Source organism: Bufo bufo, chromosome 1 (assembly GCF_905171765.1).
Source record: "Bufo bufo chromosome 1, aBufBuf1.1, whole genome shotgun sequence".
Lineage (NCBI taxonomy): Eukaryota > Metazoa > Chordata > Amphibia > Anura > Bufonidae > Bufo > Bufo bufo.
Window position 1 is genome coordinate 261,959,966 of NC_053389.1, and position 125,096 is coordinate 262,085,061.

A 125,096-nucleotide genomic window follows, 5' to 3' on the forward strand; every position below is an offset into this window, starting at 1 on the left:
TCAAATATCTGAAACTAACCTAAATGTATAAAGGGTGTATCTCACAATGACATCTGCATCAAAGGCTGGCAACTAAAAAATTTTTTTCAAAATTAGTGTTTGTTTAATAACTGAATTTGACAGCAGTATATAAGCCTGTAATTTCACACGTGCTGATGCTGCAAGGCCTGAAAATAGTGGTTTTTGGCAAAAAAGTGTGTTTTTAAAACCCCAGAAAATGATGGCTGTATTTCTAGCTTAAATTGCACATTGACTAATCCAGATGTATATTGCCAAAATAGTGTTTTTTTGGTAGCAGAATATGAAAGCTGTATATATTAAACTTGAATTGAACACTTGCAGATCAGGAAAATAGTTTTTTGGCAAAAAAGTGTGTTTTTAAAACCCCAGAAAATGATGGCTGTATTTCTAGCTTAAATTGCACACTGACTAATACAGATGTTGTATATTCCCAAAAAAGTGTTTTTTTGGTAACAGAATATGAAAGCTGTATATATTAAACTTGAATTTAACACTTGCAGATCAGGAAAATAGTGGTTTTTGGCAAAAAAAATGTGTGTTTTTAAAACCCCAGAAAATGATGGCTGTATTTCTAGCTTAAATTGCACACTGACTAATCCAGATGTTGTATATTGCCAAAAAAGTGTTTTTTTTGGTAACAGAATATGAAAGCTGTATATATTAAACTTGAATTTAACACTTGCAGATCAGGAAAATAGTGTTTTTTGGCAAAAAAGTGTGTTTTTAAAACCCAAGAAAATGATGGGTGTATTTCTAGCTTAAATTGCACACTGACTAATCCAGATGTTGTATATTGCCCAAAAAGTTTTTTTTGGGTAACAGAATATGAAAGCTGTATATATTAAACTTGAATTTAACACTTGTGTCACGGAACGCCAAAGGCGCACTCGGTCTCCCATCAGCCGCAGACCTGCTGTTTAGCTTCGGGAGCGAGGATCTGTGTTTGGCCTCGTTCCCAGGGCGGCTTTGGTAGCTGGGAGGCTCCCTGCTCCTAGGTCTGCCTTGAGCGCCGAGCTGATCACTCGGTGCTTGACTTGTCTGTCTGTCGGTCATGTAACACTGGCCACGTCACATGACCCTCAGACCCCGCTATGAATACAGGCAGCCTGCTGGCCACAGGTTGCCTGTTAATTCTAGGTTCCTGGCTATTTGTTGGACTACTGAATACTCACCTGATCCTGTTCCCTGACGATCCTTTGCCTGCTCCTCCTGTACTGCGCATCCCTCCTGGTATTGTAACCTTGGCTCATACCTGACTACTCTTTGCGGACTCCTCTGGTACTTCTGTACTCTCCTGGTATCTGACCCCAGCTTCTCCTGGTCATTCTTTGCTTAACCCTTTGTACTGCATAGCTCTCTTGGTTCTGACCCGGTCCGCATAGCTCTCTTGGTTCCGTATTTTGTCTTGTCTGTCTTCCCTGCACATATCCTAAGTAAGGGACTGTCAACCAGTTGTCCCCTGCCATCAGGACTCGTGAGGCAAGTAGTCAGGGCCAGGGGTGAGGGTGGAGCGCAGTGGTCACTATCCTTCCCCCTGTGTGTGTGTGTGTGTGTGTGTGTGGACGTGACCGTTACAACTTGCAGATCAGGAAAATAGTGGGTTTTTTTGGCAGAAAAGTGTGTTTTTAAAACCCAAGAAAATGATGACTGTATTTCTAGCTTAAATTGCACACTGACTAATCCAGATCTTGTATATTCCCAAAAAAGTGTTTTTTGGTAACTGAATATGAAAGCTGTATTTATTAAACTTGAATTTAACACTTGCAGATCAGGAAAATAGTGTTTTTTGGCAAGTGTGTTTTTAAAACTTTACAGTTCGGGTTCGCTCAACCATAGTTATATCACATGCTTTTGATAGTTTTCTTTGGAAAGAGAAATATATCTAGCTTACATATGATGTGTTGAACCTTTATTCCTGTATTTCTCACATCTGAGAAAACATACTACATTTACTGAAGAAAAATATGATTTATTAGCCTAAGTGAACTTTTGATAGGATATCATTCCACTCAGACATGAAATCATTAGAAAAAAGTTTTCTTATACGTAAACCTCTGGGAATCATTTTATGTCACATACTGTGTATATTTTCAGGGTGTGGTGATCCAATCCAAGTTGGAGAATATACAAGGGCAAAAAGGATTTATAATACTGTTGATACTTGAAAACTCCAGTATTGGCCCACAGACAGGAATCAGTATGTAGATTCCTCTATGCAGACCCAATGGGATCAGATCTTTCAGAATGCACATTCTAGATCACTAAGCTCTACCTAGAGGGTATCACAATTATTTATTGTACATCGCTTATATTACTAACCCAAGAAGCTTGCTAAAGCCTGCCCCGGCTGAGATTCGTGTTGCCCTACAGTTGTGGCCAAAAGTTTTGAGAATGACACAAATGTTAGTTTTCACAAAGTTTGCTGCTAAACTGCTTTTAGATCTTTGTTTCAGTTGTTTCTGTGATGTAGTGAAATATAATTACACGCACTTCATACGTTTCAAAGGCTTTTATCGACAATTACATGACATTTATGCAAAGAGTCAGTATTTGCAGTGTTGGCCCTTCTTTTTCAGAACCTCTGCAATTCGACTGGGCATGCTCTCAATCAACTTCTGGGCCAATTCATGACTGATAGCAACCCATTCTTTCATAATCACTACTTGGAGTTTGTCAGAATTAGTGGGTTTTTGTTTGTCCACCCACCTCTTGAGGATTGACCACAAGTTCTCAATGGGATTAAGATCTGGGGAGTTTCCAGGCCATGGACCCAAAATGTCAACGTTTTAGTCCCCGAGCCACTTAGTTATCACTTTTGCCTTATGGCACGGTGCTCCATCGTGCTGGAAAATGCATTGTTCTTCACCAAACTGTTGTTGGATTGTTGGAAGAAGTTGCTGTTGGAGGGTGCTTTGGTACCATTCTTTATTCATGGCTGTGTTTTTGGGCAAAATTGTGAGTGAGCCCACTCCCTTGGATGAGAAGCAACCCCACACATGAATGGTCTCAGGATGCTTTACTGTTGGCATGACACAGGACTGATGGTAGCGCTCACCTTTTCTTCTCTGGACAAGCCTTTTTCCAGATGCCCCAAACAATCTGAAAGAGGCTTCATCGGAGAATATGACTTTGCCCCAGTCCTCAGCAGTCCATTCACCATAATTTCTGCAGAAGATCAATCTGTCCTGATGTTTTTTTTGGAGAGAAGTGGCTTCTTTGCTCCCCTTCTTGACACCAGGCCATCTTCCAAAAGTCTTCGCCTCACTGTGCGTGCAGATGCGCTCACACCTGCCTGCTGCCCTTCCTGAGCAAGCTCTGCACTGGTGGCACTCCGATCCCGCAGCGGAATCCTCTTTAGGAGACGATCCTGGCGCTTGCTGGACTTTCTTGGACGCCCTGAAGCCTTCTTAACAAGAATTGAACCTCTTTCCTTGAAGTTCTTGATGATCCTATAAATTGTTGATTGAGGTGCAATCTTAGTAGCCACAATATCCTTGCCTGTGAAGCCATTTTTATGCAACGCAATGATGGCTGCACGCGTTTATTTGCAGGTCACCATGGTTAACAATGGAAGAGCAATGATTTCAAGCATCACCCTCCTTTTAACATGTCAAGTCTGACATTTTAACCCAATCAGCCTGACATAATGATCTCCAGCCTTGTGTTCGTCAACATTCTCACCTGAGTTAACAAGACGATTACTGAAATGATCTCAGCAGGTCTTTTAATGACAGCAATGAAATGCAGTGGAAAGTTTTTTTGGGGATTAAGTTCATTTTCATGGCAAAGAAGGACTATGCAATTCATCTGATCACTCTTCATAACATTCTGGAGTATATGCAAATTGCTATTATAAAAACTTAAGCAGCAACTTTTCTAATTTCCAATATTTATGTAATTCTCAAAACTTTTGGCCATGACTGTAGATATGAGGCTGAGCAAGCTGATCATATTGATCTCTTATGGTCTGATGTCAGATCTCCAGTTTTAAGTTAGAGATTAATTTTGAAATTTCTATTCTGGGGTTTGTAAGCGCAGAATCGAAAAAAAATGAAGATCTTTTGATGATTAGAAAACTTTTGTTTTATGCTAGACTATGTATTGTTAGAGTGGATTAATAAACATGCCCATTCACTTCAAATATAGATCAGATATAATAACCGTACCATGCACTGTGAAGGATTTGCTTTTGCCAAAAGACAAAAATTGCATAAGTTTATGAACTTTTTGTAAATGTGGAACATAAACATATGCTACCAGAGTAGCTTACTAAGTGGGATAGATCTATGGAGTAGGCATCAAAGTTTTTTTTGTTTGGGGGGGTTGGGGTAACGGATGTATTTATATGTATTTTGTAATTATTTGACACATTTTTTTCTGGAATTTTTAAAAATGATTTATATTTATCATTTTATACCTATCTTGGTGTGTTACTTTTTTGGTCAATTAGTATGATTAGATAGATAGATAGATAGATAGATAGATGATGGTTGTGGTTAAAGTGGCTATTAATTGCCAAAGTTTTGATTCTAAAGGGCTGGGGATCAGATAAGCCCCCTGCTCTTGAAGAATGGAAAAACTATATGCGTAGAATAAAGGAACTTGAAATATTAAATGTAAAGAGGGAAAACAACTGAATTTATGGGAGAAGGTATGGACTGGGTGGCACTGAGAGAGGCTCCAATGGTACAGACCCCATTTGAGAGGGATAGATAGATCTGGGTTCGGGCCGCACGGCTCCCAGGATGACAACCGTGGAGGGGGGGGCTGAAGGGGGGATAAGATGATTATATTTCATGTATTGGATATTTCAATGCCTTATCTATTTATCTATTTTTTTCTCTTCTTTTCTTTGTCTTTGTTTTTGTTGTATATATACAGTACAGACCAAAAGTTTGGACACACCTTCTCATTCAAAGAGTTTTCTTTATTTTCATGACTATGACGGCATCAAAACTATGAATTAACACATGTGGAATTATATACATAACAAACAATTGTGAAACAACTGAAAATATGTCATATTCTAGGTTCTTCAAAGTAGCCATCTTTTGCTTTGATTACTGCTTTGCACACTCTTGGCATTCTCTTGATGAGCTTCAGTAGGTAGTCCCCTGAAATGGTCTTCCAACAGTCTTGACGGAGTTCCCAGAGATGCTTAGCACTTGTTGGCCCTTTTGCCTTCACTCTGCGGTCCAGCTCACCCCAAACCATCTCGATTGGGTTCAGGTCCGGTGACTGTGGAGGCCAGGTCATCCAGCCCTTACTTTCAAAGTTTTCCCAATTTTTCGGCTGACTGACTGACCTTCATTTCTTAAAGTAATGATGGCCACTCGTTTTTCTTTACTTAGCTGCTTTTTTCTTGCCATAATACAAGTTCTAACAGTCTATTCAGTAGGACTATCAGCTGTGTATCCACCTGACTTCTCCTCAACGCCACTGATGGTCCCAACCCCATTTATAAGGCAAGAAATCCCACTTATTAAACCTGACAGGGCACACCTGTGAAGTGAAAACCATTTCAGGGGACTACCTCTTGAAGCTCATCAAGAGAATGCCAAGAGTGTGCAAAGCAGTAATCAAAGCAAAAGGTGGCTACTTTGAAGAACCTAGAATATGACATATTTTCAGTTGTTTCACACTTGTTTGTTATGTATATAATTCCACATGTGTTAATTCATAGTTTTGATGCCTTCAGTGTGAATCTACAATTTTCATAGTCATGAAAATAAAGAAAACTCTTTGAATGAGAAGGTGTGTCCAAACTTTTGGTCTGTACTGTATATATGTAGACATTGAAATGCTTTGTATATTTATATAGATAGATATAGATAGATAGATAGATAGATAGATAGATAGATGCAGTATATCACTAGATATCACTGAACGACAAGTTGTTTTATTAGGGACACAGTTGGGAGTAAAATAGATTTATTTTCTTTGTATTAGAGTATATTAAGAGGTTGCTCGCTGCACAGCTGCTGTCCTACTTGGTCTAACAACAAAATATATTTTATGTATCTGCTCATTCATTATCCCCTGTAACAGTCTTTCCATCTCTTGAAGGAAATCATCATCTCCCATGTGTTTTATAAAAATAAAAAAAATGTGGACATTTTAAATGAAAAGACATAAGAACATCTCATAGTCGGCATCATATGATCTGATGAGACTTTATCCAAATCCATCTTCAAGAAGGTTTTGAGGCTTTTTTATGTTTGAGGAACAGGCTGTACAAGACTCGCAGGGTGGGTTTTAAATCTCCATTCACAATCTCTAGGGACGGGAAGAAAAGAAAAATTTAGATTAAAAATAGCGTAAGAAGAACTCAGGGTAAAATGTCAGCAGACGCCAAGATCATAACTTATGTTATTTTACCAGATTTTCATTCCTTGATTGTGTACATTGTTATAGGAGATTGCAGTGCAGGATATTCAGAATAGTTCTTATCAACTTGTTTTCCTTTATAATAGTTGTTCTTTTAACCCCTTAACACCCGGCACCATTAATGTATATCGCTGGGAGCCAGCGCTTTATGCTAAGCATTGTGGATTTACAGCAGTATGAACGTGTGGGTTGCTCCAGTAAAATCACCCACAGAGGAGACAGATGTGATTGACATCTAAAGGTTACAAAGATAAAAATTGGTTGCCTCCTGGAAACCATCAACTTTGTTTTATATAAGAATTATGACCTAGGTGAATATCCATGCTCATTAAAGAAGCATTTTATGAAGGTCTCTATGAGACATGAAAACATGACCCACATTCTTTGAGTGCAGATAGAAGAATCAGGATCAAAAGGGGCTCTCAGGTCAGCAATATTTATTAAAACAAAGATAAAGAAACAGTATAAAATGACATGAGGGAAGTGCAACGCGTGTCGAAGGGGTCCCCCTCTTTGTCAAGCATCGTTTTATACTTATCCTTTTGATCCTGATTCTACTATCTGCAAGCAAACATTCAGGGAGTCTGCTGACCATACCACCCCAGGAGGGAGCAGCTTGGATGCATTACCAGTTATCTACTAGCTACCTAAGTTATTACCAGTGTTGTGCCTGCCACACAACAGAAGGCACTGTGGTTTTACATCTGGTTTTTACAATCTGAAGCACGGCTGTTTTTATCTTTTAGTTATACAATTGGATCCTCTTTCCCACATTCTTTGAGTCACAGTCACCGCAGACTGCATAGGATTCAAGGCGCAGCGCATTGGGTACTCAAAGTACAAAAGAGATACAAATATTAAAAATACAGATTGGTCAAAAGAAGCATGTCAGCCGTTTCCCCCCCAATTTTTTTTTTAGATATATTGAGATGATATATATTAGTAAATGAAATGCTGACCTATAGGTTCAACAGGGTTTTGTAAGATCCCACTTTCCGTGAGAAGGTCCAAGGCAAGTGAAACATTGTGAAGCTGTGGAGGAAAAAATATTTAAATATGTAATAACTACATAAAATAAAATTACTATTAGCTAAAACTGTTGCTATATCATCTATACATGTATTGTATAAGGATTTTTACCATACCTGAAATATATGACATATCCACAGGACTGCAGCAACATGCCAACAGTTTTACCTTGCAAGCAGCTCAGTGTCAAAAAAAGTTGTCATCAGAAAAGAGGTTGTCCATTGAACTCTTTACTACTTTAGACCACCAGAGATATTATTGTTAACTCCTATTATAGCTAATAGGATTTGAATTGGGGCTACTTCAGAATGCATTGTTAATGTGGTCCCCTGGTATTCACTCTTTTACCCCCGTACAGGGATCTAGACTTCGTTGAAGGGCCACCAGGCCACTAACTCTAGAAGTAGTCTCCATTTAGAGGCAGATCAAGAGACAAAGAAACGTGGCACCAAGCAGGGCCGGCCTTAGGTGTCCAGGCGCCCTGTGCGAGCTAACCTTGTGGCGCCCCCCCCCCCCCAAAAAAAAAAAAAAAACACTGCTTGTTGCTGGCACCATGGCATAGGCTGGCTGACTATCCAACCAAGTAGTTACCAGCCCACACACCCCAAAGGCTGGTGTAATGTTATACTTCCCTACTTCGTGAGATTTCCCTACCCTCGTCACTTCCGGTCGCACCGGACATGACGTGAGGAGGTGTGCAGCGCCGCGCAGGCGCACAACGTCAGGTTAGGGAAGTTTCACAGCAGAGTGCGCATGCGCCAGGAGTCTCGCCGGCGGTTAGGGTAGGGAAAAACTATGGGCCAGTGTGCAGGCGCAGTGATCGGATGGATGTTCTCAGCTGAACACCGGCCGACACTGCGCATGCACCGGGAGCCTCACCAGCGGTTAGGGAAGGGAAAAATTACGTACGGGCCAGTGCTTTTTCCCTACCCTAACCGCTGGTGAGGCTCCCAGCGCATGCGCAGTGTCGGCCGGTGTCCTGCTGAGAACATCCATCCGATCACCGCACCTGTGCACTGGCCCATAATTTTTCCCTACCCTAACCGCCGGCGTTGTGCGCAGTGCGCCCCCCCAATATAATAAACATTGGTGGCACAGTGCGCCCCCCCCAACACCCCAGTATAATAAACATTGGTGGCGCAGTGCGCCCCCCAACACCCCAGTATAATAAACATTAGTGGCGCAGTGCGCCCCCCCCCCCAACACCCCAGTATAATAAACATTGGTGGCACAGTGCGCCCCCCCAACACCCCAGTATAATAAACATTGGTGGCGCAGTGCGCCCCCCAACACCCCAGTATAATAAACATTGGTGGCGCAGTGCGCCCCCCCAACACCCCAGTATAATAAACATTGGTGGCGCAGTGCGCCCCCCCAACACCCCAGTATAATAAACATCTGCGCAGTGCGCCCCCCCAATATAATAAACATTGGTGGCGCAGTGCGCCCCCCCAACACCCCAGTATAATAAACATTTGCGCAGTGCGCCCCCCCCAATATAATAAACATTGGTGGCGCAGTGCGCCCCCCCAACACCCCAGTATAATATACATTGGTGGCGCAGTGCGCCCCCCCAACACCCCAGTATAATAAACATTGGCGCAGTGCGCCCCCGTCAATATAATAAACATTGGTGGCGCAGTGCACCCCCCCAACACCCCAGTATAATAAACATTGGTGGCGCAGTGCGCCCCCCCTCAATATAATAAACATTGGTGGCGCAGTGCGCCCCCCCTCAATATAATAAACATTGGTGGCGCAGTGCGCCCCCCCTCAATATAATAAACATTGGTGGCGCAGTGCGCCCCCCCTCAATATAATAAACATTGGTGGCGCAGTGCGCCCCCCCTCAATATAATAAACATTGGTGGCGCAGTGGGCAGTGCCAATGAGGGTTAAAAAATAAAAAAATAATTAACTCACCTCCTCCAATTGATCGTCTTCTGTTCTTTCTTTATGACCTGTCAAAGGACCTGTGGTGACATCACTGTGCTCATCACATGATACATCACATGATCCATCACCATGGTAATGGGTCATGTGATGAGCTCAGTGACGTCACCACAGGTCCTGAAGAAAGACCGTCAGCTACTCGATCAACTGGAGGAGGTGAGTTATTTTTTTTTATTTTTTTTTTAACCCTCATTGGCACTTCCCACTGAGCCACCAATGTTTCTTATACTGTGGGGGGGGGGCGCACTGTGCCACCAACGTTTCTTATACTAGGGGGGGGCGCACTGAGCCACCAATTATGTTTCTTATACTGGGGTGTTTGGGGGGGGGGGCGCACTGTGCCACCAACGTTTCTTATACATATACAGGAGGCGGGTGCCGGAATCAAATAGCCGGCACCCGACCTCTGTGACAGGGAGCTGCGATCAGCGGCAGTTAACCCCTCAGGTACCGCACCTGAAGGGTTAACTCAACTGCAGCTGATCGCAGCTCCCTGTCACAGAGGTCGGGTGCCGGCTATTTGATTCCGGCACCCGCCTCCTGTATTTGTATTTCAGGTCAGTTTTCTTTATTGGTGGCGCAGTGGCCACAGCCCCTCCCCTCCTCCTCCTGTCTCTCTTCTTATTGGCAGCGGCGGGGGCAGCAGGCAGGTCAGACAGGGGAGGGGGAGATGGAGGGGGCGCCCCGAAGGAGAGCACAAGTACAGCCTCACCTGCCGCAGATTACATTGCGAGCTGTCGGCCGCCCAGCGCCCCTGTTACTATGGCGCCCTGTGCGGCCGCACAGCCCGCACACCCCAAAGGCCGGCCCTGGCACCAAGTGGACAGGCAGAAACAGGGTCAGAGGGCAAGTCAAGTTCAGGTCAGAGTTTTTGCAATATGGCACAGATGGCACAGGGTCAATATGGTAAACAGGAAGAGGTCTGGGCAGATGGCACAGGGTCAGAACTATTATCAAACAGAGGTCAAAACACACAATAGAAGTACACCTTTGCAGAGGTGAGAGGAGATGCCGGCAGACACAGACTGTCAGCATTATATTAGGCCTCTTAAAGTGGAAGAGGCCTTGTGAAATTAACATGCATTTGAGCCTCATTTTGAGGTAACATGGGGAACCCATCAAAAGTCTGTGCCACCTTAAATTGAATGTGTCATTAGTTAAAACCAGATATCAAATCTTTTTTTATTTTCTGATTGCATATTTTTTAATTCTATTTTCTGAACATGATTGATTATGGGTCTGAGCTGTTCTTAACAACATTTGCAAAGCATTTAGAGATTGCTTTACAGCAGTCACATTGTCACCGCCAGTTCTGTGAGAAGGTCTGACAGACGTTCTTCTCTACCTCTTGTATGACGTTCTTTGTTTTGGTTTCACTTTGTCATCTCCTTTCCTTCTGCCAGGTGTCACTTATTTAGACTAATTGTCTTCCTTTATATTCCCTCCCATACTGCCTCACTTTGCGGTTTATACTACTTCCTGGATGAAGTGTTCACTGCTGGAGGCTGCTGCTGTTTGCTCAGATAAGTCTTTTCCTTTATTGTGTTTCCTTGCTGGCTTGATTCTAGGTGACCCTGACTCCGTCCGTATTAAGTGCAGGGAGCCGGTGGTCGTGTCCCCTCACTATTATAGGGTTTTCAGGTGTCACACAGTCTTAGGTACGTGGGCATGCAATCGTCTACCATTGAGACCCTTGCATGTGCTTAGCAGTCAGGGAGAGCTCTTAGGGTTTTATAGGGCTCACCTATATGCTCCTTAGTTTGGGATCAAGCCAGTCGGTCGTTTATTTATAAGTTCCAGCTATCTGCAACTTCACCCGTGACACACATGGGCCACGGATAGGTCATCAATATCAGATTGGTGGGGGTAAGACTCCCGGCATTCGATCAACTGTTTAAAAAGGCCGCAGTGCTCCGGTGAGTCTGTGGGTCTTCTTTCAGTAAAATCATGTTCATTGGTCACAGGGGAATGGCCTGAGCTGCAATTCCAAGCACAGTTAGGTTAGCTGCTAGCCGCACCCTCTTCAAACAGCTGGTCGGCAGGGGTTCTGGGTGTCGGACCCCACCAATGAGATATTGATGACCAGTCCTGATGATAGTTCATCAATATAGGAGTCCCAGAAAACCCCTTTAGGGCTAAATGAACACGATCAGAATTGCATGCAGATTTTCTGCTTGGATTTGCGTGTGGAAAATCTGCATCGTGGGTCATGCACATTGTATTCTATGAGAATTTTAAATTCTCATGTACATAATTCAGATTTTTTTTCTATGCGGATTTTGAATACAAAGGAGTGTTTCACATCCTTTCAGGACCCTTGGGCCAATGTCCACTACAGTAGCTGCTAACAATGCAGTTCATCTGTGACGGGACACCTATACAGGTTCTCACCCAAAAACTAGGGAGAGTCCCCTTTATCCACTTTGGTGCAGTGTGTTCTACCCCTTGACCCCTGGTAATCAAGGAGGAAGTTCTACTTTTTTTTACTTCAGACGTAATCACATCCTTCAGATATCTATTCAGTCTTCCTAATCGTTATAATTACTGACAGGCATCAGTCATGTCACTCAATCTGTTCAGTTCCTACTAAATTGTTCAGACTTTTCCAGGCAAAGAGGTTCTTCCTCCCCCGCCTGATTAAATGACGTGCATGCAGGGAATGAGCGGCTGACAGCTTGATTTGAGGTTTGAGTTCCTCTATCAGTGCTGGCAGACAGGAGGAAGCTGAAGAATATTTAGATCCGCACAAATGTTTTGATTTGAGCGACAAAATAAATAAAATGTTTGTTCGGGAAGGCATTGAGTCAGGAGAATCACAGTCCCCGCCAGAGGTTCATGAATGTTTCATCAATCAGGTGGAAATATGTAATTTATGTAAATTCCCCTGAAGAAGTCATCAGCGTCGCACAGATAGTTTGTCTCAGTTTGAATCACAGTTCCCATATGACAACCTATTGAAGGAATATTTGTACAGCATTACATAGACATGTGTTTAACGGCAAGATGGTCAGGAAGGATGAATCTATAACTGCCCCTTAAAGGGACCTTCTCATTTATTTTGTTTTCATTCATTTATTGGTCCCTTTCACAGTCAGAGCTCACAATCTAAATTCCCTCTCATCCATGTCAGTATGTTTCTACCAACCATTAAGAGCACATTATCTTTGTCAGATTTGAACCCATGCTCTCCGCTCTTCCAGGTCCCAAGCCACTGCGCTTAAAGAACTCCCACAAAAAATGTTTTATTCTCTGACCTGTTAGAAAGGTACATGATGTAATCTGTAGTGAATGTAATCTTCTCATCAGTGACTGTATATGTGAGTTATCCCCTCCCTTCTGTTTCTCAGCTGTGTCATGTGACCAACTCTCTGATCTCCAACTGATATAGGACAGGAAGTCAGTTACTTCTCTATTCATTCCTATGAGACAGACATTGGAATACATAGAGAAACTGGCTTCCTGTCTATACGTATGCTTTGTCATTTGGAAAGTCTGATTGCTGGTCACACGACACAGCTGAGAAACAGAAGGGAGGGGATAGCTCACAAATACTGACACTGGCAAGAAGATTACCTTCACTACAGATTACATCATGTACCTTTCTAGCAGGTCAGAGAATACATTTTTTTGCAGGAGTTCTTCTTTAAAGTTGCATTTCAAATAGATATTAAACCTCCTTTACTAATAAAGTAATAGAAAGTAAATGCCATTTCACCCATCACCTGTGGATGCACGACGTGCAGGAAACACTGCTAATAGAAAAATGTATCAAGGCACCAGCATCCAGACTTTCAAGTCTTTATTAGGAAATCACGTAAAAGTCCAAAACAAGAAATGTATCGTTGATGCATTACAGCTAAGAGGCACTCTTAGCCGAAACACATCAACAATACATGTTTCCAGTTTTGGACTTTTATGCGATTTGCTAATAAAGACTTGAAAGTTTGGATTCTAGAGCCTTGATGCATTTTCCTTTACTAATAAAGTTACATTTTTAGATGACTACTTTATACAGAAATTCATATCTTTATTTTCAGTTACTGCAAGTGACTTACTGTAGATAAGACTGTGCAGATGGAAACTACAAGCAGAGACTGATGGAAAATTGCCATGTGCTATATCTCCGCTCCTCGGCAGCCCACTCACTAAGCTGCAAGGACCTTTTGACATCACATAGTCATGTGACCAGATCAAGTCATTTAGCAGAAAAACGAAACAACCAGCAAATGCGTAGATCTATGTTGGCTATTCTATTAGCCCCTTTATATTAGAAAATTAAACATAATTAAAGGGGTTATCCCATCTCGGACATTGGGGGCATATCACTATGTCTGATAGGTACGGGTCCCACCTCTGGCAACCGCATCTATACTTAGAAAGGAGCCTGCAGAGTGTGCAGCCTACCTCTCTCCATTCTCCCCATAGAAGTGAATGGAGCTGTGGCTGCGCTTTCACAGTGTGCTTCCCATTAATTTCAATAGGACTATTTTCAGCGCTCCTAAAGTAATGAATGGAGGGCAGCTGTGCACTTTGCAGGCTCAATTCTAAGTATAGGTGTGGGTCCCAGAGGTGTGGTATCCTATTAGGGGTGCTGGCCTTCGCAAAAAAAAAGTCCTAGCTGATACAAATCAATGGAAAATTGGAAAGAGAAGGATGCTCCACTAAGACATGGCAATGCATAAGTAGCCATCTTGTAGTAGCTTAAGGGAGTGGTCCAGGATTAGAATACAAATTCAAGTGTTTAAGCATATGGTGCCCAATGAAATAAATGAACTGCCCTTATAGCATACGGATATGCCAAGTCTTCCAGACTGAGAGATGCTTTTTGTAGCTGTTGCCCTGAAATTGATTAGCATAAGGAAAAAAGCCCCTTACCTGTTTACCAGTTCTCTGTTCCAACTCTGAAGTTATCCTGTGGACCACAGTGTGACATCCCATCCATCATCATGTGCACCCTGCAGACATTTACCAGCCTCAGGTGTCACATGACAACAGGAAACCCTTGGCACTGGAACAGAGCACCCGTGAATAAGTGAGTGGCTTTTTTTTCTTCACGCTAATCAATTTCAGGGCTTAATTAAAATTGCTTTGGGGAAGGACAAGTTCTTTAACTCAGATTCCCTAATATGTTATATAAAAATAGGTTTTGTAAACCAGACAACCTCTTTACGGTGTAACGCGAACTAGGTCAAAAACATATAGAAAACATAGAATTGTATAACCAGCTATTCAAAAGTGATTCATGTTGTCAAAATGTACCTACATAAACATAATCAGATAAAGTAAAAGAAGAGTTTGATCATTGTACCTTGTCATTGTGTGATTCGGGTGTCAGGAAGAATGTAGATAGGTTTATAAAATAGCCTTCAAGTTGTCCAATCAACAGCAGGAGAATGACCCCATCAGCTAACTGCAGAAAAGTCGAGAAAGAGATGTGTGCAATTTCATAGCAGTTCCAGCCAGATATGAACATTGTCCAATGTGTCCTATATTTTTTCCATCTTACTGTATTATACACTAGTGGAAAATGTAAAAAGAGCATCTGGAAAACTTAAATGTGATTGACCTGAGATTGACAAAGTATAAACTGCTAGTGGTGCTTGGTCAATGATCACAAAACTAAGTTGGTGCGACTTTTAATTTGGGTTCTGCAGTAGGGTATATGTTGAGGCAGGGAACATTAATACTGGGTAGATTCTCCCCTTGCTGTGATGCAGGCTGCCACTCTGGCATGGTAATGGTCATACAGAGGCTGGATATCCACCTGTGGTATCTCATTACAAGTTTTTTCAACTTGGAGCCGTTGTTCAGCCAAGGTGGTTGTTGGCTGCCGTGCACAAGATATCAGTCGCCCCATACAGTCCTAAAGATCCTCGATGGGGGAGAGATATGGTGATCAAGATGGACAGGTGAGCTGCTAGATACTGTGAGGAGAACATTGTGCAGTGCGGAGTATTATCTTGCTGAAACCTCACATCTCCTAACTGCATCAAAAAGGCATCAGGACTGGTTCCTGGACATACCGATATTCTTGTGCATTGGGGGTAGTATTATAGTCATTATCGGAGGCAATATTATAGTAGTTATATTCTTATACTTGGGGGCTGTAGTATAAGTTATTTTCTTCTACATAGGTGGTAGCATTATATTCTATTCTAGTACTTAGACGGCAGTATTATAGTAGTTATATTCTGATATAGATGGCAGTATTACAGAAGTTATATTTTTGTACATAGGAGCAGTATTATAGTAGTTATAGCCTTGCGCATAGGGGCAGAATTATAGCAACGATAAAGTTTTAAACAGGGGGGCAGTATTCCAGTAGTTGCATTCTTCTACACAGAGGCAGTATTATAGTAGTTACATTCTTGTCAATTATCTTTTTATTGAAAAAGGTCAAGATCAAAAAATATCAAGTTGACATTTCATACATAAAGGTATAAAGATATACAGTATACACCACCTCTGAGGATAGGCACATCCTCTTGTTAGGTCTACAATCCAAATGTGAGCATAACATAAAACCACCTGTCAGACATATATATAGCCTCGTTCTAACCTTTAGTATGTGGTCAGATAGTACCTGTATTACTCTTTTGTGATACTACACATTGCATGAGATTTTATAAAGTGCAAGTGCTATTTGTATGATGTCTACAAAGACCCCTGAAATTGAGGCAACCGACCTCAAGAACATATCTAAACAATAATAACGAGAACAAAACAAAACAAAACAAAACACATCTCTAGTTGTTCATGTATATAGGTCATTCTATGGCATTAAGTCAGGTATGCAGTATAGCAAGCTCTGTCTGGGTCAATAGACCTTTATTAGACTATTGTTAGTGTTGACGCTCTAAATTGCAACCATGGACTCCACATCTTAGCATGCTTTTCATGAGTTCTAGATTCCCAACTGGCTAGTTCTTCTAGGCGTTGGATGAGATCAACCTTATGTATCCAATGAGAAATGGTAGGGGGTTCAGTGCTGAGCCATCTCTGGGGGATTAGTAGCCTTGCTGCCTGAATTAGTTGGGTGGCAAGGCAACCTCTAGATGGGGAAAATACTTTTGTAGGTAGCCACAAAAGGACCAGGTCGGGTGTTAATGTTATATCAGTATGGAAAACTGATTTCAGAGCATTAGAGATATTATCCCAGAATGGTCTTATCCCTGTACAATACCACAGAATATGTGAGAGGTTGCCCTCTTCTGAGTTGCACCTCCAACACCGATCCGTAGAACACAACCCTCTTGAGAACATCTGTTTGGGCGTCATGTACCATTGGGTTAGTACTTTAAAGGAGTGCTCTTGCACCTTGACGCATCTGGAGAAGCCATGTGAATGCGCATATAGCCTAAGGACATCTGTTTCAGAGAAGGTTCTGTTCAACTCAGCTTCCCACGTTTTCAGAAACTGCGGGCGGACATTGGGTCTCGGCATATTCAGTGCCAGATAGAGCAATGAGATTAATCTCTTGTGTGGTGAATTGGAAGAAATAATCTTTTCAAACCAAGTTTGTTCTAAATCCTGAACTTTTTTATCCAATAGGGCCTTACCAACCGATCTAAAATCCGCCACGTCTAAGAAGTTGCAAGATTTTACAGTGTTCCTGAGAGTGTGCTCAACTGGTAAGTTGCTTAAGGCATTTTCTAGAAATTCCTTTGTTGTGAAGTCTCTCAGGGAGCCCCACCCAGGAGGAATGTGTGTTGCTGTCGGCCTAACTGAATAGGGGATCAGGTCTGCGGGCATGACTGAAGAAGGATTGCGCAATAAATCCTGGTCCCTATTGAGTTGCATGACCACCCGGCCTGTGCCCCTGAGTAGTATATGTGTATGCAACGAAGTTGAGTTCAAGCCCCATAACGCAGCCCTCTGAGACTGAGATAGCTGAAACAATTCTAGCTCATTACCGACTGTTGAGCAACTAGGTACATGGAGCTGCATCCATCTTCTGAGATGAATTGCCCTGTAATAGAGCTGAACATCCGGTAAGGCAAATCCCCCTTGATTCTTCCGTAAAATCAGTCTGGCATGTGAAATCCTAGCACCCTTTCCTCCCCACAGAAAGTTAGAAAATAGTCTGCGTATCTGTGTGAAAAATGAGGAAGGGAGGAGAACAGGTAACATCTGCATGACGTATAGCACTTTAAGCAGTATAAAAGCTTTCAACAAGTTTTTCCTCCCCATCCACGAAGCAAAAGGAATGCGGAGAGAGCCAAGTTGGCTCTGTATCTCTGATAACAGGGGTTTATAATTCAGCTGAAAAATATTCGCTAAGTCTGACGGAATTTTGATACCTAAATAGGAGATATGAGAGGATTGCCAGATAAAAGGTGTCGTGGCTTTAAGGGAGAGAACATCTCTTGAGGAAGCTGATATGTTCATAACTTCTGATTTAGAGTAATTTACCTTATAATTGGACATCTTACCATATAAGTCAAACAGAGAGAGGAGATGCGGGAAGGCCTCGACCGGGTTGGAAATCAGCACCAAAAGGTCATCAGCATAGGCGACATTGGTGTATTCAATCATGTCATTTTTGGCCCTGACCCCTCTAATATTAGGATGTATCCTGATGGCTTGAAGGAGAGTCTCCATTACCAAGATATAGAGAGCTGGTGATAGGGGACAGCCTTGTCGGGTGCCGTTGTGAATAGGGAAAGAAGGCGACAAAGTCCCATTTACTCTAATTTTAGCGCTCGGGTTTGTATACAGGGTCATAATCGCGTCCTGAAATTGTATTGGAATACCAAAACTGTGTAACGTCCCTTTCATGAAGTTCCAATTCACCCGGTCAAAGGCCTTCTCCGCATCCACGCTCAAACAGACCAGGGGGAGACCTTGGCTTTTTGCCCATTGAATGGCCGTAACTACTCTGCAGGAGTTATGGTTCCCCTCTCTTCCTGGCACAAACCCAGCTTGGTCAGGGTGTATTAGCTTAGGGAGGAACGAGCTGAGACGAGAGGCCAAGAGCTTAGCCCAGACCTTAATATCAACGTTTAAGAGAGAAATGGGCCTGTAACTCCCGCAGAGTGTAGGGTCCTTCCCAGGCTTAGGCAGAATAGTTACTGTAGCTTCTAGGGATTGACTATGCAGCTGCCCCCCTGTAAGAAGAGCATTGCACCAATTGGCAAGATGTGGACATAAAATGTCCGCAAATTTTCTGTAATAGCCCACCGGAAATCCATCTGGACCCGGGCACTTTCCTAAGGGCATGGATTTCAGTATCCTCATTACTTCTAAATCAGTGACAGGTAGCGTCAATGAATTCCCTTCCTCACTACTAAGCCGGGGTAATTTTAAGCGGTGTAGAAAGTTGGTTATCACTGAGTCCGCAGTTGGGTCTGATTGGGAGGTTTGTTTATCCAACCCGTATAGTTCCTGATAGAATTTTTGAAATTCTTTGGCTATGTCTGCCGTCCTGTGTAATTGATTACCATCAGTGGACTTGATACTGGAGATATACATAGAGTCTTTCCTCTGCTTAATGAGGGAAGCCATCAGCTTCGTTCCTTTGTCTCCGTGAGAGAAAAAGCGAAATTGAGCATACTGATATGCCCTGGCGTGGCATGCATTGAGGTGATCTTTCAGTTTTGCTCTTAGGAGAAGAAGTTCTTGCTGTGTCCTCAAGGCTTTCGACCTCTTATGTATAGTCTCCAGATCAGCAATCTGTTTAAGAAGAGAATGAAGCAATTGTTGTCTCTCTTTCTTAACTCTACTCCCTAAGGATATTAATTCTCCTCTCATTACTGATTTGTGTGTTTCCCACACAGTCTCTTGAGAGATGCCTGGTGTCAAGTTCTCCCCAAAAAACCACGACAACCTTTGTGACAGTGAATCAACTGCTTCCTTCTTATCTAGCAATGTCTCATTCAGTCTCCACTGTTTATTCTGGGGGGGTAAACTGGCTAAATGTACCACCATTGATACCGGGGCGTGATCCGAAATTGTGATGGGATCTATATCTGCCTGTTCTATCATATCTATACAGGTGTTTGATACTAAAAGATAGTCCAGTCTCTTATAAACATTGTGGGCCGCCGAAAAAAAGGTATAGTCTCTACCATTTGGATGTACCAGGCGCCATGCATCTGTTAACTTTGCCTCTGCTAAACGGGCGTTTATGTGGCCCAGAGTCGTCTGTGTTTGCTGTGTGGAACCATCTGATGTGTCCACGAAGGGGTTCAGAGGCACGTTTAGATCTCCCCCAACCAGGCAAATTCCTTCAGCAAAAATTTTGAACTTTTGTAAGGTCTGGGAAATCCACAACTTTTGTCCCCTATTGGGGCTATACAGACTGGCCAAGGTTATCCGCTGCGTGCCAATGAAGCCCTTCACGAACACATATCTGCCCTCAGAATCTGACTGAGAGTCTGTCATTTTAAAAGGGATTCGCTTAGCGATGGCAATACCCACCCCTCTTTTGGCCTTAACAAATGTGCTAATAAACCAATTATTATAATAACTTTTCTGGAGGGTAGGAATATTTTTGGTTTTAAAATGTAATTCCTGGAAAAAGCATATATCAGAATGGGATTTCCTCATTAGTCGTAAAACTTGGGATCTTTTTTGGGGAGTGTTAAAGCCCCTAACGTTGAATGAGGTACACTTTAACTTAGACATTGTGCATATCTGTAGGCAACTGCATAAAGTAGCCTGACCGGCCATTTCACTAGAGATTCCAAGTAACAAAAAACACTAACATAGTGCACAATCCTTATAGAACCCAGAATTGTGACTAGATAACAGAAGTGAGGGTTAACACATCTGAGCGCACCCCTAAAGAGCAGTGCGGTCAGCGTGTATGCCTCACCATTAGTGTGCTTGCACCAGGGCTGCACAAGTAGTGCCCTGATGTGGTGCATGTAGGGGGAAAAGCACAAGATCTTTAAAGAAGATCCTGGATAGCCAGCTCACCCTGCAGACCTGGTGCAATACAAAATGCATTATATGGTATGTTATAACCCAAATTAAATAGGAGACATAAAATATCATTACATGTCAGCCCCAACTGAGCTTACATGCCTTGTATGGAAATAATATGCTATATAATATAGAAAAAACATAGAGAAAAAACATAGAACAGAGAGCCGGCATATTACGTGCAAAACTGCCATGGAAAATTAGGAGAAACTCCTGCCATGAATACCGACACAAAAATTATCAGATAACCTTAGAGCTACAGGTGCTCAAGTGTCCCGGGGCCTGGAACCGGTCTTCCTCCTTGATGCAGCTTTATTCCACCTCTGAGCTCCCGGTAACTCTGGCAGTGGGATCCCGGTCTCCGCTGAGGGCAGCCATGATGGTATGTCCATAGGTGTGATCTGGAGCAATCCCCACGCTGCTGCTAGGTCTCCTGGGACTCTGATGGTGCATCTTCTGCCTCCCATGGCGAACGTTAGGCCGAAGGGGAACAGCCACTTGTAAGGGGTTTTGATGTGCCGCAGGTGATCCGTAAGTGGTCGGAGGGCCCTCCGCTTATTCAGCGTTGTTGGCGCCAAATCCTGGAACATGAGGATCTTGGCATCTTTGTATGTGAGCTCTTTCCGATCCCTTGCTGCCCTTAGTATTGCCGCTGTATCGGTATATTTTAAGAGGCCACACACTATATCCCTAGGATTTTCATTTACTTTTGGTTTCGGCCTAAGCGACCGGTGGATGCGCTCAATTTCGATTCCAGTTGTGTACTCCGGCCCCAAAAGGTCAGCAAAGATGGCGGCCGCTACTTCTGGTAACTCCTCATGCGGTATCAGCTCAGGGAGACCGCGCAGCCGAATATTCTTCCGCCTGCTGCGGTTCTCCTGGTCCTCGATTAGGGAGAAAGCGGAGTCCAGGGAAGCCATACAAGCCGCAGCATTATCCCCCAGAGTGTTGGCATATGTGAGTAAGGCAGCCTGATTGCCTTCCAGCGTCTCCACACGCTGTCCGATTTGTTTAACATCGGATTTAATCTCCTGTAAGTCCTGGAGCACAGGAGCGATGGCTGAGGAGAGGGCTTGTTGGAGGAATTTCCTCGATATCGGGGCAGTACCTGGAAGCGGAGCCTCGTCATCCAGGTCAGGAATCATCCCTGAAGCTCCTTCTGATTCCTGGGACCAGTCGTCCGGTGTAAGCGGCGCCATCTTGGCCATGCTGCTCCTGCTGCCTGAGGCTTTCTTATTTAGATATTTCTCCATCTCTGAGACCCCTCTATCCAGTTTCGGGGAGTCTGTCTTGTCTTGGGGGATGTATCTGCCGACTTTCCCCATGCCTTGCTGGGTTAAAGTGCGAAATTAACCAGGTTGCAGGATTGCAGTGAGAGGAGCTCTCCTACATGCGACTGTTCAGGTTGGCAGTCAGACTCCGCCCCCTAGTAGTTACATTCTTCTACACAGAGGCAGTATTATAGTAGTTACATTCTTCTACACAGAGGCAGTATTATAGTAGTTACATTCTTCTACACAGAGGTAGTATTACAGTAGTTATATTCTTGTACATAGGAGCTGTATTATAGTAGTTATTTTCTTGTACATAGGGGTTATAATGTTCATAGGCCTTCATTTAAAATACTGATCAGGTATCATAATAAAAACTTCAGTATGTTAGATATATATATAATACAGAAACTCTCTGCCCCCTTGTGCTGCTTATTGCATACAGTCAGGTTTGATCAATGAATTTCAAATAAAAGGTCTTTCAGGAAATCGTGTATAATAGATTAATTTCTCCCTTCTGATGATTTTCTCCCATCTATGATTTAATTTGTAATTTACTGAGATATCATCTGCCAGGGATTTGTCCTCACTTGGAGTTGAAATTATTGGTAATTTTAATTTTAACACATATTACGTAAAAATGTTTACAGAATCATAGTATACTTTGAAGTCAGCACAAAGCATTTCTAAAGACATTTATATTTAATGCAAAATGTGTCTCAGACTGGATTGATGAAATAGAACAAAATAATATTAAATTAAAGGGAATCTGTCACCAGGATTCTGGACTATTATCTGCAGGAATACATAAATAAGGAGTCCAGGTCGCCATTTTCCTACTTCCTACTTTCCTACTTACCCCTGTTCTCCAGCGTTCAAAGCTGTGCAGAAATACACAGTCAGGACTGCTGTGCTGTGCTAACATAATGGAGAGAACTGTGCACATGCACAGCAGTCCTGACAATGTATTTCAGCACAATTTTAAATGCTGACAGCGGGGGAACAGGGTACAGCAGGAAAATAACAAATGCTGATGATGATCTGGACTCCTAATCTGCAGTACTGTTCATGTATTACTGCAGATAATACTCCATGACTGTAGTGACAGATTCTTTTTTTTTTTTTTTTTCCAAAGAGTAACATAGTAATATAGCGTATAAGGTTGAAAAAAGACATCTGTCCATCCAGTTCAGCCTGTTATCCTGCAAGTTGATCCAGAAGAAGGAAAAACAAAACCCTAAAAGCCCTAATATTTTCCTCACTTTAGGGGGGAAAAAATTCCTTCCCAACTCCAATCAGGCAATCAGAATAACTCCCTTGATCAACGACCCCTCTCTAGTAGCTATAGCCTGTAATATTATTACACTCCAGAAATACATCCAGGCCCCTCTTGAATTCCTTTATTGTACTCACCATCACCACCTCCTCAGGCAGAGAGTTCCATAGTCTCACTGCTCTTACTGTAAAGAATTCTCTTCTATGTTTGTGTGGAAACCTTCTTTTCTCTAGACGCAGAGTATGTATTTTTTTTCTAGAAACAGTATCACTCTGGTTCATGGCCTGTGTCTGGTATTGCAGCTCAGCCCAATTCAACTGAATTAGGCTTCTTGCACATGATTGTATGCCCGCCGAGATATACGGTCCCTGAACGGGCCATATGTCCCGAAGCAGCATTGATTGTGCACATGGGAGTACACAGCATCATAGATTACAATGATGCTGTGGACGTCGGGCCGCCCGCGGGGCTATTGTCCCGCATTCGTAAGATCATATGAGTGTCGGACAATAGCACCGCGGGCGGCCCGACGTCCACAGCATCATTGTAATCTATGATGCTGTGTGCTCCCGTGCGCACGATCAATGCCGCTCCGGGACATATGGCCCGCTCACGGACCACATATCTCGGAGGGCATTTGGTCATGTGCAAGAGGCCTAAGGATGAGCTCTAATACTAATTACATCCTACATATACGAGTGGTGCTGCTCCTGTATAACAAATAGACCCTTAATGGGGTTGTGCGCTTTAGGCTACTTTCACACTCGTGTTTTGGCTTTCCATTTGTGAGATCCGTCATGGGCTCTCACAAGAGGTCCAAAACTGATCAGTTTTGCCCTAATGGAAAAGGATTCACTCAGAATGCATCAGTTTGCCTCCGATCAGTCTCCTTTCCGCTCTGGAGGCGGACACCATAACGCTGCCTGCAGAGTTTTGCTGTCCACTTGACGAAACTGAACCAAACCGATCCGTCCTGACACACAATGTAAGTCAATGGGGACGGATCAATTTTCTCTGACACAATCTGGCACAATAGAAAACGGATCTGTCTCCTATTGACTTTCAATGGAGTTCATGACTGATCCGTCTTGGCTATGTTACAGATAATCGGACAAATGGATTCGTTCATGATGGATGCATGCGGATGTATTATTGTAACGGATTCGTTTTTGAAGATCCATGACTGATCCGCCCAAAACGCGAGTGTGAAAGCCTTAATGATGGGTCAGGTCAGGATAGGACAGGTCATCAATATCAGATAAGTAGTGGTCCTACTCCCAGAACCCCCGCAGATAGCCGTTGGAAGTTGTTTCAGCGCTTATACCAGTGCTGCATCCTCTGCCACGCAGTGTAATTACAACTGCTCATCACATTCAAGTGATCGGATTGAGCAGTTGTAATTGCACTGAACGGCCACAACAAGCCAGACGACATGCGGATAAACATTGTAGAGGACGCAGCACAAACACCAGCAAAGTAACCACTTCAAACAGCTGACCCTAAGCATAGGTCAGCAATATCATTACAGCGCACAACCCCTTTATGTTAAAAAACAGGCAACTCATATAAAGAAATGTATAATAATATGCATAAATAGCAATTTCCTAATACTTATTATTAGAAGCAAGAATATTTCTGAGAAGGTAATATCATCAATGAGCGATTTCCCCACGAATTAACCAGTAGACTGGGGTGATAAGGACAGGCTGTCCTACAACAGATGGTGTCTAATGAGAGGCTTGTTTCAGGTAATTTTTCTGAATAAGCCGCCATGTGTGTACAGAAGGAATAGCACTATTTCTGTCATTATATGACCATTTTTAGCAGACATTTTTTCCCTCTGTTATCTATAATTCTATTTTTTTTCTGCTCTAGTGGGCGGAGACTAGCTGGTATCATGTCTGCCCATACACAGGACATGGTGAAACAGGGGATCCTGCTTTCTAAAGGTGGATTTAGGCTGAGTTCACATTTAAGTTATTTGGTCAGTTATTTCCATCAGTTATTGTGAGCCAAAACTAGGTGCGGGTCAAAACCACAGGTGCAGATCAAATCATCATACCTGATCTCTGAGTAGGCTTCACTACTGGTTTTGGCTTACAATAACTGATGGAAATAACTGACCAAATAACTGAAGCGTGAACTCAGCCTTATACGTCCAGATAATCGGACAGATTATCAGGAATGAACGTTCCTGCGAACGCTCATTCCCGACAATCTGACACATCTAAAGGTGCAACTGATCACCAGATGAATGAGTGAAATGCTCGTTCATTGGCTGAAACTGTTGTTCGTGCAGGCACCTGCAGCGAGTTTGTGTGGGAGCCGGTGTAGAGGATAGGAGTGGTAGTGGCCCTGATGTAGTGTAACTGTGTCACGGTGTCCTTCCTCAGGCCAGCACTCCCTGGGGTCCGTTGCAATGAAAGTTGTAGCACTGAAGAACGCAGCCAGAATTGAATGTAATAAAGTCCTTTTACTAACTGCAACATAGAACTTGAGACTACAAACAGTAGTAGCAGGCTTTAGTGCAATTCTCTTCTGGCACCAGCAAGGATATTGAAGCAGATTGGTTAGTTGGTGGCGATTCAGCACTTAGATAATACTGGCTTAGTGTTACTTTGGTAATGGTGTCTTTGGCCCGCTTTCCCTAACTTCATGGCAGTGTCTGTAGAATCTGAATGTAGCAGGTCACTCTGCTGTATATTATCCTCCTAAGACTTTACTTGAGGCAATTTGATAATGGTTCTCTCCAGAGTAGTAGAAAATAGGAATAGGAGTAAGGCAAACTGTGTCCTCTTCAGGAGAGTTGCTAGGTTAAAACATTCAGGGCCTGGGTCCCTGATGTTTTGTCCCAGGCCCCGAATGTTCTGCCTGCCAGATACAGTTGCAAGAAAAAGTATGTGAACCCTTTGGAATGATATGGATTTCTGCACAAATTGGTCATAAAATGTGATCTGATCTTCATCTAAGTCACAACAATAGACAATCACAGTCTGCTTAAACTAATAACACACAAAGAATTAAATGTTACCATGTTTTTATTGAACACACCATGTAAACATTCACAGTGCAGGTGGAAAAAGTATGTGAACCCTTGGATTTAATAACTGGTTGAACCTCCTTTGGCAGCAATAACTTCAACCAAACGTTTCCTGTAGTTGCAGATCAGACGTGCACAACGGTCAGGAGTAATTCTTGACCATTCCTCTATACAGAACTGTTTCAGTTCAGCAATATTCTTGGGATGTCTGGTGTGAATCGCTTTCTTGAGGTCATGCCACAGCATCTCAATCGGGTTGAGGTCAGGACTCTGACTGGGCCGCTCCAGAAGGCATATTTTCTTCTGTTTAAGGCCTCTTTCACACTTGCGTTGTCCGGATCCGCCGTGTACTCCACTTGCCGGAATTACACGCCGGATCCGGAAAAACGCAAGTGTACTGAAAGCATTTGAAGACGGAGCCGTCTTCAAAATGCGTTCAGTGTTACTATGGCAGCCAGGACGCTATTAAAGTCCTGGTTGCCATAGTAGGAGCGGGGAGCGGGGGAGCGGTATACTTACAGTCCGTGCGGCTCCCGGGGCACTCCAGAATGACGTCAGAACTCCCCATGCGCATGGATGACGTGATCCATGCGATCATGTGATCCATGCGCTTGGGGCGCCCTGACGTCACTCTGGAGCGCCCCGGGAGCCGCACGGACGGTAAGTATGCTGCTCCCCCGCTCCCCGCTACACTTTACCATGGCTGCCAGGACTTTAGCGTCCCGGCAGCCATGGTAACCATTCAGAAAAAGCTAAACGTCGGGTCCGGCAATGCGCCGGAACGACGTTTAGCTTAAGGCCGGATCCGGATCAATGCCTTTCAATGGGCATTAATTCCGGATCCGGCCTTGCGGCAAGTCTTCAGGATTTTTGGCCGGAGCAAAAAGCGCAGCATGCTGCGGTATTTTCTCCGGCCAAAAAACGTTCCGGAACTGAAGACATCCTGATGCATCCTGAACGGATTTCACTCCATTCAGAATGCATTAGGATAAAACTGATCAGGATTCTTCCGGCATAGAGCCCAGACGACGGAACTCTATGCCGGAAGAAAAGAACGCAGGTGTGAAAGAGCCCTAAGCCATTCTGTTGTTGATTTACTTCTATGCTTTGGGTCGCTGTCCTGTTGCAACACCCATCTTCTGTTGAGCTTCAGTTGGTGGACAGATCGCCTTAAGTTCTCCTGCAAAATGTCTTGATAAACTTGGGAATTCATTTTTCCTTTGATGATAGCAATCCATCCAGGCCCTGACGCAGCAAAGCAGCCCCAAACCATGATGCCCCCACCACCATACTTCACAGTTGGGATGGGGTTTTGATGTTGGTGTGCTGTGCCTCTTTTTCTCCACACATAGTGTTGTGTGTTTCTTCCAAACAACTCAACTTTGGTTTCATCTGTCCACAGAATATTTTGCCAGTACTGCTGTGGAACATCTAGGTGCTCTTGTGAAAACTGCAATCATGCAGCAATGTTTTTTTTGGACAGCAGTGGCTTCCTCTGTGGTATCCTCCCATGAAATCCATTCTTGTTTAGTGTTTTTACGTATCGTAGATTCGCTAACAGGGATATTAGCATATGCCAGAGACTTTTGTAAGTCTTTAGCTGACACTCTAGGATTCTTCTTCACCTCATTGAGCAGTCTGCGCTGTGATCTTGCAGTCATCTTTACAGGACGGCCACTCCTAGGGAGAGTAGCAGCAGTGCTGAACTTTTTCCATTTATAGACAATTTGTCTTACCATGGACTGATGAACAGCAAGGCTTTTGGAGATACTTTTATAACCCTTTCCAGCTTTATGCAAGTCAACAATTCTTAATCATAGGTCTTCTGAGAGCTCTTTTGTGTGAGGCATCATTCACATCAGGCAATGCTTCTTGTGAAAAGCAAACCCAGAACTGGTGTATGTTTTTTATAGGGCAGGGCAGCTGTAACCAACACCTCCAATCTCATCGCATTGATTGGACTCCAGTTGGCTGACACCCCACTCCAATTAGCTCTTGGAGATGTCATTAGTCTAGGGGTTCACATACTTTTTCCACCTGCACTGGGAATGTTTACATGGTGTGTTCAATAAAAACATGGTAACATTTAATTCTTTGTGTGTTATTAGTTTAAGCAGACTGTGATTGTCTATTGTTGTGAATTAGATGAAGATCAGATCACATTTTATGACCAATTTGTGCAGAAATCCATATTATTCCAAAGGATTCAGATACTTTTTCTTGCAACTGTACATACAACATTGCCCTCCTCAGGACGGCAATACAATTGAATCTAATGCACTTGCAGAGCTGAAGGAACTGTGGTGACAATACAGCTCATGTGACCAGTAAAACAGGCAGTGGTTTAGAAGGACCTGTGATGATGTCACCAGTGCAGGAGAGGACGGCAGTGAAGAGGAGAAGTCCTGGGGGAATATCCTGTGGTGATGTCTGCTACATGAGGAGAGGTAAGTGAGGGGAGAGGAAGAGAAATGCTGGGAGTTGTGGTTATTTAACTGGGACTGTATGTTAGGGCTAAAGGGAGGGATGTTATTTACATGGGACTGTGTGTTGATGGTGGCTGTAGAAGGGAGTGATATTTTTTACATAGGACTGTATGTTGGAGGGGGCTAGGGGAAGGAGGAATGTTATTTACATGGGACTGTATGTTGGAAGGGGCTGGTGAGGCAGTGATGTTATTTACATGGGACTGTATGTTGGAGGTTGCTGGGGCAGGGTGATGTTATTTACATGGGACTGTATGTTGATGGCGGCTGTGGGAGGGAGTGATGTTATTTACATGGGACTGAATGTTGAGGGGGTGATGTTTACATGGGATTGCATGTTGGAGGCAGCTGGGGAGGAGGTGATGTTATTTACATGGGACTGTATATTGGAGGGGGACAGAGAGATGGTGTGATGTTATTTACATGGGACTGTATAGTGGAGGGAGGAATATAACTTCAGGGGGCATTATAAATACTGGGGGCACTTCAGGGTGAGCAGTGAGCATTATAACAGTGAGGGGCAACATAAATACTAGGGGTACTGTAGGGCTATTATAAATCCAGGGGACATTATAGGCGTTCTTATTACTACTGGGGGCTCTATAAGAGGGACTTCTAGATCCGCCTTATTTCTACTAAGAGCACTATGGGGGGCCTTATTACTACTGAGGGGTCTGTGAGGGTATTATTAATACTGGAGGGCTCTTCTACTAATGGGGGCATTCTTGGGCAGCATTATCACTATTGGGGCACTGTAGGGGGCAGTATTACTAATGAGGGCACTCATTTTTCTTCAGGATAGTATTTGGGGGTATTGGGGAGCACAGCAAGCAGCAGGATAACACTGTGGGGACCCTGGGTTGGGGGATGATGATAGAAATGTGAGGAAGCTAAGAAGTCTGAAGATGGAGAAACAGCCACTGATTCTTGAATGCTGTTTCTGAGACTGTCATTCTATTTTCTGCCACAAGAGGCTGCTGTTTTCCCACACAGCGAAGTTACTGCCGGATCTAGATATGTAAAACAGATGATGACTCATGCTGTGTGCCAGACTGAGTAGGAAATGGTGACATGAGGAGACATGCTTGTGCTGAGTCTGAATACAGGATCCAGTGCCATCTTCAGGGCTGTGGGACTTGGAGTGGTCAAAGTGACTGTCAGAAGTGACTGATGCCTGTCAGCAATGCAGATGCTGCCAAGGGAGAAAGGATCGGTTCCAGGAAGGTCAGTGGGACCGTGGAATGTGGTTACAGACCAGGGGCGGACATTGGCAGCAGAGGGCCCCTGTGCAAAGAATGTGCCTGGGCCCCCCAACCACACATATAGAAATAAACATAGGCCATAGGTAAAGATTAATACAATGAGGTGTGGCAGCAGTAGGGACACCAATTTGTCATCTTCCCCTAATCCTACAGGGAGAGGAAGGGGTGATCAGTCGCATCAAAGATAGGGGAAACCCTTCAGATACTGTGGTGCGTATTAATGTCCTCTTAATGCTCCTACATAGTAATTTTTGCCCCTTTGTGCCAGCACACAGTAGTAATATCCACATTGTGCCCCCTCCACAGTAGCTATGGACAGATATGTACCCCCTCACAGTAGTTATGCCAGATATCTGCCCCCTCACAGTAATTATGCCCTGATATGTGCCCCTCACAGTAGTTATGCCCAGATACGTGCCCACCACAGTAGTTATGCCAGATTATTTGCCCATCACAGTAGTTATGCTAGATTATGTGTCCTTCACAGTAGTTATGCCAGATTATGGGCCCCCTCAAAGTAATTGTGACAGATTATGTGCCACCTCACAGTATTTATGCCCAGATATGTGCCAACTTCACAGCAGTTATGCCAGATATGTGCCCCCCTCACAGTAGTTATGGCCAGATATGTGCCCCTCACAGTAGTTATTGCCAGACATATGCCTCCTCACACAGACCTATTGAAATGAACGGGTCAGGATTCAGTCTGGATGATATGCATTTACACTGGCGCTGGATGCGCTGAAGTTATGGAGAGGCCGGCGCCTCTTCATAACATCAACAGAACCACTTCCAGTTTAGGGGTTATTAAGATCAGTGTCTAAAACACTGGTCTTAATAAATGACCCCCTGCATGTCTGGGCAACACTTTTAACCCATTTACACGACAAGGACCATATGTATTTTATGATCTGCAAATTACGGATGACGCCCATATGCCATCTGCATTTTTTTGCAGACCTATTACCTAGCCTGCATGTTGCGGACCAGTATAGGACATGTCACATTTTCTATCCTTTGCGGAACAGACATACGGATACAGAAAGCAAATGACTTCCATGTGCTTTCTGCATCTGTATGTCCGTTCTGCACAAGATGGAAAATGTGACGTGTCCTATATTTCTCTACAAAATGCGGACTGCAGACCTATTTAAGTTAATGGGTTTGCAAAAATATACAGATCGCATATGGACGGCATACATATCTTGCCAATAGGCGGACCGCAAAATACATTGTTAATGTAGCCTCACAGTATGTGGGTAAGGGACAGTCACAGGAGGGCCAGAGGGGGACAGGTGGGATGGGTGGGGTAAAAAAAAAAACAACAACATACCAAGCCAAGTTCAGTGTCTGGCAGAGACAGTGGTCACTGGGGCAGCCTCCGGTCCTCACTCACTTCCTCCTAAGTTGCTGCAGGCCTCACACATTAAGCACCAGAAGCGCTAGGAGAGGACCTCGTGTGGGCGGAGCTACCACCAGGGGGCGGGGCTACCAGCAGGAGGCGGGCCTACTGACCTTACCACACGGAGGCGGAGCTACGACACAGTGAAGTGGCTCAGCACAGACCTGGCTGACCCTGCCCACTACACAGCAGGACTGAGCTGTATGGGGGGTTGTAATGTGCTGCCCTGGCCCTGCTCCTGCTCCTCAGAGCTGCGGACGCAGTACGTCCTGAGATTGAGGTCAGATAGTAAGGTGGGCCCCTTCTACATGCTGGATGGTGTGATGATGAATGGTGAAGCGTGCGGCTCTCTGCTTCACCATTACAATCAGCTGTCTGTGCGTCCTGTAGATGCATAGACAGCTTAATTGGAGGGCCCCCTGCTACGCTGGGCCCCTGTGCAGCTGAACCGGCTGCACAGGCAGTATGTCCGCCCCTGTTACAGACCCTGTGAGGCCTCATGGTGGATGGAAGGACCTGCAAGTTGGTGTAAGTCCCCATCGGATAAGGACCAGGCCAGGGTCAGCGATCCAGAAGGCTTCCCAGAGAGAGAGAGAGAGAGGACTGGGTCCCGGAAGGCTGGAAGAGCTGTGAAACGGTTGGAGCTACCAGGAGAGGTGGAGTTGCTCAGCTTGGAGAAGAAGTCCGCCATTTTGTGAGCTGCATGGGAGAACCGTGTGGATCCGGATTCTGTTCGCAGGAATGAGTATCGGCATCAGGAAGCTGATCAGAACAGAGTACAGGTTCTGCAGGGTCACATGTTGTGGCAGGGACTTGCTGTCAGTCTGGAGCAACCAGTAAACACAGGACATACCCAGGTCAGTGACTTAGCGGCACGGTTATTGACTTATAGGCTCTGCCGTGTGCGCCATCGGTCAGGTCCGTTACCCTGCGGCACAGTATCGACTTGCGGGCTCTGCTGTGTACGCCGCCTTGGGTACGGTTGTTCAGTTGGGCTGGTACCGTGACTCTGAGCCTGGGGTATAGGGTATTCTGGACACTCCACTGTTGCTACACTACAAGGCCACTCCAGCGTCCAGGCTGGGAGTATTCAGGGCACATGAACAGTGTCATTTGGGGGCAAGAGAAAGGAATGTGACGTGTTGTTCATTGTATTTGATATATATATATATATATATATATATATATATATACACACACACTCTCTGTAACTACTGTTAATACTACTGTTTATTCTACTGTTCAGTAAAGTTACTGTTTTTGCATCAGGAGCTGGTGTCCGTGTCGCTTTCCTTATGCCATGACTTCGCTGTATCCTGGGGGTCCCTCCCCGGTTCACGGTCTTACAACTGTGTGTCACACGTTGCAGAGACGAGGTGCAGCTGAAAGAAGTTGTACGGACCAAATGTAGAAGATGATGACAGAGAAGATTTACATCGGAGGAGACGTCACCTGGGAGGCCCTGGATGTGACAGGTATGTGCTGCTGTATAGCACATACTACAAAATGCTGTGTGTGGAGTGAGGGGGGTTGACAGAGAACTGGGCCATATGCATTGGGACTTGGGCCCCGGATCTTTTGAGACCCTAGCAACGCCCCTAGTCCTCTCCACACTGTAGCTACACAGGAACTCTCCCTCTCTTGGCAGGAAGCAGGACCAGCCTACTCCTACCAAGAGGTGAGGAACAGGGTGGTTAACCTACCAACCTTTGCCATACCTTCCTTGCTGGTAGTGATAGCCAGGAAACAAACAGTGAAATACAATGCATAACAATAAGCAATTTAGAGTACCCCTACTCAGGCGTACTACACACCTAAATGCAGATGTATGTGAACGAGCGATGGCAATAGCGACCGCTCGTCCTAATACTGTGGAGGAGATCGCTGAATTTAAATGCACTGCTTCACCTCCATATAATGGGCAGCTGACTGTCAGGAAGGGTGCTTCCTTCCCAACAATCTGCTGCTTATCTGCATGTCTAAATACACCTTAACTCTCTGTAGCCGACCCAGAGAATCATCAACAGTCTCTGGGGGTCATTTATTAAACAGAAATATGCCTATATTTGGCGTATTTCTGGTGCAGATTGCGACACAAAAGTCCTTTGCACCGCAATCTGTGACTTTTGCCCCCTGACGCCAGGTCTAAGAAAGTGGGTTTGGCAGGGAAGGGTCGGGAGGCCTGTCTCATTTACCATTTTCTACGCCTGTTTTAGGAATAGAAAATGGTCTAAATGTAAGACAGCAAGTAAGCTAGTGAAGTCAGTGTAGAGCTTTATTAAGACCGGCGTCTAAAACGCTGGTCTTAATAAATGTGCCCCTCTGTGTCTCCACCTGTCTCCAGCAGTCCTTACCTTCTCCTCTCCCCCTCTCCATAGATGTTAATGCCATCTATCCTTCAGTGAGCAGGCAGCCTGTCTTCACTGGAGACGGATTTAAACAGTACTTTTAGTCCGGCTGCCTCTCGCCGTGCGCTGCCGTGCCGCCACCGGAACTCCGCCCCCACCCCCTTTATAGTCAATAGGGACGGAGCGGCATTCCAGGGGCAAACGTGAACTAGCGGCAGGACGGATCCAACAGGCTGTTCACCCGTCGGAACAGCCTGCCGGAGTCCCCTGCCGCTAGTGTGAAACTAGTCTTAGTTAAGAGGAGGGGGAGCAGGAGAAGAGTCTGATAACAGGAGACGGAAGCATCTTTCTCTGATAAGATATATTAAATAGTTTCCTATATTTGCTTGTACTATTTATTTATTGGGAAAAAATAAAACAGCTACTCTTGTGGCTTGGTGCTGATGTGCTTCAAAGTGTAATAATCTTTTAACGACATTAAAATTTTAATTCATATAAGTTTTTGTTTAACTTTGAAATTACTTAGATTTTCTGCATTAGTTCTAACAGTTTCACATTTTTTTTCTATATATATATTCATAGCAGTTTTCAAAATTCTGCTATTTCCCTTGGAAACTGACAGCAGTTAAGCTCCACTCTGCTGTCAGATGTGGGACCTAACAGCTTAGCTATAATTATAACTGCCATCTCTGCTTGGAAAATGCACTGGTCTCTGCTACCAGGAAACATACAGAATTCTTACTGTTAGCTTTAGACACGAATGGAGAAGAAAGAATGCAAACCACTTACAAAATGTTCTAAGTATTTATTATATTTGGGAGAGAATTGTATGCAGTAGATGCTGCTAATGACAAACAGGGATTCACAATAGCAGGCACTGGACTACAATTCCCAATAACACTTGCTTCTCTAAGGGAAGAGTTGCAGTGAGAAGAACTGATCAGTTGAGCAAGGACTTGGGGAGGGGGACAAGAAGTAAGAGAACAGAGAAAACATGGCTAATGTAGGCTTGGAGCCAACTTCAGAGTGCAGAGGTCTACAATGAGAGCTACAAGCAAGAGGCGAAGAAGGAAAGTTCTGACAGTCCAGCAACTCATGAGAGGAGAAGCTCTAGAGTGGCATCACTGATTCCTCAGAGTTATAAGAATTACTCACAGAAGCAGTGGCATTGCTTAGAATCTAAAAAGATTGCAGGTAGGAGCCCTGAGCCATGCGTTTTGCCCCCACCCAAACCAAAAATATATTGGACAGCACTACTATTAGGGTACATCTACACAGGGTTTAAAAACTGTGGATTGGTATGCGGCCACTTTCCACCATTTTACAGTAACAGAAATGTGGGTGAGATTGTAAGACATCTCATCCACATGCTGTGAAAAAAAATCTGCAGCATATATTGAGCTGCAGGGCAGATTCTCCCCACCGTGGATTTCATCTGTTGCAATTGAAAGGGTCAAATCCACAGCAAATCTGCAACAAAATCTGCATGCAACTCCACAACCTAATCACACCCCCTTAGTGCCCCCACTTTGTAATGGTGCCCTCTTGGTGTCCCTAGTCCCTACTCCATTATAGTGCCCCCTTAGTGCCTCCTAACTCTGTAACAGTGTCCCAATTAGTAATGATGCCCCACACTAGGTAATGGTGACCCCTTTGTGTCTCCTCTCACTAATGGTGCCCTTATGGTTCTATTGTGAGATGGGGAAACAGCTCTCATTGTCTGAACACTGTGTAAATAAAGTAAAATTATCTGACTGACATTCTGCTGTTTGGCCACAAGATGCCGCTGTTTCCTAAACACAGCTAACAGACTCCATATTTTCCATATTCATGAGAGGTGGAGTTACAAAGCCTGAAGAAGTAATGGAGCAGCCATCTTAGAGGAAGCGGAGACTGAGGAACTGTGTGAGCAGAGGACCTGTCGACATCCACGTGTGGGAGCATCCCTCAGTGATCAGAGCTGCAGCTAAGTGAAGCTGATAGTGTCTAAGACCCTGATCCTGTCCAGAGGAACAAAGATTGCTTCCAGGAAGGCTGATGAGAGGTGAGGAGCAAAGCAACATACACTGCGGTACCACATGCTTGTTGGAGAGGCATTTGTTCAGTTCACAGTCACCAGCAGATGCAGAGCAGACCCGGGTCAGTAAGATCGTGCACGCACCTCATTACAGTGTTGGTGCCTAGGATCCTAGAGACTGAGACCAGGCATGTAGTTAGTTAGATAGGATTTCTGTTTGTGTCAGGCCACAAGTATTGCTCGCTGTTCAATGAAATGTCCAAAGGACATTTTACACTGGAGAGCTGATAAACTTCCGCCAAACTCAAGCCAGGCTGGCATTTTGGCTCAGAAGGAATACTTAGGCACGTGCTACAACACCAGTTATGGGAGGGGGAATACTGTAGAGCACTGTAAGATTGTAAGCTGTTGTGCTGCACCGCAAGCTAGCCTGTACTGCACACCCAAACAGTCTAGGGTAATAACAGGTAAGGCGCAGCTGTTTAGTTGTGCCCGCCAGTAGGTAAATTACCGCACTTTCCTCCGGCATCCATCGGAGGGCGTTGCACAGCACATGGGTTTCAGCCTTTGGGCTGGGTGTATGTAAATTTATTGTGTGTTCCCAGCATTTGTGGTCGTGCTTATTGCCACGTTCAAGTAAAATACTGTTTTGGCAAAAGCTGGTGTTGGAGTTGCTTTCCTCATTTATGACTTCACTGTATCCCCAGTACGCGGCTTACGCTATCTCCCCCAGGGAAATAGTGCAAAAAAATACATAAATACTAACCTCCCAACTCACCTCTCAGTCTCTTCAGGTCTGCAACACATGAGAGCCTGGGATCCCTGCATAGTCCAATACAATTTAGTGATGTTATTGCATCAGCCTACACAGGAGTCTCATCCCAGTGTCTCATAGGCTACAAGCCTAAAGTGGCCTGTGGCCTTCAACATAGAATGGCATAGCAGGGCGCTGACAGCATGTCCTGAGGACATTGAGGGAGTTGAAAAGTGGTGGTCACCCAGAGAGTGCCCTTTAGACTTTAGAGTGTGAACACTCGTTAGTGATAATCTGCCTGTGTAAAGGGGCTGCCGATTTCCCGAAGGGTGAGCAAAATGCTCATTCATTGGGTAATAGGATCATTCGTGCAGACACCTAAATCAGAGTTTTCTGGCAGTAGATTGTGCCATCTAAATAGCTTTTTCTGCCAGCAAACAATAATTCTATATAGGGACACGTGATTGCATTAGTGATCTCTCCTCCCCATACTGTGTAAATGCAACGATCTCCTTCACTGAGCAATTGGCTGTCAAGAAGGGACATTTCAAGCCATGTAAAGGGACCTTAAATACTGGGCCAAAAGTGCTAGCAATGCCCCAGCACAGTACCCTGGACTGCCTCAGAGGAGGATCCTGCCTCCCACTCTATTCTCATCCAGGACTCTGAAAGCTGCAGCCCCAAGCTGGATCTCCATGTAGCAAAAACCTTGCTACAATAAAGATTAGTGGAGATTCCTAGGACTTGTTCTGGTATTCAGAAGTTAGTGAGAGAACTATTGCGGAGAGGATTTTGCTGTGCTTATAAAACTAAGCTGCACCAATGATTCTTGGAAGCGAGACAACTTGGCCCCAATATGTTTATTGCATGGCTGTAGCTATAGTAGATTGCATTATATGAGCGTGTGATCATCATCGACTGTGGGTCACTGATAGTATCTGTGTTTATTAGCAGCTTCTTTCTAACCGTTAAACCTGCCAGAAGGACAGTTGTACACTGTTACCCCAGCCAGGCCTGGCACATTTCTCCATTTCTTACCACTTGGGTGTATGATTTATACCAGAGGGTATTTGTGGTATGTGATTAAATTTTGTATAAAGATCTAAATGTACAGTACATTCCTCCTACTTGGGTCTCTACTGTTTAACCATCTAATAATAACTTGTTTTATCACTATTTCTTGTGAGTGAGACCTGAGCTTGGGAGAGGTTTCCAGAGTCGATACCTGGCAGAAGAGGGAGACTGTCCTGCATTCCAAAAGAGGTTCGGGAGGAGGCGCTGTGCCAAAGTGAGGTGAGAATTACATGACACCCTGCTTAGAGAGGTTTTCACCAAGGTGTGTTAAAACATAGTATTGAAGATGTGAGGCAAGCTCCTAAGCTCCACCTAGTGGTGACTGCAGTCAGAATTTTATCGTTTAACTCTATGACTGTACAAGGGATTTGGTGATCTGTATTAGAAGAACGGAACAGACATTTATTAAGATAGTAAATGGCACTGAATTTTAGATCTAAAATTTAAAAGGTAGTCATTGTATCCTTGGGTTCTCTTCTCTGCCCTGGATTTGAAAGTAAATCAGGTTTGAGATTAAAGGTAGATTTCCAGGACTCCAGGGATCCAATAGCAGAGATCTAACACCCTGCACCTCCACCAATCAGAAATAGAACTACAGTGCTCCATCCAGTCTGCCGTGGCCAGAGATGGTTACTGCAGCGCTGCTCCCATTGGAGTGAATGGGAGCCACATTGGTGTGGCTCAGTGGTTATCACTGGTGAGTTGCAGTGCTGGAGTCCTAGGTTCAAATCTGTCCAAGGACAACATCTAAATAGAGTTTGTATGTTTTTCCCGTGTCTGAGTGGGCAAAATTAATAATGGTGGATGGATGCAGTTCCAACAGGTGTGGGGTATCAGACACCCAAAGATCTGATATTGATGCCCTATCTTGAGGATAGGCTATCAATTTCAAGGCACTGGAAAACCCTGTTAATCTAGGTTTTCTGACTATGCTATATAAAAAAAAAATGAAAGGTTGATTGCCAGACAACTCAGCCATTCATCTACATTGGCACTGCGGTTATAATTTGATGTTTCTAAAAACCTCAGGGAGCCCCTTTAAGAATTTTACAAGCATGCACGATGCTCAAAATATATTGCAAAACATTTCAACCTTACCTGAGAATCAAGATCTGTCACCGTGAGACTCAGATTGACCAACTGCTTATTCACGAAATTCAGCATTGCCTGAAAGCAAAGAGCCTCACTCAATTATTACAACCCCTTATTTAAAGGGCTCCAACATATTCTGCAATTACTGTATAATGTACTAACAAGGTTTCCCAAGTCCATGAGGCCTCCCTCTAATTTAGCCACCCTAAAGGGAAAGTGTGGCTAAAACACATTCTGATTCTGACATTTCAATGTGACATTTCAGAAACTGTTGCTGGCAATGGTTCATGAACTAGCAGAACTTAGCAGCCTCGTTCCAGTTCTATAGAATTCCAGTAATGGAGTAACAGAGCATCAATCTCTATAGAGAGGTATGGCCCTTCAGCTTTAGGAACCATGTGGGTTTATAGACTTCACAAATGCCATATTCTGAAATATCACTGTGATAAGAATGCCTTAAAGTAAATGCCCATCTTTTAACACAGTAGATTCTAGGTCCAAAATTCTGTGCCAAATATAATTGTAACATCTTTACAGCAGTAAGAGCACTATTATTTTGATTAACAGCTCCACATTTTCTCACATATACATAAGTGATAAAATGTTGTCAATCTTCAGCCACCACTAGGGGGCGCTTACTGCATTTGGTTTATACATTTAATACAAATAATATATGAGTAAGCAGTGAGCTCCCTCTAGTGGTGACTGCAGGCAGTCAGACTATTATTATTTGACCCTATTGCTGTGCTTTAGATTTTGAGCTCTTTATCAGAAAAATTTTGTTCTTAGTATTTAAAGACGTACTAAGAAAGTAATCAGAACAGAATTCTGAACTTAATATGTTGAAGAGTGTATATTCACTTTAAAAGACGAAATTAAAAGGTCACTATGAGTAACGGCTCCAATTTTCACTTGCAATTGAAATACATTGCCCAATGATGATGAATGGTCTCAAACAATTATACCTGTTTAACATCATTTACTTTATCTGGATTAAGTTCAAAAAGTTGATCAAATCCATCCTTCTCTAGAAAACAACAGACAAAAAAGTTTATAAATCCTGTAAAATAGTAATGTACTGCATGACAAAATGTGAATGTATTATCAGTGCTTAAAATTTTAGGCCCAGTGCCTAGAACGACTTTGTTCCTTTCTCTGATTCACGCACCTATGTCAGTTCAACATGGTCAGGTGTGAGGTCTACTGCAGAGGCCTCAGCAGGAGAAATGTGGCATTACATGGCATCCATTCAAATGCATAGACTCACTGGGAGTCATTTATCAAAGACCTGCATTTTATGCCATTCTTTGTTATCCCTTGCACTGCCAGAGGATACATTTAATTAATGACAAGGTCCAGGCCTCGTCCTAAATTAGGCGTGTCCTCTGGCAGCCTAGATTGAAATCTACTCCAGTCCCTAGGTGAAGTAGATTTCAATCATCATTTATGCCATGAAACTGTTAGTGAATTTGCCTGGGCTGATGCCCCTGCCTCTGCCACCCTTCCCTCAACCTAAATTTAGGCGCACAGGGGTTCAAAAAGTTAAAAAAAACAGGGCAGTACAAATTTTTAAAGCCAATTTGTGGCATAGGGGTCATAATAAATGGCCCCCACTGGATCCTCCAGAGCTGGAGATAGAAAGGTCCTGAGTAGGAAACACATCCATATACCTTAAAGGGGTTATCCCATGACTAATGTAAAAAATGAAAATCAGACATCATATAGTACACGACATTCTCTTCCTAATAAAGCAAGAACCAGCCCTGTACCTCACATGGATCCAGAGATCTGCACATTCATTGCTCTGCTAGATTTTTATCAAGCTGAAAGCTAAAGGGGAGTGTCTATTCTGCTGCAGCTAAGGGGGCGTGTCCATGCTCTCCCTATCACATCTCAGGAAGCAGTTGAACGATGATACTGAGCATGTGCGGCCATCTCAGTGAGCAGGACAAAGAAATAAGTAAAAAACAAACAGCAGGTGGCGCTATACAGATACATTTTATTGAATAACTCAGTGGCGATGCTAAATTGTTAATTACATGCAATGACAAAAGTATTCAGAACCAGGTGCTAGTTTGAAAACTGTAGAATATTTTTTGTGGGACAATAACTTTAATATGGTATATGAACAAGGGGTATCATCCTGACATAACCCCTTAATTTACATAAAACTAGAGTACCTCTTTAAATCATACAATCACCTCTGCTGCATCTGTTCGTCAAGATACATTTTTCAGAATTTCTTGTCTAAGAAATGACTCTTGTTATCAGTACTAGTTCTCTATATTCCTGCTTTCTCAAAAAAGCAGCGAGACATGGTCTGACAGTTTAGATATGTTCTCAGACATTTCTCACATCTATGTCAATTACTGTCTTTTCCGCTCCATCCTGCTGCACCCTAAACTGCATTTGTCGTATCCTATATAGTTGCCTAGGAAACCGTGGACCGGTCCGGCATCTCACAATGAGCCGCCGCTCGCTCCTGCAGGGTCAATGCATTTATCTCTATCCAATCCGGCTGCTTGGAAGGAGAAGTAACAGGGGCCATGAATTAAACATAATATCACTTACTGGGAGCCGCATCTTTGTTGCTGCAATGAGCCGTGGGAACACATTCATATGCAAAATGTGTTTAATGAGAAGAAAAAAAACAAGTGGAAAATATCAGTCAACAGGTCAAAAGATGTAAATGTTATACAGCTACAGGTATCATGAAAACAACAGCAGGAGATACTGCTGAAAGCTCTCTGGCATTACAGGGAGAGGAAATATTCTTAATGTGAAGCTGAACCTTACAATATACTTGGTTCAAATGTAAAATGTATCACCTTTGTAATATATATTCAGCAGGTTGCTGTTGACAGATCAGTTACTCTTATTTAGGGTCCATTCACACATCCGTGTGTGTTTTGCGGATCCACGGATCCGCAAAACACGGACACCGGCAATGTGCGTTCCGCATTTTGCGGACCGCACATCTCTGGCACTAATAGGATATGCCTATTCTTGTCCGCAATTGCGGACAAGAATAGGGCATGTTCTATTTTTTTTTTCAGGAAGTGCGGGTCCGTAGAAATGAATGGGTCCGCAATTCCGTTCCGCAAAATGCGGAGCGGAATTGCGGATGTGTGAATGGAGCCTTATTGTTCGGTAGCTTCGGTTTATAGTAGTACCCTGCTAAATGGATGTAACCAGCAAATAATCATTTTAATATGCGCTCTTATCCTACTCATTAGAGGAATATTCCCATCTTTAGCTATTATGGCATTCTCACAAGATACGTGTATAAATAACTCATAAGCAAGGGTCCAACCCTTGGGACCTTCACCCGTGACTTCCATAGGCCAGGCAGGCGTGATGACATTTACATTGCCTGGCCCTGTCAATCAAAAAGGAGAGGGAGCTGCAGAGAAAGCTGAGCCTCTAGGTGTAATGACAACGCCCCCATTGCTCCTAGAGGCTTATTTACATATATTAAAACATAATTTTTCTCAGCAATGCGGGCACATATGAACATGTGACCAACACAGACACCTTCAGCTGCCAAGTGCACATGCAACAGGTCAGCCAGTTTCATAGGTACAAATCTGCTGATGCCCCTTAACCACTTAAGGACCACAGGTTTATACCCCCCTAAAGACCAGGCCCTTTTTTACAAATCGGCACTACACTACTTTCACCGTTTATTGCTCGGTCATGCAACTTACCACCCAAATGAATTTTACCTCCTTTTCTTCTCACTAATAGAGCTTTCATTTGGTGGTATTTCATTGCTGCTGACATTTTTACTTTTTTTGTTATTAATCGAAATTTAACGATTTTTTTGCAAAAAAATGACATTTTTCACTTTCAGTTGTAAAATTTTGCAAAAAAAAACGAGATCCATATAGAAATTTTGCTCTAAATTTATAGTTCTACATGTCTTTGATAAAAAAAAAATGTTTGGGTAAAAAAAAAATGGTTTGGGTAAAAGTTATAGCGTTTACAAACTATGGTACAAAAATGTGAATTTCCGCTTTTTGAAGCAGCTCTGACTTTCTGAGCACCTGTCATGTTTCCTGAGGTTCTACAATGGCCAGACAGTACAAACACCCCACAAATGACCCCATTTCGGAAAGTACACACCCTAAGGTATTCGCTGATGGGCATAGTGAGTTCATAGAACTTTTTATTTTTTGTCACAAGTTAGCGGAAAATGATGATTTTTTTTATTTATTTATTTTTTCTTACAAAGTCTCATATTCCACTAACTTGTGACAAAAAATAAAAACTTCTATGAACTCACTATGCCCATCACGAAATACCTTGGGGTCTCTTCTTTCCAAAATGGGGTCACTTGTGGGGTAGTTATACTGCCCTGGCATTCTAGGGGCCCAAATGTGTGGTAAGGAGTTTGAAATCAAATTCTGTAAAAAATGACCAGTGAAATCCGAAAGGTGCTCTTTGGAATGTGGGCCCCTTTGCCCACCTAGGCTGCAAAAAAGTGTCACACATCTGGTATCTCCGTACTCAGGAGAAGTTGAGGAATGTGTTTTGGGGTGTCATTTTACATATACCCATGCTGGGTGAGATAAATATCTTGGTCAAATGCCAACTTTGTATAAAAAAATGGGAAAAGTTGTCTTTTGCCAAGATATTTCTCTCACCCAGCATGGGTATATGTAAAATGACACCCCAAAACACATTCCCCACCTTCTCCTGAGTACGGCAATACCAAATGTGTGACACTTTTTTGCAGCCTAGGTGGGCAAAGGGGCCCATATTCCAAAGAGCACCTTTTGGATTTCACAGGTCATTTTTTACATAATTTGATTTCAAACTCCTTACCACACATTCGGGCCCCTAGAATGCCAGGGCAGTATAACTACCCCACAAGTGACCCCATTTTGGAAAGAAGACACCCCAAGGTATTCCGTGAGGGGCATGGCAAGTTCCTAGAATTTTCTATTTTTTGTCACAAGTTAGTGGAAAATGATGATTTTTTTTTTTTTTTTTTTCATACAAAGTCTCATATTCCACTAACTTGTGACAAAAAATAAAAACTTCCATGAACTCACTATGCCCATCAGCGAATACCTTGGGGTCTCTTCTTTCCAAAATGGGGTCACTTGTGGGGTAGTTATACTGCCCTGGCATTCTAGGGGCCCGAATGTGTGGTAAGGAGTTTGAAATCAAATTCTGTAAAAAATGACCTGTGAAATCCGAAAGGTGCTCTTTGGAATATGGGCCCCTCTGCCCACCTAGGCTGCAAAAAAGTGTCACACATCTGGTATCTCTGTATTCAGGAGAAGTTGAGGAATGTGTTTTGGGGTGTCTTTTTACATATACCCATGCTGGGTGAGATAAATATCTTGGTCAAATGCCAACTTTGTATAAAAAAATGGGAAAAGTTGTCTTTTGCCAAGATATTTCTCTCACCCAGCAGGGGTATATGTAAAATGACACCCCAAAACACATTCCCCACCTTCTCCTGAGTACGGAGATACCAGATGTGTGACACTTTTTTGCAGCCTAGGTGGGCAAAGGGGCCCATATTCCAAAGAGCACCTTTCGGATTTCACAGGTCATTTTTTACAGAATTTGATTTCAAACTCCTTACCACACATTTGGGCCCCTAGAATGCCAGGGCAGTATAACTACCCCACAAGTGACCCCATTTTGGAAAGAAGAGACCCCAAGGTATTCGCTGATGGGCATAGTGAGTTCATGGAAGTTTTTATTTTTTGTCACAAGTTAGTGGAATATGAGACTTTGTATGAAAAAAAAAAAAAAAAAATCAGCATTTTCCACTAACTTGTGACAAAAAATTCTAGGAACTTGCCATGCCCCTCACGGAATACCTTGGGGTGTCTTCTTTCCAGAATGGGGTCACTTGTGGGGTAGTTATACTGCCCTGGCATTTTCCAGGGGCCCTAATGTGTGGTAAGTAGGTAAATGACCTGTGAAATCCTAAAGGTGCTCTTTGGAATATGGGCCCCTTTGCCCACCTAGGCTGCAAAAAAGTGTCACACATGTGGTATCGCCGTATTCAGGAGAAGTTGGGGAATGTGTTTTGGGGTGTCATTTTACATATACCCTTGCTGGGTGAGAGAAATATCTTGGCAAAAGACAACTTTTCCCATTTTTTTATACAAAGTTGGCATTTGACCAAGATATTTCTCTCACCCAGCATGGGCATATGTAAAATGACACCCCAAAACACATTCCCCAACTTCTCCTGAGTACGGCGATACCAGATGTGTGACACTTTTTTGCAGCCTAGATGCGCAAAGGTGCCCAAATTCCTTTTAGGAGGGCATTTTTAGACATTTGGATACCAGACTTCTTCTCACGCTTTGGGGCCCCTAGAATGCCAGGGCAGTATAAATACCCCACATGTGACCCCATTTTGGAAAGAAGACACCCCAAGGTATTCAATGAGGGGCATGGCGAGTTCATAGAAATTTTTTTTTTTTGGCACAAGTTAGCGGAAATTGATATTTTAAATTTTTTTCTCACAAAGTCTCCCGTTCCGCTAACTTGGGACAAAAATTTCAATCTTTCATGGACTCAATATGCCCCTCACGGAATACCTGGGGGTGTCTTCTTTCCGAAATGGGGTCACATGTGGGGTATTTATACTGCCCTGGCATTCTAGGGGCCCTAAAGCGTGAGAAGAAGTCTGGAATATAAATGTCTAAAAAATTTTACGCATTTGGTTTCCGTGAGGGGTATGGTGAGTTCATGTGAGATTTTATTTTTTGACACAAGTTAGTGGAATATGAGACTTTGTAAGAAAAAAATAATAATAATTCCGCTAACTACGGCCAAAAAAATGTCTGAATGGAGCCTTACAGAGGGGTGATCAATGACAGGGGGGTGATCAATGACAGGGGGGTTGATCAATGACAGGGGGGTGATCAATGACAGGGGGGTGATCAGGGAGTCTATATGGGGTGATAACCACAGTCATTGATCATGCCCCTGTAAGGCTTCATTCAGACGTCCGGATGCGTTTTGCGGATCCGATCCATCTATCAGTGCATCCGTAAAAATCATGCGGACATCTGAATGGAGCTTTACAGGGGGTAATCAATGACAGGGGGGTGATCAGGGAGTCTATATGGGGTGATCACCACAGTCATTGATCATGCCCCTGTAAGGCTTCATTCAGACGTCCGGATGCGTTTTGCGGATCCAATCCATCTATCAGTGGATCCGTAAAAATCATGCGGACGTCTGAATGGAGCTTTACAGGGGGGTAATCAATGACAGGGGGGTAATCAATGACAGGGGGGTGATCAGGGAGTCTATATGGGGTGATCACCACAGTCATTGATCACGCCCCTGTAAGGCTTTATTCAGACGTCCGGATGCGTTTTGCGGATCCGATCCATCTATCACTGGATCCGTAAAAATCATGCGGACATCTGAATGGAGCTTTACAGGGGGGTGATCAATGACAGGGGTGTAATCAATGACAAGGGGGTGATCAGGGAGTCTATATGGGGTGATAACCACAGTCATTGATCACGCCCCTGTAAGGCTTCATTCAGACGTCCGGATGCGTTTTGCGGATCCGATCCATCTATCAGTGCATCCGTAAAAATCATGCGGACATCTGAATGGAGCTTTACAGGGGGGTGATCAGGGAGTCTATATGGGGTGATCACCACAGTCATTGATCATGCCCCTGTAAGGCTTCATTCAGACGTCCGGATGCGTTTTGCGGATCCGATCCATCTATCAGTGGATCCGTAAAAATCATGCGGACGTCTGAATGGAGCTTTACAGGGGGGTAATCAATGACAGGGGGGTAATCAATGACAGGGGGGTGATCAGGGAGTCTATATGGGGTGATCACCACAGTCATTGATCACGCCCCTGTAAGGCTTCATTCAGACGTCCGGATGCGTTTTGCGGATCCGATCCATCTATCAGTGGATCCGTAAAAATCATGCGGACGTCTGAATGGAGCTTTACAGGGGGGTAATCAATGACAGGGGGGTAATCAATGACAGGGGGGTGATCAGGGAGTCTATATGGGGTGATCAGGGGCTAATAAGGGGTTAATAAGTGACGGGGAGGGGTGTAGTGTAGTGTAGTGGTGCTTGGTGCTACTTTACTGAGCTACCTGTGTCCTCTGGTGGTCGATCCAAACAAAGGGGACCACCAGAGGACCAGGTAGCAGGTATATTAGACGCTGTTATCAAAACAGCGTCTAATATACCTGTTAGGGGTTAAAAAAAACACATCTCCAGCCTGCCAGCGAACGATCGCCGCTGGCAGGCTGGAGATCAACTCTCTTACCTTCCGTTCCTGTGAGCGCGCGCGCCTGTGTGCGCGCGTTCACAGGAAATCTCGGCTCACGCGAGATGACGCCTATTGGCGTTAGCGTAGCCTGGGGGAGCCGCCGCAATGACGCCTTTCTGCGTTAGCGTGGCGGCAAGCGGTTAAGAGGAATGTGCACAATCACATTCACTTCAATGGAGAAAGCAGATGGTCACAGACCCCCTGCTGTAATCATATGTGAAGGTTCCCTGTCATATTGTAAATATTGAAGATGTACAGTAGGTTCACATTTGTATATATCAGAGAGGTAGACCATGTGGTTCCTATAGGGCTCCCGGAAAGAGTAGGCACAAACCCTGGTGGCATGGTTTTTACTGGGTAAATAGATAGATCATAGATAGGAGACAGATAAATAGTAGATAGGGGTGAATATCTCACCCAAAATCCTCAGATGGGTGAGGTAAAAAGAATCCAGAAAAGCTGAGTTGTTTCAGCAAAGGGTAGTTTGCTGAGACACTTTTCTGTACAGTGTTTTATGGATTTTTTATGGAATAGTGGGTAGGTTGGTAGTGGGACTTGCCATTCCCTCTTCACTCCAGTACAACACTTTCCCTTAGCCCTAGGCAAACCCGGGTGTAGCTACTGGGATCATTACAGGGCTGAAAAGCTAATTTATTGTTAGAGCCTGGAAACTGCTACCAGGGCCGGCGTCATAACCCGGCATCCCCGGGCAAGTGCCGGGGCCCAATGCTCCTGGGGGGGCCCACTGTGCTGCTATGAGCACTTCCATCAATACAGATGGGAGCTCTCACTGCTGTCATTTCACATACGCAGTACCCCTTTGGTGGGCCCTCTGAGCTGCAGAGACTCAGGACACGCCCCCTCTACACAGGACACACGCTGCCTGAGGAGACTGGAGAGAGACCGCACGGCTGGAGCTGGAGCAGAGAAGTATGAACACAGTCTGTGAGTGAGTCTGCACTGTGACTGGCTCTTGTCTTGGCTGCTTCATTCTATTTAGTGGTTTTACTGCCTCATTAAGCAGTTTTCCTCCATGACACCTGCCCCCCCCCCCATCCTGTCCTATCTCATCCTCATGGAGCCCCTGTGGTCTCCTTTCCTCCCTCATGTATCCAGGGCTCCTGTTCCACCCTCCTTTCTCCTATTGCTGCCCTGCACAGACCTCCTGCCACTACTTGTATGAATCCCCCTCAGAGCCCCTTCCACCTACTTGCTGTGTCCACCCCTCCTGTCCATCCAGGGCCCCGGGCCCCTGTCTCACTCCTCTGCCTCTCATTATGGTGGCATCTGAACCGCATTCACCATAAGGACCTTCTAACGTCACAGGGTCATGTGACTGTGCCCCCCACCCCGTACTGTGCCCCTTTATACCCTGCATTGTGCCCTCCTACCACACCCTGTGCAGTGCCCATAGTCATTCCCTGTACTGTGCCCTCTACCCTTTTATCCGGTCACTGTATGGCGGTGTTATCACTATATGGCGGTGTTATCACTATATGGCGGTGGTATCCAATAACTGCATGGCCATAACTGTATCCCCTTCCCTGCCCACACCACTTTTTTTAGACATGGCATGAGCGGGAAAAGATACAGATTGCGGTGTTAAGGACCTTTGCGCCACATCTGTGTCAGAAATACGCCTAATATAGACGTATTTCTATATAATAAATGACCCCCTAATTGTATTATTATTATTCGGGGGTAGGGCTAATATCTTTATATTATATAGATTCTAGTGTATTATACTGTGCACTGTATTTCCCAGTAGAAAATGATCCTTGGGAAGCACAGTCCTCATCCCTGACCACCAGGACCAGGTAGCGCTCTGTCAGTACATGGCGGCCTCCCCTTTCCGCCACGCTGCTCCGCTGTGTACTGGTGGTTAGGGTACTTTCACACTTGCGTTTTTCTTTTCCGGCATAGAGTTCCGTCACAGGGGCTCTATACCGGAAAATAACTGATCAGGTATGTCCCCATGCATTCTGAATGGAGATTAATCCGTTCAGTTTGCATCAGGATGTCTTCAGTTCAGTCGTTTTGACTGATCAGGCAAAAGAGAAAACCGTAGCATGCTACGATTTTATCTCCGGCTAAAAAAACTGAAGACTTGCCTGAATGCCGGATCCGGCATTTTTTCCCATAGGAATGTATTAGTGCCGGATCCATCCTTCCGGTATGTGCATGCGCAGACTGAAAAAAAGGTGAAAAAATAAATGCCGGATCCGTTTTTGCCGGATCACACCGGAAAGACGGATCCGGCATTTCAATGCATTTTTTCGACTGATCAGGCATTTTTAAGACTGATCAGGATCCTGATCAGTCTTACTAATGCCATCAGTTAGCATACATTTTGCCTGATCCGGCAGGCAGTTCCGGCGACGGAACTGCTTGCCGGATCTCTCTGCCGCAAGTGTGAAAGTAGCCTTATTCTGACACTAGGGCTGGGTTCACATCCTATTTTTTTCATCCATTTAATGTATACCAAAAATGTCTGCGTTACCAGATGTATCAGACTGATGCCGTACAGTGGCGTACGTTCACCATACAGTTCCATGGTAAAAAAAACATATACGTTGACGTATGCATTTTTTACTTGACTGCAGGATACAAAAACGTGGAGTGCTGCACATTTGTATACATCAAACCGATAGGAAAAACGTAATGTGAACACACATTGGGGGGGAGGGGGGCGTACTAAATTTCGCTGTGGGGCCCAGTCAGTTCTAGCTACATCACTGCACATCTCCTTCTCTCCTCCAGGCCTGGCTCACTGCTGCAGCGGGCCGGAGGAGAGAAGGAGCACAGGGAGCTGCGGTTAGTGAATGACAGGACCACCAGCTCCCCTGCAATGATAGGTATGTGAGGCGGCCACTGGGGGGTCATTCATCACACTGTGAGGGCCCCTTACACAGTATAATGACTCCCAGTGCCCCCCATTTAGTATAATGATCCCCATTGACCCTCCATTTAGCATAATGATCACCAGAGCCCCCATTAAATATAATAACCCCTTGTGCCCCCTCCATACAGTATAACCCCCAGTGTGGGGGAGACTGGGGGTCATTATTCTGAATGGAGGGTCACTGTGGGGTCATTATACTGTGAGGGCCCTTTACATAGTATAATGACCCCCAGTGTCCCCCATTTAGTATAATGATCACCAATGACCCTACATTCAGTATAATCACCCCCAGAGCCGCCTCCATACAGTGTTCCCCCAGTGTGGGGGCTACTGGGGGTCATTATTCTAAATGGGGGCGACTGGGGGTTATTATTCTGAATGCAGGGCCACAGGTGGTCATTATACAGTGGGGGGGGGGATTGGGGGTTCATTATACTGTGTGAAGGGCCACTAGTAGTCATTATACTGTATAGGGGCCACTGGGGGTCATTATACCGTGTAGGAGCCACAGGGGGACATGTCAATGTAAAAAAATGCCTCATGGGGGCCCACTGGGATTTATCGCCCAAGGGCCCACATGAACCTGGAGCCGGCCCTGACTGCTACACATGCTTTCTGTGCAAAGCCTGATCCTTTGTTTATGCTGAGAGATAGGTGAGTAAAGCCTAAGTTTAGCTAGCGACCAGACGGGATGTCAAATAAATTATATTTGGACTTTTTAACTCTTGGAAGTCTGTGTCATGTCATTGCCAACCCCGCCCATACGTATAAATCCCAACAATAAAGATATATTAGATAGGATAGATAGATAGATTAGATAGATATACAGATAGACAGGTAGACAGACAGAGATAGCTAGATATGACATAGATAGATAGATACAGTATTAGGCTACTTTCACACTAGAGTTTAAGTTTTCTGGTATTAAGTTGCGTCATAGGGGCTCAATACCGGGAAAAAACGCTTCCAAAATGCATTCCGTTCCGTTTAGCTGCGTTCCCATACCAGAGAAAAAACTGCAACATGTTGTATTTTGCTTTCCGTCCTGGGATGCAGAGCAAGACAGATCCGTCATGACACACAATGCAAGTCAATAGGGATGGATCCGTTTTCTCTGACATAATCTGACACGATAGAAAACGGATCCGTCCTCCATTGACTTTCAATGGAGTTCATGACGGATCCGTCTTGGCTATGTTAAAGATAATACAACCAGATCCATTCATAACGGATGCAGATGGCTGTATTATCAGTTACGGAAGTGTTTTTGATGAACCCTGCCGGATCCAGTAAAAATGCTAGTGTGAAAGTAGCGATAGATAGATAGATAGATAGATAGATAGATAGATAGATAGATAGATAGATAGATAGATAGATAGATAGATAGATAGGATACATCCATAGACAGGTAGATCCCTGGAAGATAATTTTCTGAATCTTTATGTTGGTGCATTAACTTTTCTCTTTTAGGGATTAGAAAAATGCTTGAATGAATGTACAAGGAGAAGTATAGTGTAGGTTCTGGTTTGGGTCTTAATGAGATACACAGACAGAAGATAGATAGATAGATAGATAGATAGATAGATAGATAGATAGATAGATAGATAGATAGATAGATAGATTATTCTTACCTGTTTTGGGTAACAAATTCAATAGCTTTTCCTGTCTTCATTCCAGTTTTTGTTGGCTACGATATTAGACGGAAAACATCAGACCACTCAGTGTCAGCCAAAGAAAATGTCAAATTTAATTGGCACATGAAGGAAATGCTGTTGCCAATGACACGCAAGAGCCTTACTATAACATGACCTTTAAAAAAACTGGCTAACTATCACCACATGTAAAAAATAAGTTTGGTACAATTTCCTAAACACAAGTTGTGTATGTATTATTAATATTTATTATTAAAGCACCATTCATTCCATAGCGCTGTACATATGAAAAGGGGTATACATACATAATACAGACGTGAGTGACCTAAATTCCGTGGCCCAGATTTACTAATCCTGTAGATGGCGTAAACTTAGCCAGGCTGTGTAGACCTGCCCCAGATGTATCACAGGGGCACAGACTGGATGGTAAATCTGGTGCAGGGAGAGACACTCTGACTCTATACCAACTACTGGTTGGCTTACTTTCAGAAAGATTTTTAATCCAAAATTCGGCCAATATTTTAGGCCCCCCTTATTAGTATGACTGACCAGTCTCTGCTATGCCCCACCACTTTTCAAGCCTGTGGGAAAAAAGTGTAGAAACCCCAGTTGCAGCAAATTGGCCAACTTTTTTTAGACAGATTTTTGGTGCATATACAGTATATACTATATATATATATATATATATATATATTCTACATAGATAATAAAAGTACTTAGTGGTAATCTCCAACACAGTAGGTTTTATAGTAGAACTGGTCAATGAATTGAAACCGACAAGCACACTCACTAACCACCTAATCTGGCAAATGTCAGTTATTTTGGTTAGGTTACCCGCTCTCTGTTGTACTCTGGCACATATCTGGCCACAGCTACTGTGAGGGGGCACATCTGGCCATAAATATTGTGAGGGGGCACATATCTGGCCATCACTACTGTGAGGGGGCACATATCTGGCCATAACTACTTGAGTGGGCACATATCTGGCCACAATTACTATGAGAAGGCACATACTGAATTATACCAGAATTGAACCACAGGGGACCAAAGGTAATCACAGACATAGTTAATGCAAATCATCTTACTCTTCCCACGTTTCCAAAACCTCCTGAAATACCCCCACATCCATTCACCCAGCAAGGAACTATTCATCTCTCCCTTCATCTTACCTTCTCATTTGACCACTTGCACTAACCTTCCTTCCAAAACACACACAGATACCTCCTGCCCTCTCTTATTCTCACCTATTAACACTTTCTCTGCTTCTCCTTATTGCTGGTAATATCTCTCCAAATCCAGCCCCCCCCCCCCCCCCCCTCAGCAAATTCCCACTATCACCTCTACGTCCAACTTCAAATCTCCTTCTACAAATTTCTGCAACCCCTTAAACCTAATAACCATTCCTCTTACCCCTGCTCCTTTGGTTCCTCTTGCATGAGCATTATGGAATGCACGCTCTGTCTGTAACAAACTGCCCTACATTCATGATCTTTTCATCTCTCAAAAACTTTCCTTTCTGGGTCTCACAGAAACATGGCTGACACCCTCTGACACCTCCTCCCCTGCTGCACTCTCATATAGTAGGTTTCATTTCACTCACACACCCCGCCCCGGCTGCAAACATGGTGGAGGAGTTGGTCTTCTCCTATCAGACACCTGCTCCTACAGCCCAACTCCACTGCCACCCTCCATTACACTCACTTCATTTGAAGTACACTCTGTTCGCATCTACTCTCCCTCCAACCTCCAAGTAGCTGTCATTTACCGTTTCCCAGGCCCAGCCACCATCTTTCTTGACCACTTTAACATCTGGCTCCTACACTTTCTTTCTGCTGACATCCCCACTATTATCATGGGTGACTTCAACATTCCTATTGACACCTGCCACTCAGCCGCCTCTAAACTCCTATCAGTCTCTTCCACCTTCAGCCTCTCACAGTGGTCTTCCGCTCCCACCCACAGAGATGGTCCCACTCTGGATCTTATCTTTACCCGCCTCTGCTCCCTATCGAACCTTTCTAATTCACCTCTCTCCCTATCCGACCAAAATCTTCTCTTCACTGGTCTCTTCTGCTGCTCCCCCAGTCCACACACTAGCACACCCCGCAGGAACCTTAAACATCTCGAATTTCACTTGCTTTCTGACTCTCTTCTGCCTCCAAGACCCAGATGCTGCCACCACCCTGTATAACACCACAATAAGTACAGCTCTGGACTCAGTTGCCCCCCTTACACACAACAAAACCCGAAAAATCAACAGACTGAGCTGAGCGGCAATGAAAAAAATCACATTCTAAAGATCAATTCACCGCATACAAGCAATCCCTCCTCATAATCAAATCCTCACTCGCTGATGCAAAACGGGCCTACTTATCTCTCATATCTTCCCTGGCCTACAGCCCTAAACAAGTTTTTAACACTTTTAACTCCCTTCTCTGACCCCCAGCGCCCCCACTCTCTCCTCTCATCTCAGCTGAGAACTTTGTTGCATACTTCAAACAAAAGATAGTCAACATCAGAGAAAGCTTCAGTACACAGTCCCCACAGACCCTCTACACAACTGCTCAGTCCTCTTTTCCCAAAACCCGCTTCTCCACCATTACAGAAGAAAATCTCTCCACTCTACTCTCCTTATCACATCTCACCACCTGTGCACTTGATCCAATCCCATCCCACCTCATCCCTAACCTCACCACAGTGTTTATCCCAGCCCTAGCTCATCTCTTTAACCTATCACTAACCTCTGGTGTCTTCCCCTCTGGTTTTAAACATGCTACCATTACACCCATCCTCAAAAAGCCTTCACTTGACCCATCTTCTTTGTCCAGTTATCACCGCATATCACTTCTTCCGTATACCTCAAAGCTACTTGAACAACATGTCCATTCTCAACTGTCCTCTCACCTCTTCTTCTGCTCCCTCTGACTGGCTACAATCTGGCCTCCGACCCCACCACTCGACTGAGACTGCCCTTACCAAAGTCACCAATGACCTACTAACAGCCAAAACAAAAAAAATTACTCTGTCCTCCTTCTCCTTGACCTGTCCTCTGCCTTTGACACTGTCGACCACTCCCTTCTGTTGCAAACTCTCATCTCTTGGCATCACTGACCTGGCCCTCTCCTGGATCACATCATACCTCACAGACCGGACGTTTAGCGTTTTCCACTCTCACACCACCTCCTCGTCTCATTCCCTCTCTGTTGGTGTCCCGCAAGGCTCTGTCCTAGGACCCCTGCTCTTCTCTATCTACACTTTAGGCCTGGGACAGTTCATAGAGTCCCATGGTTTTCAGTATCACTTTTATGCTGACGACACACAAATCTACCTCTCTGGTCCAGACATCACCACCTTATCATCCAGAATCCCACAATGCCTATCTTCCATATCATCCTTCTTCTCCTCTCGCTTTCTAAAACTTAACATTAATAAAACAGAATTCATCATCTTTCCCCAATCTTGCTCAACATCCCCCAACAGATCTATCTATCACGATCAATGGCTGCACACTCTCCCCGGTCAACCAAGTCCGCTGCCTTGGAGTGACCCTGGATTCTGCCCTCTCCTTCCGACCGCACATCCAAGACCTTTCCACCACCTGCCACCTCCAACTCAAAAACATCTCCCGCATCCGCGCTTTCCTCAACTTTGAATCTACGAAAATGCTTGTACATGCCCTCATCATCTCCCGTCTAGACTACTGCAACATTCTCCTCTGTGGCCTTCCATCCAGCACTCTCGTACCCCTCCAATCTATCCTCTACTCTGCTGCCCGACTAATCCACCTCTCACCCATGCCAATCCCTTCAGTGGCTCCCCATTGCCCAGCGAATTCAGTTCAAAATACTAACAAATACATACAAGGCCGTTCACAACCTGTCCCCTCCCTACATCTCTGAGCTACTTTCCAGACACATCCCCACACGCCATCTCCGATCCTCACAAGACCTTCTTCTTTCCTCTCCTGTTATCACATTTTCCCACAATCGCCTCCAAGATTTCTCCCGTGCATCCCCCACACTCTGGAACTCGCTACCCCAACATATCAGACTTTACCTACAGTGGAATCCTTCAAAAGAAACCTAAAAACCCACCTCTTCAGACAAGCCTACAACCAGTGACCCTGCTGCCTCTTTACCGCCATGACCAGCTTCACCCTCACCTACTGTGTCCTTCTCCTATACTATGTAGATTGTAAGCCCTCAAGGGCAGGGCCCACTGTCCTTCTGTACCAGTTTGTAACTTGTCTTGTTTATGCTTAGTGCAATTGTCTGTATTATGTATGTATACCCCTTTTCATATGTACAGCGCTATGGAATGAATGGTGCTTTAATAATAAATAATAATAATAATATCTGGCCACAGCTACTTGAGAGGGCACATATCTGGCCACAACTACTGTGAGGGGGCACATATCTGTCCGTAACTACTGTGAGAGGGCACATGTGGGCATAGCTACTGTATGTTGGCACAAAGGGGGAGTAATTACTCTGTGAGGGCATTAACCCCTTAAGGACCCTGATATTTTTCACCTTAAGGACCAGGCCATTTTATGTAGTAATAACTTTAAAACGCTTTTACTAAGGCCGCATGCACACGACCATTGTTTGATTCCGTGTCCGTAGCGCAGTTTTTCGGGATTTTCTGCGAACCTATTGATTTTCAATGGGTTCGTTAAAAAACTCGGCTAATGCAAACCGCGTCCGTGATCCGTGGTTCCAGTCTGTCCAAAAAATATAACCTGTCCTATTATTTCCGTGGAAAATGGTTCGCGGACCCATTCAAGTCAATGGGACCGCAAAAAAACGCGGAGGCACACAAGATTGTCGTCCGCGTCCGTTTTTTTCCTATCATTTGCATGGCAAACCTGTCTTAGACTTTTTTTTACATTCCTTTATGTCTGGTGGTCCTCCAAAAATAAAGGAAGACACACGGAAACAAAAACGGAAACGGATCACGGAACAACAGAACCCCATTTTGCGGACCGATAAAAACAACTGTCGTGTTCTTGAGGCCTTATCCAGGCCATTCTGAGATTGTTTTCTCGTCACATTGTACTTCGTGGTAAATTTGAGTCAAAATATTTAATTTTTATTTATAAAAAAATACCAAATTTACCAAAAATTTTAAAAAATTAGCAATTTTCAAAATTTCTATTTCTCTGCCTTTAAAACAGATAGTGATACCTCCCAAAATAGTTATTACTTTACATTTCCCATATGTCTACTTCATGTTTGGATCATTTTGTAAACTACATTTTCTTTTTTTGGGACATTAGATTTTTCAGAAAATTTACAAAACCCACTTTTTAAGGACCAGTTCAGGTCTGTAGTCACTTTGTGAGGCTTACATAATAAAAACCACCCATAAATGGCACCATTTTAGAAAATACACCCCTCAAGGTATTCAAAACAGATTTTACAAACTTTCTTTACCCTTTAGGTGTTCCACAAGACTTAAAAGAAAATGTAGATGAAATTTCAGAATTTCACTTTTTTGGCAGATTTTCCATTTTAATCCATTTTTTTCAGTAACAAAGCAAGGGTTAACAGCCAAACAAAACTCAAAATGTATTGCCCTGATTCTGTAGTTTACAGAAACACCCCATTTGTGGTCATAAACTGCTGTACGGGCACATGGCAGGGTGCAGAAAGAAAGGAACGCCATATGGTTTTTGGAAAGCAGATTTAACTGGGATAATTTTAAAGGGATTCTGTCACCAGATTTAACCCTATTAAGCTAGTTGACATTAGCGATGTGCTAATGTCAGCTAAACCTAACTAGCCTATTCCTACTTTTATCTATGCCCCCGTTATGCCAGAAATCTAACTTGTATAATATGCTAATTAGCTTCTAGGAGCAGGGGGGCGTTGTTCCTGTTCCTAGAGGCTCCGTTCTCCCACCTTTGTCGCCTCCCTCCAAGTCCTGATTGACAGGGCCAGGCAGCGCTCGCATCTGTCTGCCAGCCCTGTGCTCTGCTGAAATCTCGCGCCCCTCAGTATTCGGCGCAGCCGCGGTGAGGAAGCTGGCAGCCTGCGAGCGTCTTTCCCATACCGTGTCTAGTGTCTATATTCTGAAAGCCATTTTTTTTTTTTGGGCGACTGTCTTATGTAGGGGCTAATTTTTTTCGGTATGAGATGATGGTTTGATTGGTACTATTTTAGGGTGCGGATGACTTTTTGATCGCTTGGTATTACACTTTTTTTATGTAAGGTGACAAAAAATTGCTTTTTTTACACTGTTTTTATCTTATTTTTTTCTACGGTGTTCATCTAAGGGGTTAGTTCATGTGATATTTTTATACAGCAGGTTCTTATGGATGCAGTGATACCTAATATGTGTACTTTTTATTTATTTAAGTTTTACACAATAACAGCATTGAAACAAAAAAATCATATTTTAGTGTCTCCATATACTGAGAACCATATTTTTTTTTATTTTTTAGGCGATTGTCTTAGGTAAGGTATCCTTTTTGCGGGATGAGATGACGGTTTGATTGGCACTATTTTTGGGTGCATATGACTTTTTGATCGCTTGCTATTACACTTTTTGTGATGTAAGGTGACAAAAAATGCCTTTTTTTTACACCGTTTTTATTTTATCTTTTTAACGGTGTCCACCGGAGGGGTTAGGTCATGTGGTATTGTTATAGAACAGGCATTTTATTTTCAGCCATAGCAACGTGCTTCTGCGCATTGGGATGTGCTGACCCCCCCTCTTTTGTTTTATTGTTATAGAACAGGTTGTTACGGACGCGGCGATACCTAATATGTCAACTTTTTTATTTTTTTACATTTAACACAATAAAAGCATTTTTGAAACAAAAAAAATCATGTTTTAGTGTCTCCATAGTCTGAGAGCCATAGTTTTTGGGCGATTGTCTTAGATAGGGGCTCATTTTTTGTGGGATGAGGTGATGGTTAGTTTGGTACTATTTTGGGGGCATACACCTTTTTGATCTCTTTGTGTTGCACTTTTTGTGATGTAAAGTGAAAAAAAAAGTTTTTTTAGCACAGTTTCTATTTTTTTATTTTTATGGTGTTCACCTGAGGTGTTAGGCCATGTGATATTCTCATAGAGCCGGTCGATATGGATGCAGCGATATTTACTTTTCTTTCTATCCCTATTTTTTGCAATTTTTTTTAACTTTTTTGGGGAAAAGGACACTTTTTTTTTTACTTGAAGCTTTTTTTTTTTTTACTTCTTTTTTAAATTTTTTTATTTGTCCCACTCTGGTACTTCAACTTTTGGGGGTCTGATCCCTTTTACAATGCATTACAATACTTGTAATGTAATGCATTGGCTGTAAGTGTATTACACACTGTAATACACTTACAGCTGACCACAGCACATCTAGGGTTAATGCGCCGGCATCAGTGTTTTCACCAATGACGGCGCATACAGCAGGGGTCCGGTTATCAGTGACTGCCGGACCCCTGCCGCTGATCGGACGGGCGCAGCTCCTGCATAGTGTTGATCACGAATATTTGAATTTCGAATTTTTATCGCGAATATAGGTACTTCGAAAATTCGCGAATATTTCGAATATAGTGATATATATTCCTAATTTCGAATATTCGATTTTTTTTTTAATCAGTACACATGATCCCTCCCTGCTTCTAGCTTGTGGGCCAATGAGAAGACTGCAGTATATTTGACTTTAGGAATAGTGTTTGCGAATTTTCGAATTTTATTGCGATTTTTTTCAACTTACAACTATTAGACAAAGAAGATTATAGCACTATATTAGCTAAATTGCTCTATATTCAGGGTTTTTTTTCGAATAATTTTCTATATTGCTATAACTTGTTTTTTCGAATATTCGTAATATTCTAAAACAAGAATATATAGCAATATAGTGAAAATTCAAAAAAAATAAGAATTTAGAGCAATTTAGCTAATATAGTGCTATAATCTTCTTTGTCTAATAGTTGTCATTTTTTTCTCATCTGAAGTTCAGATTGGAAAAAAATTACAACTATAAAAAAAATGATTATAGCACTATATTAGCTAAATTGCTCTAAATTCGTTTTTTTCGAATACTCACTATATTGCTATATATTCTTGTTTTAGAATATTACGAATATTCAAAAAAACTAATTTATAGCAATATAGAAAATATTCGAAAAAAACCCAAATATAGAGCAATTTAGCTAATATAGTGCTATAATCTTCTTTGTCTAATAGTTGTAAGTTGAAAAAAATCGCAATAGAAAATTCGCATGACGAAAATTTGCATATAACACGATCATTACCTTGCCGATTTTTCGAGTAAAAAGATCGTAGAATATAACGAATATTCGAATTTGCGAATATTCGACGAATATTCTACAAAATATATATATCGCGAATTCGAATATGACCCCTGCCGCTCATCACTAGTCCTGCACCCACCCGATCAGCATGATGTACATCACTGGTCTTTAAGTTCCGGCCAGATATGATTTATACACTCAGGTCCATAAATATTGGGACATCGACACAATTCTAACATTTTTGGCTCTATACACCACCACAATAGATTTGAAATGAAATGAACAAGATGTTCTTTAACTGCAAACTGTCAGCTTTAATTTGAGGGTATTTACATCCAAATCAGGTGAGCAGTGTAGGAATTACAACAGTTTGCATATGTGCCTCCCACTTGTTACGGGACCAAAAGTAATGGGACTGAATAATAATCATAAATCAAACGTTCACTTTTTAATACTTGGTTGCAAATCCTTTGCAGTCAATTACAGCCTGAAGTCTGGAACGCATAGACATCACCAGACGCAGGGTTTCATCCCTGGTCATCCTGCTGCTTTTGTCGGCAGTCACATCATCAATAAATACAAGAGAACCAGTTCCATTGGCAGCCATACATGCCCACGCCATGACCCTACCACCACAATGCTTCACTGATGAGGTGGTATGCTTAGGATCATGAGCAGTTCCTTTCCTTCTCCATACTCTTCTCTTCCCATCACTCTGGTACACATTGATCTTGGTCTCATCTGTCCATAGGATGTTCCAGAACTGTGAAGGCTTTTTTAGATGTCGTTTGGCAAACTCTAATCTGGCCTTCCTGTTTTTGAGGCTCACCAATGGTTTACATCTTGTGGTGAACCCTCTGTATTCACTCTGGTGAAGTCTTCTCTTGATTGTTGACTTTGACACACATACACCTACCTCCTGGAGAGTGTTCTTGATCTGGCCAACTGGCCAACTGTTGTAAAGGGTGTTTTCTTCACCAGGGAAAGAATTCTTCGGTCATCCACCCACAGTTGTTTTCTGTGGTCTTCCGGGTCTTTTGGTGTTGCTGAGCTCACCGCTGCGTTCCTTCTTTTTAAGAATGTTCCAAACAGTTGTTTTGGCCACGCCTAATGTTTTTGCTATCTCTCTGATGGGTTTGTTTTGTTTTTTCAGCCTAATGATGGCTTGCTTCACTGATAGTAACAGCTTTTTGGATCTCATCTTGAGAGTTGACAGCAACAGATTCCAAATGCAAATAGCACATTTGAAATGAACACTGGATCTTTTATCTGCTCATTGTAATTGGGATAATGAGGGAATAACACACACTTGGCCATGGAACAAACTGTTGTAATTCCTACACCGTTCACCTGATTTGGGTGTAAATGCCCTCAAATTAAAGCTGTTAGTCTGCAGTTAAAGCACATCTAGTTAGTTTAATTTCAAATCCATTGTGGTGGTGTATAGAGCCAAAAATGATATAATTGTGTTGGTGTCCCAATTATTATGGACCTGACTGTATGTACGTCATGGGTCCTTAAGGGGTTAAGGGAACTGGATGGGACTGGGTGTGTATAGTTATGTTTTTGGTGGAGTTAAAGGCATAGCCTAGTGTGAAAAAAATTTCCCTGTTTGTGTTTTTCAAAAGTTGGGAGGTATGCATCATACAGCGGTGTGGGGAATCAAACACTGGGATGAGATAGAAAACTTGCTAAAGCAAGCAGCAGCGTGTCTGTTAAGCCTGTGCTTTTCTCTACATCCAGAAGCTTAGTCTTCCTCCTCTCTATGGACTTGTATGGGCAGCAGCTATAACCTGATCCCTCAGTGAACTGCTAAACCATCTTCACTTTAGACAGATTTTAACAGGGAATTAAGAGTTGATCATCAGCACAAGAGGGAAAAAGGAGGAAAGGAGCCTTATAAGTGGCATTTGTAATCTATCTATTTTAAGCTATTACAAACTTTCTTTTGTTCAATTGTACTATTATTTTTTTATGGAACAACAGTTTTTGAACAATTGTACAGGACTTGAAAAACGTGGCTGCTTTCTTTTAAAAAGACACCAGTCCAAGGGCTGTGTTTGGTATTGCAGCTTAGCCCAATTCACTTCAATGGAACTGAGCTGTAATAGCAGGTACTAACCATGGACAAGCATGGCACTGTTTCTGGAAGAAAGCAACCATGTTTTTTCTAATCTTGGTGAACTTCTTTAAAGGGTCTTTCCAAGTGTTTAATACTGATGACCTATCCTCAGGATAAGTCATCAGTATCAGATCTGTGGGGGTCCGACATTCGGCACCCCTGCCGATCAGCTGTTTTAACACTTAGATAACCTTCACCAATTGTGAATGGCGGATTCTGTGTTACATAGGTGTTATCTTTCCTTTTGGTGCTGCCTTTGATGATAATAAGATGACTACTGATAAGTGATCTCTATATAACAAGGAAATGTAAGCCTATTATGGGGTTTAGTGGGCAGAATGAAAACTACAGGATTTCAGGATTTATTTATAGAGACTAAGATGGAAAATTAAAAAAAAAAGACAAAAAAAGACTATGTTTAATCTGATTTAAACAGGTCATATTCTGCTGACATGGTCTCTTTAATGACAAGGGGCAGGTAAGCAGTCGTAGCAATTCAATGCTGGATACTCTCCTCCTTCACCCCTCTCATCTCAGGCTCCACAGCAGTGGTGCCGTTGCCTTCATGATAGATACTAGGGGAAAGTTATCCAGTATATTAGAAAAAGAGTAACATAATTTGGCTTACCTCTACAACAATGACTTCTACAGACACATTGGAAGGAAGAGGTAGATCAGGCTGAAAATGACAGGCTAGGGCAACAAGCAGATGTAGTGTGGCAAGAAGGTCCTTACTGTGGATCACTGGAAGAAGAAAGTCAAATACATAGATTATATCGTTTGTAATGTCTCATTGCAATAAGGTTTTGGGGTTAAAATTCCTGTGTGGAGGACACGGCTATAGGAAAAATGTATATAGGATTGTAGGATGGTGTTATAAGTGCTATAGATTCTGTAAAAGTGGCATTGTCTGCCTTGTCTTTACTGGAGATTTCTTATTTACTTGCCAGGGACTGATGATCATCCCATAGTACACTATCATTATCTAGTGGTAACATATATTGTATATGTTTCTATTCCTCTGAGGTACTGGGCAATCTGAGCTATACTAGGTACTAGGGACATGCCACCTGGCATTATCCAATCTATTGTTAAAGGATTGTCCCACAAAATATATTCTACATTTTTCACACCAATAGCTGAAACTTAATACTTTTATAATTTCATGCAATTAAAAATGTTTGTACTGCCACTGAGTTATTCAATAAACTTTATCTGTATAGTGCCATCTGCTGTTCATTCTTTTTCTAATTTCTCTGTCCACCACTCTGAGGTGGATGCACATGCTCAGTTTCATCCTTCAACTCCAACCATAGGACACACTCCCTGAGCTGTCAGCTTGCATTAAATCTAGCAGAGCAATGGATGGGGAGATCTCTGGATCCATGTGAGGTACAGGGCTGGTTCTAGCTTGTTTAGGGAGATATTGTCATGTCCTATATGATGTCTGATTTTCATTTTCTCATTAATCATGGGATAATCCCTTCAAGCTCTATATCCCTCACAATTAATTCATCTCATAGAAATCACCTTTTATCATCACAAAGTTTTCACATCCACAAGTTTGTTCTACTTAAAGGGGCCTGCTGTCATCTGCTTTTTGGGTAGCCATCTGACTTGACATTGCAACCATGCCCGTATTACTTTTTGTAGATTTCCCTTTGATTGGGAAAATAAGTTTAATACCAGCACACACAGAGCAGCTTTCACATAATCACTCTCAGGGACCAAATTTTAAAGAAGTTTTCCCATTCACAAACATTTCTGGCATAGGACTACTGCGTCATAATTGAAAGCAGGTATGATGCATAGCAGTATTCAAATCTGAGCCTTCTGCTTCATGAACAGAATACCAGATCTTCAGTTCAAACTGCCACACAGACCAGTAGGAAATGGAGGTGAATCTGCATAGTAATTGAGGATCGGTAACAACTCCTATGTTGTAGCAGACCAAGATGTATTAGAAACCAAGGAATAAAAGTTCGTTTTAATTTTTTTTAATTTTTTTTATTTTTTTAATTTGGGGTGGGGTGACCACTATTAAAAATAGCATGTGATAGTTGGGAGCCCTGTTACAGATTTTACATTGGGACCCAGCAGCTTCATGTCATTGCCCTGAGCGAGTAAGGCTACTTTCACACTGGTGTTTTGGTTTCCGTTTGTGAGATCCGTTCTGGGCTCTCACAAGCGGTCCAGAGCGGATCAGTTTTGCCCTAATGCATTCTGAATGGATAATGATCCGCTCAGAACACATCAGTTTGCCTCCGTTCCGCCTCCATTCCGCTCTGGAGACGGACACCAAAACGCTGCCTGCAGCATTTTGGTGTCCGCCTGACGATGCGGAGGCAAACCGATATGTCCTGACACACAATATAAGTCAATGGAGACGGATCCGTTTTCACTGACACAATATGGCACAACAGAAAACGTTTTGGCAATGTTAAAGATAATACAAACGGATCCGTTCTGAACGGATGCATGCGGTTGTATTATCGGTGCGGATCCATATGTGCAGATCCATGACGGATCCGCACCAAACGCGAGTATTTGTTTAGCTAAAAGGATGATATTTTTTCCTTTCTTTCACAATATTTTTGAGTTTAAATTTGATGTAGGATAACAGAGAGACTGCACGGTTGTCAGGGAAACTATAATTATCCGCCGTCCTATTGTACAATATCCCAAGCTCTTTTTTCTGCCGAGCGTTCACATTACTGGATGAAGTGAGCCATCTGTTGATCTGGATTTTGATTCATCTTTCACAGTTTCATGTTCATTTCTGCTCATCTGGGTTTGGCAGACGACATTTCACAAGATGTTTGCCGCTCAACCGGTCTCACTACAGCTCCTGATACAAGAAACTTTTACAGAAGAGTCCTGCACCTTTATTGCTGTACGTGGATGAGGGATATCATCATGATTCTATGTTCCCAGAATCCCTGGGGTTCCTAGGACCCTGATAAGGGGCTCCCCAGAACACAGCAACAACAAGACCTGTCTCTTTTACAATAGGGAAAGCAAAATAATTCCAGCCTGCTGAAAGATGCTTTACAAAACCGTAACATACAGTACAGACCAAAAGTTTGGACACACCTTCTCATTCAAAGAGTTTTCTTTATTTTCATGACTATGAAGGCATCAAAACTATGAATTAACACATGTGGAATTATATACATAACAAACAAGTGTGAAACAACTGAAAATATGTCATATTCTAGGTTCTTCAAAGTAGCCACCTTTTGCTTTGATTACTGCTTTGCACACTCTTGGCATTCTCTTGATGAGCTTCAAGAGGTAGTCCCCTGAAATGGTCTTCCAACAGTCTTGAAGGAGTTCCCAGAGATGCTTAGCACTTGTTGGCCCTTTTGCCTTCACTCTGCGGTCCAGCTCACCCCAAACCATCTCAATTGGGTTCAGGTCCGGTGACTGTGGAGGCCAGGTCATCTGGCGCCGCCCCTTATCACTCTCCTTCATGGTCAAATAGCCCTTACTTTGAAAGTTTTCCCAATTTTTCGGCTGACTGACTGACCTTCATTTCTTAAAGTAATGATGGCCACTCGTTTTTCTTTACTTAGCTGCTTTTTTCTTGCCATAATACAAATTCTAACAGTCTATTCAGTAGGACTATCAGCTGTGTATCCACCTGACTTCTCCTCAACGCCACTGATGGTCCCAACCCCATTTATAAGGCAAGAAATCCCACTTATTAAACCTGACAGGGCACACCTGTGAAGTGAAAACCATTTCAGGGGACTACCTCTTGAAGCTCATCAAGAGAATGCCAAGAGTATGCAAAGCAGTAATCAAAGCAAAAGGTGGCTACTTTGAAGAACCTAGAATATGACATATTTTCAGTTGTTTCACACTTGTTTGTTATGTATAGAATTTCACATGTGTTAATTCATAGTTTTGATGCCTTCAGTGTGAATCTACAATTTTCATAGTCATGAAAATAAAGAAAACTCTTTGAATGAGAAGGTGTGTCCAAACTTTTGGTCTGTACTGTATATACAGTGCCTTTGGAAAAGTATTTATGCCCCTTGAACTTTTCCCCATTAATTCATATTACACCCACAAACTTAAATGTATTTTATTGGGATTTAATGTATAGACCAACACAAAGTAGCAAATATGTGTGAAGTGGGGAAAAAAATTATACATGGTTTTCAACATTTTTAATAACTAAAAAGTGTGGCGTGCATTTGTATTCAGCCCCCTATACTCTTATACCCCTAAATACAATCCAGTGTGACAAATTGCCTTCAGAAGCCACCAAATTAGTAATAGAGTCCACTTGTGTGTAATTTATTCTCAGTATAACTACAGCTATTCTGTGAAGGCTGTTACATAGTTATATAGTTAATATGGTTGAAAAAAGACATACCGTAAGTCCATCAACTTCAACCATTCTTATTCTGTGAAAAGGTTTGTTAGAGAACATTAGTTATCAAACAGCATCATGAAAACCATGGGACACACCAGACAGGTCAGGGATAAAGTTGCGGAGAAATGTATAGCAGGGTTAGGTTATAAAAAATATCCCAAGCTCTGAACATCTCACAGAGCAGTGTTTAACCCATCAGTATGGCACAACTGCAAACCTACCAAGACATGAGTCCATCTAAACTGACTGCCCAGACAAGGAGAGCACTAATTAGAAAAGCAGTCTAGAGGCCATGGTCACTCTGTAGGAGCTGCCGAGATCCACAGCTCAGGTAGAAGAATCTGTCCACAGGATGACTATTAGGCGTGTACTCCACAAATCTGGCTTATTTTTTTAAAGCAAGCCATAAGTCCTGTTTGCAGTTTGCCACAAGCCATGTAGGGGACACAGCAAACATATGGAAGAAGGTGTTCTGGTCAGATGAAATCAAAGTTGAACTTTTTGACCTAAATGCAAAACACTATGGGGGTAATTTACTAACCAGAAATATGCGTATATTAGGCGTATTTCTGGCACAGATTGTGGCGCAAAGGTTATTTGTGCCACAATCTGCAACTTTCGCGCCAGGTCTAAAAAAAAGGGGGGCGTGGTGTGGGCGGGTAGGCCCATCTTATTTACTATTTTCTATGCCTGCTTCAACCCGTATGACCGGCATCCAGTAGGGTATTATCACATGACCAGAAAATATGGTATAAGGAAGCCCCTGGTCGGGAGCATCTCCAGCAGACATCTGGCAATATAGGGTTTAGGGTATGTAGTAGTCCTGGTGTATGATACCAATGTGTAAGAATATTTAGCTGGTTTTCCCTGTAAGTTAGGCAAGAGGAGCTAGAATGTGCCCTCTTCCAGATAGAACGCCAGGTCTCCTCTGGGAGCTCCCTTTGGAACCAGTCCTCCCAGTTCCGCATGTTTCTGCAGGAAATTCAAAGGAAATCAAAATATTATATATATCAGAGATAAGACCCCTAGATGAATGAACACGGGTACATAATCGTTCAAAAGGGGAGAGGGTCGGGCAGTCTAGTGACCCTAGCACACTTCTGCAATAATTCAGGATTCTGCGGTATTGAAATGACATTTTATTAGGCAGGGAGAATTTGGCCTGGAGGTCTTCAAAAGATAGAATCCTGGCCGAGAAGGTGTCCTTCAGGTCGGCAAGGCAGTATAATCCTGCACCTGTCCACAGTCTAACCATCCCCGCCCCTGAGCTATCCGGTAGGAGAGGAGTAAAGAGAAATAGAGTAAAGGGTGAACGGAGCGTGGCGAGGCCATATCTAATTCTGCTTCTATACCAAATCTTCCTAGTGAATGCCATTGGGCTGAGCAATTCAGAAGTTGGGATAGGCGGGGGGAGTGTAGTGTAGAACAAGAGGCAATATGCCTCAGGTGAGTCACTAAGTAGCATAATTGTATGTTGGGAAGTGCAGCAGAGTCTGTTTTGCGAATCGGTGGAGCCTATAGTTCCAAACAAAGTTGACCAATGTGGACTGGATCGAGCGAAGAATCGCGGCCGGCACCCTCACCGGGAGTGTTTCAAATAAATACAGAAATTTTGGGAGGATGGACATTTTGATTGCCGCTATGCGGCCCATGAAGGAAATTGGTAGTCCTTTGCATTTAGCCAATAATGTTGACATTTTCGATAGCATAGGGGGTAGGTTAGCCATAGGGATGAATAGGTAGCAGTAAGGTGTATACCGAGGTATCTAATGGCGCGCCAAGAATAATTAAATGTAGATTGGAGCTTATCAGGGGGGATGTTGATCGGTAGTGCCTCCATTTTAGAAGTGTTTAGTTTATAACCGGACAACTTACTGTAACAGTCCAGGACTAAGGAAGGTTAGGTAATGAGAGAAATGGGTTTGTCAAAGTAAGTAGGACATAGTCTGCAAAGAGGGAGATTCCATAGGAGGGCGGCCAGGGGTTCAATACTAAGCACGTAGAGAAGGGGGGAAAGAGGGCACCCCTGACGGGTTCCATTATAGGCAAGAGGAGTTGGAGTGCGCTAGACGAACCGTCGCGCCTGGGGAGTCCCCTCAAAGCGGTCACAAAGGGACCCCTGAAGCCATAATGGTGCAGGGTTCGGAACATTAAGTCCCAGTTTAGGCGATCAAAGGCTTTTGTCTGTGTCAAGGCTCTGTAATAGGGCATCGACACTTCCCTTGCCCACCGCGTCAATGAGGTCGATGGCCTTTCTGGTATTGTCCCCTGCCTGGTGGAATCGGACAAACTCAACTTGGTCTTTGTGGATTAAGTGATGTAGCCATGAGCTCAGGCGATTTGTTAATAGTTTTGTAAATATCTTAAAGTCCGAGTTTAACAGGCTAATAGAGCGGTAACTAGAGTACTCCGCTGGGTCCTTGCCTGGTTTGGGAAAAACAGTTATGTGTGAATTTAACATGGTGACTGGGATCTTTTCACCCGCTAAAAATCCATTAAACAGATCAACCATGTGTGGGGTCAGTAAGTCTTTAAAGGTTTTGAAATATGTGTTAGTCAGCCCGTCTGTAATGTTCTGGTTCAGATGAGCTAAGGCTTCTGAAGACAGAGAGGGTAAGCGACACTCCATTAAAAACTCGTCCAGTAACTAGTTCCTCTTTGTCTCATTGCTAGGGATGGAAGAGGGGAGAGAGGATAGAGCCGAGTAATGTGGAACAAATCAGCAATCAAGATTCCTGATTACATGGGGGGTGGACTCGGCTGTGCGATCCTTCAGTTGTCGAGCTAAGGGGGTGTGAGGTTTGTTACCATATGTGAAATAGCGCTGTCTAGTGTAGCAAATCATTTTTTTAGTCATGGAAAGGGTCAGCTTTTTAAGCTTGGATCGCAACACTTTAATTAATCGCAGTAATTGTTTAGACGGTCTAGAGTCCAATTCCCTCTCCGCCACTCACAAGGAGGGTAGGCATTCCCTATATTGGGCTTCTCTATCTTTTTTTAGGAGTGAGGAGAGAGAGAGGTCCAAGAACCACGAAGCACCGCCTTATGGGCTTCCCACAGGATGGACTGAGAGGGCGGCTTATCTTCAGCGAAGTAATGGGCGAGGGACTCACGTAATTCGGTGCAGGGCGTCAGGTTAGTTAGTAGGGTAGCGTTAAACCGCCAATGGGTATGTCTCAGTGGGGCAGAGGAGAGGATCAGTTCAAGGAATATGGGTGCGTGATCTGACCAAATGATCAGACCTATGGAGGCTGATCCCAAGGACCTGAGAGACAGTACGGTTCCCAGAAAATAATCTATCCTGGTATGAGTGGAATGCGGAGGGGAGTAGAAAGTGTATTGACGTGAGGAAGGGTTCTCCACCCTCCAGAGGCCAAAGAGGGAGTGCGTGTGAATGAGTTTACGGAAACCCCTGGACAGGCTTTTCACCTGACTAGACGCTGTAAGCCTGCAAGATTATCCGAAAATGGGACATTGTAATCCCCCCTATTAGCTGGATACCCCCTCTAGTAGAGGAAAGGGTAGTGAACAAAGACGAGAGGAAGGTGAGCTAACCAGGGTTAGGGGCATAGACCATGCAGAGCTGCATATGGACACTGTACAGGGTACCTTGCACAATGAGGTAATGACCCATGGGATCCGCGTCTACCTTGTCCACCTGAAATGGTCAGGATCGGGATATCAAAATCGCTACTACTGCTGATTTTGAGCTGGCCAGAGCTGCATAGGCTCTTCGGAACCAGTGCTTTGCGAAAGTGAAGGACTGAGAGGAGGTCAGATGAGTCTCCTGTAGAAAAACAATATCAGCATTAGCTCTGTGAAGTTCCAGTAGAGTAGTGCGCTTTTTGATATTGGAGTTGAGGCCCTTAACATTTAAAGGCATAATCTTAGCCATAGCTGAGAAAGGGAGAGGACCGTAGATCGTTATGGTCAATGTTTCCCATCAGGGGTTCCCCCCCAGAGAGCGCCAAGCTGCCCCTCCCAGCAGGTGGAAATAATATGTGAAACCCTAGACTAATGACATCTCCAAGAGCTAATAGGAGTGAGGTGTCAGCCAACTGGACTCCAATCAATGAGATAAGATTGGAGGTGTTGGTTACAGCTGCCCTGCCCTATAAAAAACACACACCAGTTCTGGGTTTGCTTTACACAAGAAGCATTGCCTGATGTGAATGATGCCTCGCACAAAAGAGCTCTCAGAAGACCTACGATTAAGAATTGTTGACTTGCATAAAGCTGGAAAGTGTTATAAAAGTATCTCCAAAAGCCTTGCTGTTCATCAGTCCACGGTAAGACAAATTGTCTATAAATGGAGAAAGTTCAGCACTGCTGCTACTCTCCCTAGGAGTGGCCGTCCTGTAAAGATGACTGCAAGAGCACAGCGCGGACTGCTCAATGAGGTGAAGAAGAATCCTAGAGTTTCAGCTAAAGACTTACAAAAGTCTCTGGCATATTCTAACATCCCTGTTAGCGAATCTACGATACGTAAAACACTAAACAAGAATGGATTTCATGGGAGGATACCACAGAGGAAGCCATGGCTGTCCAAAAAAACATTGCTGCACATTTACAGTTTGCACAAGAGCACCTGGATGTTCCACAGCAGTACTGGCAAAATATTCTGTGGACAGATGAAACCAAAGTTGAGTTGTTTGGAAGTAACACACAACACTATATGTGGAGAAAAAGAGGTACAGCACACCAACATCAAAACCTCATCCCAACTGTGAAGTATGGTGGTGGGGGCATCATGGTTTGGGGCTGCTTTGCTGCATCAGGGCCTGGACGGATTGCTATCATCGAAGGAAAAATGAATTCCCAAGTTTATCAAGACATTTTGCAGGAGAACTTAAGGCCATCTGTCCTTATATGACAGCCATATGTATCTAAGCTATATGACGGCTATATATATCTAAGCTATATGGCAGCTATATGTATCTAAGCTATATGACAGCTATATGTATCTGAGCTATATGACAGTTCTATGTATCTAAGCTATATGACAGTTCTATGTATCTAAGCTATATGACATCTATATGTATCTAAGCTATATGGCATCTATATGTATCTAAGCTATATGACAGCTATATGTATCTAAGCTATATGATGGCTATATCTAAGCTATATGGCAGCTATATGTATCTAAGCTATATGACAGCTATATGTATCTAAGCTATATGATGGCTATATCTGTCTAAGCTATATGGCAGCTATATGTATCTAAGCTATATGACAGCTATATGTATCTAAGCTATATGATGGCTATATCTGTCTAAGCTATATGGCAGCTATATGTATCTAAGCTATATGACAGCTATATGTATCTAAGCAATATGACGGCTATATCTATCTAAGCTATATGGCAGCTATATGTATCTAAGCTATATGACGGCTATATCTAAGCTATATGGCAGCTATATGTATATAAGCTATATGACAGCTATATGTATCTAAGCTATGTGATGGCTATATGGCAGCTATATGTATCTAAACTATATGATGGCTATATCTAAGCTATATGGCAGCTATATGTATCTAAGCTATATGACAGCTACTGTATATGTATCTGAGCTATATGACAGCTATATGTATCTAAGCTATATGACGGCTATATCTATCTAAGCTATATGGCAGCTACATGTATCTAAGCTATATCCACTGAGCACTGTTTTTTATATATTTATTGATAATCATGTATATGTATTAACACTACCATAAGTTTTTACACTATATGCACTGTATATGTACTATCAGGTATTTTATGATTAAAGAATCATGATATCACTGTTTTGACAGATGAATTACGTTTTTAAAGTCTCTTTGATATTTTTATAGCACTTAATTAATTATGGATGTTCATTATGTAAATTGCTTGCACTATTTATGCATGACACTGTGCACATGTTATTCAGCTAGACAAAGGCTCCATTGACAGAGCTGAAACATTGCTATCAGATGGGTTAATAAACCATCCACTTTTTTTCATCACAATTTGGAGTGCTGCCGTCTTTTTTCAACATAAGCTATATGACAGCTATATGTATCTAAGCTATATGACAGCTATATGTATCTAAGCTATATGACAGCTATATGTATCTAAGCTATATGACAGATACATATATCTGTCATATAGCTTAGATACATATATCTGTCATATAGTTTAGATACATATAGCTGTCATATGGCTTAGATAGATATAGCTGTCATATAACTTAGATACATATAGCTGTCATATAGCTTAGATGGATATAGCCATCATATAGCTTAGATACATATAGCTGTCATATAGCTTAGATATACACTCACCTAAAGAATTATTAGGAACACCTGTTCTATTTCTCATGGATGCAATTATCTAGTCAACCAATCACATAGCAGTTGCTTCAATGCATTTAGGGGGGTGGTCCTGGTCAAGACAATCTCCAGAACTCCAAACTGAATGTCAGAATGGGAAAGAAAGGTGATTTAAGCAATTTGAGCGTGGCATGGTCTGAGTATTTCACAATCTGCTCAGTTACTGGGATTTTCACGGACAACCATTTCTAGGGTTTACAAAGAATGGTGTGAAAAGGGAAAAACATCCAGTATGCGGCAGTCCTGTGGGCAAAAATGCCTTGTGGATGCTAGAGGTCAGAGGAGAATGGGCCGACTGATTCAAGCTGATAGAAGAGCAACGTTGACTGAAATAACCACTCGTTACAACTGAGGTATGCAGCAAAGCATTTGTGAAGCCACAACATGCACAACCTTGAGGTGAATAGGCTACAACAGCAGAAGACCCCACCGGGTACCACTCATCTCCACTACAAATAGGAAAAAGAGGCTACAATTTGCACGAGCTCACCAAAATTGGACTGTTGAAGACTGGAAAAATGTTACCTGGTCTGATGAGTCTCGATTTCTGTTGAGACATTCAAATGTCATGCAGAGTCCGAATTTGGCATAAACAGAATGAGAATATGTATCCATCCTCTGATGGCTACTTCCAGAAGGATAATGCACCATGTCACAAAGCTCGAATCATTTCAAATTGGACATGAACATGACAATGAGTTCACTGTACTAAAATGGCCCCCACAGTCACCAGATCTCAACCCAATAGAGCATCTTTGGGATGTGGTGGAACGGGAGCTTCGTGCCCTGGATGTGCATCCCTCAAATCTCCATCAACTGCAAGATGCTATCCTATCAATATGGGCCAACATTTCTAAAGAATGCTATCAGCACCTTGTTGAATCAATGCCACGTAGAATTAAGGCAGTTCTGAAGGCAAAAGGGGGTCCAACGCCGTATTAGTATGGTGTTCCTAATAATTCTTTAGGTGAGTGTATATACAGACATCCCAACCTGCAAAAACTCATTTCAGGGAGGTGCACTTCTCATTTCAGGGAGGTTTTCTTTTTTTTTTTCTTTCGCGAACTTTTTATTACATTTTCCAAACCTATGCAGTATCTGCACACTTTGCTCTATGGTGTGGAGGACTGGGCTCATCACCCTGCCCCAAATTATCATATTTATGTATATAGCTGTCATAACAATGTGACAGGAAGATCTTCTGCCTTTATGAACTAGGAGATGATCATGTGACAGTGTTTGTATGCTAGGTTAGGTTGTGCAGTGCAGGGGGCGGGGAAGGTCAGATTATTCACGCCCACAAATATTCATGAGGGAGAGCTCAGACATTGTTGTTACACGCCCCCACAGCTTTGCTGCAGCATGTAAACAAAGCAATAATAACAGAACCATGCAAAGGTGTAAGTATGGGGTTTCTCTTAAGAAATCAAGCTTAACTAATGTATATGTATGTCCTGATGAGTTTTATACGTTTTTTTTTCTCCATAACTGGGATAAGCCCTTTAAGTCTGTGGATTCCCCCAGCACAAATCAGGTAAGAAAGATTATACTCAAAAGTGGCTGAGTAGAGGAGAGAGTACTCCTGTGGGGAAGAGTAGCGGAAGTCATATGAGCAGGTCAACAAGTCTAAGTCATTCCTCCCAGGACTCCACAGAGCAAAAGGGAAAATAACCTGACTACCCCTCATTAATTAACATGGCCTCTCAGGGAGGGAAGAGTTAGAGAAGGAGTAAAGGGAAGTGGGTAAAACTGCCTTAAACTTGGACAATTGAAAGGCCGACTGCTTACAAAGAGTCAGGTCTCTCATCAGCGTTCCACCATAGGTGGTCGCAGGCGTCTCTTACGGGGACCCACGTTGTGCCAGGTCAGCGAAATTGGAGGTAGTTGGATGGGCAGCTCCCAATCAGGCAGAGATGGAGAAGTTATAGCCAGGCGGGAGCAAAAGTCCGAAATATCCTCTGGTTTCTTGCGGACTGACAGACTAAAGAGGAAGCCCCATCTGTAAAGTATCTCTTTTTTATGGAGGAGATCCAGCAGGGGTTTCAGCGCTCTCCTCTTTTGAAGAGTGATCCAAGATAAGTCCTGGTATAGGAATATCTGGGGCCCCTGGTAGTCCATACATGGAGCTGAGCGTGCTTTAGCGATAATATCCTCTTTCAAACGGAAGTCATTCACGTAGCACATGATGTCTTTTGGGGCCCCTTCTAGGGACTTCTGTTGAAGGGCTCTATGAGCACGATCCATCAAGATAGGTTGAGCTAAGGGATAGTTCAAGATAGTGCTGAAAATTGAGGTAAGAGTGACAAGGACATCTTCTTCCCTTTGTGTTTCTGGTACTCCTCGGACCCGTATGTTACGGTGATGGCCTCTGTTATCTAAATCTTCAACGTGGTTTTGTAGATTGCGAAGTTGAAAGATATGGGTGGATGTTTGAGCTTGAAGGGAATGAATCACCGTTCTAGAGGCGATGTGGTCTTCCTCCAGTTGGTGAAGGCGGTGGCCCACATTTTGTACATCTTGTCTGACCGCAGCAATTTTCTCCTTAAAGGTGTCTTTTACTTCTAAGATGAGAGCTCTGAAGTCTTGCATCGTGGGCAATTGTTGGATTTGAGACCACCAATTATGAGGAGGTGCATTATGAGAGCTGGGACTATTAGAGTCCGAGGAGGAAGATTACCAGTGGTCTGAAGGGGAGCAAGAGCGCAGGGCTCGAGGGACACCCAGGCCCTGTGATAATGGGAATCCAGGAGCAGGGTGGGGGAGCCAGTCTGGGGATGTGGTGGACTTCCCAGACCTATGTGGCAAAGGAGGCAATTTCCTGGTCGATATGGTGAAGGTGGGAGCTGTCCTGGGATGGGAGTGTGGCCAGGGGTGGCTGGATATGGGCAGCCCCCTCATATGGCAGATAGTCCTTTACTGAGATGGCAAAAGTCCCTCAGCAGCAAGGTGAGAGTAGTGGGGTGATGGCTGCATAAGCTCCCCAGAGAGAGCGTCCTCCAGTAGCCGGCTGGTGCGTGGGCTGACAGGCCTCAGGGCGGGCGGCTGTTCTGCACCGCCATCTATTTCCTCTGCCTCCAAGTGACGGCGCGCCTCTGCAGCTTCATGTGGTGAGGCGGTAGGTGGGTCAGCCGGCAAGGAGCTGAGGGGAGAGTGCATGGGCCCTGATGGAGAGGGCTGGTGGCACGGCCTTGTATTCTGGGCCAGCAGGCTGTTAGCCAATATGCAAGAGGGAGAGGGAGGAGGTACCTCTTCGTCTTCTTCTCTGAGCTGTTGCAGCAGTGCCATCTTGGATCCCTCATGGTCAGCGCCCCGTTGCAAGAAGGCGCCCAATGTGTGGGCGTATGGGGTCCCCGGAGTCTCAGACCCAGGTTTAGAGGCTTTACTCACTCTCTTCTTCCCCATAATGTGGAGGGCTAAGTGCTGATTTAGCATAATGGAGTCAGGGAGGCACGGAGCACAGAGTCTACACGACCTTCCTCATCGGCGTCCAGCCACTCCTCCCCGTTTACTTATTTTTAATATGGGGAAACAGGAATGATTTTAATTTTTTTATATTTTTGAAAACCTTAAGGGATTTGAACATGGATCATCTAATCACTTCTGCAGTCTGTGGGAGATTTGCTATGTTCAGAAGAACATAACTGTGGCAGGCTTCAATCCTTCAAAAGGCCCAAGGCTGGCAGAGCAACTGAACAGTTTCCATGATCATGGCTCGAGGGAGCCGCTCGGGTTTCTGGAGCACAATGCTCTAGGGGGTTCACTCCTCAGATGAAAGTCCAATACCACCAATCATGGACATTGCATCTGGGTATCTGCTGTTTAAAACAGCAGAAACCCAGTGGCTATGGTGCCCACTCAGCTTCTGAGCAGGTACCATGTTTAAACCCCAGAATTCTGCCATACATGCACAGCTGTCGTACTTAAGAGCTTAATGTCTACAATTTTATTTTAGGGTCCAAAATCTGGCCCTCATTAACCTCATAATATACAATATATTTTCAGAGGAGCTTTATAAATATATCTGTGGTGAGCTCCCCTAGTGGTGGTGGCAAATGGTAGTTTCTTGATACACAGAGGAAGTGGTCATTGTTGTGTCACGTCCTGTGCCTTGCACCAAATTCCCTGTGGTTGTAGTCTATAGTGATGCGGCAAGTTGCATGATGTTATAATTGACCGTTTATATTGTATATGTTTATATTAATAATATTTTATAAATATTTCACTGTGTGTGTTGAAGTGATTCCCTCCCAGGGCTGCCAGTACTCTCTTCCCTAGGATTTATGTCCAGTGTACAAACTGAAATTACAACACCAAGAAGGAAAAGTCATGGAATTAGGAATATCACAAGATGGATAGGCAAGATAATGATATGCAAATGCTAAAAAAAATGGAAACAAAATATTTAAAACATCTAGTTTTATTCAGTATCAAGTATTAAAAGAAATACATGCACTTACAGACTTTGGCATGCTATCAATGAAGTTATTAATGGCTGCCTGAGGAATGTTCTGTCTGAATGCATTTAGGCACACAAATCCAACAAGGTCAGCTGCTGGTAGCCCCCTTTGCATTTGCTGACCAATCATAGATGTGCTCGATGGGAGACAAGCCCAGAGATGCTGCAGTATATATTGTAGTACATTTAGGCCACACAAGCTGTTCACAGTAGCACAAGCAATATGTAGCCCAGAGTTGTGATATTGGAAAACAGGTTCTTGTACAAACTTTGGAGAAATGGCCATACCACTGGTTCCACAGCCAAACCAATGTCACGCAAAGCTGTTTTTGTATCTGAAATGAAGATGAGGTCCTGTTATGGTACCTTATACCACCCCACACCATCCTGGGAGTAAGATGGGTTTGACATTCTCTTGTGAAGGCCTCTTCATGGCATTGCCCATGTGGTCTCCAGGCCAATCTCTGACTATCATTGCATCTGAGACAAAAGCAGGACAAGAGAACAGACCTCCATTCCAGCTTCCATTGCCATCTTGCTGTGCACCAAGATAGCTTTTGACAGCGATGGTGTGAGGTGGGACACCTGTAGCTGGATGTCTAGCTGGTAGCCCAATGTCGTGCCACCCTAGGCTTAGGATGTGACATCCAATTTCACCTGCAGTTTAGAATGGATAACTATGTGCTATTCTTCTAATTAGATGATCCATCATTGCAGAGGTTCACCTCTTGCTGTCATTCTGGTTCATTGTTGTTCTTCCAACCATTGGGACACACAACTTTGAACAGTGCTGACATCTTGGCCTAGGAATTTAGTCATCTGCCAGAGTGATAAACGAAGGTCTATCAGTTCAAGGATTTTGTGCCTCTCAGTTAGCAACAATTGGCGATAAGTGGTACGTCGACAAAGAGGAGGCATAGCACAATTATCCCACATGACGGTCTGATTTTTGAGGTTTCATGTGGCTAAAAAAAACTGCTACTTCCTCTATTTGCATAATGTTACAGCTCCTTCATGTTGCAATTTCAATGTTGTGTATATGAGTGTATATTTCCTCTTTAATATGGGTTTCTGGCCATACAGTCATGATATAGAAGCTGGAACCTCAGAGTGAGGGCAGAGACAGTGCGCCTACATGTATGTTCCCCAAGGAGAGAAAGGGGGATACCTAGGTAAAAATCAGCCCTAGCATGTGGGTAGTAGAAACCTCTACACTTCATTCGAACTGTTCAAGCTTTGTGCCTCTGCATTTCAGACATGAAAACCACTATGATTATGTACTTCTGCTTGTCTGAAGAGAAACCACTGAATCTGTGTGCTACTAAAATGTGAGCTTTGAACCTGTTCCGCAGTTTTCCTGGACTTTCCTATTTCGAGTACACTATATAATATCACAGCTGGGGAAAAAGTACGGCCAGGTGCATCTCATTCTACTGTGCTACACACAAGGAAGATGGAAAATTGGCCACCTTAGGGTACTTTCACACTAGCGTTATTATTTTCCTGTATTGAAAACCGGTAAGGGGTCTCAATACCGAAAAAAAAGCAGCAGTTTTGTCCTAATGCATTCTGAATGGAAAGCAATCTGTTCAGTATGCACCAGGATGTCTTCCGTTCAGTCCCTTGTACGGTATTTGACCGGACAAAATTCCGGAACAATACCGCACTTACCGGATGCGGCATTAATTTCCATAGAGATGTATTAATGCCAGATCCGGTACCAAGCCTTCCGGAAATTGCTGCATCGCCGGATCCGGTATTCCGGTTTGTGCTTGCACTGGGGCTTTTGATCTTTGAAAAAATTAAATACCGGATCCGTTATTCCGGATGATAGGGATGTTTGTACATGGCTTGCCGGATTCGGGAGGCAGTTCCGTTGCCATAACTGCCTACCAGATTCTAACAACGCTAGTGTGAAAGTACCCTTAGAGGTGGTACAGAGAGGAAGTAGTGGTAACAGTGGCTACATAATATCATTACAGTTGTCTCTCAAGATACAATGTCCTCAGGATACAATATTTTCAACATACAGTACAATGGTCTTTCCTGGGCCATTGAAAACTGAAACTAGACTCAACATACCAATCAACCTGACCATTAATCTGGTAAAACACCTGTATTGGTTGTCTAGTAGCTCCTCTTTACAGCACAGTGCAGTACTACATGTTCTGCACTGCCTTCTGTCTGTGCCAGCATGGGCTGCTTTTCTTTTGGATGTTAGGTGAACATGGCTCCATTTTGTTTTTCTGGTACATTGAGTGCTATACAGGACCATGAAGAATCTCCTGTCCTAATCATAAAAAGTGGTTTACAGCTTCAAGCATCTATTCCTGATGGCTATATGTAAGGTTCTGGTTTATCTGTCTTAGTTATCGGTGTATCTGTTTTCTTAAATCTGTATGTATTCTTATCTTGGGATGACATTTGAGGCTTTGGAACCAATTATTAGTTTTCCATAGAGTTATGGACTCAAGTTACAATGGTTTGAACATACAATGGTCGCCCCGGCACCAATTAATATTGTAACTTGAGAGACTACTGTACTGCTTCATTCAGCTAGTTGGAGGATATCCAAAAAGCCTAACTCCGTCCATGCTGCAGCAAAATCGTACAAATCCTAACACAAGTTGGGTACTGCCTTACAGGTCATCCCACAGCAGCTCTCCATTGACTACCACAGATAGCTGCTGTGCATTCTGTAAATTGAAGTAATAGTCAAACAAAAGCTGTAAACACAAGATAGGGGTCTGCATACCACTCCCAAGTGGAAAAAGGAACTAGCACAAACATGTGTCACAGTGGGTGTTTCTATGAGGTCTTGTGATTGTCTATAGCCAGGGTGTAAGGGCACAGGTGGGAGTCAGCAGGTCATTTACTTAAACAGTCACTAGCTTTTCACACAACTATGCATAAATCAAGTAAAAGTGACTATAAGAAACTTCATAATATATCTTATCAGAGAATAATGTCTAGTTTTTCTGTATTATTGTAAGACTCATTACTATTATACAATACTGGATTTCCTTCTTTTTTTCTGCAAGGCTTTCCAGGCACTGTTAATAGAATTTGCATGAATTACAAGGCACAGATGCAGAAGGAATAAACCCTGACTTCATTTTTCTGCAATCAGTTGATTTTCTTTTGGAAAATTGTTTTGAAGCCATCCAAAATGGACCAGCTCACTGAGGGATCAGATTACATCAACCCATACAATTCTATGCAGAGAGGAGGGCTGAGGAGTGAGCAAGAGCTGAGTGAAACAGAAGAGACACACATCAACAAAAAGATTGCTGCAGAAAGTTAATATCTCAGCCCAAGTGTTTTATTCACATCCTTACAGTTATGTAGAAAATTCTCCTGTACTTTCTGTGTGCAGTGGATAGGAGCCAATCTTTACCAACCAGATCTGGCTGCAAACTGGAAAATCTGACATGCAGAGAAGAAAAATGCTAATAAAAATCGCTGATACAAATCATATAGTGGCCTGCCCAGAAATAATGTTTTTCCTCATGTACATATTTGATTAAATGCAGTCTGTTGAAAGGTTATGTATGCTTTAAGTATCTGCCTATGTCTATATATATATATATATATACACAGTTGCAAGAAAAAGTATGTGAACCCTTTGGAATGATATGGATTTCTGCACAAATTGGTCATAAAATGTGATCTGATCTTCATCTAAGTCACAACAATAGACAATTGCAGTCTGCTTAAACTAATCACATACAAAGAATTAAATGTTACCATGTTTTTATTGAACACACCATGTAAACACTCACAGTGCAGGTGGAAAAAGTATGTGAACCCTTGGATTTAATAATTGGTTGAACCTCCTTTGGCAGCAATAACTTCAAGCAAACGTTTCCTGTAGTTGCAGATCAGACGTACACAACTGTCAGGAGTAAGTCTTGACCATTCCTCTTTACAGAACTGTTTCAGTTTAGCAATATTCTTGGGATGTCTGGTGTGAATCGCTTTCTTAAGGTCATGCCACAGCATCTCAATCGGGTTGAGGTCAGGACTCTGACTGGGCCACTCCAGAAGGCGTATTTTCTTCTGTTTAAGCCATTCTGTTGTTGATTTACTTCTATGCTTTGGGTCATTGTCCTGTTGCAACACCCATCTTCTGTTGAGCTTCAGCTGGTGGACAGATGGCCTTAAGTTCTCCTGCAAAATGTCCTGATAAACTTGGGAATTCATTTTTCCTTCGATGATAGCAATCCGTCCAGGCCCTGACGCAGCAAAGCAGCCCCAAACCATGATGCCCCCACCACCATACTTGACAGTTGGGATAAGGTTTTGATGTTGGTGTGCTGTGGCTCTTTTTCTCCACACATAGTGTTGTATGTTTCTTCCAAACAACTCAACTTTGGTTTCATCTGTCCACAGAATATTTTGCCAGTACTGCTGTGAAACATCCAGGTGCTCTTGTGCAAACTGTAAACGTGCAGCAATGTTTTTTTTTGGACAGCTGTGGCTTCCTCTGTGGTATCCTCCCATGAAATCCATTCTTGCTTAGTGTTTTACGTATCGTAGATTCGCTAACAGGGATGTTAGCATATGCCAGAGACTTTTGTAAGTCTTTAGCGGACACTCTAGGATTCTTCTTCACCTCATTGAGCAGTCTGCGCTGTGTCCTTGCAGTCATCTTTACAGGATGGCCACTCCTAGGGAGAGTAGCAGCAGTGCTGAACTTTCTCCATTTATAGACAATTTGTCTTACCGTGGACTGATGAACAGCAAGGCTTTTGGAGATACTTTTATAACACTTTCCAGCTTTATGCAAATCAACAATTCTTAATCGTAGGTCTTCTGAGAGCTCTTTTGTGTGAAGCATCATTCACATCAGGCAGTGCTTCTTGTGAAAAGCAAACCCAGAACTGGTGTGGGGGCAGGGCAGCTGTAACCAACACCTCCAATCTCATCTCATTGATTGGACTCCAGTTGGCTGAATCCTCACTCCAATTAGCTCTTGGAGATGTCATTAGTCTAGGGGTTCACATACTTTTTCCACCTGCCCTGTGAATGTTTAAATGGTGTGTTCAATAAAAACATGGTAACATTTAATTCTTTGTGTGTTATTAGTTTAAGCAGACTGTGATTGATTATTGTTGTGACTTAGATGAAGATCAGATCACATTTTATGACCAATTTGTGCAGAAATCCATATCATTCCAAAGGGTTCACATACTTTTTCTTGCAACTGTATATATATATAAAGAAGGACATATATACAGGTGAAACTCGAAAAATTAAAATATTGTGCAAAAGTTCATTTATTTCAGTAATGCAACTTAAAATCAGAATATTGTGAAAAGGTTCAATATTCTAGGCTCAAAGTGTCACACTCTAGTCAGCTAATTAATCCATATCGCCTGAGCAAAGGGTACCTCAAAATTGTGACTTTGGGGTTTTCATAAGCTATAAACCATAATCATCCAAATTATACCAAATAAAGGCTTAAAACATCTCGCTTTACATGTAATGAGTCTATCTCATATATTAGTTTCACCTTTTAAAGGGCTTCTGTCACTCCACTAAACTCTTTTTTTTCTTTTGTCTCCTTAAAATCCTTATGCTGCGATTTCTCAATATATAGGGCTATTACTCAGTTTGGTTCAGTAGTTATATAAAAAAACGGACTTTTATAATTGTAGCGGAGGGGTAGCACGATCCACAAGGTCTCCGCTGGTAGACAGGAAAAGCAGGCAATGATCCAAATAGGCCGGTACAGCATACAATCCTTCCCTCCCAAGAACTGTAACGGAACGCCTAGCACCCCGACCGGGTACCTCCGTCAATAGATGCTCCTAGTGCTTCCAGAGGACTCCAAGCACTCCACTTGACCCCGTCAGCACTGCAGACCCCACGAACCGCCGAAGCTTGGTGGAGGTCTCGCTGTCTCCTACCCACCCTGGACCTATGAGAAGGCTCCAGTGGGTGAACCTCTCCTAAATCCAGAGACAGGAACCAGGAGCAAGCTCTTACAAGAGCTAGGAGTTATAGCCAGGGGAGTATACAGCGTATAGCAATCCCCATACACATGAGACGAGGCTCTATTTTGAGTGTAAAACAGGAACTGACTGTACTTCACGTACAGCCTCTTTTATTCACAAACCAAAAACATAGTACTGCCCACAGGGGTTTGAAATACAACCAATCAATATATTACAACATATCCCCACAAAATCCTCCCCTCTGTCCGTGATAGAATTACCTCACACTGGGTTGATGCAATCATCACAGACAGACGAATACACAAATATCCTCTGTCCTGGAGAAAACCGAGAAGTAATTCAATTATCTCTCAGGACAAAGGACATCGCCAATACACACAGAGAGACAACAAGACAGGAATCCCCACCAAAACACACAATGTCACACCCTCCCAGCAAACACAGACATTAACATATCCCAGATAGCTCAAGTCTGAGGGCATATCATTAGGTGAATGCCGCTCAGAATACACAAATACAATAACATTAGCTATCTGGGTCCCCTCACATAACAACATACAATTGCATGAATGCTGGCGGTTTTCATGCAGCCAGCATAGGAACGTTACAGCCCACCTGAACCATATTACACAAAACATATATATGCTTGGTTCTTTAAAGTGGCATACACATATGCAATAACATCGTACATACTGGAATGACAATATACAGTGGCTGGGTTTGCCACAATAATATGCAAATTACCTCTCTAGCAGCAGGTAGGGCGGCTACCTGCTGCTAGCAGCCGCATCCTCCATTCATAATGACGCCCCCTCCTCATGTTGATTGACAGGACCAGCCAATGCGCTCGTCCTCTGACTGGCCCTGTCTGCGTTTTAAATCTCGCGCCGGTCACATGTACACCCGGCGCAGGCGCACTGAGGATGGAGCGGCCGAGCGAGAGTCCTCCACTCAGTGCGCCTGCGCCAACTTAAGACCGGCGCAAGATTTAAAACGCAGACAGGGCCAGTCAGAGGACGAGCGCATTGGCTGGTCCTGTCAATCAACATGAGGAGGGGGCGTCATTATGAATGGAGGATGCGGCTGCTACCAGCAAGTAGCCGCCCTACCTGCTGCTAGAGAGGTAATTTGCATATTATAAAAGTCAGTTTTTTTATATAACTAACTACTGAACCAAACTGAGTAATAGCCCTATATATTGAGAAATCGCAGCATAAGGATTTTAAGGAGACAAAAAAAAATGAGTTTAGTGGAGTGACAGAAGCCCTTTAAAGGGTTTCTATCACTTCGTTTCACATAATTAGCTGTCAGACACTAGCGATCCGCTAGTGTCTGCTCTACCAAACCATCCTAATATAATAGGTTTTGGGGCAGCCGTTTTGCAAAAAAAAGAACTTATATCGATATGCTAATGAGCCTCTAGGTGCTATGGGGGCGTCATTAGCACCTAGAGGCTCGGTCTATCTTCACAAACTGCCGCCGCCCAGCGCGTCCCTCCAGCCCGCCCATCTCCTCCGGAATACGATCCTCCCTGTGAGCGTATGTATTCCGCGCATGCGCAGTGAATGTCTGACCGCTTCCCTGCTCAGACATCTCCACTGCGCCTGTTCCTCGGAGCACTATGATGTCATCGGCGCAGGCGCAGTGGAGATGTCTGAGCAGGGAAGCGGTCAGAAATTCACTGCGCATGCGCCGAATACATACGTTCACAGGGAGGATCGCATTCCGAAAGGAGATGGGCGGGCTGGAGGGACGCGCTGGGCGGCGGCAGTTTGTGAAGGTAGACCGAGCCTCTAGGTGCTAATGACGCCCCCATAGCACCTAGAGGCTCATTAGCATATGGATATAAGTTTTTTTTTTAGCAAAACGGCTGCCCCAAAACCTATTATATTAGGGTGGTTTGGTAGAGCAGACACTAGCGGATCGCTAGTGTCTGACAGCTAATTATGTGAAACGAAGTGATAGAAACCCTTTAAGTTGCATTACTGAAATAAATTAACTTTGCACGATATTCAAATTTTTCGAGTTTCACCTGTATGTGTGTATGTTCCACGATCACTCAAAAATGCAACTATCGAGTTCAACGACACCTGGTATACATATCCCTTGCTACCTGGAAAGAAATCTTGTGGGAGTCTCAACTCTCTAGGACATACCTGAGATATTCCAAAAAAATTACCTGCATTAGCCAATACAAGCCTGCAAGTCTTTCTCTTCATATCCCAACTTCCATACACGCGTCACATGTCCCTCATCAGCCAATAAAAGCTCACAGACCCTTAGTCTCCACATAAACACAGTTTCACTCCAGGTTTCCATAACAACCCAGCCATTTTTCTTCACTGCTGTAGGTCAGCTTTAGTCTAGGGCTACACAATGACAATAAGTCACTTGACACATAGGGCACAACTACATTGCTACATGTGTCGATCGACATTGACGTCGCACTACAATTTTTTTTATGATAGTCTAGACTCTATGGTATTGCACTGCGACATGTGACATGGTGTGACTGCAACGCGACAGTCGCAGACAAATCCATCTGTGACGGCTGCAGCACTATGAAGTGCCTTTTGAGCTGTGGCATTAAAAGAATTTGATATCTCAAATTATCTTTTATTTCAACCAGACTGTTACTCTGCGACAGTTGAGCTAATTCTTCTAGCGCCATTCTATGGAAACGGTAGGCTTAAAGAGCACACCAAAGGCTTAAAATAACTTTTTTATTAACTTCAACTTTTCTTCCATGTATAACACTGCCACCTCTGCAACAGATAGTCCATGTACAAAACACGTGTTGCATAAAGTATCACAATATGGCGGTATGTACAAAATGCTGGTTTAACTATTCAATCTTGTCATTCAACATAAATGGTGGATATATTTCTCTTTTCAGTATCTGTACTTTCACTTTAAGTTATTTAAGCACTTTATAATCGCTCTGAGCGCAGTTTGGTTTGGTTATCAATATGATTTACGCAGTTTGGTTTGGTTTGATTTGCGCAGTTTGGTGGAACTGTAAGAAAACATATACAACTGGTCTCAGTATACAGTTTTGATCACAGTATTAACAATATGAACATCATATAACCTTTGTAAATACCTATTTGGCCTCTTGTTGCGATAAAACACAGCTCTGACTAGAAGTGACTTTTTAGCTCCTCTTCTGTGGTCTACACTAACTCCAGAAGATTCTGCTAGGGGATTTCCCACACATACTCAGTGTAAGGGTGGCTGTGATTGGTCAAGACTTCTGGGCAGTAACAACAGTTTAACTCTATGCTTTCTGTTGTTAATTCTGCTGTGTTATTAAGCTTACCTTACATTCCCTTACTGAATCTTAAAGGTATATTATCCTTCTGCTTCTGTGAACACAATATATAACTGTTATATGACATCCAGAACATTAACCACTTGCCAACCTATGACATACTACTACGTCATGGGAACCACTGCGTTCCCGCAATTTGACGTAATAGTACGTCATGGTGATCGCGCGGGCACCGGAGCGGTGCGCACGCGATCACTGCAGGGGCCCGGCAGTCCCTGGTAGCCAGGCCCCTGCTGTATCCGCCGGCATCGCTGTAAAAGCCGATGCCAGCGGATCAACCCCTTCGATGCCGGTGTCCACGCTGAGCGCGACATAGAAGGGGTTTGTGTCGGGTGAGTGATCGCATAGAGTCCCTGCGCTGCTGTGGCAGGGACCCGATGCGTGACAAGGCAGCCCGATGCCGTGCAGAGGCTGCCCAATGCCTTGCACGGCATCGGGAACTGCCTTCTACGGGTGCCGAGGAGATCCAGCCTCAGGCTGGATCTCCTAGGCAACCAGTTAGTGTATGACTCATTGTCATACACTAACAGGCAATGCATTACAATACAGATGTATTGTAATGTATTGCAGAGGGTATCAGACCCCAAAAAGTAAACATCAGAAATAAAGTAAAGAAAAAAAGTTAAAAAAAAGTGTAAAATTAATAAAGTAAAAAAGAAAAAAAAACGCCCCTTCCCCCTTATTTTATAATAAAAAACTGAAAAAAAAAACACACATATTAGGTATCGCCGCATCGATAATGACCGGCTCTATAAATCTATCACATGATCCAACCCTGTCCAATAAACACCATAAAAAAATAAAATATAAACGGTGTAAAAAAAGCTATTTTTGTCACCTAACATCACAAAAAGTGCAACACCAAGCGATCAAAAAGGCGTATGTCCCACAAAATGGTATCAATAAATCTGTCAGCTCATCCCGCAAAAAATGAGCCCCTACCTAAGACAATCACCAAAAAAAAATATAGCTCTCAGAACATGGAGACACTAAAACATAATTTTTTTTTGTTTCAAAACTGCTATTATTGTGCTAAAGTGAAATACATTAAAAAAAATACATATTATCGCCACGTCCGTAACAACCAGCTCTATAAAAATATCACATGACCAAACCCCTCAGGTGAACACCGCAAAAAAAAAAAAACTGTGTAAAAAAAATGCCTTTTTTGACACATTACATCACAAAAATTGCAACAGCAAGTGATCAAAAAGGCGTATGCCCCGCAAAATAGTACCAATCAGACCGTCACCTCACCCCGAAAAAAATGAGATCCTACCTAAGAGAATCGGTCAAAAAATAAAAAAGCTATGGCTCTCAGACTATGGATACACTAAAATATCATTATTTCGGTTTCAAAAATGCTATTATTGTGTAAAACTTAAATAAATAAGAAAAAGTAGACATATTAGGCATTGCCACGTCCGTAACTATCTGCTCTATAAAAAAGTCACATGATCTAATCCCTCAGGTAAACGCTGTAAAAATAAATAAACACTGCGCCAAAACAACCAATTTTTTGTCAGCTTGCCCCATAAAGTGTAATAATGAATGATCAAAAAATCATATGTACCCGGAATTGGTACCAATAAAAACGTCAACTCTTCCTGCAAAAAACGAGCCCCTGCACATGACGATCGGCTGAAAAAAATAAATACTAGGGCGTTCAGAAAATGGAGAAACATAATATAGAGCAATTAAAAATCATATGTACCCCAAAATAGTACCAATAAAAATGGCACCTTATCCCGTAGTTTCCAAAATATGGTCACTTTTTTGAATTTCTACTGTAGGGGTGCATCAGGGGGGCTTCAAATGGGACATGGCACCTAAAAACTAAATCTGCCTTCCAAAAACCATATGGCGTTCCTTTCCTACTGCGCGCTGCCGTGTGCCCGTACAGCAGTTTACGATCACATGTGGGGTGTTTCTGTAAACCGCAGATTCAGGGCAATAAATATAGAGTTTTATTTGGCTGTTAACCCTTGCTTTTCTACTGGAAAAAATTGATTAAAATGTAAAATCTGCCCAAAAAGTAAAATTCAGAAATTTCATCTCCATTTTCCATAAATTCTTGTGGAACACCTAAAGGGTTAACAAAGTTTGTAAAATCAGTTTTGGATACCTTGAGGGGTGTAGTTTCTAAAGTGGGGTCATTTTTGGGTGGTTTCTATTATGTAAGCCTCACAAACTGACTTCAGACCTCTTAAGAAGTGGGTTTTGTAATTTTTCCTAAAAATTTCAAGATTTGCTTCTAAACTTCTAAACCTTCTAACGTCCCCAAAAAATAAAATGTCCTTTTCAAAATGATCCAAACATGAAGTAGAGATTTGGGGAATGTAGAGTAATTACTATTTTTGGAGGTATTACTATCTATTATAAAAGTACGGAAATTGAAATTTGGAAATTTGCTAATTTTTCCAAATTTTGGGTATTTTTTTATGAATAAATTTTTTTTATTTTTTTTTACTCATTTTTACCACTGTCATGAAGTACGATATGTGATGAGAAAACAATCTCAGAATGGCCTGTATGATTAAAAGCGTTTTAAAGGTATTATCACATAAAGGAACATGTCAGATTTGCAAAAAATGGCCTGGGCAGGAAGGTGAAAACAGGCCCAGGGTTGAAGGGGTTAAGTCACTGTACATAACTCTCTTTCTGTCTCTAATATATAAACATAGGAACTTTATTAAATTATTGGCAAGTCTAGCCATATGAACATGTAAGCCATATCATCAACCTAGGCCAGGTCTTAGCTGGCCAGCTACACCATCTTGGATGGATTTTTTTGCAACTGTCGTGTTGCAGTCGCAGCATGTCACATGTCGCAGTGCGACACCATAGCCTATCATTATAAAAATTGTTGAGACAAAATGCCGCGCGACACATGTCGTTGTGTAGCCCTGGCATTAAAGAGGCAGGGCGCTGTGGAGGTCACTATTAAAGAGGCGGACACTGTGGAGGCCACTTTTAAGGGGGCAGGGGCCACTATTAAAGGGGCAACTTCTGTGGAGGTCGCTGTTAAGGCACCAGAGTACTGTGAGGTCACTGTTAAGGCAGCAGGGTAATGTGGAGTTTACTGTTAAGGGGGCGGGCCCATGAGGAGGTCACTGTCAAGGGAGTGGGGTGCTGTGAAACTCACTGTTAAAGGGGCGGACTGCTGTGAAGGTCAAAGTTAAGGGGATGGGCTGCTGTGGAGGTCCCATTTTAAAATGGTGGGGCACTGTGGGGAGGGGGGTCAGTGTTAAGGGGTGTGGGACTGTGTAGTTCACTGTTAAAGGGGTGGGGTACTGTAGAGGTCTGTTATGGGGGATACTGTCAATATCTTTTAACGAAACACACAAACATTAAATGAAATAGATTAAATATACCGGTGCGAAGCCAGGTCCTTCTGCTAGTAGGTTATAAAACCCAAGCCATATACAGGACTTTATCTCCTGATCTCGGTTTATTTCTGACGTGACTTACTGCCCAGCGCCGTACTATTACGGTGCGACGAACCACCGACCCCTGGGCATAATCGCTCGGGAACCGGGTGCGATGGCTGCTCTGCCAAGCAGGCAGCCATGTTAGCTAAGGGCTGCAGGAGGTATTTACGCCCCCCTGCAGCCCCGATCGCTGCTATTGGCCGGATTCCATAGGAATGCGCATCGCGCATCTGGCTGCGATACGGAGCTGCAGGGGGGGCGGGGGGTGTCATCTGTCTCCTCCTAGGTCAGGCAGGGGACACCACACCAGTGTTTGGGGTCCCCTGCCAGAGCTGTTATTGGCTGGAACAATGCTCCAGCCAAAGGCAGCGCTATAGCTGCACAGGAAGAGGCAGAACTTCCCTGCATGCAGCCATTCTAGCTGGTGACTGCGTGCAGAGAGGTTCTGTGTCTTTCTGTGCTGCTGTTGGCTTGCTGGGACTTCTGGTGCACCACCACTGCGATTTAACCCTTTTTTGCTGTAAGAAGAAGAAAAGAACATCTGGAATAGCTGCACAGATTATTTTTTTCATTTGCAGCTGTTCCAAATCCCTAAACCACCCTCCGTACCGATCCCTGTAGTGAATTTTTCTAAAACAGTTTTTACACGCACGCACGATCTGTAGTGTGTGCTCAGTAGCATCTGCACATTTTTGAGGGTTTTATTTTTTTTTTACACTTTTTTACTACTACTCCTATATTCAGAGCGATACAAAAGTTACAACTTTGCGTCTGGTTACCTCTGATACGCATGCATAGAGTGCCGGCATGAATGCGAAGACTGCCTGGAGATTCGGGAGGCTGCTAGTGTACAGCGAACACATAACAGAATCTTCGGAGCCACACCGGAGAATGGTAAGAGGCGCAGCAGCGGATAACATTCTGTGAAAACGTACAGTAAGAAGACTGAGCCCATTTATAGGGTTGTATGTACACTGGTTTACACGCAGCCATACCGAAGTCCCGCTAACAAGCGCAACAGTGCAGGACACCATATATAAGCCCATATGTAGGGGTTTGGGTGCATTACCATATATACAGGGAGTGCAGAATTATTAGGCAAGTTGTATTTTTGAGGATTAATTTTATTATTTAACAACAACCATGTTCTCAATGAACCCAAAAAACTCATTAATATCAAAGCTGAATATTTTTGGAAGTAGTTTTTAGTTTGTTTTTAGTTTTAGCTATTTTAGGGGGATATCTGTGTGTGCAGGTGACTATTACTGTGCATAATTATTAGGCAACTTAACAAAAAACTAATATATACCCATTTCAATTATTTATTTTTACCAGTGAAACCAATATAACATCTCAACATTCACAAATATACATTTCTGACATTCAAAAACAAAACAAAAACAAATCAGTGACCAATATAGCCACCTTTCTTTGCAAGGACACTCAAAAGCCTGCCATCCATGGATTCTGTCAGTGTTTTGATCTGTTCACCATCAACATTGCGTGCAGCAGCAACCACAGCCTCCCAGACACTGTTCAGAGAGGTGTACTGTTTTCCCTCCTTGTAAATCTCACATTTAATGATGGACCACAGGTTCTCAATGGGGTTCAGATCAGGTGAACAAGGAGGCCATGTCATTAGATTTTCTTCTTTTATACCCTTTCTTGCCAGCCACGCTGTGGAGTACTTGGACGCGTGTGATGGAGCATTGTCCTGCATGAAAATCATGTTTTTCTTGAAGGATGCAGACTTCTTCCTGTACCACTGCTTGAAGAAGGTGTCTTCCAGAAACTGGCAGTAGGACTGGGAGTTGAGCTTGACTCCATCCTTAACCCGAAAAGGCCCCACAAGCTCATCTTTGATGATACCAGCCCAAACCAGTACTCCACCTCCACCTTGCTGGCGTCTGAGTCGGACTGGAGCTCTCTGCCCTTTACCAATCCAGCCACGGGCCCATCCATCTGGCCCATCAAGACTCACTCTCATTTCATCAGTCCATAAAACCTTAGAAAAATCAGTCTTGAGATATTTCTTGGCCCAGTCTTGACGTTTCAGCTTGTGTGTCTTGTTCAGTGGTGGTCGTCTTTCAGCCTTTCTTACCTTGGCCATGTCTCTGAGTATTGCACACCTTGTGCTTTTGGGCACTCCAGTGATGTTGCAGCTTTGAAATATGGCCAAACTGGTGGCAAGTGGCATCTTGGCAGCTGCACGCTTGACTTTTCTCAGTTCATGGGCAGTTATTTTGCGCCTTGGTTTTTCCACACGCTTCTTGCGACCCTGTTAACTATTTTGAATGAAACGCTTGATTGTTCGATGATCACGCTTCAGAAGCTTTGCAATTTTAAGAGTGCTGCATCCCTCTGCAAGATATCTCACTATTTTTGACTTTTCTGAGCCTGTCAAGTCCTTCTTTTGACCCATTTTGCCCAAGGAAAGGAAGTTGCCTGATAATTATGCACACCTAATATAGGGTGTTTATGTCATTAGACCACACCCCTTCTCATTACAGAGATGCACATCACCTAATATGCTTAATTGGTAGTAGGCTTTCGAGCCTATACAGCTTGGAGTAAGACAACATGCATAAAGAGGATGATGTGGTCAAAATACTCATTTGCCTAATAATTCTGCACGCAGTGTATAATTGCACTGAAGTTTGATAAGAAGCGCACTAGCACAGGACATTCTGTACAAATATACTAGAAGTACGCTCGACGATAAAAGGGGTAAATCCAAGACTGAACATTTATTCACCTGTTAAATCAGGAGTGAGACATGGAAAATCGCAACATATGACTTATAACATATGAATTATAGGTTGCGTGAGCTCCGCAACTTATATTACATGAGGGACCGTGACTTAATATATTTTTATAAGCATATATTTTTATAAGTATTAATTTTAAGTGATGATGTGTATTTAGTGTTAGTAATAAATACTGTATTGATTGCTTGTGAGCCGACCATTATTCTAGTTATTTATAACAGACAATTCTTGCCTACAGGCTCATAATGGACTAAAGATAGGCCATCAATGTTATGGTTCCAGACAATCTCTTTAATGGAAAACTGGATTTAAGGCACCTCTCCTAAACAAAAATGAAAATTGTTCCTGAATTCTTGTAAGCAGTCTCTCTCTAGTAAGCTCAGATGTTTATGTTCCTACATTCCGTTTCAGGAACTGGAAATGTTTGACATCTATTATTATTTTCTGCATTAGAGGCAAGGCATTTATTTACATTTATGCAGCTATTATAGCTGAGGGGTTAAGTGCCTTGCCTCTAATGCAGAAGGTTGTGAGTCCGAAACCCGGCAGAATCTATTATTATTGTAACGCCCCAGAGGTGCATTACCACCTTCCACACCTACCCACTGTCTTCTATGGTAAATATAATGTCATCATATGTATTCATTTCCAGGTCTTTTCCATGTAAATGTTATGTTCAAGTGTAATATACCTGGTTCACCAGGAGATGGCGGCAGTAATTGCAGAGCTACCTTGTCTAGAATGGAACCTTCTTTTCATTCTAGTTTGCTCCCTCAAGGGAGGAGTTTTAGTTAGTGAAAGTGAGTCTAGCTTACCCCTCGCAAGGGGAAGGCTGTGTGCAAGCCAGCAGAGCACCTCTAAGCTCTGCTAGACATGGAGGCCAAAGCCGCAAGCCTCACGAGCCAGGAGTAAAGTTCCCTGGATAAAGATAAAGACAGACTAGACTACAGAAAGTAAAGTTCAGGAGAAAGGAAAAGTTTCTATTTAATTCTGTCAGTACAGCAGAGCCAGAGAGCAACATATGTAGCAGGGCCGAGTGTTTTTGCCTGCCAGTTTTAATGCCAAAGCCTGCTGGTAACCAAGGCAAAGTTGGAAGATTGTTTCCCTGATGAAATTTTATTCAAGTAAAGCTGTTATCAACTATATACAAGGTCTGGATTCAATTAATTCTACAAATCCCTCAGCTATTCACCCTATTTGCTCTGCCGTGACATGTGCACAGCCACATCTAAAAGGACATTATAGGCTACCCTTACAACACTCTAGTATTCCTACACCTGGGTACCTCCAACACCATCTACTTAAGGGGACTCTGTCCCTTGTTGCTCCAATGAAACTGGCGTCAAGACAAAAAAAAATAATGGCCGCCGCCGTGCGCCACATTATCAACTATATTAACTGTCACAGGGCAGCTTTTCTGTCACCAGGACCCTCCCTCCCTTCCTGGCATCTGTGACCAAATATGTATCTGTCCATCAAGAATGTGTCAGACAGATATGAGCCATCAACCAAATTTAGTAAAATTTGAAAAAAACAAGGAATGCTCAGAAGTGTACTGTAATGAGGAAGAAAGTAGCTAACTTCTCCTATTTGATTTTAATATAAATCAATATCTTAATTGTCTGGGACAAAACTGCTTGAAAATAGATACTAAGGACAGATGTAGTATTTTTTATCTATCGGCATACGCACAGACCCTGTATATAATAATAACTGGTACTTACAGTTCACGTCCCACTTCAGCTGGCTTTCCTCCAGTTGCAGATGTGAAGACACGGCTTCCAGTATCACTCCCAGCTTCCGTTTCTGGTTGATAGAAGATAATGTGATTTCTTCCACTTCTATTTTGATGTTTGCCATTTTCTCTGTGAGGGAGAAGGAAATTGTCAGGTTTCCCATTGGAGCTCACCTTTATTCTCATGAGGCTGCAATGCAATAGCAGACACAGCCCATGGACAAGAGTGGTGAAGAAGGCAACCACTTCATGGCATTGACCTCTATAAAGTTGAAAAATTATAGTCAGCTGTTTCTGAGCTATATGACAACCAACCAGCTCCTAAAGGGTTTGACGCTCAGCTCTTTCAGATGTATATCTTACATATGATAACTGCAATGTTCAATGGAATTAAAATGTTCTGGGTTTGTGGACTACAAGCATATTCCTTGAAGTTATATTGGCTCATCCATAGGATATACCATATGAGAACTGACGTCTCGTCCATCACTGCTGCTTTGACAAAGAGGGAGGAGATGAACTATTGGAGTGATGGAAACAACTGAGTGGGCTTACAAGACCATGAAAGATATCATAAAAGCCAATGCTGGATTATACTATAGGCGGTTTGGACGAATGCGAGTATCTATTAAAACAGGCATGTCAGGAGAGGTGACAGCCTGTCACTGACAGGTCCTCTTTAATCTGGTAATAAAGTAAAGCTTTGGCAACCACTTTTTATGTCTTGTTAACACAAAAAAAAGAATTAACTATGGGGAGATTTATCATCTCCCTGCACCACTTTTCCGGCATAAAAAAGTAGCACATATTCTGTTTCAATGGCACTTGAAACTAATTTTGTTGCAAGTGTTTTTTTATGCTGTCATCGCCACTTTCCAAAATGAGGGGTGGGGATAGGCAAGTGGGCCCGACACAATTATCTTTAATTGTGCCACTTTCCTGTTGCAAATGAAGACAGATATCTATGGCAACTCCGAGCCGCCATAGATTTAGGCGCATCCTCTGGCAGCACAGGAGATTTTAAAGCGTTTCTATGATAAATCTCCTGTGCTATATGCATTGAAATAATAAAAATAATCCATCTAAAAAGTAATAAGGAGGAATGGGGCCTAGTGTTCAGCACTGTTTAGTGTAACTCCAAGATACTGAGTTTGAACCCCGCCAAAGCAACAACTTTACAGTATTTGTATGTTCCATCAGAAAGGGGTATTTAAAAAAATATATATTCATAGAAAATATTTTTAAGAATTTTGGCAGCCAAAATGTATGAAAATGAAATACAAAATATTAGCTACAATTCCTATACAGATAGTAAAGACTGCACTGGCACAGTGCGCGTCCTTCTCTTCAACCAGCTGATCGTCGGGGGTGCTGGATTCCCGCCGATCTGATATTGCTGACCTATCCTGAGGATAGGTCATCAATAAAATTAGCTCAAAAACCCCTTTAAGGGTACCCTGAACCACCACCAGGCAGGAGAACCTTCAACACCAGGGTGTGCCCAGAGGAAATCAAGGTGCACAGGCCCAGGGAGTGCCAGGGAAACCCATAGCCACTGTGAAGACTACTACCACAATCTGGCATCTACTACCACTCCCATCCTCCCACCTGTGCTGCTGCAAATGGTCTGACTGTGAAAGTCAAGCAAAGCTATTTACCATGCCAAAAAGCCCTAACAAAGAGGAAGTTAAAGAGCCAGGACAGGAAGTAGAATACATGGAGTGACATGAAAAAATTATATACATAGAATATTTAAATATAGGCTGTTAATATATGAGGAAAAAATATGTCAGGGTCCCTTTAAGTTCTCTGGTTTCCTCCCACACTCTAAAAACATCCTCATCAGATAAATAGCTTCCTATAAGATTGTCCCCAGAAGTGTTTGAGTGAGATTCTGAAACTAGACTGTGAGCTCTACTGGGAACAGGAGCCATCTGTCTGTACTTATGTTGTGGATTAAGTTGGTGGGTATAATATAAAAATGAAGCCTTCCCTGTAAACTAGAGCTGAACGTAGAGCGTATTTCATACATAGTGGGCATGCTTAGGATTCTGCATAGTAAGCAATCTGGATATCACAAACTCAGCCAGGTCCTTCATGTAATCTATATCAACAGCTTGAGCACTTGATTGCTGGCAGACAGTAATAATGTATAAAAATATCTTACGTAAAATGTGATGAAGAATTAAACCATCAAAGAGATCCTCTTCCAGGCTTTGCACAACAATATGTTCCTCCTTTAACTCATTGTTGATCCAGTCAATAAGGAACTGAAGAGCAGAACAAAAAGGATGGCATCATATATAAAGAAAATAGAGGAACGTCTAGACAAGTCAATGGGTAGTGTGATCTTCAGACCCATCTCTATTTTAAGACGGGAAGATGCCAGTAACTTTACACTGTAACAAATCTATATAATAGTTGTGTACTTTAATGGTTTGTCTTGGAGTCTCCTGAATTCTTCGTATAATTCTGCTATCAAGTGACAGACACCAGGTCCACTTCTACACTTCTATGGTCATGTCACTAAAAATTCCTTAAGGGGAAACTGTCAGCTGGTTTAGGTGACAGAAACTGCTCATAGTACCTTTCTCATATGCTTATGGTGCTCTAGTATAAATTCTTGAGAATAAAAGTAACTTTTTGTAACTTGTAAATTAGCAGATGGAAGTCAAGGAGGCCAGCAGTTTGCCTGACCCTTGCCTCCTTAAACTTGATTGATGTTCTCTAGGCCAGGGAACACCATCTTCTATTCTCATGAGATCCTGCACAGGCTTTGTTCGTTCTCACTTCCGGCACATGCCCAGTGAATTTGGGTGTACATGCGGCACACGTCCCAGAGAAAAGCTTTCCTGCTGTGCGACGCATGTGCAGTGAAGCTTTGAGGCAGGGGCTGTACACCAAAATTCACTGTGTTTAGTAAAAGGCTAAGGAGCAACAACTGCATTACAAAGAGTGGTGTAGCCCTTGGTTCAAGTGGTCATGGTGGTCCCAGAAGTTGGACCCCCATCAATCCGATCTTGATAGTATATACTATAATTATTTTTATTTGTATGCAGGCCCTTGAACCAAGTAATTACATTTAAGTCAATTGTCATTCCAGAGCCTTCAAAAGTGAACATTCTAAATTAACAGATAAAGAAGTCCAGGGAGCAGGGGTGCACCACCAATGAGGCGAGGTGAGGCGATCACCTCATGCAGCTCCAGGTAGGGGCAAGATGGGGGCAGCAGAAGGTCATTATATGTTTCGGCAGTATAGTATTGGGAAGCACAGTGGGCACAGTATGGCGCTGTATTACCCTGTATGTTTTGTAGAACTGTATGTAATGTTTTCCAAGTAGGTCTTTAACACTAGGGCTGAAGGGAAGGGGTTAGGTTAAGAAATTGACATTGGGGGTTGGGGCGCCCTTTCAGTTTTCGCCTCAGGCAGCAGAGGGAACACAATCTGAGCAGAACATATCCGTGTCTATGACAGAAGGTCACATTGAGGATATTGCATTTTCATTCTCTGCTATTGTAAGAATATGAAAGGTCAATCCCCTTTTAACAATATTCCACATACATATACATTTCATTCCTTAGAATCTCCATCATCTCAACACCTCATGATATACTGATTAAACCTCAGAAGTCTGGATAATGAGTTGGAAATTAGCACATGGCTACAGACTTCTCAGTCTCGTAAAAAATTATTTCAGATAACGGTGTTCTGTGCAAAAGTTGCAAATCAAAGGCATTGAGCGGCATCTGATTGGATATGCAGAGTTCCTATGGATTCATATTATGAACCTGAAGGCACACTGTGTGCCGCCATATGGTGCCTCCATGTGGTATGCATTGGAACATGAGACCATTTTTTCTTTCATGGATTCCATATGACAAATACATGACGTATTGGCTACCTGACGTCCGACCTCATCTAATACTCACCTGCCCCTGAAACAATCCCCCATTCCACCGATCTATCCCCACCCAGCGCCTCATCCCCCTTAACCTTAATTAAAACTTGGACACCAAGCTGGAATGAATAGGCCACAGCAGCCGTTTTTATTAACAAACAACATAAAAAATATAAATATATATATATATATATATATATATATATTTTGTGGGGGGTTAGCTCTTCTCCGGGGGTGATTCACACAAATATCGTCGCCAGACACCAAGTTTCTGGTCCAAACATCACTTTATTTGGCGCCTCAGCAATCCAAACATAAATGGTACCAAATAAACACCTGCCCGGCTGGGCTCTAACTAAACATATAATATCCTGACTCACCTAGGTCCCAGTTCACACCCTGTGAACACATGCGGCTTTGTCAGCCAATGTCCCACAGCCTCCTGGCTGTACAGAGCACAGTACGCCCACTGTCTCCAGTTCAGTATTTCTTGTGGGGGATTGGGGCTCAGTAGTCTGCCTGACTATGGCCCTGCGACCCTCCCAGGCGTCGCTGCGTCCCCCAACTCCAGGCTATCTCCCAGCCTTGTGGTTCCTCAGCCTTGCCCAGCTGAGACCACCCAGACAGAGCCTCCAGGCCTCTGTCCACAGGTAACACACTACCCCCTTTCTGACACTCTGGGAGGTGCCTTATGCCAGGCTGATTACCTCCAGCTTGTCTCACCTGAGGTGGAACAGGGGTGTGGACCACACTATGCACCCCTTCCATGCCTCTAACCTGAGTGAGACCTGTCACTGTCTCACAATATATATATATATATATATATATATATATATATATATAAAACCATAAACTCTAATAATTAATTTCTTGCAAGGGAAGGTCCTAATAACTGAATTACCCTACCGGGGTGCCATCTTGCCTCCAGCCATTGCCCGCCAGCTTGGAGGCACCACTGAATGGCCCCCTCTTTAATTCCTCCACAACTGGGAGTCCAGCCCCAACCGCGAAACCCTCCCATCATCCTCACCAGTGAATAAAACCAACGTCAAGGACATCCCCCGCCACCAACGCACAGACTTGACCCCTTAAGTCTATGCGGCCCTCCATACTCCTAAAGCCGTCTCGATACCTTCCTGTAAAACCAAAATCCACATGTCTAACCCGACTGCATTTAAATGTACTTCATCCGACCTCCAAAAAACACCAACTCCCTTCTCAAGCTCCGTATGCCTCACCGCCACCGCCCCATTCCTGGCCATAAAACGACCCATTGCCCAATTCAACTTCACTCTCGCCCTATTCACCCCTTCCACTGATCTAGCCCCTCTCCATACCATCCTCGGAACAATGTCCGACCATACTGTGACTAACTTCGGAAACAAAGCCCGTAACAAATCAAATTTCATGTCATGCAGTAGCTCCTGCAATGGCCGCACCGCCAAATCGTTGCCGCACACATGCAGCACTAAAACATCAGGTGCTCTATCCAGACTCGCAAAATGATGCACTTCAGGCAGGACCCCACTCCAAACCATGCCCCAACCACCTTACCACCACCTCCAAAATCCAAATTTTTGACGGTCCGGCTGAACCACGGCCCGGACAGCCCCCCAAAAAATGTAAGAATGTCCCAGGATCCACACCAGGGCTGGTACTGCACCTGAAACGAGGAAAAACCAGAACACAGAACAATACAACCGCCATTAACAACCACCCCCATTGTAATACCCCTGCCCCCCAAAAAACACCTTAAACTATAGACGATTCAATCGGATATAAGATCTGAACCGAACAGACTCCCAACACCCAATCCGTTTAATATTCTCATTGTCCAAGCGCCATCGAGACGCCTCCGTCGTCGCTCCGATCCTCAACGAATGGCTTGACTACCCCGCCTGACCCAGCCCTAACCACTCTAAACATTTAGAAAAAACTGCCGTAAACGGAAAATGGGACAAAAAAGACACATCAGCATGCACTAACAGTGGTCTAATCCCCATCCTCATATCTGCCCCATACTCACACATACATTGCACCGGACACATTTCACAGCCCGGAATACCGAACAAAACCACCCTCTGCCCCCTTCCTTCCACATCCGTCTTTGACCGGCCGATGACAATTTCCACCTTATCGTGAAACAAATCTGTATCATCCCTAAGCAACCCCCCCACCCGACTAACCATCGGACAAACCAACTCCCCCTATCGCAACGCCCCAAAAAACGCAAAAGAAAATGCCATTCTAAATAACCTCTCTTCCCAAGCCGAACTGCAACTCCTCCTTACCTGTTCACCTAAACCCAAAAGCAATTCAAAAGACACCGGCCTCCTGCTATCCACCCTTGCCCCTAACCAACGCCAACCTTTTAGGGCCCTTGTGACCAAAAAGGACTTCGTAAAATCCATCATCTTTCTCAACTTGAACCCTAAGGCCAACCCAGCTATGCAACTATTCATTTTTGCCACCAACCACCCTTTCTCCCTACAATGCCCTACGAACAACAACAGCAAAACTTCCAACTCCCCATTCCTAACACCCAGCCTACTACACCATTCCTCCCAGTACCCCCACGCCTTTAAATATGTCGCCCACGTACCGGACGCCAATGATGCCTGAACAAGCCCTGCTACGGTCCCTCCAGAAGATCCCACAGACAGCTCAGGCAATCCCTCCCAAACTCTTCTGCCTCTGGGGCCAGTTGCCAGAATCGATCCCACTGTGAACGAGAGAGAGCATCAGCGACACAGTTGTCAACCCCTGGCACATGCACCGCCACCACCCAAGCGTTGATCAAAAAAACACTCCAAAACCAGCCACTGTAGCAGCCATACCACTAAAGGCGACGAGGCCGGAAACCCATTTATCTCCTGAATCACTCTTAAGTTATCACAGTGGAAACAAACCTTTTTATCCCAAAAAAACTCCCCCCACAAGAGAACTGCCACCACAATAGGAAAAAACTCCAGTAGCGCAGAATTTTTTAGCCAGCCATTCTCCGCCCAACTCTCCGGCCATTTGCCAGCACGCCATTGCCAGCACACCATTGCCCCCCCCCCCCCCAGTAAACACCAAAACAACAACCCCCTGCCGCGTCCGAAAACAACTCGCAATCGAACGAGTTCACCACCTCACCCATGAATAGCAAGCGACCGTTATAATTCTCCAAAAAGGAACTCCAAACTTGGAAGTCCGCTCTGAATTCTTTTCCCAATTGTATATAGTGATGTGGTGAAACAACGCCCACAGTCGCCCCGGCTAACCTCCTACAGAAAACCCTCCCCATGGGCATAATCCAGCCTGCAAAATTTAGTTTCCCCAGGAGTGACTGAAGCTCGCGCAATTTAAACTTTTTTAACGAAGCCGCCCTCGCAACATCCCCTTTTAGGTCCTCCAACTTGTCCCTCGGCAATCTACACTCCATCTCAATGGTATCAATGACATTCCCCAGAAAACTAAATTCCGTGACCGGCCCTACCGTCTTCTCTGTCGCCAATGGGACCCCAAATGCTGCAAACACCTTACTCAATGTATGCAGCAATAATGCACACACTTTCGAATCCGGAGGGCCAACACAAAGGAAATCGTCCAAGTAGTGAATGATAGATTCACAACCAGACGAATCCACCACCACGCTTCGAAGTATGCATATGACAAGGAACAGCCCATAGGCAAACACCTATCGACAAAAAATCCCCCATCCCAAAAACACCCCAATAAATGCAAACAATCCGGATGTACTGGCAATAACCTAAAAGCCGCCTCAATGTCAGTCTTCATCAGCAGCACCCCCCTCCCAAACTTCTTACCCACGCAACTGCCGCGTCAAATGAGGTATAGACCACGGAACACAAGGCTGGATCAATACCGTCATTGACCGGCGTTCCCTTTGGGAAAGACAGGTGGTGAATAAGCCGAAACCTATTCACCTCCTTCTTCGGAACCATATCCAGTGGAGACACTCGCAAATTTACAAATGGCGGATCCATAAACGGGCCTGCCATCCTCTTTTTTACGTTTTTCTGCCACTACCTCCGGATGTTCACTGGCCAACCTCAAATTCCTTTTCAACAGCACCGCATCCCCGGGAACAAACTGAATGTTTTAAAACCCAGCGAAACACCCTCCCCCCCCCTTCCCGCAACAAAGTCGCAACCCCATTATCCGGGTATCTATCTAGGAACGGCTCCATCCTTTCAAGACGGACCGGCGTCTCCGCCTTTGCTATTGCTATTTCCCCCTCTTTGTCTGTTTCCCCTAAAGCACCGCGTCGCTCCATGAGATCCCCCACATACGGAGCATTCGTGCTTGAATTTGCACTTGGCTCCAAATTTACAGTTCCCATCAATAAATGAGAAGCACAGGCCTTTTGCGGACGCAACGGCGACACTGGATTGACCCCCACTTCCCGATTCCCCCCAAAAGGACTGCCCTGACCTAGTGGGCGCAGTCACCTTCAGCCACAAAGCTATATCTTTGTGGTCCCACCTCATCTCTGGATGTACTGCTTTCCGCTGCCTGAACTGGTCATCATATCGCAGCCACGCTATTCCCCCATATACCCGATACGCCTCCCCGATTGCATCCAAATAACAAAACAATGGCGAACAGCATTCCGGCGCCTTCTCCCCTATCACACTCGCTAATATCGCAAAGCCTGCAACCAGTTCCGAAAGGTTCGCGGTATTAGATGATATCTACGCTTCTCCTCCTCCTCTTTTTTGCCCTCTTCCTTCCATAACCTATCCAGGTTAAGCTTATCCAACGGGAGCAAAGAAAAAATCTCCACATATTCACCCTTCCAAATACGCTCCCTTACCTCCTGCTTTAAATGAGCCCCCAACGGACCCTCAAAGCAAACATATACCTCCCCTCTTGCTTTTTCATGCAACTGCACCGTTTCTTTGTCCGCCACCTCCCCCCTGCCTGCGTTTGCACCGACACCACATTACTCCCTAACCCTAAACTACCTCCTCGCACCATATTGGACCCTCCAGGGCCCCCGCCACCCCCCATGCTGGCAACGGGGACATCCCCCCGTACCTCAACCTGCTAATAAGCCCGCTAATCCCCCCAACAGTTGCCCTAAGCCCCTACCCAAATCCACCAGGGCCCACCGCCCCCCCCCCCCCCCAATTAACCACCGCTACCTGTGCTAAGGGTCCCCACGAAATCTCATCTGGCTGCCTGGGTGCTGTGAACCCATCAGCTGAAGATCCTGAGTCCAGGTGTCCTCTGCGCTGATCCTCCAGCTTCAGACCCAAACACTTCCACACGCTGTCCCCTAGCTGCGCTCCTGCCAGGGACATTAGAGCTGCTCTCCTCTATGGAAAGGTCAGAGGGGGCGGAGCTTCTTCCCTGCTGCAGACTGGGTGATGGTGATGGGGCCTGCTGCACGATGCGACCGGAACCACAGCAGCCCTGTGTCTCCCGACATCTTGCTCCCGCTGAGGTGCACCTTCCTCCCCAGGACATGGGAAGGTGCCTGTCGATCCTGGTCCCGCGCCCACGCCGCATCCCGATGTAGAACGAGGTGACTGGGCCCGGCCACCTCATGGGCTCCGCTTGCATGTCGGATTCTTCCCACGCCGGGGGGTGCGGGAGGAAGCTTTCCCCACCATCCCCCGGCGTGGAGGGTCCTCTGAAGGGCTGGGGGGGGGGGGGGGGAGAGGACTGTGGGCTGAAGCGTGCCCGCGGTCTGGTCCGCTGCGGCTGGGTCGCCGAGGGCTGAGACGTTACTGAAGCCTCAGCCGTCCCCCTTAAGAGATGCTGGAGCTGGTCATGAACCCAGCCGGAGCCCCGAACCTCCGCAGCCTCCCTCCGTCTCCTGATGGTGTCTTCCAGTTGCTCCATTCTAGTAAGTTCAGCTTGAACAGCGTGGACTCCTTTACTCCTTTCTGCTCTACCTAAAATGGCACCCTTCTTCTTCCTGTCTCAATCTTTTATCCCCTCGACCCCCACCCCTAAACTCAAATTACCCAATCCCTATCACTCCATTATCCCCTTAAACCCGCCCCCTTGACCAACTATCCTATCCCTACCTCTGGGGTCTTCCTGAGACAAACTCCCCATCATGCTGTCCTCCCCTAAAGCTCTGCCCCCAGTTCGGCCATAACTTTATGGGTCCACTGCCTGCATGCTTTAGGAGCACAGCTCTATAATACAGCTATGTGACTCATTACAGTGACACTATCATAACAATTTTTATTACATTATTGAATGCTCCAGCTTACATAATTTTATACTATAATAGCAGAAAGTATGATCGAATACAGAGATCATATGCAGAAATCTGTTAACGTGTTGGCTGCTGGAGCCATGGTGTTAACATGACAAGCAGACACTATGGCTCTCCGCAGCATGGAAAGGTGTCATTTTCCAAGGACCTAAAAGGGGAACGACTCTTCCAGTGCTTGTGCATCGAGTCTGGAGGGGAAGAGGCAGGAGGAGGTGCACCGGGCCTACTAATCACCTGGGGTATTCCTTGCCCCTTAAGAGGTTTTTACGAAATATATGTCCCTCTGAGCAAGTTGTCGTGACGCCAGTTGCATTGAAGCAACGAGGACATGGAGTCCCTTTAAGTATAGTGGTGTTGATACCCAGATGTAAGAATGCCAGAGTGGTATGAGGGCTGCCTATAGTGTCCCTTAGGTGTGGCTTTAGCACTTGTCATGGTGCTCCTACCTGGATATCCAAAACCCAAATCGTTGTAGTCCGAAGCAGTGCAAATAGGGTTGTGGATGAAGTGTGTGAAGAAAGGAATTGAGTCCAGACTTGTATTGAAGTAATTAAACACAGCTTTACTTGGCCAACTTTCATTAGGAAACAATCTTCCAACTCTATCTTGGTTACCAGCAGGCTTTTGCTTAAGTTCTGGCAGGCGAACACTCTCAGCTCTACTATATCTGAACTCTTTTGGCTCTGAACAGCGATAGGCAAATTTCTAAAGTATATAACAGTGTAGCATTTTCCCAATAGGTGTGTATAGACAGCAACAATGATAGTAGTAATCCTCCTTGAGTCTCACTTTAAGTATACTTTGCAATCTTCGAAACACACTAAAGAATATCAAGTTGTATACATTCCTGTTTCAATTATTTACTTCACAGCCTGATAGAATGTTAAAACAAAAAAAATATATTTTATTAAGAACCACTATATAAAATGGGCTAATCTACCCTTGTTTATGTGCAACAGGCATACAGGGTTAGAGCGTATAAAGAGTCACTATCTATATACGCCATCTACACGCTTCAATTCCTGAAGTAATGCATCTGTAGTGTGTAAGGATTTAATAGTCGGCTCCTAATTTTTACAGTCAGCAAATCCATAACAAGTACAGGTGTTATATTAAGACCACCAGGGCAGGTATTTAAGGTGCACCGTACTGGTGTTTGATACCTAAACACTGGGGGTTAAAATTGGGGAGTATGGCCTTACCTTAAATATCTGCCCTGATGGTCTTCATATAACGCCTGTACGTGATATGGATTTGCTGACTGTAAAAATTCGGAGCCAACTATTAAATCCCAACACACTACAGATGCTTTACTTCAGGAATTGAAGCGTGTAGATGGCGTATATAGATAGTCCCTCTTTATACGCTCTATCCCTGTATGCCTGTTGCACATAAACAAGGGTGGATTAGCCCATTTTATATAGAGGTTCTTAATAAAATATATATTTTTTGTTTTTGTTTTAACGTCCTATCAGGCTGTGAATTAAGCACATTGCAATCTTCCCAAATAACCACTGGCAATTCTCATTAACTCTTTCTGAAGCTTCTAGTTGTAGGGTGGAAATCTTAGATCCAGATGGTTAGTCCGTCTCAAAGTGTGACGGGAACTGAAGCATTATACCCTTTACACAAGCAGTAAAGTCTTATTGCCATAAACAGGTGGTAACTTACTATCTAAATCCAGAATGCCCTTGATGGTTCTAAACCTCCTGTGAATGTCTGTTCTCTTTCCCTCAGGGGTAGTCTCACAGTTAAGTTATTCTTTGGCAGCTTTTCAGTCTCAAGAATGGTGTTTCCTGGATGAGGATTCTCCTTGGGCCTGCTTGGGAGGCGCTCATTCATGCAAGTCTTGACTCTAGCTTTTCTCAGCTAACGTACACTAGCTGGGGGCAGGACCAGCCCATCACCCTGGAAACTAGGCTAAAGCTGCCAGTATTGACTTTTTATTGCCCATACATAATCATGTAGGTTACAAAGTGCATAAAGAAATAACTGATTTTAACATTAAATCACAACGTTTAACTTTTGGCAAACAATTAACTCTTAGCAGTGATCTACTGGGTCACTGTACTTGCTTTATCAGTATCTGGGTGAGTTTCCTGGTTATTTTCCTGTTTGTGCCTGACCTTCTGACCCTACTTTCTTATCCAGTCTTGGATCTAACATTCTCCTGCCTGTTGCAACCTAGATTTGTAGCGACTACATGTTTAGCCCGCTTGCCATCTACTGTCTGGCCATCTACTGGGGACATTCCTAGATTCATAGAACTGTGGCCTGGGTATTTGATTTGTAAAGTGTAGACCTGTCTGCAGGAGTTAAGGGGGGGAAGAATGAAGAATAATGAAGAATGAAGACTCTGCACCTCAGATCAGACTGCACCAACCTAAACCAGTCTCCTGACATTGTTCCCTGCCTACTTGCCAAACATCTTCCAACACTCTCAAGTCCAAATTGGTTTTAATTCGCACTATGCTACTCTGTGTCCCTGTCTGGGCTTGGAAACCTGCCATCTGCCAGCTGACTAGGAATTGGCATCCAGGTACTCTCTTGGACTAGAAACCATAGGGAGTATAACAAGTCATTTTGATGGGACATTAATAATCCATTTTAAATATGCTACTGCTAATGATAGCCTTGTACTGTAGAATATACCATACATTTGAGAGATTGCTCTGTAGTATCAAGTAAGCACTAATCAAATTGATAACTATCATATAATGGAAATTACATACATAAAATATGAAACATACCGTCTTCAGCTCCTGAAGCTTTGCATCATTCTCTGAGCTCGGCTGCAAAATCTTTCGAACTTCACCTGCGCACAAGTAGCATATTAATGTTCACATTTACATGATGACCAACATTTGTCTATCAAGGCAGATATAGTCAGATATAGTCAAGTATTCCTTAAAGGGGCTGTCTCACTTTAGCAAATGGCAATTATTACGTGGACAAAATTAATACAAGGCGCTTACTAACGTATTGTGATACACTGCTTGTTTCCAGAGGTTACGACACCCTGCAATCCAGCAGTGGTGGCTGTGCTTGGACACGATCATGGGCGGACTGGCCGTAGACCCGACAGGGAAATTTCCCAGACGGTCGACCAAGCTCCCCTCTGAGCCGCCAGCCAAGTACATAATGATCTGATGCTCTCAGCATTAATTAGTGTAGGAGCATCAGACACTTATGCACTTGGCCAGCGACTGCAGGTGTCCTTCTGAATTCAACTGTATTGCCATCCTCAGGACCAGTGGCGTAGCTAGAATTGACTGGGCCCCACAGCAAATTTTTGAATGGGGCTCCATCCCACACTAAATTTTTAGCAACCCCTTCCTTTCATGCCGCCCCCATTCCTGTGGCTAGTAAAGATCGTTCTCTCAGACCAGGCCTGGCAGCTGTTCTTACACTGTCTATACTGTCACTGTATCTAATTTCATTGTGTAATACTGTTGAGGGGGCCCTGACCAAATCCTTTAGTCTTCCTCCTCCTGGATGGGCCCCTGCTGGGTCAGGGCCCCAAAGCTGCAGCTTCCCCTGTTTCCCCTATAGCTACGGCTTTGCTCAGGACGATGATTCAGTTTTTATATTGTTGTGCAGGCAGCAGTATTTTGTGCTGCACACTGGTATTGCTGGTTCTGCCTACCTTCTGTCAATTTGGACCCTCCTACAGCACGGGGCCACTTTTATTTTTTTATTTTTTTTTCCAGGGCCACTTTAAGTTCCTAGTCAAATTTCTAAATCACTTCCAATTTAAAAAATCTGCCTGCATCCACCTGAAAAAACCTATAGAGTCATGGCTACTAGGGGTCTCACTTCCACCTAATTTACAGTCCACTGCCTGATGTCAGATCCGTCCCTGGTAACAGAGACACGGCTCACAGGAAACGGGGGCGTGTCAGAGCTAGCCACTCTCTAGCATTCCTCAAGCTTTACAGAATTGGTCAAACCGCTCTCTATGTTTACAAGCTCCACCCCATAGACTTGGCCACAAATAGCCACACCCCTTACACTTTTTGCATCTAAATTTTCCATAAACGTTATTGCAAATAGATTACACATCAAAAAGATAGTGAAACTAGACATAAAAGTATAATACATATGTCTATACCCCCAACAGTGAGCCATCTCTATATCAATACGATTACCTACAAAAAACTCACTGTAGCTCAAAAAAATAGTACATTTTATTTAAGTAAATGTATGACATGACATGATTAAAAATAGATGAGAAACTCACAAGAAATAAAGGTGCAGTTACCCTGAGGGATGGCAATACATTAGTACAATATTCATATTGAGGTGACTGTTAGTATTAGAGATGAAGCTATCAACAAAAATGTATACACCAAAGGAAAATACCTAATGCCAAAGATTAGAGGCAAGTGCCACGACATACAAACATCATCCCAAACTTATGTACAGAAAATGACCCCTATACAAATAATCAGTCAATAAATACATAGGCAATGAACAAGTAAATAGTAATAATAGCATACCCATCAGAATATAGTGTCCTCAGAAGAACCACACACCCTGAGGACACTATATTCTGATAGGTATGCTAGAAGGTAGAATGATCCCCATTGTTAGTTTTTTGTTTTATTTTTTGCGCCCCTGAATTCTGTGTGAGCCATAGTTAGTAGTGACGCAACTGCGAGCATAGAACATTATTTACTGTGATCCTTCTGTAATTATAATTTTCCATAAAGCAGCTCAATGAGCTAATAATAAGTATTAGACTGTGGAGAAATGAATATGAATATATTGCAAACTAACATTGATTGTAATCCGAAAACCGGTAATAGGTGCCCTCTAAATATTACCTGTGGTTGCTTCATCAAATAATGTTTGCTGGGAATCTCCAGACTGAAATGCAGGATCCATTTGGTCTGTTGAAGAATAGAGTCCAATAAATTAAAGACATCAGGATAGGTCATCAATATCAGATCGGCGAACTCCAACTCTTGAATTGAAGAACCATACCACCACTATGAAATCTGATTTTCCTAATAGAGGACTTGAAAATGGATTTTTGTACACCAGACAAACCCTAAATAAAATAAATAAAGTCATGGCTGGCTAAAACCTTTGTTCAAATGTCTTACCTCACTGGCCCTCTTAATAAGACACGGGTCAAGGTGTTTAAGCAGCTACTGAGTCCACGCCAGGGGCCAACTCATGCTCAGTTAGTATAACCCTGCGATATCTAGGAAATGAAAATGTGACGTGAATTTAGGCTTTGAGTTGTCACTTCCTCATCCTGTGCTGCAAGTGACAGTGAAACAAACTGTGTCTTGAGACAAGATGAGAAACTTCCCCATTCTGATGTAAATGAGAAATCAGCAGCACAAACCTGATGGTGACAAATGTCAGAGGAGTAAGAAAAAAATATTACAGTAAAATCCTTTAATCCGGCATCAATGGAACCTGAAAGGTGTCAGCCTGTCATATATTCTAGATAATCAAATGAACATAGGGACTTGTAGAGACCATCCAGAAGGACCAGTTCAGAGATGTTAACCTAGGAAAGCCATTAACGGGGTGAGACTTGCACAGTAGGTGGAGGCAAAAATGCAGTGCCATAACAAGCTCATTATATAAACACAACACTAGAACCAAGCAGGGTACACAAATACAGCACCAAAACCAAGCAGGGTACATAAATACAGCACCAGAACCAAGCAAGGTACGTAAATATAGCACCAGAACCAAGCAGGGTACATTAATACAGCACCAGATCCAAGCAGGGTACATAAATACAGCACCAGAACCAAGCATGGTACATAAATACAGCACCAGAACCAAGCAGGGTACATTAATACAGCACCAGATCCAAGCAAGGTACATAAATACAGCACCAGAACCAAGCATGGTACATAAATACAGCACCAGAACCAAGCAAGGTACGTAAATACAGTACCAGAACCAAGCAGGGTACATAAATACAGCACCAGAACCAAGCATGTTACATAAATACAGCACCAGAACCAAGCAAGGTACATAAATACAGCACCAGAACCAAGCAAGGTACATAAATACAGCACCAAAACCAAGCATGGTACACAAATACAGCACCAAAACCAAGCAAGGTACATAAATACAACACCAGAACCAAGCAAGGTACATAAATACAGCACCAAAACCAAGCAAGGTACATAAATACAGCACCAGAACCAAGCAAGGTACATAAATACAGCACCAGAACCAAGCAAGGTACATAAATACAACCCAGAACCAAGCAAGGTAAATAAATACAGCACCAGAACCAAGCAAGGTTCATAAATACAGCACCAGAACCAAGCAAGGTACATAAATACAACACCAGAACCAAGCAAGGTACATAAATACAGCACCAGAACCAAGCAAGGTACATAAATACAGCACCAGAACCAAGCAAGGTACATAAATACAACACCAGAACCAAGCAAGGTAAAAAAATACAGCACCAGAACCAAGCAAGGTTCATAAATACAGCACCAGAACCAAGCAAGGTACATAAATACAACACCAGAACCAAGCAAGGTACATAACTACAGCACCAGAACCAAGCAAGGTACATAAATACAGCACCAGGACCAAGCATGGTACACAAATACAGCACCAGAACCAAGCAAGGTACATAAATACAGCACCAGAACCAAGCATGGTACACAAATACAGCACCAGAACCAAGCAAGGTACATAAATGCAGCACCAGAACCAAGCAAGGTACATAAATACAGCACCACAACCTAGCAAGGTACATAAATACAGCACCAGAACCAAGCAAGGTACATAAATACAGCACCAGAACCAAGCAAGGTACATAAATACAACACCAGAACCAAGCAAGGTACATAAATACAACACCAGAACCAAGCATGGTACATAAATACAGCACCAGAACCAAGCAAGGTACACAAATACAGCACCAGAACCAAGCAAGGTACATAAATACAGCACCAGAACCAAGCATGGTACATAAATACAGCACCAGAACCAAGCAAGGTACATAAATACAACACCAGGACCAAGCATGGTACATAAATACAGCAGCTTAACACGACCAATGTGGAAGGTTTGATCAAACCGATGCTATTATAGTGGGCTAAACCCTTTATCCAATGAGAATTCACAATAGTGGGTTGCTAAAAATTAAAATGATGGGCCCCACAATAGTGGGTTATTGGCGTCACAAAGGGCGGATTTGTTTCAATGTGTCAGTGAAGCAAGCAGGCTAAGCAGCTCCACCTGGCACTTTAAACAGTAGAAACTTATCTAAGGGATCAATGATGTCATTGATCACCAGATAGTAACATAGAGCTTATATGGCTGGATATTGATAATAATAACTGCGTCAATATTAACTATGGAATGCTTCCACAGATCAAAACAGCAATGACAACAAGCCAAAGGCGAGAGGGAGAGATGAGACAGGTAGGCGTTGTTTAAAATACAGATGAGTAGTGCATGGTGGTATCTATAAGACTGAGGCCTAGGGATCAATGTAGCTATTGAATGACAATTGTTCATTCAATCCCAAAGGAGCCACAGTCTGCAATTGGAAGATCCACCAAGTCTCCCTCTGTAGAATCCTCCTGTCCCAGTCTCCCCCTCGTCTTGGCCTCTGAACCATCTCTATTCCCATAAACTTGAGGCCAGATGTGTCGCCCCCATGTATAGTATTAATATGTGTGGCTATGGGTGTATCCCTGTCATTCCTGACGTCACCCAGATGTTCCCCAAAGGTCGCTATATGTTTTGTTTGTCAGTCTACACTGCCCTCCTTTCTCTCATTTTGACTGTTTTTCCCTAGTTATAGGGACCACACTCTATCTTTCGGACAAAGCTGGGCAGTCCATGTTTAGGCAGGGCCATCTAGGGTCTGTGGTAGATTATATAGAGTGTTGAGGAGTCAGGGTAAGGGACCTCTAGGGTTATTGACCCAGCAGTGTGTCCCTCTTACTACGCATCCTTTCTTCTCAAACTATCTTTATATCTATCCCTTCTCATTTTTTGGTCCATACCCCTCTCTCTGGATTGGCATCTGCCAGCGGAGAGTTGTATGTAGTATCTTATGCACTCAGTCTAGATTTTTTCTATATACTAAGGGCCCATCATTTTAATTTTTGATACTAATAAATGTTAAGTATTAATTTAGCAACCCACTATTATACATAAATACAGCACCAGAACCAAGCAAGGTACATAAATACAGCACCAGGACCAAGCATGGTACACAAATACAGCACCAGAACCAAGCAAGGTACATAAATACAGCACCAGGACCAAGCATGGTACACAAATACAGCACCAGAACCAAGCAAGGTACATAAATGCAGCACCAGAACCAAGCAAGGTACATAAATACAGCACCACAACCTAGCAAGGTACATAAATACAGCACCAGAACCAAGCATGGTACACAAATACAGCACCAGAACCAAGCAAGGTACATAAATGCAGCACCAGAACCAAGCAAGGTACATAAATACAGCACCACAACCTAGCAAGGTGCATAAATACAGCACCAGAACCAAGCAAGGTACATAAATACAGCACCAGAACCAAGCAAGGTTCATAAATGCAGCACCAGAACCAAGCAAGGTTCATAAATGCAGCACCAGAACCAAGCATGGTACACAAATACAGCACCAGAACCAAGCAAGGTACATAAATACAGCACCAGGACCAAGCAAGGTTCATAGATGCAGCACCACAACCTAGCAAGGTACATAAATACAGCACCAGAACCAAGCAAGGTACATAAATACAGCACCAGAACCAAGCAAGGTACATAAATACAGCACCACAACCTAGCAAGGTACATAAATACAACACCAGAACCAAGCAAGGTACATAAATACAGCACCAGAACCAAGCAAGGTACATAAATACAGCACCAGAACCAAGCAAGGTACATAAATACAACACCAGGACCAAGCATGGTACATAAATACAGCACCAGAACCAAGCAAGGTACATAAATACAGCACTAGGACCAAGCATGGTACATAAATACAGCACCAGAACCAAGCATGGTACACAAATACAGCACCAGAACCAAGCAAGGTACATAAATACAGCACCAGGACCAAGCAAGGTACATAAATACAGCACCAGAACCAAGCATGGTACACAAATACAGCACCAGAACCAAGCATGGTACACAAATACAGCACCAGAACCAAGCAAGGTACATAAATACAGCACCAGAACCAAGCATGGTACACAAATACAGCACCAGAACCAAGCAAGGTACATAAATACAGCACCACAACCTAGCAAGGTACATAAATACAGAACCAAAACCAAGCAAGGTTCATAAATGCAGCACCAGAACCAAGCAAGGTTCATAAATGCAGCACCAGAACCAAGCAAGGTTTATAAATGCAGCACCAGAACCAAGCTCCTAACATAAATTCAGCAACAGAACCAAGCAAGGTACATATACAGTAGCACAACCAACCTCAGGACAAAAATGCAGCACTAGAACCGAGCATGGTCCAAAAATCCAGCACTAGAACCAACCATGGTACATAACTACAGTCCCAGAACCAAGCGCATAACATAAATACAGCATCAGCGTTAAGCTAATATAAATGCAGCCCAAAAACTAAGAACAGTACATTTATACATGAACAGCTGGAAAAAAAAGTACAGTACAGTAACTATTTGCATAGTCACGTTAGCCCTTGTCATATACGTTTGTACAGTGTAAAACTACAGCTCCCAGAATGGCCTGAATAGTTTTAATAGTGTGTTGGGAGTTGTTTCACAAAACCGAATGCTACTACCCATCATCACGATGTAGACTATACGAGTGACTAAAGCACTGATTACATGCAGTCAGTGACAAAATAAACTTTTACCTTTAGCAACTCATCCAGAATTCTTCTCCACCTGGGTCAGACCACCATGATGACTTCTCCCAGCCACAACTAAATATAAAGAGGCCAGAGAACATGAGGCACAGATCATGAGGGACTATTTATAGATTTCAAAGATTATTTAGCATTCTCTATAGGGGTGAACAAGCATGTGGCACTATGTAAAGACGGCACAGAGTGTGCAGTACTACCCTTATGAGAACTGTGTTTGTGGCGCTTTCAGTGTGCAAAATATGTCACGATCGTATTCAGGGGCACAGGGTATGCTGCTATTATATTCATGGTACAGTGTGTCTCACTAAGAGAAGTTTGTGTTAGTATGTAGTATGCAAATATGTTCGTAAAGCAATAAGTTGACGACATCTAGGCGTTAAACTCTGCAGAGACGTATACAAAAAAGTTCTACAAGTTGTGTTCAAAATAATAGCAGTCACACATCACTAACCTGATCAATCACTGTTTTTGGTAGAAATGATATTTCTACATGGCAACTAATTTACTAGCAGGTGTAGTAGAGTAATAGAAATCCAACAGACCCGACAGTCATGACATGCATGCTGCTGATTCTCTGTAATTCAATCACTAATTGAAAGGGGCATGTTCAAAATAATAGCAGTGTGGAGTTCAATGAGTGAGGTTATTCATTCTTTGAAAAACAGGTGGCAATTATTGCCCTTATTTAAGGAAGGAAGGCAGAAAATGTTGTACATGCTGGTTACAGTGCATTTCTCTCTGAAATTCTGAGGAAAATGGGTCGTTCCAGACATTGTTCAGAAGAACAGCGTACCTTGATTAAAAAGTTGATTGGAGAGGGGAAAACATATAAAGAAGTGCAGAAAATGATATGCTGCTCAGCTAAAATGATCGCAAATGCTTTAAAATGGCAACCAAAACCTGAAAGACCTGGAAGAAAGCGAAAAACTACCATTGGAATGGATAGAAGAATAGCCAAAATGGCAAGGACCCAACAATCAGCTCCAGGAAGATTTAAAAAAAAACATGTGCTGAAGAGGTTACAATTTGCCAAAGAGCACATTGACTGGCCTAAAGAGAAATGGCGCAACATTGTGTGGACTGATGAAAGTAAATTTGTTCTTTTTGGGTCTAGTGGCCGAAGACAGTTTGTCAGACGACCCCCAAACACTGAATTCAAGCCACAGTACACTGTGAAGACAGTGAAGCATGGTGGTGCAAGCATCATGATATGGGGATGTTTCTCATACTACGGTTTTGGGCCTATTTATCGCATACCAGGGATCATGGATCAGTTTGAATACATCAGAATACTTGAAGAGGCCATGCTGCCTTATGCTGAAGAGGAAATGCCCTTGAAATGGGTGTTCCAACAAGACAATGACCACAATCCGGCCCTGGATGTAATTGCGGCGGTGGTGGCGGCTGTGTGCTGTGGGGCAGGGGAGGGAGACGCGTGTCCCTCCCCTGTTCTTCTGATTGGCCGCAGGCACTAATGCCTGAAGCCTATCAGAGGCCGGCTCAGGCAGCGCGATGATGTCATTATCATCGCGCCGCCTGAGCCGGGCAGCACACAGCAGGGACACAGGCCGGAAGAGGCCTGCATCGCTGCTGATGGAGGTAAGTATTAGTGTTTTTTGGGTTTTTTTTCTTTGCAGGGATCTGGCACTATGGGGGGGGTCTGGCACTATGGGGGGGGATCTGGCACTATGGGGGGTGGATCTGGCACTATAGGGGGGCTGGCACTATAGGGGGGGCTGGCACTATAAGGGGGCTGGCACAATGGGGGGGCTTGCACTATAGGGGGAGCTGGCACTATAGGGGGGCTGGCACTATGGGGGAGCTGGCACTATAGGGGGGGCTGGCACTATGGGGGAGCTAGCACTATAAGGGGGCTGGCACTATAAGGGGGCTGGGACTATGGGGGGGCTGACACTATGGGGGAGCTGGCACTATGGGGGAGCTGTCACTATGGGGGGGCTGGCACTATGGGGGGAGCTGGCACTATGGGGGGAGCTGGCACTATGGGGGGGGCTGACACTATGGGGGGGCTGGCACTATAGGGGGGAGCTGGCACAATGAGGGGAGCTGGCACTATTGGAGGAGCTGGCACTATGGGGGGGCACTATGGGGGCATTTCTTACTGGCACATTATGGGGGGGCACCATGGGGGAGAGGAGCACTATGGGGGTATCTGGGGGCTCTAAAGGGGCTTTTCTTTAATTATTGGCACATTCTGGGGGGCACTATAGGGGAGAGCAGCAATATAGGGCATCTGGTGTCACTATAGGGGCATTATTTGGAGGCACTATGGGGAAGTGGGGGCTCTAAAGGGGCCTTTTGTATTGGAACATTATGGGAGGCACTATGACATTTAGTGGCACTAAGGGGGCATTTTTTACTGGCACAATTTGGGAGGCACTATAGGGGAGAGCGGCACTATGGGGCATTATTTGGGGGCACTATGGGGGAGTGGAGCACTATTGGGGCATATGGTGGCACTAAGAAGGGGCATTTTTTTACTGGCACATTGTGGGGGAGAGGAGCACTACAGGGGCATCTGCTGGGGGCACTAAGAAGGGGCATTTTTTTACTGGCATATTATAGGGGACACTATGGGGAAGGGGGAGAGGAGCACTATGAGGGCATTTACTGGGGCACTATATAGGGGTATTTTATACTGGCATACATTATGGGGACATTAGCTCAACTGCGGGCACTAAGCGGGGTTATTTCATGTACTGTCATATTATAGGGAGAATTAGTACTACTAGGGGGTATTATGGGGAGCTTTACTACTACTGGGGGGCTATGAGGAACATGATTACTAGGGCACTATAGGGGCATTATTACTACTAAGTGTGCTATGGCAGAGAATTATTTCTATTGGTGGGATTTTGGGGAGCACTGTTACTTTGGGGGCACCCTGGCATAGTATCAGCTTAGCACAATTATTTTTGGGGGACATTATCTTTATACTATTAGTGTCTGGGCGCAGTTATTTTTTAGAGCACTGTGTGCCAATAATTGTTGAAGCGGGCACTATCTGTGTGGTAGTAGTATTCCCAGGGGGACTGTTTCTGCAGTATAGAATTGGGGGCATAGCGGGCACAGTATTGGGGCACTATCTGTGTGGTAGTAGTATTTCCAGGGGGACTGTTTCTGCAGTATAGTATTGGGGGTTGCAGGAAAGGGTGTTCAGAAGATGTGAAGATGATGGAAATGTGGGAAACTAATGTCTGTTTCTCAATCTCTGCAGAGACGGGAGATGGCTGAAAAATCATCATGGCGGTCTGGTCTGAATGGAGAAGATGAGGAAAGAGAACGTCTACAACAAAGGTGACATCACTGGATGTAAGAGGTATCGGGCGCTATGTAGGAGAGGAGATGCTCCGGCTCCTCCCCCTGCCATTTGCAGAAGGAGGATTCAGAGCTGGGTGAGGACGACGAAAGGGGGCACCAGGTAACAGGCGGGTGGCAGATGGTGGGGGGAACCACAAGCCCTGAGCAGGATCTGGGAAGGGAGGAGAGCGGAGGAGCTTCCTGGCTGTAGCTTGTTGTATAAGCAGGCAGTGCAGCCAGGACACGCTCTCCCCTCTCCGTATGATGTGTAGAGACAGGCCTCAACTATAGAATGTCAGCTGTACAGTGTTTGTTGGGAGTGGCCTATTATATGTAGGAGGGGCTTTTAATAATGGGCAGGGCTAAAATGGGCCACTTGACAGGACTAAGGCTGCCAGCCCTCCCCTGCCCTAAACACACCAGTAAACGTGCAACATCTTGGTTCCAGACCAGCAAGATTGACGTTATGGAGTGGCCAGCCCAATCCCCGGATATTAATCCAATAGAAACCTTGTGAGGTGACATCAAAAATGCAGTTTCTGAGGCAAAACCAAGAAATAGAGAAGAACTGAGGAATGTAGTCCAATCATCCTGGGCTGGAATATCTATTCACAGGGGCCAGAAGTTGGTTGACTCCATGCAACACAGATGTACAACAGTTCTCAGAAACAGCGGTTATACAACTAAATATTAGTAAAGTGATTCAAAGGAAAGCAAAATCTTCAAACATTTTTCAGTTTATATAGTGAATGTTTGAGTTTGATATTCACTTTTCTTCAATTTTTTTTAAGGAACAACACAAATTTTACATATATTTTTCTTCATGTTTTGATTTGGAATAGAATGCGTAGTGTTCCCAATGCATTTGTGTGTATGGAAATAAAAGCTATTAGAAGGATTTTGAGCTTTATTCACTTTTTTAAACACACTGCTATTATTTTGAACACAACTGTACGTTAAACAGATGCCATACTGTGAACCCAGCCTTACAGCCTTTACCTTTAATATGTTTATCTATCATGTTCTTTCTAATCTCCTGAGACAACTCTCTCGTTAGCGTTCTTTGGCCCATGTTCAGTGTGGTGCCCACCATGATACCAAACAGCACAGTGACTAATTTCACCCTTCAAATAGGCAGACTGAGTGATTACAAGTCTGAAGACACCTGTGATGCTAATTACAGGACACCTTCGTTTAAAATGTCCCTTTGGTCTAATTATTTTCTAGAGGTACCATCATTTTTGTCCAGGCTAGTTTCATTAGTTGGTTTTATAAATTATGCTGAACCACAATTCAAAAGCAATGTCTGGTTTTCATTAGTTGATTTATTAGATTTTTATATATTATTACTATTGTCAGCTTCCAGTTATTCCAGTGACCGTTGTGGGTTTGTCCACACGTGTATATACAAACTCCATGCAGATACTGCCCTTGGTTGGACTCAAAACCACTACCCATTTACTGTAAGGTAAGAGAACTGGTCATCAACGCCTTCAGTGACTAAGAACAACGATCACTGCTTAAAGGGGATTTCCTTCCAAAAGTTGGTTAGATATACCGTGAGTAAATCAGAAGTTAGAGCAGTAGCCAAAGTCTGATAACCATGTTCTAGCAGAGTAATTGGCGTTTTGGTCATTTGTTGAGCTGGCCATTTTTGCCAAGGTTACAAAAGCCATGAGTGCTGCCATATTGGGTAGAAAGTTATGATAAGCGGTGGCATGCACCAGTTATTTGTCATGTACACGTCTATTAACATCTCAGCCCTTAGAAGGAAAGGCTTTGTTGGGTTTTGTGTAAATTTAATTTGCTTTTGTATAAAACCATGAACAGCAGACATAGAAAACGTGCTATGTGTGGTGAGAAAATCAAAAATCCACCCTGGCTTCTGTATATTACGTGACAGACCTAACAACTGAGGGATAAATGTGGCGAGCCACCGAAACATAGGGTGGCAGGTTGCTAGGCAACCCGAGAACAAACTAGGCCCAAAGCCCTGTAATAAACATCAGAGCACAGAAAATCACTTTCATGGGCTGCTTTATAAATGGCGATAAAAAAAATTTTTTTTTCACAAAGCAGCAAACTACAGTATGTGAAAGACTGACTGAAGCCTGAAAAGTGTTTCTTGGTATTCAGCCATTTTGATGAGGCGAGAGAATGTTCTGTATCTTCCAGAACACAAATCAAAGGTAGTTTTGCTGACTGCACGGTGAGTCCTACGAAAACAAAATATTCTACTTCAAACCAGTACCTGGATATAAATATCGTATTTTTCATCCTATAAGACAAAAAGTGGGGAGGAAATGTCAGTACGTCTTATGGGGCGAATACTAATGAGTGCTTTCATTATGAAAGTTCAGGGCTCTGCACACTATGCGCTGGTCACAGCACAGCGCGGCAGGAAGACCAGGAAGAGTGCTGGATATCAGCAGTGGCAGCGGCCGGTGGGTAGGTTGATTTATTTATTTTTGTCTGCACGGTGGTCTGATTACCATCTGATCTGAGGTCTGAATAAGGGGGGGTCTTATACACATTGGGGCTCTGAATGGAGGTCATATTCACATTGGGGGTCTGATCTGAGGTCTGCTTGGAGGTCATATTCACATTGGAGGTCTGATCTGAGTTCTGCTTAACATTGGGGGGTCTGATTGAGGCTCTGAGATGAGGTCTGACGAAAAAAAAAAAAATCTTATTTTTCTCCTCTAAAACCTAGGTGCGTCTTATAGAGCTAAAAATATGGTACTTTTGTAATTGCATGTAACTAAAAATGTATTGCAGCCGAGTTATTCAATAAAATGTATCTGTATAGTGCCATCTGCTGTTTGTTCCTTTTCTTATCTCCCTGTCCACCTCACTGAGGTGGACACACATACAGTTCCGTCCTTCAACTGCCACCAGCCTTGAGAAAGAACACGTCTCTTTATCCGCCAGCTTCAAGAGAATCTAGCAGAGGACTTGAAGCAATGAATGGAGAGATCTCTGCATCCATGTGAGGTAGAGGGCTGGTTCTAGTTCGGGTTCAGAAGGTCACAGTGAACATGGTCTCCCTCAAAGGCTGCTAGCAGTCACCACAAGGAGGAATTCGCTGCATATGTATTTACATTGCTCCTATTGACCTAAATGGCTGCTGTGAGCTGCCCCAACCTCTACTCCCACCCTACCACACACACACACACGTGGCAGGAAGAATATTACTTAAAAGGGATGGCCATTACTGATTTCCGGTATTACATTACTTTATAAAATGCCATTCTCCTATACACCTACAAGGAATATGATTGATGACCTGCTTGAATGTAGATCCACATTACATTTCTATGTACACATATTTGTACCTTTTTTGAAATGTTACTCGATATTTCTAATTTCCCTTTTCTTTTCTCTTTCCTGATTTCTTTTTCATTGTTATATTATATATTATGATGATCATAAAGTCATTTATTCTAATAATGTATAACCCCAATAAAAAAAAAATTAAAACTAAAAAGGGATGGCCAGGATTCAAGAGATTGGTCTAAGGACAGAAAACCCTATTACTTACCCGTTCAACACCCCACTTCTCTGGTGGTCCTTAGTGGTCCTGCCGAGATGGTATAATGTACATAATTCATATGACTGCTGTAGCCAATCACGACCTTGCATGTATATCATGTGACCGCTAAGGCCAGTACTTGGCTGCAGCAGTCACATGAATGATATATGTGACATCCTCACTGTAGAACCGGTGGGGACCACTAGGGCAGCAGGGAATGGAACAGGTAAGCAAGTTACCTTCTTTAATACAATTCCCTCCTTAACCCCTTAAGGACCGGGCTCATTTTCACCTTAAGGACCAGGCCATTTTTTGGAAATCTGACCAGTGTCACTTTAAGTGCTAATAACTTTAAAACGCTTTGACTTATCCAGGCCATTCTGAGATTGTTTTTTCGTCACATATTGTACTTCATGACACTGGTAAAATGAAGTCAAAAAAATTATTTTTTTTGCACAAAAAAATACCTAATTTACCAAAAATTTGGAAAAATTTGCAAATTTCAAAGTTTCAGTTTCTCTACTTCTGTAATACATAGTAATACCCCAAAAAATTGTGAAGACTTTACATTCCCCATATGTCTACTTCATGCTTGAATTGTTTTGGGAATGATATTTTATTTTTTGGGGATGTTATAAGGCTTAGAAGTTTAGAAGCAAATCTTGAAATTTTTCCGAAATTTACAAAAACTCAATTTTTAGGGACCAGTTCAGGTTTGAAGTCACTTTGCGAGGCTTACATAATAGAAACCACCCAAAAATGACCCCATCTAAGAAACTACACCCCTCAAGGTATTCAAAACTGATTTTGCATACATTGTTAACCCTTTAGGTGTTGCACAAGAGTTATTGGCAAATGGGGAGGAAATTTGAGAATTTGATTTTTTTGTCTAATTTTTCATTTTAACCCATTTTTTCCACTAACAAAGCAAGGGTTAACAGCCAAACAAGACTGTATCTTTATTGCCCTGACTCTGCTGTTTACAGAAACACCCAATATGTGGCCGTAAACTACTGTACGGCCTCACAGCGGGGCGTAGAGTGAAAGGTGCGCCGTTTGGTTTTTGGAAGGCTGATTTTTATGGACTGGTTTATTTACACCATGTCCCATTTGAAGCCCCCTGATGCACCCCTAGAGGAGAAACTCCCTAAAAGTGACCCCATCTAAGAAACTACACCCCTCAAGGTATTCAAAACTGATTTTACATACGTCGTTAACACTTTAGGTGTTGCACAAGAGTTATTGGCAAATGGAGATGAAATTTGAGAATTTCATTTTTTTTGCCTAATTTTCAATTTTAACCCATTTTTTTCACTAACAAAGCAAGGGTTAACAGCCAAACAAAACTGTATCTTTATTGCCCTGACTCTGCTGTTCACAGAAACACCCCATATGTGGCCGTAAACTACTGTACGGCCACACAGCGGGGCGTAGAGTGAAAGGTGCGCCGACTGTTTTTTTGACACCATGTCCCATTTGAAGCCCCCCTGATGCACCCCTAGAGTAGAAACTCCATAAAAGTGACCCCATCTAAGAAACTACACCCCTCAAGGTATTCAAAACTGATTTTACAAACTTTGTTAACCCTTTAGGTGTTGCACATAATTTAATGGAAAATAGAGACACAATTTCAAAATTTCACATTTTTGGCAGATTTTCCATTTTAATATTTTTTTTCCAGTTACAAAGCAAGGGTTAACAGCCAAACAAAACTCATTATTTATGGCCCTGATTCTGTAGTTTACAGAAACACCCCATATGTGGTCGTAAACCGCTGTACGGGCACACGGCAGGGCGCAGAAGGAAAGGAATGCCATACGGTTTTTGGAAGGCAGGTTTTGCTGGACTGTTTTTTTGACACCATGTCCCATTTGAAGCCCCCCTGATGCACCCCTAGAGTAGAAACTCCAGAAAAGTGACCCCATTTTAGAAACTACGGGATAGGGTGGCAGTATTGTTGGTACTAGTTTAGGGTACATATGATTTTTGGTTGCTCTATATTACACTTTTTGTGCGGCAAGGTAACAAGAATTAGCTTTTTTGGCACCGTTTTTTTTTTTGTTATTTACAACATTCATCTGACAGGTTAGATCATGTGGTAATTTCATAGAGCAGGTTGTCACGGACGCGGCGATACCTAATATGTATTACATTTTTTTAATTTATGTAAGTTTTACCCAATGATTTCATTTTTAAAACAAAAAAAAGTTTTAGTGTCTCCATAGTCTAAGAGTCATAGTTTTTTCAGTTTTTGGGCGATTATCTTAAGTAGGGTCTCATTTTTTGCGGGAGGAGATGACGGTTTGATTGGCACTATTTTGGGGTGCATATGACTTTTTGATCGCTTGCTATTACACTTTTTGTGATGTAAGATGACAAAAAATTGCTTTTTTTACACAGTTTTTTTTTTTTTTTTTACGGTGGTCACCTGAGAGGTTAGGTCATGTGATATTTTTATAGAGTCGGTCGATACGGACGCGGCAATACCTAATATGTATACTTTTTTTTTATTTATGTAAGTTTTACACAATGATTTCATTTTTGAAACAAAAAAAATTATGTTTTAGTGTCTCCATAGTCTAAGAGCCATAGTTTTTTTCAGTTTTTGGGTGATTATCTTAAGTAGGGTCTCATTTTTTGCGGGATGAGATGACGGTTTGATTGCTACAATTTTGGCGTACATGCGACTTTTTTGATCACTTTTATTACCTTTTTTTGGGAAGTAAGGTGAGCAAAATTTCAATTTCATCATAGTTTTTTATTTTTTATTTTTATGGCGTTCACCGTTCGGGTAAAGTAACATGACCGTTTTATAGATCAGGTCGTTACGGACGCGGCGATACCAAACATGTGTAGGGAATGTTATTTTTTTAATTTTTAATCAGTGATAAATGTGTTTTTTGATTTTTACTTTTTTTTCACTTTTTTTTTTACCCAGATCCACTTGGTTCTTGAAGATCCAGTGGGTCTGATGTCTGTATAATACAGTACAGTACAATATATATTGTTCTGTACTGTATTTTACTTACACTGAACAGATCTATGCTTTCAGCACAGATCTGTTCAGCACCATGGACAGCAGGACGCCTGAGAGGCGTCCTGTTGCCATGGGAACCTTCCCCGTCTGCTCAGAACTGCGCAGACGGGGAAGGGTAAGGATGGGATCTGGCGGGGGGCTGTCTGGGAGCTCTCTCCCTCTCCATCGGGGGGCTGCAAAGGCACAGCAGCCCCCCGATCGGAGAGGGAGGGAGCTCCCTCTTACTGTTAACTTTTTCCATACAGCGGTCCGTACGGACCGCTGTATGGAAAGGGTTAAACGGCTGACATCGCATCACCAATGTCAGCCGTTTATACCAGGGTGCCAGCAATGTGCTGGCACCCTGGTATACCCACTCTACACCAACGATTATTCAATGGGAGGCGGGCGGGGGATCGCGATCCCGCCTGCCGCACCGCCCGCCTCCCGCACCGCCCCCACCGCCCGCAACACCCCCCCTGCACCTCCCACCGGGCTAAAATCATTCAGAGGTGCAGGGGGGGGGTGATAAAAATATATTTTCGGCACACTAAAGTTTCTGATCGCCGCGGTCAGGGACCGCAGCGATCAGAAACAGCAGAAAGCGCAACAAACCGCAGGTCTGAATTGACCTGCGGTTTGTTGCGATCGCGGACATGGGGGGGTCACGGGACCCCCCCGCGCATTTAGCCGAGGTGCCTGCTCAATGATTTGAGCAGGCACCTTGTTCCGATCACAGCCGGCCGGGCGGCAGTGATCGGAACAACACATGACGTACCGGTACGTCATGTGTCCTTAAGGACTCGGGAAACATGCCGTACCCATACGTCATGTGACCTTAAGGGGTTAAATGGAACCCGTCACCTCCCAAAACCATCCCAAGCCGCCAGCAGTACCTGCATGTAGCCAGCAGTGTGTTTCTGATGATGCCTTTCTTCCTGGAGGCAGATGCAGCAAAAGTACTGAAAACGTTGTTTTATCCCCTGCCCGGCGCCCTTCTCCACACATGCTTGAAGTCAAGGAGGCAGCGGCCTGCTTGCTTCAAGTCATGTTAACTACACCACCTTCCCTGCCCCCTCGCTGTGATTGACAGCCGGCTGTTCGACAAAGGCAGCCGAACTCTCGTGCATAAGCGCTGTCAGTCACAGCGAAGGGGCAGGGAAGGGGGCGCCATTACCGTGACTTGAAGCAAGGAGGCCGCTGCCTCCTTGACTTCAAGCATGTGTGGAGAAGCGCGCCGG

General features: G+C 43.5%; 1 protein-coding gene across 1 annotated transcript; it reads right to left on the reverse strand.

The window, feature by feature from the left end:
* Window positions 1-5,936: 5,936 nt before the first annotated feature.
* On the reverse strand, window positions 5,937-109,370 carry PARVG (parvin gamma). Its single transcript, XM_040439160.1, has 13 exons — window positions 109,229-109,370; window positions 108,947-109,012; window positions 106,871-106,935; window positions 96,148-96,250; window positions 93,970-94,110; window positions 62,190-62,305; window positions 51,164-51,219; window positions 40,910-40,929; window positions 39,304-39,365; window positions 38,345-38,413; window positions 14,699-14,800; window positions 7,368-7,440; window positions 5,937-6,297 (listed from the first exon to the last, which is right to left on the reverse strand). The coding sequence occupies exons 2-13, from the start codon at window positions 109,005-109,007 to the stop codon at window positions 6,212-6,214; spliced, it is 954 nt and encodes a 317-aa protein (XP_040295094.1). The 5' UTR covers window positions 109,008-109,012; window positions 109,229-109,370; the 3' UTR covers window positions 5,937-6,211.
* Between the last annotated feature and the right edge of the window lie 15,726 nt (window positions 109,371-125,096).

What these genes read in the sequence shown, in the direction of transcription:
- PARVG (XM_040439160.1), bottom strand. Translation starts at nt 109,007, where the DNA reads ATGGATCCTGCATTTCAGTCTGGAGATTCCCAGCAAACATTATTTGAT. An exon ending in GAATTTGTTACCCAAAACAG is followed by an intron (nt 40,930 to 51,163) that starts GTAAGAATAATC and finishes GGCTCATTGCAG; the next exon opens with CAACAAAGATGCGGCTCCCA. An exon ending in TGACAGATCTTGATTCTCAG is followed by an intron (nt 14,801 to 38,344) that starts GTAAGGTTGAAA and finishes ACTTTTCTGCAG; the next exon opens with TTAGCTGATGGGGTCATTCT.